The sequence below is a fragment of the Mus musculus genome, chromosome 5, assembly GCF_000001635.26.
Source record: "Mus musculus strain C57BL/6J chromosome 5, GRCm38.p6 C57BL/6J".
NCBI classification, from domain to species: domain Eukaryota; kingdom Metazoa; phylum Chordata; class Mammalia; order Rodentia; family Muridae; genus Mus; species Mus musculus.
The window spans coordinates 71,429,134-71,573,312 of record NC_000071.6 but is presented as its reverse complement, the minus strand read 5'-3'; the positions used below and the strand labels follow the sequence as shown (position 1 = coordinate 71,573,312).

Below are 144,179 nucleotides of genomic sequence, written 5' to 3'. Positions count from 1 at the left end.
CATGTACTTTCAATTATTTAACTTTTCCTTTACTGATTTTGCATGTATATATAGGTTTTTGTGTGTGCTCACATGTGTAGAGATCAGAGATCTTCTTTCCTGAGTTGGTTCTTTTCTTCCACCACATGGGTCCTGGGAATGGAACCCAGATCACTGGGCTTGTCAGCAAATGCCTTTACTTGTTGAGCTCTCTCTCTGCTCCTTCTTAGTATTTTGTCCTTAGTATTTTACCTTCAATATATTTACTTGCCTTATATTCTTTTTATGTCATGATATGTGTGTATACATAATTTATTTGTAGCAATAGTATACACACTTCAAACATATTTTTGTTCTTTTTGATGTGTATAATATTATAGAATAAGTTAAAATTGGTTATTCTTTTCTATAAGAATGTTATTTTAAAATGGTAGAGGGAAAGTTCAGGGTTCATAATGGTGTCTTCAGCTTTTAGGTTGATTTTGATTTCACTTGTCTCCACTGCAATTAGCTGCCATATGTTAAGTTACACATTCTCATTAGTTCAGCTGCAATCTGCTTGGGAGAGTACTACAGAATGACATGAAGAATGTGTTCTAAGCCTCTCCGAGTCTGTTTTTGTTCTGGTTTGTGAAACTGCTTTCTTCTGTTTTTAAACTCAACTCATTGACCTTGAAGTCATAATTCACAAGTACACAAGTTATGGAGTAAACGTTTAAAAAATGTTCAAGTATAGTATTGAGAAATACAGTTATAAAAAATGCCTGTTCCTCAGATAGATAGATAGATAGATAGATAGATAGATAGATAGATAGATAGATAGATAGGTAGATAGATAGATAGATAGATAGATAGATAGATAGATAGATAGTGTCTGTAGCCTGCTTTTTCCGGTCGCCCATTTCTAATCTCAATTCTCTGGACTTCCCCATCTCTTTAGTTACTACTTAATATGACTAGAAATAAACAATGGTATCTAGTTAAATGGCTACAGAGAATTTTAAAAATGGTTATTTTATAGACCCGAGTAATCACATATTTTATTGTTGAATTATGTACAGATCTACATCCAATTATATAATCAATGTGAGTTTTAATATATCTTTTCAGAATACACATGCCAATTTGAACATGAGGAAAAGAACAAATGCCTTGGTCCATTCAGAATCGGATGTCAAAAGCAGAACTGAGGTGGGAAATCACTCCAGCAAGACCAGCGCTGTCCAGGAGTCTTCTGAAGCCACGCCTAAGGCTCACTTAGCTTCCAGTCCAAATCCATTCAGCAGGGCAAATGCAGCTGAGACTATGTCTGCTGCAGCCAGAGGTCTTTCATCTGCAGCATCCCCCTCTCCTCATGGCACATTGCGGCCAGCTTCTTTGGGGTCAGCTTCCACTCGCCCTGCATTTGGATCTAGACTTGGGCGAATTAAGACAACAGTTAATACAACAGGGGCTGCTGGGAATGTGTCAGCCACACCTCCTCCCCCTGCTCCACCGCCTTCTGGATCTGGCACAAGTAAAATAGACAAATATGCTCGTATTCTCTTTCCAGTCACATTTGGAGCATTTAACATGGTCTACTGGGTTGTTTATTTATCTAAGGACACCATGGAGAAATCAGAAAGTCTAATGTAATTTTGTTGCTATAGTAATTTCATAACAACGATGGAAATACAGACTGTCTTTTAAAATGTTTTTAAAGGTAAGTATTCTTTACTAAAATAAAAATTCTATGTAATTTTTTCACTTAAAAAAATACAAGTCAGATATGGAGAGAGTTAATTAACTCTTCAGTGGCTAGAAAGTGAACCATCTTTCTTTATAGAAAGATAGCTTTAAAAGAATCTATTCAGTGTTCAAATTGGATAGAACACAGAGCATTATGGAAAGTTGGAGCAAGAGAAATAGAGCTAGGAGAGATATGTGGTACACCCTTTTGCATTGAAATTTGAAAAAAAAAAGAAAGACTGTGAATTTTTTAAATATACCCCCATGAAATCAAACTGTCACCCAAAACTTCCCATTGGCACTGCCCTTAACCAGAACTGTGTGCTGGAAGTCATATGCAATGACCTTTGCAGTTTTTCATAGTACCTGCAAAATAAGACGTTCTCTATTAAAGAAAACACTAGGAAGAGGAAAAAGGAACAAAACAAAGACTGATCAATACAGTGAAGCCTCTGCTATATCAATACAGATGCCGACCAGGGCAAATGTGTTTTCTGACACATAATTGGTCAAACAATACTTAACAGTTGACTTGAAATGTTGTGCTCTGAGCCAAAGTTAAATTCATTGTATAAATTCTTTTTTCCTAGTAAGTCATTCAGTTATGTACTGTATACATTTACCACATAGTTCCTCACAGCCTGGAACCTACTGTGTTCTAGGTGATCTTTAGAGAATCTACCAAGGAAGCTCTCTCGCCTTTACAAAGATATTTCAATAGTAGGACAGCCAATGCATGTTAAAGAACCATAATTTAGTCAAGGACATCATGTTCTTTAATGAAGGCAATTTAGTTAGAGTCAGACAACATAGCCAACATATTTGTTTCTTCTGAGCTGACAGAGGGAAATAAATAAAGTTCCTATAGCAGCTTGGAGATAAATACACGTTAGTACAATCTAGATGATTGGTTCTCAAACTATAAGGAAATACTGATACAGGTTGTTCTGTAGGTGAAAAAGCATTATAGACCTGAAACATCACAATCTGGGCCCTGGAGAGCCTAACAGATGACCTGCGTCAAATTTGATACAGGTCACATAACACAGTTTGCCCACTCTACCAGAATCATCCAAATAAAAGTCTGCACAGGCCTTTTGTCTGCTTATCCCAGTAGAGAGCAATATTAGCTGCTGAAATGCTAATGTCCTCGCAAGATTCTGTGCTCATAACATCTGTATGTCTGGCACGTTTTGTATTTGTTTTTCTGAGAGTTTGATAAGATTTTATAACCAAGCTACTTTAAAAATTAAAGGAGCAACTAGAGAAAGAAGAGAATAAATGTATTGTAGCCTTGGATGGAATGTCAGTGAGTGTTATGCAATGTATCTGGGTTCTCAGGTATTGACTTTTCCTTTTCATCATGGAGGCTTAACCCTAATTGAATCTTTGCAGCTTTTAAAATAGCTCAATCTTGGTTGATATTTTTGATGTTTCACTTCCAGATTTTTTTTCTGTAACTCTACTTGTTCTTAGTCTGTGTAAAGGAATGTGTTCTGGGTTTGTCGAGGGGAAACATTTGATAGAAATGTCCATCTTATAGACAGAATCTCTTATTTTCTGAAGACACTTATATTGATTAATATGAACTTTTGAGTTACTACATTGACTTGTGATGGTTGCCCATGAGATTTATAAAATTTGAAAATGTCAAATTTTAATTGACCTCCACCTGAGAATTCCTTCTTTTTTTATTTCTAAATATTTCATAGAATTAAATCCACTTTAAAGTTGAAAGATGTTGAAGATATCTTTACTTATAAATTGATTCTAGAAAACTGGGGACCGGGAAAATCTGTAAATATGTTTATACATTTAATAAAGAGTACTTGTCCATAAAAGCATATAATAAAATTATTTCATGAGTGTGAAAATCATTTTGGCCTTTGGGCTAATGCTTAGGGCTCTGATGAGAAGCCACCATCACTTTTTGTATCAATTCAATGATTTTATTGATTTAGAGAGAAACACTCTCTTCTCTTTTTCGTCCTATTGTCTTTCTTTTAAAAATCACATTCTTTCTCTATAAATTTAAATACTTTATTGGCCTCTTTTCAAAGATAATGCCTTTTAATTTTTTTTGGATTTTAAATGGATTGAAAAATAACTGGCTTTCCCTAGCTTCATAGTTCAAAACTGTGATCCCATTTTTGGAGAGGATGAAGCGGAGACTTGCCATGAGTTTGAGGGACAGAGTGCGTTCTAGGACATTCTGGGACAGAGTACATACCAGTCTTCAAATGAAAGAACAGTCAAAACCCCGTTAACAAAGAATAAAGGTTAAACAAATAATAAATCAAAGTGAACTCCACTCCTCTGGGGCTGCGGAGATAAGGAAGAGTGAATACTACCACAGGTAGCATTTGGGCTGATCTCAAACCTGAGTTTCTCCTTCCTGTTTCCCAAGTGTGTGGATTGTACAAATATAAAACTAAGACTAGAAAGGACTTACTTACTAACCAAGGAGTTTCATTGTTCATTTGAAGACTACATTTACCAAAACATTTCTCCACTAGTATACAGAATTGATCTCATTTGCACATGATATTTTTAATAATAACACATGGCTTGTTGCATTCAGATTCTTCTTTGTATTTTGTTCATCATTTTTGTCTTCCTCCTAACCTGGAGGCCTGTTGGGTATTCTTGTGTGAATGTTTAGCCACTTTTCATCATCATTCATAACAATGACCATGGGTTGTCAAAGTACTGACCACTGCAGGGTTAGAGAATAATTCTGTCTGAAAACAGTGCCCTTGGTATAAAGGTCTTTAAAGCTTAAATTTAGAATGATTTATATTTTCCTGTAGAATATATTAATTTTAGTTTCCATTTCCGTGTTGATGGGTTATAGTTGTATAATCACTTCTAATTTCCTCCAGGTATGGCTAGTTATAAAATACATTTCAACAACCAATCCATAGTGGAAAAATAACTTGTCTCCTCATAGACCTAATGGTTTTTGTAATATAGACTTTAAATTGAGCTTCACAAATCCAAAATGAGAGCACAGCATCACCTTCTTTGGTAGAAGAGATGAGTCACAGATCAGTTACTAATGAAGATAAATGCAGTAGGCTGGAATGAACTTCTGAAAGGTCATTTTTCAATCATCTACCTTAACAGCGATGCTATTTCAATTAATACATAAAATATGTGTGTAGTTTTTTTTCTATAAGCCAGACAATTATTTCTGGTCCAAGCAAGAAGAGAGAAAAGGTCTCCATTCTCCAGTTCCCTGATTCAACTGGTCTTCTTGTCTAGAATTGAGAATAATTTGCAGTGGGAAATAAAGAGAAGAGGACTCACTTGGTGCCATGTTCTGACGACATTGTTTAGAATCATCCCTGTAACCACCCTAGGGCTAAAAACAGGGGTATGAAGAATCTTCAATTTTGGTTAAGTTTCAATGTTATATGAATATAATAGTAAATGTAAGCATATTCCTACAATAGATACACCCTATACCTTGAACCACAAATACATTATAACTGGGAAATTATATTACTTCAAGCTGTGTTTTATTTCCAAGTAACATGTCTTGATCATTAAAACAAAAACACCTTTCCCTGTATATTAGCTATTTGCTCTCCCATGAAAGATTTTACCATTTAAAGATGAAAGAATGTTGAGTTTTTTCTTTTCTATGTCTTTCTTATCACGCAATGAGCTCCTACTCAGTGTTAATTTAATTTAAGACTAAGCTAAATATAATTGGCCATTCCGTGAAGATGCTCACAGTCTACCATTGAATACATAGGTAGATTAAGAACTGTATGATAAATGTGGTGAGTGCAGAGGTGGGCCAAGATCAGGACTCTTGAAGCTACCATCATCATGGTATTAGAAACCAGTATCTTACAACTAAAAATTAATGCAAAACTAAATACACAAGCTATACATAAGTAGACTCATCTCAATAATGTTTTCTTTTGTCTCAAGTTCCATGTTTTCTAGCCTGTGTGTAATATTGATGGGGAAATGATGCTTATAACTGTGACTTTGGCAAGGAAGGTTTTTGACACATCAAGCTTCACAGAGGTGGTCATGAAGTGAAGTTCACGATCTGCAGTTCTTCTATCCCAACTCAAACAACGCCCACAATTGAAAGTACATTTTCTTTTTATCATTACCTGGAACATGAAGGATTTGAAATGGCAAGCTAAGGTCTTTCTGTATAGATAAAAAGTTGAATACAGGATAATATAAGTTGTTGGTAGTAGCAAGAAGAGGTAGAGTAGAGATAGAGAAAGGAGAATATTTTGGAAGTTACTGAAAAGATTAAACTTTACTCAGATTAGTGGTGATGGGTTAAAATATTATAGTTTAAAAATATTAAGGAAAGACTAACACACTTCTGATTCTGTTAGAAGAAAACCTACTAACTACTGTTGGAACTTTCAGTTGAGATGAAGAACAAATGAGATTTAATCTGTACTTTTCCAATTAATCATTGACTTCCATTTCTTTTTTAACCCTGATAGTGTCACTATTATTTTTATATGTGAAATTTGTCTATTATAAATAGAGTCAATTGAATAATGAAGGCAATTCCTGATATCATATACATACAAGTATTCATATGCATACTGAGCAGTTTGCACTTGTGCATTTAGAAATCTGTCCACCATCTATCTAGATAGATATAGAGATAGAGGTGTGTGTATCACACACATATACATGAAAATGATTAAAGAAAAAGAAGTCATGAACTTGAGAGAGGGCAAGAGACTGGTTGAAGGGAGGAAAAAGAAGGGAATAAATGGAAGAAATATATCATAACTTCAAAAAATAAAATATTACAGAAGAAACAAAGCTAATAAAAATTCAAGTAAATAGTCTGGATGATCTCCACAAGTCACAAGTTGAAGGCTAGCTCTGTCTACAACTCAGAGAGCTCAAGGCCAGCCAAGTCTGTGTATAGAAAACCTGTCTTCAAAGTCTTGCCTCTTCTTCCCAAACAACACACACACACACACACACACACGAGAGTTGAAAATGCAGAAAATCAGAACCATGAAATCATAGTATGTTGAGATTTCATTTCATAAACGTGATGCCTGATACCTTTGTAACAAGACTTGTAGAGAGGAATAAGATGGTGAAAATGTGCCATTTTATAAATGGGGAATCAAGTGTGCAATTATCAAATGTTAAAAAGTGAAACTGACTTTCTTTTTCCTTCAGCACTGGAAAAGGAACCCAGAGTTTCACCCTATGATAGGCCAGCATGCTATCTTGGCATTATTCACACTAGCCTTTAACTCTATCTGCAGATCTTGAACTTCAGGTCTCTTTCCTCAGGTTCCCAAGTAGCTAGGGATGATTAATTTTTTCTTTTTTATAAATGGAAGATTTTTTGATTTTGAGATATATTTGTATATAGAATAGCTTTGAATTAATAACTTTCCTGACTTAGCCTCCTGAGGACTGGAATTATTATACTTAACTTGTGGAATTAATGTTTTCCCAGGATAAGAACAGGTAGAACAAGTGTTGGTATTTAAATAGTTTTCTTCAAAGCAAGAGTATTAACAACGCTGTTCCTTTTTATCCAAGATTTCTATTTCAGAAAAGTTTTCTCTTTTTACATGTTTAAATAATCTTTTCTACAAAAGATTAATACTAACATGAAATTTCTTCCTGTAACAGTTTCTAAATTTATTTTGTATCTTTTCACTTTTGAGACCTTTTCAACTATTCTCAATGGGTTTTCAGTTGTATTCATTCACTTTTATAACTTGTAATTTCCAACTTAATAATGGTTTTACTGCCTTCCTTGTGTTTTCTCAACAGTTTTCTTTTTAATCTTTATGCTTTTTTGCTTTATTGAAACATAATATGTCATCTTTGAGCTTTTCAATCTATTATATTAATGAGATATTTATGGCTTTTTATTATTGTGACTGGAGAGAGCTATTCATATTAGATTTCTGTTTCTTGAAAAAATACTTTTTCATCTGATTTTTGATTGTACTTTTACTGCTTCTGCCTCTTTTCTGGGTTACTTTTATTCGATTAATCATAGAATTAAGCTTGCTATTTACTGAACTATAGTGTGGGAAGTGGTGGGTGTGTGAGTCAGAGCAGCCCACAGAAACTATTTAAATCAAATGCTAGCCCACCTCCCAAAATCTGTTTTAATTTTCTGCCCAGAGACCATATTTTTCACACAACTTGGATGTCTGGGTGGTCTGCATTATTTACTGTTCAAGCTTCTCAATTTACTTGCTCTGGTATTACTAGTGAATGTTGTTCTTGCTCTCTCCCTGTCTCTCTTTCCTTCCTTCCAGTATTTTGAGTATTACCCAGCAGAATTATTTAACGAAAAATCTTAGTGTTTCCCCCCTGTGTTAGAACTTCCACAATTCTGGATTACATAAATGGAAATTGTATGAAAAGAAGTTTTGTTTTAATGTTGTTTGTATATGTTCCATCCCAGGGCAGCTTTAAACAAAGCAACTTTGGGGGCATCTCAGTTCTATGATAGTCCATGGAATCTGTACCATTCCCAAGATAGATGCCAGCCAGTTTCTTTTGTCTTGTGAGAAAAACAAATATTCCCCTGTTCGAAAGACACCTGTCACAGTGAATCATCAATTACTTACAAATTTGATTAAAGATACGGTTTCAAGATTTGCTTCAAGTTTTCGATATCCGTGTTATTTTAGAGTTTGTTGTGAAAAAGTTGGATTTAAACATGTTTGTTCCATCATCTTTATTGAAATTACCTCCCACGGTGTAGCTTTGCACAAGACCTGCAACAGAACTGAGTATACCTCGTTGATAAGGTGACCAGAGCTAAATGGTTCCTGCCTTCCAAGTAGAAGGTATCACTAAAACTAGGTGTTATGCTTGAAGTACACCTGTATTATACCAACCATGTAGCTCCCAAGAATACTGAAAAGGACTAGGAACTAACAGAAAGGATGGTTGGGGGTGATCGAAACCAGAGCATCATCAAGCATTGTTAGCTTCCTTTAGGAATCCCAGATGAGTTCTTGTGAGATCTCTTCTTCTCTTATTTCTTTTCAAGCCTTCCACTCCCAGGAGCTCCACTTTTCAGTGTTTTGTGTGTATTTTGGACTAATTTTAATTCATTGATTACATTTGCTTTCATCCAATTCATCAAATGATTAGTGGGTTGACAATTCTTTTATCCAAGAGGATAAATAAATAAATAAATAAATAAAGACTTTAATGGAGACTTGGAAATGTCTGTACTTTTTTAATAGTATATTTTTTCTATGAGCAATTTATTTCCTTAAATTATGAAGGGTGGACTGAGGAAATAGCATCAGATAAGAGCATCTGCTATGTTAGTATGAAAACCTCAGTTCAGATCCCAACATTTGCATAAAAAGCCTGACTCTGATACGTGTGTGTTCACAACCCAAGCACTGTTAGGACTGGAGCCAAGAGGATCACTGGCCCCAGATTCATTTCAGGTCCAATGGTAGACCCTGTCTCAAGAGAAGAAGGCAGACAGCCACAGAACAGAACACCAGGCATCCATCCTGCAAGAGAAAAAAAGTAAAAGCCAGCAAAATTCTATAACCTAAAGAAGTTACAAGTTTTAATTTTAATTTTTGGAAAATATGAAAAGATAGAAGAAGAATTATAGGATTGATTATAGCTACTATGACATAAAAATCAACAAATAGCCAGATATGGCTGTCTCTTGTGAGACTATGCCGGGGCCTGGCAAACACAGAAGTAGATGCTCACAGTCAGCTATTGGGTGGATCACAGGGTTCCCAATGGAGGAGCTAGAGAAAGTACCCAAGGAGCTGAAGGGATCTGCAGTCCTATAGGTGGAACAGCAATATGAACTAACCAATAACCCCCCAGAGCTCATGTCTCTAGCTGCATATGAATCAGAAGGTGACCTAGTCGGCCATCAGTGGAAAGAGAGGCCCATTGGTCGTGCAAACTTTATATGCCTCAGTACAGGGGAACGCCAGGGCCAAGAAGTGGGAGTGGGTGGGGGAGCGTGTGGGGGACTTTTGGGATAGCAGTGGAAATGTAAATGAAATAAATACCCAATTTAAAAAAATAGAAAGGGAAAAAATCAACAAATAATTTTGTAATGTTCTCTCTCTTTATCTGTGTGTGTGTGTGTGTGTGTGTGTGTGAGAGAGAGAGAGAGAGAGAGAGAGAGAGAGAGAGAGAGAGAGAGAGAAAGCTTGCTTATGCATGAGTGTACATACGTGCTGATGTCAAATATACATTCACCCTGTGAATTCTTAAATGCCATCCCTTTTTTTTTTTTTTTTTTTTTTTTTTTTTTTTTTTCGTATGAAAGAGCAGATTTATTATTTTATTTTTTTTATTTTTTTTTTCCATTTTTTATTAGGTATTTAGCTCATTTACATTTCCAATGCTTTACCAAAAGTCCCCCTTACCCACCCACCCCCACTCCCCTACCCACCCACTCCCCCCCTTTGGCCCTGGCGTTCCCCTGTACTGGGGCACACAAAGTCTGCGTGTCCAATGGGCCTCTCTTTCCAGTGATGGCCGACTAGGCCATCTTTTGATACATATGCAGCTAGAGTCAAGAGCTCAGGGGTACTGGTTAGTTCATAATGTTGTTCCACCTATAGGGTTGAAGATCCCTTTAGCTCCTTGGGTACTTTCTCTAGCTCCTCCATTGGGAGCCCTGTGATCCATCCATTAGCTGACTGTGAGCATCCACTTCTGTGTTTGCTAGGCCCCGGCATAGTCTCACAAGAGACAGCTACATCTGGGACCTTTCAGTAAAATCTTGCTAGTGTATGCAATGGTGTCAGCATTTGGAAGCTGATTATGGGGTGGATCCCTGGATATGGCAGTCTCTACATGGTCCATCCTTTCATCTCAGCTCCATACTTTGTTTCTGTAACTCCTTCCATGGGTGTTTTGTTCCCACTTCTAAGGAGGGGCATAGTGTCCACACTTCAGTCTTCATTTTTCTTGAGTTTCATGTGTTTAGGAAATTGTATCTTATATCGTGGGTATCCTAGGTTTTGGGCTAGTATCCACTTATCAGTGAGTACATATTGTGTGAGTTCCTTTGTGATTGTGTTACCTCACTCAGGATGATGCTCTCCAGGTCCATCCATTTGGCTAGGAATTTCATAAATTCATTCTTTTTAATAGCTGAGTAGTACTCCATTGTGTAGATGTACCACATTTTCTGTATCCATTCCTCTGTTGAGGGGCATCTGGGTTCTTTCCAGTTTCTGGCTATTATAAATAAGGCTGCTATGAACATAGTGGAGCATGTGTCCTTCTTACCAGTTGGGGCTTCTTCTGGATATATGCCCAGGAGAGGTATTGCTGGATCCTCCGGTAGTACTATGTCCAATTTTCTGAGGAACCGCCAGACTGATTTCCAGAGTGGTTGTACAAGCCTGCAATCCCACCAACAATGGAGGAGTGTTCCTCTTTCTCCACATCCTCGCCAGCATCTGCTGTCACCTGAATTTTTGATCTTAGCCATTCTCACTGGTGTGAGGTGGAATCTCAGGGTTGTTTTGATTTGCATTTCCCTGATGATTAAGGATGTTGAACATTTTTTCAGGTGCTTCTCTGCCATTCGGTATTCCTCAGGTGAGAATTCTTTGTTCAGTTCTGAGCCCCATTTTTTAAGGGGGTTATTTGATTTTCTGAGGTCCACCTTCTTGAGTTCTTTATATATGTTGGATATTAGTCCCCTATCTGATTTAGGATAGGTAAAGATCCTTTCCCAGTCTGTTGGTGGTCTTTTTGTCTTATAGACAGTGTCTTTTGCCTTGCAGAAACTTTGGAGTTTCATTAGGTCCCATTTGTCAATTCTCGATCTTACAGTACAAGCCATTGCTGTTCTGTTCAGGAATTTTTCCCCTGTGCCCATATCTTCAAGGCTTTTCCCCACTTTCTCCTCTATAAGTTTCAGTGTCTCTGGTTTTATGTGAAGTTCCTTGATCCACTTAGATTTGACCTTAGTACAAGGAGATAAGTATGGATCGATTCGCATTCTTCTACATGATAACAACCAGTTGTGCCAGCACCAATTGTTGAAAATGCTGTCTTTCTTCCACTGGATGGTTTTGGCTCCCTTGTCGAAGATCAAGTGACCATAGGTGTGTGGGTTCATTTCTGGGTCTTCAATTCTATTCCATTGGTCCACTTGTCTGTCTCTATACCAGTACCATGCAGTTTTTATCACAATTGCTCTGTAGTAAAGCTTTAGGTCAGGCATGGTGATTCCACCAGAGGTTCTTTTATCCTTGAGAAGAGTTTTTGCTATCCTCGGTTTTTTGTTATTCCAGATGAATTTGCAAATTGCTCCTTCTAATTCGTTGAAGAATTGAGTTGGAATTTTAATGGGGATTGCATTGAATCTGTAGATTGCTTTTGGCAAGATAGCCATTTTTACAATGTTGGTCCTGCCAATCCATGAGCATGGGAGATCTTTCCATCTTCTGAGATCTTCTTTAATTTCTTTCTTCAGGGACTTGAAGTTTTTATCATACAGATCTTTCACTTCCTTCGTTAGAGTCACGCCGAGATATTTTATATTATTTGTGGCTATTGAGAAGGGTGTTGTTTCCCTAATTTCTTTCTCAGCCTGTTTATTCTTTGTGTAGAGAAAGGCCATTGACTTGTTTGAGTTAATTTTATATCCAGCTACTTCACCGAAGCTGTTTATCAGGTTTAGGAGTTCTCTGGTGGAATTTTTAGGGTCACTTATATATACTATCATATCATCTGCAAAAAGTGATATTTTGACTTCCTCTTTTCCAATTTGTATCCCCTTGATCTCCTTTTGTTGTCGAATTGCTCTGGCTAATACTTCAAGTACTATGTTGAAAAGGTAGGGAGACAGTGGGCAGCCTTGTCTAGTCCCTGATTTTAGTGGGATTGCTTCCAGCTTCTCTCCATTTACTTTGATGTTGGCTACTGGTTTGCTGTAGATTGCTTTTATCATGTTTAGGTATTGGCCTTGAATTCCTGATCTTTCCAGAACTTTTATCATGAATGGGTGTTGGATCTTGTCAAATGCTTTTTCTGCATCTAACGAGATGATCATGTGGTTTTTGTCTTTGAGTTTGTTTATATAATGGATTACATTGATGGATTTTCGTATATTAAACCATCCCTGCATCCCTGGAATAAAACCTACTTGGTCAGGATGGATGATTGCTTTAATGTGTTCTTGGATTCGGTTAGCGAGAATTTTATTAAGAATTTTTGCATCGATGTTCATAAGAGAAATTGGTCTGAAGTTCTCTATCTTTGTTGGATCTTTCTGTGGTTTAGGTATCAGAGTAATAGTGGCTTCATAAAATGAGTTGGGTAGAATACCTTCTACTTCTATCTTGTGAAAAAGTTTGTGCAGAACTGGAGTTAGATCTTCTTTGAAGGTCTGATAGAACTCTGCACTAAACCCGTCTGGTCCTGGGCTTTTTTTGGCTGGGAGACTATTAATAACTGCTTCTATTTCTTTAGGGGATATGGGACTGTTTAGAAGGTCAACTTGATCCTGATTCAACTTTGGTACCTGGTATCTGTCCAGAAATTTGTCCATTTCGTCCAGGTTTTCCAGTTTTGTTGAGTATAGCCTTTTGTAGAAGGATCTGATGGTGTTTTGGATTTCTTCAGGATCTGTTGTTATGTCTCCCTTTTCATTTCTGATTTTGTTAATTAGGATTTTGTCCCTGTGCCCTTTAGTGAGTCTAGCTAAGGGTTTATCTATCTTGTTGATTTTCTCAAAGAACCAACTCCTCGTTTGGTTAATTCTTTGAATAGTTCTTCTTGTTTCCACTTGGTTGATTTCACCCCTGAGTTTGATTATTTCCTGCCGTCTACTCCTCTTGGGTGAATTTGCTTCCTTTTTTTCTAGAGCTTTTAGATGTGTTGTCAAGCTGCTAGTATGTGCTCTCTCCCGTTTTTTCTTGAAGGCACTCATAGCTATGAGTTTCCCTCTTAGAAATGCTTTCATTGTGTCCCAAAGGTTTGGGTACGTTGTGGCTTCATTGTCATTAAACTCTAAAAAGTCTTTAATTTCTTTCTTTATTCCTTCCTTGACCAAGGTATCATTGAGAAGAGTGTTGTTCAGTTTCCATGTGAATGTTGGCTTTCTGTTATTTATTTTGTTATTGAAGATCAGCCTTAGTGCATGGTGATCTGATAGGATACATGGGACAATTTCAATATTTTTGAATCTGTTGAGGCCTGATTTGTGACCTATTATGTGGTCAATTTTGGAGAAGGTACCATGAGGTGCTGAGAAGAAGGTATATCCTTTTGTTTTAGGATAAAATGTTCTGTAGATATCTGTCAGATCCATTTGTTTCATCACTTCTGTTAGTTTCAGTGTGTCCCTGTTTAGTTTCTGTTTCCATGATCTGTCCATTGGTGAAAGTGGTGTGTTGAAGTCTCCCACTATTATTGTGTGAGGTGCAATGTGTGCTTTGAGCTTTACTAAAGTTTCTTTAGTGAATGTGGCTGCTCTTGTATTTGGAGCATAGATATTCAGAATTGAGAGTTCCTCTTGGAGGATTTTACCTTTGATGAGAATGAAGTGTCCCTCCTTGTCTTTTTTGATGACTTTGGGTTGGAAGTCAATCTTATCAGATATTAGGATGGCTACTCCTGCTTGTTTCTTCATACCATTTGCTTGGAAAATTGTTTTCCAGCCTTTCATTCTGAGGTAGTGTCTATCTTTTTCTCTGAGATGAGTTTCCTGTAAGCAGCAAAATGTTGGGTCTTGTTTGTGTAGCCAGTTTGTTAGTCTATGTCTTTTTATTGGCGAGTTGAGACCATTGATGTTAAGAGATATTAAGGAAAAGTAATTGTTGCTTCCTGTTATTTTAGTTGTTAAAGGTGGCATTCTGTTCTTGTGGCTGTCTTCTTTTAGGTTTGTTGAGGGATTACCTTCTTGTTTTTTCTAGGGCGTTGTTCCCGTTCTTGTATTGGTTTTTTTCTGTTATTATCCTTTGAAGGGCTGGATTCGTGGAGAGATAATGCGTGAATTTGGTTTTGTCGTGGAATACTTTGGTTTCTCCCTCTATGATAATTGAGAGTTTGGCTGGGTATAGTAGCCTGGGCTGCAGTTTGTGTTCTCTTAGTGTCTGTATAACATCTGTCCAGGCTCTTCTGGCTTTCATAGTCTCTGGTGAAAAATCTGGTGTAATTCTGATAGGCTTGCCTTTATATGTTACTTGACCTTTTTCCCTTACTGCTTTTAGTATTCTATCTTTATTTAGTGCATTTGATGTTCTGATTATTATGTGTCGGGAGGAATTTCTTTTCTGGTCCAGTCTATTTGGAGTTCTGTAGGCTTCTTGTATGTTCATATGCATCTCATTCTTTAGATTTGGGAAGTTTTCTTCAATAATTTTGTTGAAGATGTTTGCTGGACCTTTGAGTTGAAAATCTTCATTCTCATCCACTCCTATTATCCGTACGTTTGGTCTTCTTATTGTGTCCTGGATTTCCTGGATATTTTGAGTTAGGATCTTTTTGCATTTTCCATTTTCTTTGATTGTTGTGCCAATGTTCTCTATGGAATCTTCTGCACCTGAGATTCTCTCTTCCATCTCTTGTATTCTGTTGCTGATGCTCAAATCTATGGTTCCAGATTTCTTTCCTAGGGTTTCTATCTCTAGTGTTGCCTCGCTTTGAGTTTTCTTTATTGTGTCTACTTCCCTTTTTAGGTCTAGTATGGTTTTGTTCATTTCCATCACCTGTTTGTATGTTTTTTCCTCTTTTTCTGTAAGGACTTCTACCTGTTTGATTGTGTTTTCCTGTTTTTCTTTAAGGACTTGTAACTCTTTAGCAGTGTTCTCCTGTATTTCTTTAAGTGATTTATTAAAGTCCTTCTTGATGTCCTCTACCATCATCATGAGATATGCTTTTAAATCTAGGTCTAGGTTCTCAGGTGTGTTGGGGTTCCCTGGACTGGGCGAAGTGGGTGTGCTGGGTTCTGGTGATGGTGAGTGGTCTTGGTTCCTGTTAGTAAGATTCCTCCGTTTACCTTTCGCCATCTGGTAATCTCTGGAGTTAGTAGTTATAGTTGACTCTGTTTAGAGATTGTTCTTCTGGTGATTCTGTTACCGTCTATCAGCAGACCTGGGAGACAGATTCTCTCCTCTGAGTTTCAGTGCTCAGAGCACTCTCTGCTGGCAAGCTCTCTTACAGGGAAGGTGCGCAGATATCTTGTATTTGGACCTCCTCCTGGCCGAAGAAGAAGGCCCAAAACAGGACCTTTCTCAGACACTGTGTTGCTTTGGCAGTTCCCAGGTGGTACAGACTCTCACCTAAGCAGACTAAATTCCTAAGTTCCTTGGAGTCCCGGGACCAAGATGGCGACCGCTGCTGCTGTGGCTTAGGCCGCCTCCCCAGCCGGGCGGGCACCTGTCCTCCGGTCCGGACGGTGGCCTGCTGTCCCCGGCCCACAAAGGGTGCTGCCTCAGCGCCTCTGTGCCTCCGCCTGTTCCAGAAGCTGTCAGGTTCTCTGGCGCACCCTCTCACCTGTTCAGACCAATTTCCCACGTTCGGCGGGTCCCGGACCAAGATGGCGACCGCTGCTGCTGTGGCTTAGGTCGCCTCCCCAGCTGGGCGGGCACCTGTCCTCCGGTCCGGAAGGTGGCTGGCTGTCCCCGGCCCACACAGGGTGCTGCCTCAGCCCCTCTGTGCTTCTGCCTGTTCCAGAGGCTGTCAGGTTCTCTGGCGCACCCTCTCACCTGTTCAGACTAATTTCCTAAGTTCGGCGGGTCCCGGACCAAGATGGCGACCGCTGCTGCTGTGGCTTAGGCCGCCTCCCCAGCCGGGCGGGCACCTGTCCTCCGGTCCAGACGGTGGCTGGCTGTCTCCGGCCCACAAAGGGTGCTGCCTCAGTGCCTCTGTGCTTCCGCCTGTTCCAGAAGCTGTCAGGTTCTCTGGCGCACCCTCTCACCTGTTCAGACTAATTTCCTAAGTTCGGCGGGTCCCGGACCAAGATGGCGACCGCTGCTGCTGTGGCTTAGGCCGCCTCCCCAGCTGGGTGGGCACCTGTCCTCTGGTCCGGAAGGTGGCCGGCTGTCCCCGGCCCACACAGGGTGCTGCCTCAGCGCCTCTGTGCTTCTGCCTGTTCCAGAAGCTGTCAGGTTCTCTGGCGCACCCTCTCACCTGTTCAGACTAATTTCCTAAGTTCGGCGGGTCTCGGACCAAGATGGCGACCGCTGCTGCTGTGGCCTAGGCCGCCTCCCCAGCCGGGCGGGCACCTGTCCTCCGGTCCGGATGGTGGCCGGCTGTCCCCGGCCCACAAAGGGTGCTGCCTCAGCGCCTCTGTGCTTCCGCCTGTTCCAGAGGCTGTCAGGTTCTCTGGCGCACCCTCTCACCTGTTCAGACTAATTTCCTAAGTTCGGCGGGTCCCGGACCAAGATGGCGACTGCTGCTGCTGTGGCTTAGGCCGCCTCCCCAGCCGGGTGGGCACCTGTCCTCTGGTCCGGAAGGTGGCCGGCTGTCCCCGGCCCACACAGGGTGCTGCCTCAGCGCCTCTGTGCTTCTGCCTGTTCCAGAAGCTGTCAGGTTCTCTGGCGCACCCTCTCACCTGTTCAGACTAATTTCCTAAGTTCGGCGGGTCCTGGACCAAGATGGCGACCGCTGCTGCTGTGGCTTAGGCCACCTCCCCAGCCCAAATGCCATCCCTTTCATTTTATTCTAGTAAATATAAAATAATATCATATATCTATATAATATAATTTTAATTATTTTCATTTTGGCACTCTAGGAAAAGCAATCTTGAATCTGTGTCATTAGTGTTAAGATAAAAGCCAATCCACTATACCCTTATATAAGCAAGCCTTGCACGAGTTTTTTACCTAATAATATTATTGTCAGAATGGCTCACAAGCATGTTTCAGTTGAAAATCAAACAGACTGATACATCTTAAAAGAATGCGTGCAGAGGCATTCTCCATCAACATTTTGAAAGCCTTTCTTCTTTAATTTCTCATGTTTTGCCTACTGCTCCTTAGTGTAAACAAAGACTGTGCAATGCTAAAACTGTTCTTCATCATCTATGGTCTCACTGTCACAGAAAAAAAAATAACAAACAAAATTTCCTGTTCCTCTTGCTTTCAAAATGACAAAGGTGAATGGATTCTATTTTTGTTTATTTTCAAGTGTGTACTTTTAAAATCACTCACTACATTGTATAATAGATAATGCTTCTCTGTAAATGAGAACAATGTATTCTGCTCTCATAAATAAAAATAGGACTAATGTTTCTTCCAGCCCAAAAAATAAATACATAAAATAAAAGAATATAAAAGTAAATGTGAGGGAGAAAAGTTATTGCTCTTTTATTTTGGAAAAGATTGAATTGTGAATAGGATTATGCCTCTTGGCTACTCTAAGAATAAACTATACATAGAATTGAAAATACCCTTTAGGGACTGTGGTAACTGAATTATTCAAATACCTCCCTCAAAGAACAGACCTAAAATGCTAGTGTTCATCATAAAAGTTGACTGTGATATGTAATCTATTCTCCATTATGCAGTTACTTCTTGCATTTCTGCTCAAGAGTTGACCTTCTTTCAGGTTTCTTGATCTCATCTTTTGAGAGCCTTCTATTCTACAGAATGATGTCAGATTACATCTTAAGAACATTTCTGTTCATTTCACACTTGCCATAGCATTTCTGGCAGTTCCCCATCAAATGAGATAAAAAAAAAAAAATGAATCACTCACTGACATTCAGGGACAACACAATCCAACCCAAGGTCATCTTTAACCCATCAGTTCATCTATTCAATGATTTACCCTTTCAGAGCACATGAAAATTTCCTTCATAAAACCTGTGTGACCTTACTTTAGGAACTCCTGAAGCAATCCTTTACCTGGATTGCCTGTCTCCTCCTATGTGTTGCTGGAAGCTTCCTGTATGCCCATAGTCATTCCATTTGCTGAGAACATCCATGACTACATCTAGGGGAATCAATTTTGACATTTCCTTCCTGCCATATATTCTTTTGTGTGACTTTTCATGATTTTTTGTTACTATACCTTCTTTTTATTTTCATAGTTATATATTTCAACAAACAATGAGTAGCTCTTTTCTTCATCTACAAATTCACATCTTTCTCTTAGAAGTTTAGTGTCAATATCAATGTCAAGAGATTAAAATTAGTGTCAATATATTAATTTGTCTGATGACAAACAGGATTCTAGCATAGTGTCAATTTGAAATGGCTAATTTGAATTCAGGATGAGTTGATGCTAAAGAAAACAAATGACTTCAACAAAATCAAATCACAAACTTTTTATTTACTTCCCAGGGTCTGTTAATGTTTTAATGAATGATGCTCAGTTTTACCAGTAAAATTTTGATGAGATTTTTTGATAAGTCTAAAACTGATATGTGATCATTATCATTCATTTCATAGTGCACTTTAATAATTTCGCTGAATCATATAAAAGAAACAAAAATCTAATTACTTATATATTTCCAATTTGAAACTGTATACTATGTCTAATCAATAATTTTGATGGTTTATTCAAAAATTATGATCATAGTTATAACATTTGTTAGAAAAGTTGGCAGCTGTTGAAATGTACATGATAAAATGGATGTAAGCATTTATAGTTTTGAGAAAGTAATTAATACAAATTTGCCCTTTTGACTGTTTTGTTTACCTGTAACTTGATGAGAGGATATAGAAAAAAAAGTCTCATTTCATACCAGCACATTGGGGAAGATACCTGTTCTTGGTACCATGAAGAACTTACATTTCTCAGTTAAGTGTGCCAATATTTAGTGAACCCTTAACAATAACCTTGTATTGATTTAATAGCATCCTGCACATGGGTAAGAAAAATAATTTTGTAACAAATTTTGATTAGTAGTTACATGCACAAGAAGTATAGACTTTTATTGTGGTGCTCCTGAGGACATGATTAAATTATTGCTGATTGAGATACTTTATTTGGCAGTGTTAGATTGATAGGCATAAATGTAAAATTCAATCAGCCACTTAACCTACTTGTTATCTGATTATTAAGAAATGACTTCCTGAGAATACAAATAGAGCTTTTTACTATTGTATAAGAAGAACTTAAAGACCAAATTTGAATGTGGGGAAATAAAAAAATAGAGGGCCAAAGCACTCTGAGGTTAAAAGGCATCTAAAAGCAAAATTAACATTTCCATTTTAAATAATGATTTGTCATATTCCTTGTATTATCATGCCCTCCTTGGGATGTGTTTATAATATCTCTTGATTATGAACATATTCAAGAGATGATTAAATGTAAAATTTGTATTTTATTTTACTTCCAGTCTCACAAAAAAATTGTGGTTTCAGACACCATTATCTGTTTTACTATTGTATGGAGATGAGATAATATACACAAGACCCATTTCAGTTAGAAGATTTTGAGTTTATTCTTTGAGAGAAGTGACATGTCTGAACTGTGTAAACAATTGTTCATATGTATGTGATATCTCTATTATCTACTAACTGGTTGCACCTAATTTTATTTGAACATTTCTGGTATACAGTTATATATTTTCATATCAGCTGATTTTTATATGAATAAGACAAGTTTTACTTTCCTATTTTTACAGTGTATTTATGGTATGTACACATATATATGATATTTTATCTGTTGTAGTACAGATGAATATTTGATATGTTAACTTAGTATAAACCATTAGACAAACATAGTTAGAAACAAATAGTACTGTTCATGTTATCACTTGACATTGTAATACCTCAATCTAGTGCTTTAGTTACTATATAGGGGTAGTGTTTTAGTCCTCATCCAGGGGCTTGACATTCATAACGCTTATTACTATATGTGAGTATATTTTTGGCACATCCTTCAATAATGAAAATAATGACCATCACTCATCTCAGATTATTTTTAGACCACTCTCTAGGAGTTTGCATTAAAAAGATGTGCACATAGTTGTACTCATCAAGTGTTGACTATTCTTCTTGGTATCTTTTGCAGTTTAATACATGTTATTGAAATTTAACTTTTTAAAACAGAATGGTGGCTTCATCATTGTCCTGTGGACTCCTTTGCAAGGTTTTTACTTGCAGTCTGTTTTTCTCATGGCATGGCAGTCTCAGAAATCAGGGTTCTTTCTTGGTAAACTTTTTTTGTTCTTTCAGGAAAGTAGTAAAATAATGAATATTTAGTAACTAGGATATAGATGGACACAAATTTCTGCTATTTTTCTGCTGGTCAAAGTTCTTCAAAGAAATGAGATACAGATCTTACTTCAGTGGGTTGAAAGCGAACCATTATGGATACCTTTGATTATCATATACTGACATAATTCAGTATTCTATTTAGTGAATGCCACATTTCACATCTTTTTGTCAGTTGACATATTTTTATTGAATTTAGATTCCATTACCATATATTTAACTTAGAGGTGTTAAAATGATCTTTGACTAATTAATTTTATAATTAGTACAAAATTTTATCCCTCTTAGATAAAACATTGCCCTAGATTATGTCCTGTTATTTGGTGTATACATTGTGAGTTGGGACGACTTAGTATTCAAATTATCTCCACAAACAGATACACAAGAACCACATATCTTTTAACAAAACTTATAGGAGATACATGTCTCCAGATCTGCAACATAGGAAGTGAAACTGCAAGAGATTTATTCTATAATTATTTTTCTAAGTAGGGTGTTAAAACTCAAATTTATTCTGGTTGCAAAAATCTGAGCATAGGGCTACATATACTATGAGCCTTAGTTATTCATCAACTCACTGAAAATCAATGGGACCTTCCCTGCTGTGGCATTGGGATACAACACCTTCCTTGCTGGTAGACAGGTTTCCACATCTGCCCTTTGCTTAGCCAATTAACTCTAGACTTGGGGTTGGATAGGCAAGTGAGCAAGTTTTGAGTGAGACTCAAACCATGGCAATCTGAAAAGAATTACTTAGACAGAATCTCAAGAATTCAAAGTTTAGAGCATAAGATGTTCCAATAAATGGGATTCATCGCTGTCAAATAACTTGTGAACTGTTGGTTTTAAAAGTGAAAACTTAACAAGAAGCAAAAGATAGTGCTTTACAAAGTACATGAATGGTCATGCTGAGTGTAGGGTGATACAGTAAACATGATCATGCTGTGGGAGAGAGTATAGCATCCTATGATAAATTTATTTTACAAATATTAAAATATCTGCACATTTTGTTTATATTTGAACTCATCCTTGGCCAAAATATTAGTTTATCAAAATGCCCTTCAGGTCACATTTATTGTTCATTTTCTTTTGCCCAGCTATACTTATAGAGCTGCAGTGTGATCAGAATATCGCAGCATATATTCTTCTGTACTTCTAGGGTAGCACTTAATCCTGGTTTGGTCAAAGGGCAGGCTGTTGAGATACAGCCCCTTGAGGTCCAAGGTGAGGCCAAAGTGTATTTGAATGAATGTCCTCGATACAGGAATTCTGTCATTCACTAGCTTCATAACTGCTAATAGTTTATTATTTTGTACAACTCCTTTCAATACTCTGGTAACTCTTTCCAGTAGCAATGAGCTCTCAAAAGTTCAACAAGTGATATTACTACTAAGGCTTGTTTCAAGAATTTTGATAGTGTGCAGAACATAGAGTGCACATCACCATCTGCATCTGTTGTGATGTCATTATGAAATCACTGTGAAACCTTGGGACAATGTGCAAGAGAATCAGCAAAAAAGCTGAATTTTTCATGTGACTGATTGATCAATTGAATGATTGATGGAATATGGCACTAGGAAATAAGAAACTAGCAACATGGAAGACCCATTTTAATTCAAGGCTTTTTTCCCAAACTAGAGTTCATATATATTTCCTTTTTCCATTTTTCTGCCTTATTTTTGGGAGAGAATATCATGATTCAACTCTGTCTATCCTATAGATCAGGGGGCACTAAAAGGCACTTCACTTTTTTCCATGTATCTTCTGAGTACTCTGATTATGGGTATGTGCCACCATCCCTAGCATACCATACAGATTTTTTTCAATGTAATTTTTCTCCCAGGTTTCAATTAAGTTCATTATTGTTTTATCTACTCCTCCTTCCCACTAAGAGACAGAGTCTCACTCTGCACCCCAGATCATCTGAATCTCACTATATAGCCCAGGCTTGGGAGGAACATGGGACTATTCCTTCTGCCTTAACCTCCTGAGTGCTGGAATTACAGTTATTAGCCAACACATCCTCACAACTGTGAGCCATTATGTTGTACTGTGAATCAACCCTAGTGACTTACAACAGTAGGCTAGCAGTCTGCGTTTGAACCATGTCCCTGATCCTTATCATCTGGATAGATCTCATGAGACTGTAACCTTGCTTTTTGTGTTGCTATCAGCTGTAGGAGCCCTCCTTCTCCTTATTTTCTTACTTAACTGATAGATAAAAAAAATATAAAACAGTGCATATAAATGGATTACCATGTGATTTTGTTCAATGCACAGAAACAAAGCTGGAGAATGTCTTCAAGCACATTGTAAATAATGAAAAGTTTGTTTATGTCTCAAGACAAGTACTCTGAACAGGGACAAATGTTGTAGGTATACTTAGGCTGAAGATTGCATATTTTAAAATGTAAAGTGCCCTTTACAATGAAAATTAAATTGATGATGTAAATAGGTTCATATGTGTCAACTATAAAATCTACAGCTTGTCATGGTTAACATTACATTTAAAGTTTAGACTTCCTATGCTTGCGAGAACAAAAAGAAACTAAAAGCCCATAGAATATAAACCCCTATCTAGTACAGACTATATCCTCTTATCCAATTTTCTTCAGTTTCATGAGTTAAAAACTATTCTCAACCTGACTACTCTTGAAATTTTTGCTGTTCTAGCAAGATAATAGGTCATAAGACTATCTGATATTTCTGCATTTGCAATCAAAGTCGTCTTACTCTTCTCAAAGATATGACTAGGACAGCTGTAAGACAGATATGGTAAAATTACACCCTGCCTACAAATAGGCAAAATAAACATAATCTTGTGTGTTTTGCCTTTAAAATCCTTGAACTAACAATAGCCGAGAACTTGCCTCGAAAACTCTCTGGTCCTGGCCGTGTTTGTTTGTTTGTTTAAATAACAAGCCCATATCTTACTAAAATGAAACCTTGTGCCAAACTGGTGAATCTCTAGTAACACCAGACTCATAACAATTTAGGAATACTGAAGGTTTCTCAGTTACTCTTCTATTTCTGTGATAAAACACCATGGCCATTGCAATTTATAAAAGAAAACCTTTATTTTGCTGCTTAGTTTCAGAGGGTCAGAATTCATGACTAGCATGGCAGGGATCACAGTAATTGGTAGAAATGGTGTTGGAGAAATAGCTGAGACCTACAAGCAGGAGGCAGAGAATACTAATGGAGAAAATGACTTGGGATTTTGACAGCTCAAAGGTCACCTAGACAAACCTAATCCAAAAAGCCACACCTCCTCCAACAAGACCACACCTTCTTCAATGAGACCACTCCTCCTTAGGCTTCAAAAACAGTTCCAGCTACTGAGGGCCAAGTATTCAGATCTAAAAGCCTCGGGGCCATTCTAAATCATAAGAGATTGTTTGAAAAATTAAAAACCATGATACCATATCAAAATATGTTCTCCAGAAAGTATTAATGACAGTATTAAAGACTTTAAAGCTGATATATTTGTTAAAATACTTCTACACATGCCAATAATTTTTAATATTGTTTTAAATTCATATTATGAACATAGAACTGTTGAGATTTTTTGCCTTTAATATAAATAATATAACATCCCATCATATTATTTTAGTATTTAGAAATAATATTGTTTGCGAAATCAAGTTTGAGTTAGTTATACCCTTTATTGGTTCATCACCATCACATCGTCTAATTTTAAACTCCTAAAATTCTAAGTAATTATATTGCTATTTCTTTTTCAAAGGTCCCATCTTGGTCGTAAGACTACTTCGTCACCATTATAAGCATCTTGAAATAGGAGAGGCCAGATAGTTTAAAGGAGTTTTGACCTCTCTCTGTGGTTTTAAAAATAATCTCAAAGTTCCCTCATAACTTACGTGTAATTAAAAAAAACGTAAGAGAAAGCCCGTGGGCTTGTCAGAGAGTGCTGTGGTTTGGAAGAGAAGAAGCACCAACAGAAGAAATGATGCACTGGAGGGTGAGGATGCCTAGCTTCAAACTTTTCGTTTATACAGGGACATTTGACACAATGAAACACTCCTAAGGCCAGTCTCCTTGGTACTTCCTGTGGCGGTAAATGAGGTCATTTGATTGGTCAGATTGGAACATTGGAAGGTGTCATCTTCAAGTCCGTCACGCCCCTTCCTTTCCTCTAGGGCGGGAGCTACACAGGAAGTGCCTCTTTCACTGCGGGGTTATTGACAGGTACTGGATTCGCCTCGGCGCCATCTCTTTTTAGCTTTTGCCTGTGTCGTTGCTGGTAAGTACAGAGTTTCAGGGTTCAGTTTTTTATCAGTAGTTTGTAGAGATCATCTTTCATTGTTAATTACTGGCTGTACAACTAGTTCTGAGGGCTTTCTTAGTTAACTGCTTGTCGCCCCCACGCCACCCCCAGGGAAAAGGGACCATTTCGGTTGGATTTCCCCTCACAGCCTGATATCTTAGGATGTAGAGTGAATGTGGAAGGAAAATTCTGTTTCAAAATGAATCCTGGCATGATATCCACTTTCTTTTTGTTTGTGGAGACGGCCTGCTTGTTCGGTTCATTGGTAGCCCAGGTTAGCTTCGACCTCAAAGCATAGCTTCTGAGCCCTGTGGTCCTGGCCAGCTCAGCCGCAGTCACAAGCAGGAGGAAGTGAGTAAGGTTCCCGACTAGGGATTGTTTTCCTCACTGAGTGATTCGTCCACTGAAACATGGCAGTTTTTACAGAAGCTTACATTGGCTTCTATAGAGTCAGGTTTGGGCACCTTAGTCTATAAAAAAAGACTCGTGATCTTTGTAGCAAGGCAGCAAATGCAGTCTACTCAGGAGTGGGAGACTCCTAAACTTTTTTCCACTGATGGGCCTGGCCTGGAAATCTGTAGACATTATTTTTTTTTTAAGTAACTTTGTATGAGACAAAGATGGGATGAAGATGATAGATTATTTTCTTCTATGGAAGCAATTTATAATTCAAATTATTTTCTTTTGCTTTTTCTACATCAGGAGAAGTATCTTCCTGAACTGTTTAGTGTCAGTCCTAAGTAGGTGACATAAAAAGTAGACTCTGCTTTACTTTTTCATCATTTTATTATTCAATCAAGAGAGAGAATTACACAAAGACAAGTCTTGGACATATAGGACTTGTATATAGGTTTTAAAGTTGCTCCAAGCTCTTAATCTTCAGTTGGCTTTGCATTTGATAATTCTGCTCACTCTTGACAGTAATTCTGACTATTGAAATCCAAACTTACTTGACCACAGGAGCTACATAAAGATACCAAATTAGGAAGCTGGAATTATGAAGTCAGTTTTATAAGGAATGAGGACCATTCATGCTACTACTCAAATTTTCATAAGATTTTGGTATACTAAAAATAGCTTAAACTTTGTGCTTCAGTATTAGTTTACAGCAATGGAAGAACATAAACAGTATGGATGTGAGCCGGTGGAAAACTTCTTCAGGAAGATAATAAAGTTTTACTAGAGATGACCTAGAAATGAGATTTAATGTAGATGCCTTTAAGAGGGAAACAGATTCAAGAGAGACCCAGAGGAATGCAGCAGAGTGTTAGGGAGAGGTGCTGCTCAGTCGAGTCTTGGTTGAAACAGAAGACTGATCCAAAATCAGCATGTGTTGGGGGTATTTATGTTAAATAAATTTCAGAGAACCATCTAAGGGAATGAAAAAAAAATGATTTCATATATTTCATGACCATTTTACTACAGAAGTAAATATGGTAAAGGCTGGGAAACTTGAAAGAGGTCCATGAGATTATGATTTTATATATATATATATATAGGTGCAGGGGAGTAATAAAATATTAGAAATGAAAGCAAAATTGGGATATTGAAGGTAAATAAAGGATACAGAGGTGGGAAGGAGCAGGAGGAGGACAGAGTCGGACACATGAACCAAAACTAAGTTTGTATTAAAATGCCATAAGGAATTCTGATGCTTTGTAAGCTAATAGAACACTAAAAGTATAAAAGGAAAATCTTAGCAGATCTGTGAGTATATTAATTATTCATGATTTTTCAAGGTATATAGCTACTATGGAGTTTGCATGTAAATGTATTTTGTGTTTTAAATAAATGTTTTCATAATAGTTAACATATGATAAGCTATATATATATTTTTCACTTAAAAACATTTTAAATTATGCTCCCATACTTCATATCTCAACCTCATTTTCCTCTCCCTCCACTCTTCCCAGCCATCCCACCATCCTTCACTTCTCCCCAAGATTCAATACTTTATGCAGGTCAGAAAAATAAAGAAAGAAAAGAAAAAGAGAAAGAGCAGGTCTCTGAGGGATATCAACCTAACATGGCTTAGTGCGTTACAATAAGACTAGGCGCAAACCTAACATGGCTTAGCGCATTACAATAAGACTAGGCACAAACCCTTATATCAAGGTAACCAAGTAGGAGGAAAGGGTCCCAAGAGCAGGCTAAAGAGTCAGAGATACCCGTTATTCCTAGTGTTAGGAGAACCAAAAGAACACCAAGCTACACAAACATAATGTATATGCAGAGGACTTGGTACAGATCTATGTAGGCTGCATGGTTATCACTTCAGTTTCTGTGAGCCCCTATGAACTCTGCTTAGTTAGCTCTGTGGGGTTGTGTTTTCCTGGTGTCTGTAAACCCTCTGGCTCCTACAATCATTCCTTCCCCTCTTCTATGGGGTTCCTTTGGCTCCACCTAGTGTTTGGTTGTGCATCTACTCACATCAGTTGTTGGATGAAGCCTCTAATGACAATTGGGCTAGGCACTGATCTATGAGTATAGTAAAATACCATTAGGAAATTAGGAATTCTTTCTTTTTCTTTCTTTCTTTCTTTCTTTCTTTCTTTCTTTCTTTCTTTCTTTCTTTCTTTCTTTCTTTTTTTTTTTGGCAGTAATGTTGACTCTATCCTGGGTCTCTGGATGTTCAGCCTCTGGTTCCTGGCTTTCCAGGCAGTTTCAGGCCTGGGCTCCCTCTTATGGTGTGGGTCTCTAGCTGGACCAGTAATTGATTGGCCAGTTCCACAAGTTCTCAGCCATCATTAATTATCCTAACACATCTTGCAAATAGGACAGATTGTAACAGCTCAAAGGTTTTGCGATAAACTGTATTATAAGAGGCCAGGATGTAGTATAAGTTAAATGTTGAATGGGGTAGTCATCTAGCACGAAGAAAAGTTCTTTCTTGAAATTATTAATTCCACAGAGGTGTATGTGCATGGGAGGCTAGGGGTGTGGTATTTGAACAGTAAGTACTTGTGGTAAACCCTAAATGAAGCCATCTTTATTAGTAGTGGTTAGAGCAAACTAGACATTAACAATATAGATGGGAGTACCTTACCGAAAAGATGTAGTTAAGAAAGTAAAAAGCACAGAAGACAGATATTTATTTGCAACAATGTGGCATTAATTTGTTGTGTAATAGAGAAGAAGAAAATAAGTTAAGCAGTTGAAAAGTGCAGAAATGCAGAGGGAACCCTGGGCCTCGGGTTTGTTAGACCAGGGCCCTGCTTTGAGTACTACATTCATAGTCCTCAACTCTTTAAAAATCCTTAATTAAAAAAGGTAAGAAGTGTAGATGAAAGCTAGAATGAAATGAAAATTAGAGACATAGTCCTGGCTTGTACAGGAAAAAAAAATGTAGTGGTAAAGAATGGTGTTCGGGGTGTGAACAATTGATGGTGCCCGAAGGAACACATGAAGAGAAATGAATTCTCATTGGACACCTAGGGGAACCTGCTTCAGAAACATCAGTTGCAGCTCCAGTCCAGGAATCTATTCAGAGTGGTTTTGTAGCAGAAACTAAGGCCTTCCCTAAGAGCAAGAATTCACCAGTGTAGGGACTCTCTAGTTAGAAGAAAGATATTTGGTTGAACGTGCCTGTCTACTAGAGAGAGACTGTTTTATAAAAGAAACATCCTTCCATTGGCACCCAAAGAATGCCAGAAACTAGGAAGAAATGAAGAAAATTTAAAAATGAATTTCAAGAACAAAAATGTACTTTAACCCAAATCTGGTGATTTGATGATCTTTTAAACTTTATTGAAAGACAGGCATATAAATCAGATTTCATCCATACTGCCCACAGCACCTTGAACCACTTTCCTCTTAAATATCATGAACATATAGCAGAAAAATTAACGCATTGATAGGAGTACCCTAGATGGTATGATGCACATATAAACTGACCTGCATCCAGTTGAAGCTCAGAACAAAAGTACTTTTATGTCCTTTTTCTGTAGTCACCATTTATCTTTGGTTTCAATTTTTTTGGCATGCTCTTTTATGTTTGATGGTCTTATATTTATGATCATAGGTGGATAGTTCTATATTTACATATTATTTTGTTGGTCTTTATCTGTGAATCTAAGTGCTTAAAACCCTAAAGTGGTTTAAAAATGTATACCTTTGTAAATCTTCTCTTCAGGTCTCTACCCATCCACATCCTTTGCAGCCTTTGTTTAGTAACCTCTGCCTCCCCCCATTTTTTTTTAAAGAAAACTTATAACAATTAAATGCCTAACACTGTCCTATATACACTGTTTGGTCAGTGTTAACTCATTACGATATATTGTGTCAACCATCTGCAGTAAGATTTCTTAGTTAGGGTTTCAATTGCTGTAAAAAGACACCATGACCAAGACCACTCTTATAAGGGCAACATTTAATTGAGGATGGCTTACAGGTTCAGAGATTCAGTCCATTATCATCAAGGCAGAAGCATGGTAGTATGCAGGCAGGCATGGTGCTGGAGAGGGAGATATGAAGAGGGTCTCAGATCCCACCCCACAGTGATACAATTCCTCCTAATAGTGCCACTCCCTGCACCATGCATATCAAATCTCCACAACTTCTTTTAGTTATTTTAAATATAGGCCTAGCATTTAATTTGCAATTGACAGAAACAGACCAAAGCAGTATGGGTTCCTGAGTCAAAACTAGGTCAAGTACCCAGGAGGTTCTGTTTTCTGAGTCATGTTTTTAAACGCAAAATATACAAATATGAATATATATTCATAACTTTCTTCCTTTTTACATGAGTAATTAATCTCTCACACTGCTGTGTGCCTTTTTTGGAAAGGTTAAATACATATGAATGTATTGTGATAATACACTCATTTTTGTGTAGAAATTGTCCCAAGCTTTTTTTACAGTTATATAGTAATACTTTATCATGTGAATATATTTTGGTGCATTTGAATAATTTCCTTTTGATAAATACCTGACTTGATGGTCCCATTTCTTGAATATACTTTGGTTAATTCTTTACCATTTACAAATAAAAAAATTCATTGATGTACATGAAGTAACATGAAAAGCATCAGAGGTTGAGTCTAATCACTATACAAAGGTTCAATGATTAAATCTATAATCAGGGAACAGAATATATGCTGGAGAAATGAATGATTCAGGTTACACAAAAACTAAACTTGTTGCTGTTGGCAGTGTGGGTTTAGTACAGTTTTTAAATAGGAAAAAATAACAAAAAATACTTTAAGAAAATAAGTCAGTAAATTGAACATGGAGAAATTGAAGTCTGGAAGACTAATTAGGGAAATACTGGAATTATACAAAAAAGAAATGATGAGAACATCTAATGTAATTTTGGCTTTTAGAAGAGAAAATTCAAAGGAATATAATGTTTATAGACTTAAATTTATGAGTAGAGGGAATGAGGCAATTTAGAAATGACTTCTTGATTAGAGGAATGAATACAAATTTGGAAGGGAAATAGGAAATTAATCTTAATGTTTGTCTATAGGCTAATGAGTATATTTGGGACAAAGAGTTTTGTAGATAGTGAACCTAAGGTACTAAGTTGTTGGCCACAAGGTACAGTTGTAGAGTTCACCAAAACAGTAGTCAGGAGAGTGAGGATGCCTTTTAGGTAATAAGGCCAAAGCTGATAGAGTTTGGAGAAAAAACATGCAGGGTTAAGAAAAATAGAAGATTGAAAGAGCATGGAGGTACAGTTAACGAACCTGATGTATAGTGTTGTGAAATTAATATGTTTACTAGTAGTAATTTTTATGTGAGTTAAGAGAAAATGAAGTCTAGAAATCTATTAAATTGGTTTGTAGTGTTCCCAGAGTGACTGGAGCCTATTGTTAATGCAAATATACACTTTTAAGATGGTCATTAAAATACATTATTTTGGCAGGTACTATGGGACTGAACCTTCTTAATTTGAGAAGTGGAGGTGACAATGAGAGAGCTAATGCTGAGTTGATATCCATGGGAATTATTTGAGGGATACCTGAGAGTATATGGAATAAGTGTGTCCTTATATCTCCTCATTCAACGACTGAGTTATCTGTTGAAAGGGGATAAATTAAGGTCACTCAAAAAACTAATACTCAGAAACTCATATGATGAGTATTCTGTTACAGAGAAAGAGTACAACTGAGCCAGTGGTATAAAAGTATAGTATTGGGCATTTTTATGTTGATAAATGTGAGGAAAAAAAACTTGTGATGGTTCGTTCTCTCTCTCTCTCCCCCTCCCTCCCTCCCTCCCTCCCTCCCTCCCTCCCTCCCTCCCTCCCTCCCTCCCTCCCTCCCTCCCTCCCTCCCTCCCCCTCTCCCTCCCTCCCTCCCTTCTCTCTCCATCTCTCTTTCCTTGCTCCCTCTCTCACTTTCTCCCTCTTCCTCTCTCCTCCTCTTCTCCCTTTTTCCCCCTTTGTGTGTGTGTGCTTGTGTGCGCACACGTGTGTACATGTGAATATGCACATCTGTTTGTTTGTGTGTGTAAAGGTCTGAAACAAGGGTGGTAGCCAGAGAGAAGAGTTTCAGAACCTTTTAAAACACAGCTAACAATTCATGACAAGGCCTATAGCCTGAGTGACCTGTATTCTCAGACAGTTGCCCCTGTTTTGACCCTGTTTGTTTCTGGTTCAGTTTTTTGTGCCCCTGAGGTGAAGTAAAAATAGAGGACAATTGGGAAGCCAGCCATGGACTATAAAATAAGCCTTCAATTGTCATTTTAATGGGTCCACCATTTACCATAATTTAATTTCCTTACCCCCCAAGAATATATCTTGTACTGTAAGTTCACAAGGTGACACATCATCCAGAAAAACTATTTATTTTCCCTATCTTCTTCACACAAAGACTAAGATTATTCTTGCAACAGTAATCAAGATCTTCTGTCTTGGGTTTGCGAAGAAAATGCATTCATCTGTAGTTGAAAGAGAAAATTGAAATTCTGCTACAGATGATAAAGCACAATCGCCTCCTTTTTCAATTTTGTGTGTTCATATCAGCTGAACTGCATTAATAATAGCAGAAAATGCCTGTTGCTAGTCATGGCGAAATTGACAACATTTGGTGGCCTAAAACTATGAGGTTTGGGGAGGTTTTCTCCTTTTGTGGAACCCTGTGTTTTTAGGTTTCTTTCTAACCCCCTTTCCTTTAATTTATGTTTTTGAGTGCTTAGATGATATGAAACGAACCAGTGAAATACCCTCTAGACGATTTTACTACTAGATTTTATAGCTGAGCAGCTCTGAATCTTCCAAAAAATGATCTCAAATATGATTGGCCTTCCTATCTGCTTGCTGTAGCCATTCTACACTGCTGCTGATTGTCCTAGGAAACAGTCCAATAGACTTATTAGGATGAGTCACTCTAGCTTTAATGATTTATCACATCTATCTACGATGTCAGCCATGAAGTGACCCCTATGTACATTAACTCATTGTATAGCCAGCACAATAATAAAAAGCATCCAAAAAGAAAGTAGGTTGGTGCTTTGGACATAAAATTCTATAAACGAAACAATAATATATACTATACTTTTCTTTTTCTTATAAGAGTTTTCATAGCCATGCCAATTGGGAAATCATAGTCAAATTTAAAGAGAGGAAAAGCTAAAGACAAGGAAAATTTTGTAGTCATAGGTACTTAATACTAAGTCTTTTTTAGTCAGACCTATAACAGGAAGCCAATGGCACGTGTTTTCAGCAAAATAAGTTTAAATCTTTTTTTTTTTTTTTTTTTTTGCATTACTTGCTGCCTTAGTTAGCGGCCTTACTGTATTTTCTATTTCCTCTAAATTTATTCTTACATTTTTTATTGTGAGCCTAGCTTTTAATGGCTGAGACATCTCTCCAGCCCCTAAATTTATTCTTATAAGGAGATGAAATTGTCACTGGGTTTTAATTGGTACTGATGGTGTTGTTGGGAAAAAAGCTTTTGAAAACAGTCAGCTCTATTTCAAGCTGAAATGTAATTATTTTCTAGTTGAGAGTATTTTAATTAATAGTGTTTCCTTTACTGAGATCAGCATTTCATATAGCCTGAAACTTATATAATTTGAGGAACCTTAAAATATTTAAAATAGATATAAATATATATTTGCATAGATTTATAGTAAATACAGATTTGTGTCAAAATGTCAAATACAATAAAATGCAAAACCATAACTTATTAATATCTATAATCCTTCATTTGTATGTTTGCTTAAATTTCGTACAGTATATTTTGATCGTATTCATTCTTTTTTCCCAAACTCCTACCATATATTGCTTCCCTTCATTGCCTACCTAACTTCATGTTTTCACTCTGCAATCAAACAGAAACAGGGAGTCCAGTTTGTATTGTTTGTCTACTCCTGGGTGTGGGACCTGTTCTGTAATGTAATCAATTTACCAAGTGTCTTTCTACTGGGATGTCATGTTCCCTCAGCCAGCAGCAATCTCATGTCATTAGATCCTTGTCTAATGATGGAACTTTGTGTCCACCCTCTTTTCTCTATCCTAGGATTTTGACTAGCTTGAGATTTTCAGGTCATGTGCTTGTTATCATTGTTTATGTGCATTCATATTAACATCTTTTTTTAATAGGGAAATACTGATTCCTTGAACTCATTCACTAACTCTTACTCTTAAAATCTTCCAAGCCCTCTTCTGCATAGATCTCTGAGCCTTAAGGGGAGTGATGTGATATAGAGATTCCCATTTAGACCTGAAAGTCTCCAATTCTCTGTATGTTGATAGGCTGTGGGTTTCTGTATTCATTGCCACTTACAAATAGGAGCTTTTCTGATGAGAGTTGAGCCATTCTCTGTTGTTCAGGTATAGCATAAATTATTAGGTGTCATTCTCTTACTATGTTCTTTTAGCAGAATAGTCCTATTAGGATTTCCTGTATGGCCCATGACCTAGCCTCAAGTTTTTGGCTTCATTGACAGTGATAAGCATGGGTTCCATCTCGTGGAGCAGACCTTACATTTTAAAAGTTAGTTATTTCAATAGCATCCATACCCCTACTATGCCATTGAACCAGTAGGCACATCTGCCTTTTTTGGCAGTTGATATAGACTGCAGCATTCTTAGCTGGGGCCCACTGAGGATTATTTCTCTCCTGAGATTTCATGAAGAGCAACTCCCAGCCCTGTGAATCCTAGCCTGTAGAGATGAAGCTTCCAGTTGAGCATCAGCTAGATTTCTCCATGCTCTATGGCATAGAAATGCAGAGTCTTCAGTAATAGGCTCTTATTGTCAGTTTTGGAGGATAACCAATAGCTTTGGCATAGACTGTAGTTTGGGGGTAGTTGCTTCAGTCCTGTCTTGACATATTACTCATATCCCACAGTGTTAGCTAAATTCTACTTGATTCCTTCATCTGTAGGGAAAGGTGAACTATAACTTTTATTTTTAATTTGTTCTATAATTTATCTGTGCCTCTGAGTTTTAATCCTATACCACAAGCTAGATCTAACATTGCTGGGATTATAGACATATGATATTGTGCTTAGCTTTAATTTTACTTTAAAAGGCATAGCTAGCAGTTTTTCTTAAGTTGTACACCTTTCTCTTGTATCACCACTCCTGTTTTTGAAATTCCACACCTTTGACGTTATTCAAAGGTTCGTGCTCAGATTCCTTTTTGTCCTATTGAAAGCTCTAGCAGCCTTCAGCATTTTGAGCGTTCACTTCATTCCACCATCCATGCTGAAACTTCCACAGGAGCCAATCTTGCTTGGCTGGGCTCTTACTGTTCTGAAAATGATGAACCGTATTACAAAACATCTGTTAATTTAATCACCGATTCAGTGCACAGGCTTCAATGCATTTCTCCAGTGGTTGGTTGTTGTTGTTTTTCTTTATCTTTCCTGGTCCTGTACCTGGATTTAGATGAAGAATAAAGAAATTTGAAGGACGAACTTCTGTTCTTAGAGTTCCCAGACTAGTATAAGTAAATATTTTATAACAGGGAAAGTTCTACAAAGTATAAACAAAGGGATGTATAAAAGGAGAGTGAATTTAGCTGGCTAGAATAGTGGAGATTGCCTGTCTCATGTTTCTCAAAACATTTTTTTTCTAGGAAACTTTCTATAAAAGAAATTTTATAGCCAGTAAATATGAAAAATCATAGTCTATATTCCTCTTAAGGGATCCTCACTATGTTCTTACCAAGTTAAGTATCTAATACCACCTTCATCCAAGAAAACTGTTTAACTATGTAGGTGTCACCTCACTTTATTTGACCACAAAAATGTCTTGTTTTGTTTTGTTTTGTTTTGTTTTGTTTTGTTTTGTTTTGTTTTGTTTTGTTTTACAGCAGCAAAGCAGTCCAGTAATGGTTCTGTCATAACTGCACATTACAAACTTGGTTTACAAATATGTAGAGTTACTTTGAATTTTCTCTTTGTATAAGGAATCTTTTTCTTCATTTTCTGTTTAATTGGATCCTTATGCGAGGTCAAGAACTAATTTGGAGTTAGGGAGTCAAATATATAGAAGATCACATTTCCAAATATCCAAAAGCTGGTGGCCGCTCCCCAAAGGAAGCAATAATCCATGTTTGCATGGGCTATAGTTTCTGTATTGTGGCCAAACGGCAATAAACACCTCTTGGCTAAATGTGTTACAGAATGTACACTTAATATCCAGAAGATATAGGAAGAGTCAGGAATGTACAGGCTGTTGTACTTGACTTCTCTGGGGACAGATGATCTCTCCCTTTGGTATTGGTGTTGTTAAGCTGCTGTTCATTAGAGCAATTTGGATTTTAATCAGTCTTGGTTCTTTGGATTCAGTTTTCCCCACAAAGACATTTAATAATAGCTAAAAATATATTTAACTGAAAAAGGTAAGAGAGTAAGGAAATGAACACATATAAGATCTTTTATACAGAGTGGTAACAAAAGAAATATGCTTACATAAGAGACCCATTTTTTTTCTTCACTGCATCACAATAGCGTGCTTGCATTTTGAGTTGGTTATACATTGGTTGTAATGATGCTCAGCTTGCAAGAGTTGCTTCCCTGAAAAGTTTGTAGTCTTTTCAGCCTGTGCTGCATATCAGTCCTTTAGCAATGACACGGGCTGAAAGAAAAGGTAAAAGAAGTAAGACTGGGTTAAAGGTTGAACAGACTAACAAGTGATATAGCATTGTACTCTATTCTATGACAGCTCAGTATCTCGAGATATTGGATGGAATCTATGATTGTAGTTTTGGCCAGAATTCTAAAGTCAGCCAGGACATTAGGACTTTAGTCATGTATGATATAAAAGTGTATTTTACTCACCTGATTATTTAATATTAAAAACACAGTATATTTAGATGACTTAGTATCTTCCCTTAGGTTCCTGGTTGTGTTTGTGCACCTCCCTTTTAGTCCTCTCTGCTGTGTCATCTTCTAAACTAAAATATGCTGAGATCTTAGAACCATCTTTTGACTGCTTTTATTCTTTCTGTAAGCTCACCTTAATGGTCATTTTGTTACCATCTGTATGTTGACATCTTCCCAGGGCCTCTACCTGACCTGAATCTTTCTTTACCTTGATCTTCTGACTGATTTGCAGTTATCTATCTACAATGTAAACTCAAGTTCTTGGTTATTGCTACTGAACATTTCCCTACAGTGTTCTATTGTTTCAACTGCTAACATTTAACTACCCAAATTGAAATCAGTCAACAAACGAAGTGACATGACACACATTGTCATTCTTGGTCTCATGCCCACATGAGAAAAATGTTCGCCCACAACTTGTAGACTGTTTTCAAAAGGACTCTATTAGTTTGTTCAAGCATCAGCTTGTCCTGCTTCACAGAGTATCCTGATGAAAGGAGCAGTCATCTTGTCTTTCTTTTTCTTTTTATCTCTTCGGTCTATCTAATATCTAGGACCCTTGAGAAGAGACACTGTCAATTTGTCTTTGTTTTCTTCTTTGGTCTAATCAAAATCTAAAATGGCCAAGCATAGGAACCATACACATGGGCACGTGGCAGCAGTAAAGAAGTGAATGAACGAAGCATTATTTATAATTTTTAGGACCATGCTTAATACAGCGTCTTTTGTGTTGGACTGGGCATTAGGAATATGACCATAGTCACGTCTATTATAATTGTCAGCTATGTGGCCAGATCTAGCATTTAGTAGTTAATCTCTTCTTGAACAGAAGCCAAATATTTGGAATTATGAAAATATGGCAAATACTGGGGAAGGCTTGGACTTAGTTTTATGCTCTAAAGTACCACAGTGACATAAATCTTCAGTACCTTTTACAGATTCTGCTTTCTGAGGGATTATGTCTGATTCTGTTACTCCCGTATCTGGGCTCCCTGGCCATGAGGTGTGGATACGTAGGGAACCTCTCTACTGTCTGTTGTACTGATATTTCATCCTTTGCAAACATCATTTTTTAAATAAAGGTAATACAGTCTAAATTAGCACTGTGTAATATAGAAAGAGAAAATAATTATTTCAAAGAAATGACCATTGTTAACATTTTATATATGTCCTACTTATTTAACTTTTAAGATGTACATATGCATGCCAAAGTGGTTAAAATAATATAATAGCTGTGGACTGCAAACACCAGGGTTGGCAGAGTAATGATTCACCTGTGGCAAGAAGGACATGTGGTTCAACACATCTCAGTATCTGGTGTTGGTTCAAACTTGTAGAATCTGACACCAGTTTATTTTAGGTGTATTTAAATACAGTACAATTTTGAGAAAAGTTTTTCTTGTAACAATTATCTCAATCCATGAACACAATAGAACTTAAATGTGTAACTACATCAAAACTCTTTTGCATAGTGTCTGTGACCTCTTCCATAAAGATGAGTCCTATAGCTTAAGGGTTTAGGGAAGGATCTGGTGTGATACAGATAGCTTAGAGTTCACTAAGCTATAAAGTTCTTGTAACATCTCCCCTAAGGATAGTTTCTAAAGATTGTGAAGGAACACACAACATCATGGTCTACAGAGTCTGCTTTATGCATAATAGGAGAGTCACCTGTGGCCTACCCTATAGCTAGCACAGGTCACCAGGTTATTAACTACATCCCCTCCCAGCCTTTTGGGCAGACAACAGGTATGCATCTCTTTCATTGAAAAGATAACTGTTTATATTCCTGGTTTTCCTAATGTTTATCTGCGAGGCCAAGGACCTCATGCCCTCTACAAACAGTTATGAACACTGTTTGTCTTTAGAGCTCTTTGCCTTTGACTTAAATAAGCTTAATAAAATAGCTGGTGGCATTTAACTTTCTCATCACATGAGCCATAAGGCATTGATTTTTATGGGAAATTGCAAACTGCCTTCTATTCACATTACCATTACATGGTGCTTGATGTATATGACACTTATGTTCTTTCCATACTTTCTAGCCATATAATGTTTGTGAAATAATGGCTCAAGAGTCTTGTATACCTTGTTGTCCAGTTCACAATATATTAATAAGATGAAGCAGTTGAATCATTAGAAAATGGAATTTAATGAATTAAGAGTTGGAACTAGTGAGTATCCTAGACTTCAAGAATGGTAGAATGAGTAGTGCTGTGGTGCCATATTTAGCAGTCAGGGCGAGTTGCATTCTAGCACTGCTTGTGACAAAACTTATGCCTTAAGGGAACTGACAAATACACAGTAGAGCATATGTGAGTTCTAAAGAAGATGCTAAAAGTCTTAGTTAAAGGGGGTGTAGCTTATATGCCTAGTGAAGAAAGAAGGGTGGTGCTGTTTATAAGGATAGTCTATCTAGCTGTACCAAGCAGATTTTCAGTGGTTTATTTAATGTAACAGGATTATTACAAGAATGATAGACAGTACAGAAAAGTAGCTGCTATGATTATCCTTATGTGTTTTGCTTTAGTTTGTTTTTGTTTTTTATTGTTGTTCTTTCTTCAAGACAAGGTTTCACTGTTGTAGCTCTGGCTGTCCTCCAGTGAAACCAAGCTGGCCTTAAGCTCACAGAAGCTTCTGCTTCCCATGTGGTGACATTAAAGTTGTGTACCGTGATGTCCGGCTGCCACTATGCTTCTCCTAAAGTATCTTTGGTACTTGTTTTATGTTGAAGGATGTGAGGATAGGGGATGCGGGAGAGGACAGTTGGTATTGGATGAAATAGAAATGTGAGCCTAGTAGAAAAGCAATAGCAATGTAATATAAAATGCTTAAGAAACAATTATACCACTTTCCCCATCTTTTGCTGTTACCTAAAGTGTTGTGTATACTTCTAGGAGGAGAAGACAAATATTTGTAATGAATGTCCAGATTTTAAGCTGATATGAACACCATAGAAATTCCAAAGGCCAAGCTTCAAATGTGACTTACTTTCCTTAGGAATTCACTTAAGTCTTTTTAGTAGAATGTTGGTGCACTGTCAAGATACAAATGTCTTAGTCTCAGGGGAATTGCGTGAGTTCTTTTTTTTTTTTTTTTTTTTTTTTAATGCTTAAAATTTATTTACAGTTAATAAGTTAAAAAGCAACACACAACCAAATTGTAAATCTCACTCATATGCACATTAAAGTATGTTTACTCCAGTTCCATTACAAAAAATTGCATTTTAATGTACTTAAGACATAACAGTTTATCAAAAAATAGCTGAACACACCAATAAAGGAAATGTTACATATGTATGCTCATTAAAAATCACCGATTTGAAGAATACCATAGCAACCCTTAAAACAACAAAAACCTTTAAGTTCAAAATTGTGAATTTTTTTGTATTCAGATATCTTAAAAGGTTTTTTTAAATAAAGTTTTTGAAAACTAGTAGTATTATGTACACATGGCAAATCAATAGGTATGAGGTACCAGCTTAAGTTACACTTCCATAGAATACTGGAACAGACAAAATAAATAGGCACCACAACAGCAACACTATACTATCAACACGGAAGCTTGCCCTCAGCTATTGCCAGGTCATTGGCTGAGCAATGGAGGATGGAAATGAGATCAAGAGTCTAACAATGTTACCTTGAGATGTCAGTCACCACAAAAAAGAACTCAAAAGTCAAGAACTAAACAAAAGCTTAGCAAGGTGGTCCATTCCCTCCCAGATGATCTCTCTACTTGTGCCATGAGAGATGACAAAGGGCAAAATAACAAATGGGACATATTTTAAAACTACCCACAAATGAAGCTAGAGTATCCTTCTAGTACAAAATCCAGATGCTACATCTTAAAGGTCCCAGTGTCAAGTTTCTTTCCACATCCTGTCCAAAGATACCCAGGAATAATTCTACTTTCTTATAATAGACGCATCAGCTACATTAGAAGTGTCTTCATCTGTTCAAATCTGCAACACGGGTTTTGCTGCAGAAAACCTTGGCAATATAAAGGCTACATGTTTGAGCCATATCAAACTCAACATGGGAAACCAAATCCAAACTTTAGTCAGTTGGATCGATAAGCCCAAGAAGCATTTACGCATACCATCAACTGCACTAAAGTACCAAGGCATGAGAGAAACAAATGTCAAAAATCTCAGTAAAAATAAATGCATGGTGTAATTGGTTACCTGTCCATTGTGGGCTGAGGTAAATTTTACCCTCAGTCATGTCTAATTTCAAAATTTTCTTGGAGTTATCTAGATAAATCCCATGTTGAAATCCCATCAGTTCAAGTGTTGAGTACTAACTGGTCACTCTAGTTTCTGGTACTGTAAAAGTAAAGGTCCTGTCTGTCTGCACACTGTATCATAGATTCTCCCTGCTTTTCTACTATGGTTGGACTTGAGGAGTACCTTCAACCAGCTTTCCACATTTTTCTCCTCAATTTTTTTTTTTTTTTCCATTTTTTATTAGGTATTTCGCTCATTTACATCTGCAATGCTATACCAAAAGTCCCCCATAGCCACCCACCCCCTCTCCCCTACCCACCCACTCCCCTTTTATGGCCCTGGCGTTCCCCTGTACTGGGGCATATAAAGTTTGCGTGTCCAATGGGCCTCTCTTTCCAGTGATGGCCGACTAGGCCATCTTTTGATGCATATGCAGCTAGAGTCAAGAGCTCCGGGATACTGGTTAGTTCATAATGTTGTTCCACCTATAGGGTTGCAGATCCCTTTAGCTTCTTTGGTACTTTCTCTAGCTCCTTCATTGGGGGCCATGTGATCCATCCAATAGCCGACTGTGAGCATCCACTTCTATGTTTGCTAGGCCCAGGCATACTCTGACAAGAGACAGCTATATCAGGGTCCTTTCAGCATAATCTTGCTAGTGTATGCAATGGTGTCAGCATTTGGAAGCTGATTATGGGATGGATCCCCGGATATGGTAGTGTCTACATGGTCCATCCTTTTATCTCAACTCCAAACTTTGTCTCTGTAACTCCTTCCAAGGGTGTTTTGCTCCCACTTCTAAGGAGGGGCATAGTGTTCACACTTCAGTCTTCATTTTTCTTGAGTTTCATGTGTTTAGGAAATTGTATCTTATATCTTGGGTATCTTAGGTTTTGGGCTAATATCCACTTATCAGTGAGTACATATTGTGTGAGTTCCTTTGTGAATGTGTTACCTCACTCAGGATGATGCCCTCCAGGTCCATCCATTTGGCCAGGAATTTCATAAATTCATTCTTTTTAATAGCTGAGTAGTACTCCATTGTGTAGATGTACCACATCTTCTGTATCCATTCCTCTGTTGAGGGGCATCTGGGTTCCTTCCAGCTTCTGGCTATTATAAATAAGGCTGCTATGAACATAGTGGAGCATGTGTCCTTCTTACCAGTTGGGGCATCTTCTGGATATATGCCCAGGAGAGGTATTGCTGGATCCTCCGGTAGTACTATATCCAGTTTTCTGAGGAACCGCCAGACTGATCTCCAGAGTGGTTGTACAAGCCTGCAATCCCACCAACAATGGAGGAGTGTTCCTCTTTCTCCACATCCACGCCAGCATCTGCTGTCACCTGAATTTTTGATCTTAGCCATTCTGACTGGTGTGAGGTGGAATCTCAGGGTTGTTTTGATTTGCATTTCCCTGATGATTAAGGATGTTGAGCATTTTTTCAGGTGCTTCTCTGCCATTCGGTATTCCTCAGGTGAGAATTCTTTGTTCAGTTCTGAGCCCCATTTTTTAATGGGGTTATTTGATTTTCTGAAGTCCACCTTCTTGAGTTCTTTATATATGTTGGATATTAGTCCCCTATCTGATTTAGGATAGGTAAAGATCCTTTCCCAATCTGTTGGTGGTCTTTTTGTCCTATTGACGGTGTCTTTTGCCTTGCAGAAACTTTGGAGTTTCATTAGGTCCCATTTGTCAATTCTCGATCTTACAGAGCAAGCCATTGCTGTTCTGTTCAGGAATCTTTCCCCTGTACCCATATCTTCAAGGCTTTTCCCCACTTTCTCCTCTATAAGTTTCAGTGTCTCTGGTTTTATGTGAAGTTCCTTGATCCACTTAGATTTGACCTTAGTGCAAGGAGATAAGTATGGATCGGTTCGCATTCTTCTACATGATAACAACCAGTTGTGCCAGCACCAATTGTTGAAAATGCTGTCTTTCTTCCACTGGATGGTTTTAGCTCCCTTGTCGAAGATCAAGTGACCATAGGTGTGTGGGTTCATTTCTGGGTCTTCAATTCTATTCCATTGGTCTACTTGTCTGTCTCTATACCAGTACCATGCAGTTTTTATCACAATTGCCCTGTAGTAAAGCTTTAGGTCAGGCATGGTGATTCCACCAGAGGTTCTTTTATCCTTGAGAAGAGTTTTTGCTATCCTAGGTTTTTTGTTATTCCAGATGAATTTGCAAATTGCTCCTTCTAATTCGTTGAAGAATTGAGTTGGAATTTTGATGGGGATTGCATTGAATCTGTAAATTGCTTTTGGCAAGATAGCCATTTTTACAATGTTGATCCTGCCAATCCATGAGCATGGGAGATCTTTCCATCTTCTGAGATCTTCTTTAATTTCTTTCTTCAGAGACTTGAAGTTTTTATCATACAGATCTTTTACTTCCTTAGTTAGAGTCACGCCGAGATATTTTATATTATTTGTGACTATTGAGAACGGTGTTGTTTCCCTAATTTCTTTCTCAGCCTGTTTATTCTTTGTGTAGAGAAAGGCCATTGACTTGTTTGAGTTAATTTTATATCCAGCTACTTCACCAAAGCTGTTTATCAGGTTTAGGAGTTCTCTGGTGGAATTTTTAGGGTCACTTATATATACTATCATATCATCTGCAAAAAGTGATATTTTGACTTCCTCTTTTCCAATTTGTATCCCCTTGATCTCCTTTTGTTGTCGAATTGCTCTGGCTAATACTTCAAGTACTATGTTGAAAAGGTAGGGAGAAAGTGGGCAGCCTTGTCTAGTCCCTGATTTTAGTGGGATTGCTTCCAGCTTCTCTCCATTTACTTTGATGTTGGCTACTGGTTTGCTGTAGATTGCTTTTATTATGTTTAGGTATGGGCCTTGAATTCCTGATCTTTCCAAAACTTTTATCATGAATGGGTGTTGGATCTTGTCAAATGCTTTTTCTGCATCTAACGAGATGATCATGTGGTTTTTGTCTTTGAGTTTGTTTATATAATGGATTACATTGATGGATTTTCGTATATTAAACCATCCCTGCATCCCTGGAATAAAACCTACTTGGTCAGGATGGATGATTTCTTTAATGTGTTCTTGGATTCGGTTAGCGAGAATTTTATTAAGGATTTTTGCATCGATATTCATAAGAGAAATTGGTCTGAAGTTCTCTATCTTTGTTGGATCTTTCTGTGGTTTAGGTATCAGAGTAATAGTGGCTTCATAAAATGAGTTGGGTAGAGTACCTTCTACTTCTATCTTGTGAAATAGTTTGTGCAGAACTGGAATTAGATCTTCTTTGAAGGTCTGATAGAACTCTGCACTAAACCCATCTGGTCCTGGGCTTTTTTTGGTTGGGAGACTATTAATAACTGCTTCTATTTCTTTAGGGGATATGGGACTGTTTAGAAGGTCAACTTGATCCTGATTCAACTTTGGTACCTGGTATCTGTCCAGAAATTTGTCCATTTCGTCCAGGTTTTCCAGTTTTGTTGAGTATAGCCTTTTGTAGAAGGATCTGATGGTGTTTTGGATTTCTCCAGGATCCGTTGTTATGTCTCCCTTTTCATTTCTGATTTTGTTGATTAGGATTTTGTCCCTTTGCCCTCTAGTGAGTCTAGCTAAGGGTTTATCTATCTTGTTGATTTTCTCAAAGAACCAACTCCTCGTTTGGTTAATTCTTTGAATAGTTCTTCTTGTTTCCACTTGGTTAATTTCACCCCTGAGTTTGATTATTTCCTGCCGTCTACTCCTCTTGGGTGAATTTGCTTCCTTTTTTTCTAGAGCTTTTAGATGTGTTGTCAAGCTGCTAGTATGTGCTCTCTCCCGTTTCTTCTTGGAGGTACTCAGAGCTATGAGTTTCCCTCTTAGAAATGCTTTCATTGTGTCCCAAAGGTTTGGGTACGTTGTGGCTTCATTTTCATTAAACTCTAAAAAGTCTTTAATTTCTTTCTTTATTCCTTCCTTGACCAAGGTATCATTGAGAAGAGTGTTGTTCAGTTTCCACGTGAATGTTGGCTTTCCATTCTTAATGTTGTTATTGAAGATCAGTCTTAGGCCATGGTGGTCTGATAGGATACATGGGACAATTTCAATATTTTTGTATCTGTTGAGGCTTATTTTGTGACCAATTATATGGTCAATTTTGGAGCAGGTCCCGTGAGGTGCTGAGAAGAAGGTATATCCTTTTGTTTTAGGATTAAATATTCTGTAGATATCTGTCAGGTCCATTTGTTTCATAACTTCTGTTAGTTTCACTGTGTCCCTGTTTAGTTTCTGTTTCCACGATCTGTCCATTGATGAAAGTGGTGTGTTGAGGTCTCCCACTATTATTGTGTGAGGTGCAATGTGTGCTTTGAGCTTTACTAAAGTGTCTTTAATGAATGTGGCTGCCCTTGCATTTGGAGCGTAGATATTCAGAATTGAGAGTTCCTCTTGGAGGATTTTACCTTTGATGAGTATGAAGTGTCCCTCCTTGTCTTTTTTGATAACTTTGGGTTGGAAGTCGATTTTATCCGATATTAGAATGGCTACTCCAGCCTGTTTCTTCAGACCATTTGCTTGGAAAATTGTTTTCCAGCCTTTCACTCTGAGGTAGTGTCTGTCTTTTTCCCTGAGATGGGTTTCCTGTAAGCAGCAGAATGTTGGGTCCTGTTTGTGTAGCCAGTCTGTTAGTCTATGTCTTTTTATTGGGGAATTGAGTCCATTGATATTAAGAGATATTAAGGAAAGGTAATTGTTGCTTCCTGTTATTTTTGTTGTTAAAGTTGGCATTCTGTTCTTGTGGTTGTCTTCTTTTAGGTTTGTTGATGGATTATCTTCTTGTTTTTTCTAGGGCGTGGTTCCCGTCCTTGTATTGTTTTTTTTCTGTTATTATCCTTTGAAGGGCTGGATTCGTGGAGAGATAATGGGTGAATTTAGTTTTGTCGTGGAATACTTTGGTTTCTCCATCTATGGTAATTGAGAGTTTGGCTGGGTATAGTAGCCTGGGCTGGCATTTATGTTCTCTTAGTGTCTGTATAACATCTGACCAGGCTCTTCTGGCTTTCATAGTCTCTGGTGAAAAATCTGGTGTAATTCTGATAGGCTTGCCTTTATATGTTACTTGACCTTTTTCCCTTACTGCTTTTAGTATTCTATCTTTATTTAGTGCATTTGGTGTTCTGATTATTATGTGTCGGGAGGAATTTCTTTTCTGGTCCAGTCTATTTGGAGTTCTGTAGGCTTCTTGTATGTTCATGGGCATCTCTTTCTTTAGATTTGGGAAGTTTTCTTCAATAATTTTGTTGAAGATGTTTGCTGGTCCTTTGAGTTGAAAATCTTCATTCTCATCCACTCCTATTATCCGTAGGTTTGGTCTTCTCATTGTGTCCTGGATTTCCTGGATGTTTTGAGTTAGGATCTTTTTGCATTTTCCATTTTCTTTGATTGTTGTGCCGATGTTCTCTATGGAGTCTTCTGCACCTGAGATTCTCTCTTCCATCTCTTGTATTCTGTTGCTGATGCTGGCATCTATGGTTCCAGATTTCTTTCCTAGGGTTTCTATCTCCAGCGTCGCCTCACTTTGGGTTTTCTTTATTGTGTCTACTTCCCTTTTTAGGTCTAGTATGGTTTTGTTCATTTCCATCACCTGTTTGGATGTGTTTTCCTGTTTTTCTATAAGGACTTCTACCTGTTTGGTTGTGTTTTCCTGTTTTTCTTTAAGGACTTGTAACTCTTTAGCAGTGTTTTCCTGTTTTTCTTTAAGGACTTGTAACTCTTTAGCAGTGTTCTCCTGTATTTCTTTAAGTGAGTTGTTGAATTCCTTCTTTATGTCCTCTACCATCATCATGAGATATGCTTTTAAATCCAGGTCTACCTTTTCAGGTGTGTTAGGGTGTCCTGGATTGGGCGAAGTGGGCGTTCTGGGTTCTGATGATGGTGAGTGGTCCTGGCTTCTGTTAGTAGGATTCTTACGTTTACCTTTCGCCATCTGGCAATCTCTGGAGTTAGTTGTTATAGTTGTCTTTGTTAAAAGATTGTTCCTCTGTTGATTTTGTTACCCTCTATCAGCAGGCGTGGGAGACAAGCTCTCTTCTCTGAGTTTCAGTGGTCAGAGCAGTCTCTGTAGGCAAGCTCTCCTCTCTCAGGGAAGGTGTACAGTTATCTGGTGTTTGGACCTCCTCCTGGCTGAAGGTGAAGGCCCAAAACAGGATCTTTCCCAGAAGCTGTGTTGCTTTGGCCAGGAAGGTGGCCAGTTGTCTGGAGTCGAAGATGTCGCAGCCTCAGAAGCTCTGTGGCTCTTGCCGGGAAGGTGGCTGGTTGTCTGGAGCTGAGGATGGTGCCGCCCCAGAATCTCTGCGACTCTCTCGCCCGTCCCAGAAACGGCTGGCACTCTGTATTCCACACGGTCACCCGTGCAGCCTGCCCTCCGCAGAGTCCCGGAGCCAAGAAGGCTCCCGCCGGCGCCTGTGCCACAAACCTCTCAGGCCAGGCAGACCCCGTGCTCTCACCAGGAAGGTGGCCGGCTGTCTGGAGCTAAAGATGGCGCCGCCCAGAAGCTCTGCGACTCTCTCGCCCGTCCCAGAAACAGCTGGCACTCTGTATTCCACACGGTCACCCGTGCAGCCTGCCCTCCGCGGAGTCCCGGAGCCAAGAAGGCTCCCGCCGGCGCCTGTGCCACAAACCTCTCAGGCCAGGCAGACCCCCGTGCTCTCACCAGGAAGGTGGCCGGCTGTCTGGAGCTGAAGATGGCGCCGCCCAGAAGCTCTGCGACTCTCTCGCCCGTCCCAGAAACAGCTGGCACTCTGTATTCCACACGGTCACCCGTGCAGCCTGCCCTCCGCGGAGTCCCGGAGCCAAGAAGGCTCCCGCCGGCGCCTGTGCCACAAACCTCTCAGGCCAGGCAGACCCCCGTGCTCTCACCAGGAAGGTGGCCGGCTGTCTCTTGCGTGAGTTCTTATGGCAAGTACTAAGAGGCACCACGTTGCTATTCCTATTGTGCTTCTAATGCTCAGTACCCAGCGAGGGAATTATTGCTTATCAGGAAAGTTGCGGTTGTCAGTGTGATATGTTGTTTTCCAGATGTTTGAATCATTAAAAGCAGTGTCAGCACAGCAAGCTTGCATGCCATTTGGGGCATCTCCATCTTCAGCAGGGACTGGCAGCCTACCGTGTCTTTCTGATTAATGGTTCCAAAAAGGAATGAAGCATTTCCAGGGGTTGACAGAGGAATTGTTGGCCAGGCCACCTTTCTCCTTTGTTTTCATTTGTCTGCCTGTCTGTATGAAGCATACATAGGCAAACTAATTACATAAGGGAACTAGGGAAGAGTCTGGTATGAACATTTTGCCTCGTGTTTTGGATTAAATCAGTATGACTTGACAGTCACACATCAACATGAGACATTTTCTTTTAAGTTTGATTCTTTGTCTATGATATTAGCAGAATCTTATAAAACTTGAATATTGGTTGGTAGGCAGGGTTCATATGAAGGCTATGAGGCAACTTTTTCCCCCAATTTCTTGTAGATCCAAACCTCCTGGGACTAGAAGAAAGTTCTGTTTCTTAAGTCTGCAGGCTTTCTTTTCTTCCTGTGTATACCCGTAGGCTAGGAGGAGTCAGTGAAGAATGCACATAAAAATTGCATTGAATGCCTAAAAACCTTCTTAGAAAGGGAGGCAAGCAGGTGGACTTGTAAGAAGCCATGGGATCAGTCCCTTCCTCCCTCACTTCCAATATAGTTTCCCTCGTGTTTCCAGGGTTTTTTGTTGTAGTTGTAGTAGTTGTTGTTTTGTTTTGTTTTGTTTTGTTTTGTTTTGTTTTTAATTAAGCCCTTCTCAGTGTGAAGCACACATAGTGGTGCTTGCTTTTATTAGAATTGTGGTGCTAATTGGACAAAAGAAGATGTTGGGGCTTCATGTTGTTTGGAAGACTTCTTCCAGGTATATAAACTACCTATCTGTGAACTTTCCCCACAATTAATAGTTCTTTCCAGTAGGCAGACTCCTTCTTACATACAGGATTGTTTAACCAACTGTTGTTGGTCTGCATGGAGCTTACCCTCAGTGAAGTTTTGGTTTCTCATTTTACTCTCTGCAAGACTTAAAGTAGATTCTAGGTTCTTATCTACTCATGTTTAAGAAATAATTGCATGTATAATTGCTTTTGCTTTCTGTAAGTTTTTCTTTGAACATATATTGTGATGTTTAATATATATATATTTTACTTATATTTAGATGGATGTGAGCCACCATGTGATTGCTGGCAATTCAACTCAGGACCTCAGAGCCATCTTTCCAGTCCCCGTATTATGACAGTTTAATTTATTTGATGTGTTATTCAACAACTAGTTAGTTTACATGGCTCTTTAATTACCATAGAACTCTTAAAAGTAATCTGTATTTTTTTAACTTAAATAACCATAGATATGTACATATTGTATATCTAAGAAAAAAATAATGCTGGTTTCTTTTTTATTGTGTTCATAGCTGCATTTGTTCATATTTTTAAAAGTGTTTTTCTCATGCCTCTTTCTCAGCAAGGAATCTGGCATATGAGTCATTTTCAAGCTGATTCTATAACTCTCCTTAGGATAACATAAAGTTTAGTGTGTTATATAGCTTTTTACCTCTTTCTATGTCCACTGGAACAGGTGTCTCAATGTGAGAATATGATGATGGCTTTATAGTAGCCAGTGACTCCCCCAGCATTCCTGCTTTGCTCCCCCTTTCTTGGAAAATCCTAAGTATGGTTTGTCGATCTCAGAGACTGCATAGCAAGGTGCTCAACAGCTTAATCAATACATTTGTTATAACATGAAGTCTTTTGACCTGGAGACCTCTATAGAAAAGCCCCAGTAAGGGAAACTTTGCATACTGTTCGTTTGGAACTTAGCCAGTGGTGATGACATGGCATCCCAACCCATGTTTTCCTCCCATTCCGTTGTCTCTCCCTACATTACGGACTTTACTCTCTGTTGGAGAGAATTTTAATGAAATAAATGAAAGAACAATTGGCAAATTATCCTTCATAAGTAAACTTTTGCTGCTTTTTACTGCAGAGCATGAAGTTGCAGAAAGGAAGGTATCTGATAATAAAATGTGGAGTGCACTGTTCTGCCTATGGTTACCGGTTTGCTGGTGTATCTTAAATAGGCTAATAATTTATTTTATTCATTTAGTAAATATTAAGCACAAAGCACTGCATACATATAAATCTACAACACAACTGTGAAACAGCAGTATATTAAACCATAGCTACTTAGCTATTTATATTTTATTTGTAACTTGTCAGCTTTTCTTGTACTATTAACACTTTTATATGTAAATAGTTCCTATTGAAAGGAAAAACACTAAAGATTGTAAATTAGAGAAGATGCTACTTAGGTGAATTAGGACATAATAAACATATAAAGTAAAATATTAAGTCTAAAATGTAGTTTGGGGAAAATAGATAAATAAATCATAATAATTGACAAGGTCATTGAAAGCAATTGATCTCATGGTTAAACATGTCTTTGTAGAATTAAAAAAATAGAAGAGCAATTTATTTCTACTAAGTTATTACTGCCCTTGGATATGAAATTGACTTTTATGTTTTTTTTGTTTTGTTTTTTCTTCACATTTTAATATTGATGTGTATCTTACCTTTATGGCAACATTAAGATGTAATTGGACTTACTTTGTTTTACTTAAAACTACTGCCATAAATCAGGCTGTAATTGTGAAGCATGTATTTTAAATGTGTAAGAAATGTACTCATTTTTCTCATTTTAATGTTCTTCACAGGTAATGAGAAAATAATACATAATACTGATGGACATAGGTAGAAAAGGGGCTAATCATGACGTCATGTACGTCATGACAAGGAAAATGACAAGGCTCTACTGCGTGGTTCCTCTGTATTATGCAGGACACTATTTTACATGGTTTAAATAGTAGTGCGTTTTTTGTAGCTATATGTAAAATCATTTGGGCTTTTGGAAAGCTATATGCTATACTGAGAAGAAAATATTAGAACTAAGTCTTGGTTAAGCCATAGTATAAAAGAGAGAAAACTGGAACTGTAGGCTTCTCTTATCAGAACATTTCTTGATATATTAATGTAAAGTTTGGTGAAACCACAAATTCATTTATATTTCAGGTTCAATGAAAGCCATAAACTTTGTGTTTCAGGGTTAGTTTATTGGATTTATGTATGTTTTGGCACAGTTTGTACTGTCACTTAGACACGTTGCAGGTAGGGTTGAGAAAGTAAGTCAATCTTTGTTATCTTTAGACTCTCTTGCCTTTGAGATGGGGCAGGAATACATGGTAAATAAAACTCCAAGCAAGCTAAGAATCCCCTTTTACAGAGAATTGGAGCCAAAATTCCAATTATCATGTGAGTTATATATCTAATAGAGAGTTTACTAGTATAATTTTAGCTTGCAAAATTATATTCCTTTTATCTCAAATAGCTATCTAATGTTCTTATATTTTTAAGGAAATAAATTCTGCTTACGGCTTAATATGTTGCACCAGTCTCCTTTTCCTAACATTTGGTCAATTTGCCTGGTATTAGATCAGGAGAGAAATACATAAGAGAAATAAAATCTGTGTTAAAAGATGTGCTTAACTGCTAGTCCCAAATTTTTATTTCTTGTTAGATGAACATGTGCATTTTACACATTTGCCTAATTTTAAATCTGCTGTGATAGTTCTCTTTATTAATAGTAAGTAGAAGTAGAGCTTACTTTATTTTATTTGAAATGATACTTTCAAGCTATGTTACATAAGTGAAATATATTCATTGTGTATGAGAAATTGAGTGTGTAGTGAAATGTATCTGAGAAAATAAGCATTTTCAGACTATTGCAGTATTTTCCAGTGAGTCTTCTGATGAAGAAACACAAAATGAGTCTATCATGTATAAATATTAGTCAGGCTTCACCAAACAATACTTCTTACCGATTTGAAATTATTATTAAGAAATGAAGTTGGCAGACTGGCATTGTAAAGATCATAAGTGTTTTCAGTAGTGATTTTGATATTAGCAACTCTGGAGTATAAATAATGAGCTGTATATCCAGCATAGGCAGTTTTAATTTTTAAAATGTTTTAAAATTATATTTATTTATAATATAAATAAATATAAATATAAATAAATAATGCACAGGCATGTCACAGTGGAGGTAAGAGCCTTTCACTGTGTGTTCTTTGGTGGGCAAACTCAAATGGTCCTGGCTTGGTGACAGGTAGGTGTCTTTACCAGCTGAGGCATCTTGCCAGTCCTCCCTTTTTGGTACTTTAATGAGACTTTCAGGTCTTGTGGTTGGAGCACACCTGCTACCTTAGTATGTTAGAAAAAGAACACTTTCCGTTTTGTTGGGAGGGCAGTGAGATGAAGTGAGGAAGATGTGACTTCTGTTTCTGATATGCTCTTTTCAGTTTGCTTCCTCTAATTTTTTTATAAGTTATTTCCTCTATGTAACCATTTCTATAGCTCTACTTCACTCAACTCATGGGCAAACCCTAACCTTCCATTCTCTGGCCAGCTCCTTGTCTTACAAAGCCTTCCTTCTTTACCTGGAGGAGAGAGACTATCATCAGGCATCAGCTGCAACTCAGTACTTGAATATTTCAGTTATTTCATGACTTACCTTTCACTAGATTACTACATGTGAAGGTGTTCCTGTGCTGTTCTCTCTCTCTCTTTCTCTCTCTCTCTCTCTCTCTCTCTCTCTCTTTTTCTCTCCCCCTCCCTCCTCTGTCTCTCTGTGTGTGTGTGCACGCGCGTGCGTGTTTACAATTAAAAACAAACACTCTGAAAGTCTTGAAGAAAGCTTTCTAGGTTATTTTGAATGAAAACGAGATATTATAATCCAACATTTTAAAGATACTTTCAAAAAATTAAATGTAGCTTTTGTGAGTTATTTGCTCCATAAGAAAACATACTTTTAATGACGATAGTAGATTTGTAGTTTAAAGAAGGAAGTACTTATGTTAGTTTCTATCTCAACAACTAATTTTTGTAGCTACATAATCAATTGATTTTATTTTTAAGTGTGTGTGTGTGTTTGCGCTATAACACATTGGTAGAAGTCAGAGGATAACTTGTAGGAGTCAATTATCTTTGTTCACTGTGTGGGCCTGTGGGTTGAACTGAGGTCATCACACTTGGCAGCAAATGATTTTACCTGCTGATCTCAGACTAACTTTTATAACAGTGATCAGGGGTTGCTTTTTGATACTCCAGAAGAATATACTGTTGTTTAGGATGTCGAGGGAGGACATTTCCCAGCACTATAGCAGACATCACTAAGGTCTGTTGAAAAAGACTTGTTGTTTTTTCTCATCTGACTTAGGAGCAGAGGCTTTGGCAACTTTGCCCATATGCATGTATAATCTGCATATGATTGTCATCAATTAAACTTTGTGTCCCTTAGGCAAGCCATAAAGACAATCAAGGATTCAGCCAGTCATAAACTGACTTTGGGAATTAAAATGAATGGATAGTGGCAATTTATTAAGTGATTAGGTTTTAATAGTTGTTGTGTAGTGAGTGTTAAATTGAGTATTATGAATGTGTCTATGTCACCTAACTTGCTTCCCAGGGTAGAAATGTCCACAGTTTTCAAGGTATCCTCTGAAAACCACATGCTCATCCCTTCTCACTAATTGTTTTCACATTTCTGAAAATCATTCTGACCTTGCCGGTCTAGCTTCGAGTCCCATTCTCTTCATCTCCTTTGGGGTGTGTGTGTGTATTAACTACTGCTGGAATTGAACAAATCTAGGGTAGGAATGAACTCTCAGCATAGACATCTAGCTCCTGTGACAATTGGTTTTCCATAAAATCATGATTTATATATAGTAATCCATGTTTTTATGAGGAAACTACTATTTCATCTTAAACATTCAAAATTTTATTGCCAGCAAATATTTTGCTATAGCTTTTAATGAACTGGAGATTTACTGTTACAACTGTCATCCTATAAAAACACATATGCTACAGAGATATGTCTTTTTGGTTTATATGATGTTCCAACAGAAATGTTACATAAATAGCAACCTGCTTCTCTATGTTTGTAAGGTTAGATATAGGAACCCTGTGCCTGCACTCCTTGTGGAAGCACTGTGCACATAGGGACTGGACAGCACTTCCAGGGATTGGTCACTTGGGCTTCCATCCTTCCTTGCCTCATTTATTCTTACTTTCTGTATGTCTATCTAGGAAGCCTTTGGTATTTACAGTTCCTAAAGCTAACAATTCATTTCCTATTTGAACAGTGTCTTCATATTTTATTTAACTGTGTCTATTTCTTATTCTATGTTCTATAAAAATATAATATTTTCATACATATCCAAATAGGTTTTAGATATTTTGTGTAACCTATCCCATGGCATGGGACTCTCCAAGGAAAGTTTTAAAGTCAATACAATAAAGATACTATAAAGTGAATGTAGAAATCCTTTTTACTGTGGCAGAGACATGCGCAGAAGGTGAAGGAAGTCTCCTCTTACTGCTTCCATTTTTCCTACCCCACCAGTTGCTTTTTCAAGCTATTCTTCCAGTCACTGAAACCTCAGTGCTGCACATATCCTGGAAACTCTTTGTTTTGACCAGTTTTACTTCTGTAGCTTTCCCCCTGGGTAACTGCACTCACTCTTCATTTAATTCAGCTGTTCCATAAATATGTTGAAATGTTCCACTATTTCAGTTCCTACTGTGAAAACATTTTGTGAGAAGCAGTATTAAAACACTTTTTGTTCCTCCTAGTTCTCTAGATTATAGGACTTTGAAAGAAGCAAGGCATACGAAGTTTATTAACTACACAACCTCCTCATGATACCACTAAGGTCTAGAAATGAAAATTCAGGCCTTCAACTAGAACCCAGACTACATGATTCTTATTCAAACACATTTTAAGTAGAGATTCATCATTTCAATAGTCTGGGTTAAGCAAGTAAAATGGGTTACACTGAAATAGTTATGTTTTCCACTTAACAATCCAAATTAACTTGTATGTGCTATTAACTTTTTGTATAGGTTAATTTTATTTTCACAGAAGCCCTCTGGTTATTTTCATTTATAATAGTGATACTTTAGTAATGCACACACACACACACACACACACACACACACACACACACACACACGGAATTCTGGAGTTATGGATGTTGTTGGTGAGATGTTGAGTCCTGTCATCAGGCTCCAGTTTTGTGCCCCTAGTCACTAGACTCTTGACTTGTCATCATCTGACACCTTCTCTCTTATCTAATGTATGTGTCATATCTGTTCATAAGAACTTGCATAATGTTGATAGTATTTTTGGTTTTCTTAACTTGGGATTCATGAAGGTTTAACTTTTGCCCTTAAATGACCCTTCCTTTCTTATACGTTTCTATTACACTGTATTTCTATTGTTCCAACTATTTCAGTTTCTTTTGATGATTTTACCTAACTGAAATTCTGAACTTAACTATAGTTGTGATTTTCTTCTAATGAAAATGTATCTCACCAATGTATGTTTCTCAAAACAAACAGAAAACGTTTGAAAAATTTGGACAAATAGGATTGTTTCTTAGTAGCTTTCAGACATATTAAGTCCAAAATATTTTTCTTCTGTGACTACTTTTTAGCTTAAAATGACTCATTTAATCCTTTCAATGAAAAGGGTGATAAGGTAATAAGTGTAGTTTGTATTGTGGTATTTTCTATCCAGATATGTAATACAGTTTTATTTGCAAAGACTGTCCTTAGAGTGAGGGGTAGTGGAAAGAGTCAGAGGAGAACAACTTGATTTTATAGTTGGAAAGATAGCTTAGAAATGATATAACAAATACGTCAGTGTAGTGTAATCCTGAGCAGTAAAGATTAATGTCTCAGTCTTTCAGAACTGAGCTGAGGCGTGTGAAGTGAAGTATGGCAGATCCAGGGGATGGTAGACAAGGGATTTGCAGGAAATCCCACTTCATCACATCATCCCACTCTATTCCTGGGTTTTAATGCACACTGATTTGTAGGAACTTGGAAAAAAAGGCAGATAATCCACATCATAAATAATCTATACTTACCTTAACTGTTTTCATGTAACTGTATATTTTACAGGATCTAAAAAACCGCCAGCCATTCTTAACTGACTACTTTTGAATTGTGAAAGATACATGAATTATTTTTCCTCAATACAAAGGAAAGCTAATCATCCATTAGATAGCTAGACAGCTAAATCACCACTTTCTCTAGTTTTATGTATTTAACTACCCAAATACCCATCTGAATGAAAAAGACAAAAGTGAACCAATTTAAGAACGGTTTTCATTTCATGCCATTACATTTTTCATAAATAGGACTTTAAAAGTAATGTACAATATTCTGAAGTATATATTATTTTAATAACTGCACTTCTTTTGACATACAGTTTCTTCAAAACCTCATAACAGGCCATTTCTGGATAATCATTGATGGTTTCTTTTTATTTTTCTTCTGCAATGTTCTTTGAGCCTTGGATGCAGGAAGGTTTTGTAGATGTATCCATTTGGACTTGGTTCTACAAGTCTGCAGTTTGATAGGGTGTGATTTTCTTTCTGTTTTGAACCGAGAGTTCTTGGGGAGAGGTGAGGACTACAATTATTTGTGGGCATAAGGGAAATATTTGGATTCTTGTTAGAGATTATGCTGGTTTAGTAAAGTGGTAGTTCTAAGTTCTCTTCCATTATCTGGGCTCTACCAGTGAGAAGTTGGCTAAATTTTCCAGTGCCCAGGCTTTCCTCTTGTTGAGTAAGTCTTCAAAATCATTTGAGACCTTTCTTACCACCGAGGTATGCATGCCACCATTAGGCCTTTAGGGTTATTGTGCCATGTTGACTGGTGTTGTCCTTTATAGGTTCATAGCTTGATAGGACTGCTCATTGCGTCCCTCTTTTGGAAGCTTGCATGACATTTCCTAGTACTATAAAAGCTAGACCTTAGAGAGGAGACATGCAGGTCAGTTCCAGCTCAGTGGCCTATGGGCCCTTTGTCTGAAGTTCATGGTGTCTTTAGCAACAGGGACTTACCCTCAACCACTGGTAGGAACCAAGGGCAAGAGCAATAGGCTATATTATTTGGGAATGTCTTGGAAAGCCCTGATCAACAACTCAAAAGAGGGCTTTTCGTGTCTGATATTGGGATTCTGTTAGGTGGTCTTTTCTCTTGGAGGGTACACTGTCAGCACTACTGAGAAAAGTTCACTTGAACTATATTTGTTTACTTATATACAAAATGTATGTATACACAAATGCATTTTTCCCAGGTCTTACAGAAATCTTATAATAGACATCTGTTGATCCGTGTTGCTCTGCCAATCAATAAAGGGGTTCATCACTAGGAAAGACTATAATATAATCTCCTTCATGTGGTCAGCAGTTTCCTATAGCTCTTTGCCTACAAATGAGAGACTGTGAAATCTCCTCCTTACACATTAATATGTTCATTTCATAGTACTTCTGCTCATTATTGTTTATGCAGCCATTTCTAGGAGACACTGTTTCATAGCAAACATCTTGGTAGTCTGCTGTGATCTTTCCACCCTGTATTGCATGATGTTCCTTGAGACAAAGGTGCAAAGTGTATGTTATTCCAATTTTATACTCATTGTACTATGTAGTCTAAATTATCCAAAGTTAATAGGAATACCAAAAAAGCTCTTTTCTTGATCATTGCTGATTCAATTATTACTTTATATATATCATTATTATAAGACATTTGATTTTTTGGTTTTAAATGTTATCTTGCTATGTATTTGAAGCATACGGGTATATAGCTTTATGTGACACACCTAGATTCTAGGAAAAGAAGAAATATTGTTTATTTATAGGTTATATAGAATCTAGTAAATTAAAATGTATCATTTAGTCATATTTTAGTAGACTACCACTGTATAAATCTAACTCTTTAAATTATAGAATATTTTGTGGGTCACAAAGATAAAATGAACACTGATTTCAGAGAGAGTGACAGTAAAAGACAAATGTACACGTACCCAATAAAGCACTTATTATATAACAAAATAATAACTTAGAATGAAGAAATAAAATTACTGTGGGAAATAGTATAAAAGTAACTTTCATTTGCCTGGTGTAATTGTTATCTGGAGGTTTACTGCCTCAGTCTGTTAACTTAGGTCTAGTCCTGGAAGCTTCTAGCCTCCATTCAATCTTATCTAGGCCTAGAATGTTTTTAGCCTCTGAGACATATTGCTTAACAAGCATGCCTTTTCTAGTTCCTTCTGACCTCTGGCTAGTTGGTCATCTCAGCTGTTATGGCTCAAAATTTCTCTCCATGCTAACTGATTCAGTCTGGCCTTTTCTCTCTCAGCCTCTTCTGGATTGTTCTGCTTGACCTCAAGCTAACTATAGTAATCTGTTCTAATTTTCTGCCCCTTCTAATTCTCTGTCTTGTTCTGTCTTTCCTTGTGTCTAGCCTGTTCTGTCTTCAACCTGTCTCTGTTAAACTCTCCTGGTAAACTGCCTCCTCCTTCTTATTTATTTATTTATTTATTTATTTATTTATTTATTTATTTATGTCTGCACTGATCATTCTTAAGTAGCCACATTTTCTTCTCTCTTCTTGTGAGAGTTGGGCATATCCTATTCTGTCAAATCTTTTTCTGATCACTTATTTTGACACTCAGATATCACTTTTAAAAATAGGTGTTTTCTTCTATAAACTAACTTTACCTTCACTAAAAGTGTGTACTAAGGGCATGTCTGTATGCCAGCTAGAGGGATTAAAGGTGTGTGCTAAAACTGAGCCACACCACAACTAGACTTTTTTTTTCAGTAACTAACACAATCTTGGGGTTCACAGTGTAGTCAAATATCTTGCAACAAAGTAGTGTCTTCAATGAGCCCTGTATTGCTTAAGACAATAAGTTGCATTTTTGGTCCAATTCTTTGTGTGTGTGTGTGTGTGTTTGTGTTTGTAAAAATTGCACTTTAGTTATTTTCATCTCCTATCTTCCTGTACTTTGCACCCCTGCTTGAAACCCATCTTCTTTCTTGTCTGTTTTTGTGAGTGTCCCATTACATTTAATTAGAAATGCTTGTTTGAGCAGAGGTGGAAGGTTGTTTACCAAAGTAGAGGTAAGCTGTTATTGGCTATATCAAGGAAGAAAATGAAATCCTGATAAACCTCTTAAGGAAGAATGGGGCTTCATGGATCCTTTCTCTACTCCTGTTGAAACATTGAAGGTCATAATCTGTACAAGTCTGGAACAGGTAACTACAGCTGCTGGGAGAGGTAACAGCTCTGTCATGTTTTGCTCACATAGTCCCTTCCACTGACTTTACATTTTTTCTAAACTTCTGCTAAACCAAGCATATCAGCATCACTTGTTCTCAGCCTTTGGCACATAGTAGGTTTTTTTATTAACCACTGCCTGCTAAAGTAAGCTTTTATGATGAAGATTGAGCTATAGCACTGTTTTGTAAATATAAACATAATCATCGATATTTAAAAGGCAGTTTGAGATTATGATCATATTGCAAAAACAAATCTGAGTAGGCTTCTAATCAAATCAGAAAGTGGTTAGTGATGAACATAACAGTCACTTCTCTAATGTACTAGAAGACACATCTGACCTAGAAGGTTCTTAGCACACAAGATGCACAGATCAATAAGATGGTCCATTCTCCTAGCAACCTAAGCAGGACCTCCTAGCACTGTGAAAGTGAAACAAAAGGGAGAAACTTTCTGCTTGATTCCAACTTGAATTCCCTACATCCTATTGCTCGTATGCAGTGTCTTCAGCAACAGGATCTTCATTAAATTCTGTTGTACAGAAATGAACACGTGCAGCAGCCTGTGTTGTTTTGGGGGAAGTGTGTCTTTTGGAGCCTTTCTGACCAGCCACTCTTAAGGGAGGTAGTCTTATACCTAGCACTGAGAATTTTGTTTAAAATTTCATAGCTTTAGAGAGAGCACTATCCATCCACATCAAAAATATCCTTCCATTAGCACTGTCCTATTACTTGTTGCCAAATTTTAGAGTATTTATGTCTTTTTCTTTCTCTGTAACATCATCAAGTCCGGTTTGTGTTGCCTTGCAAGTCCTGGGAGCAGGGGCTACCCTGATGTTTGGTTAGCCTTACAGAGGTTGCTTGCATCCTTAAAGAAAACTAACTCTGCTTCTGTCAGAAGCTATCAAATTCCAGCAGCTCCTCAGTTAATGGTGTGATTACTTGTCCATCTTCCCTCTATGCTAGGATTTTGTCTGGTTCAGTTTGTGTAGCTCTGTCACATGCACATGGAAGGGCATATGTACACTTACCTTATTGTGTCTGAAAAACACTTTTCTGATGTTATCAACAACCTCTGGCTCCTGTAACCCTTCTGTCTCTTCTGCAAAAATTGCTGAACCTTGGAAGGAACATGTTCTGAATGACATACTTAGTGCTTACTACTCCATAGTTTCTTTTTATTTTCTGCTTGTGCATTAAAGCCTTTGTTAATTGCCATCTACTGAGAAGAGAGAGCTTTGCTGTTGAGTGCTGAAAGAATCTCTAACCAATGGGTATATCCTTAACTCATTTAATATAATCATTTAAGTTATTTTTCCATTTAGGAAAATAATAGTATTGGATTCTTTTCTTGTGTAGGAGGTACAGAAGTCCTTGTGTTAAAAGATAAGCACTGGGGAACCTAAATGTTAAACACAGTTGTCTGTTCAAAAGGAGGGATGTATAACCTGTTACCTGTGCAGAACAGTAGGAATAGACATGGTAATCTGAGATATCTATGTGGCCAAGACAACAATAGATCCTCCTAGACCCTTATTCTGAGTTTGATTTTTCTCAGTCAATATATAGAGCTCATCTTTATGGAAGTTGTTCCACACATTTTACAAAGACTTTTGATGTTGTTGCATCTTACTTATTAAGCTTCTTTGGTGCTTTGTTTTGGACATAGAATTGAGTTAATTATCACCTGGAAGGTTTTCACCAAATTGTGCTGTTGTTTGTTTGTTTGTTTTGTTGTTTTTTTTCTGGCTGTTTTTTAAAAAAATTTTATTAGATATTTTTTATATACATTTCAAATGCTATCCCGAAAATTCCCTATACCCTACCCCCACCTTGCTCCCCTACAAACCCACTCCCGCTTCTTGGCCCTGGCATTCCCTTGTACTGGAGCATATAAAGTTTGCAATACCAAGGGGCCTCTCTTCCCAGTGATGGCCAACTAGGCCATCTTCTGCTACATATGCAGCTAGAGATACGAGCTCTGGGGGTACTGGTTAGTTTATATTGTTGTTCCACCTATAGGGTTGCAGACCCCTTCAGCTCCTTGGGTGCTTTCTCTAGCTTCTCCATTGGTGACCCTGTGTTCCTTCTTATAGATAACTGAGCATCCACTTCTATATTTGCCAGGCACTGGCATAGCCTCATATGAGACAGCTATAACAGGGTCCCTTCAGCAAAATCTTTCTGGCATATGCAATAGTATCTGGGTTTGGTGGTTGATTTTGGGATGGATCCCCGGGTGGTGTAGTCTCTGGATCATCCATCCTTTCGTCTTAGCTCCAAACTTTGTTTCTGTAACTCCTTTCTGGGTATTTTGTTCCCTATTCTATGGAGGAATGAAGTATACACCCATTGGTCTTCCCTCTTCTTGATTTTCTTTTGTTTTGCAAATTGTATCTTGGGTGTTCTATGTTTCTGGGCTAATATCCACTTATCGGTGAAGATGCAGCAATATCTCTCCTGGGCATATACCCAGAAGAAGTTCCAACTGGTAATAAGAACACATGCTCCACTATGTTCATAGCAGCCTTATTTATAATAGCCAGAAGCTGGAAAGAACCCAGATGTCCCTCAACAGAAGAATGGATACAGAAAATGTGGTACATTACACAGTGGAGTACTACTCAGCTATTAAAAACAATGGATTTATGAAATTCTTGGACAAATGGGTATATCTGAAGGATATCATCCTTAGTGCGGTAACCCAATCACAAAAGAAGTCATTAGATATTCAAAGCTTCTGTAAGGCAAAAGACATCGTCAATAAGACTAAAAGGCAACCAACAGATTGGGAAAGGATTTTTACCAGTCCTAAATCTGATAGGGAACTAATATCCAATATATACAAAGAGCTCAAGAAGCTGGACTCCAGAAATTCAAATAATCCCATTAAAAATGGGGTTCAGAGCTAAACAAAGAATTCTCAACAGAGGAATACCGAATGGCTGAGAAGCACCTGAAAAAAAAAAGTGTTCAACATCCTTAATCATCAGGGAAATGCATATCAAAACAACCTTGAGATTCCACCTCACACCAGTCAGGATGGCTAAGATCAAAAATTCAGGTGACAGCCACACCAGTCAGGATGGCTAAGATCAAAAATTCAGGTGACAGCAGATGCTGGCAAGGATGTTGAGAAAGAGGAACACTCCTCCATTGCTGGTGGGATTACAAGCTTGTACAGCTACTCTGGAAGTCAGTCTGGAGGTTCCTCAGAAAATTGGACACAATTGTGCTGTTCTTAAATGTACCTAAAATAAGTAACTCAGTAAGATTTCCTAAGTTTGAACCAACATTGGCTACTTAGCTGTTTTGAACTAACTTCCTTTTTATCTTCTGTGGATCATTACTATGCTGGCTGAGGTTGTTGCAGAGATGCCCCCTGCCATGCACTCTAGGGCCTATGACCCATCTCGTCATAGATTTTGGTTCCTTTGTGTCTGACCCATCTTATGCGATGCAGCTTAGATCTAATCAGAAAATGGTTTGTTACTCCCGTGACATCCATAAAACTGTACCAGTGGGACTATCTCCCGAGGCCACTTGGTGGTGGAACTTGCAGGTTCCAGAGCTGAGTGATATTGAGGCTTGTTTTGCTCCTCTAGAAGTGTGTATAGTACCTTGCAGCACCGTGTGTTCTAGTGAATAGTAATGAACTGTAGCCACCTGTGGCCACACGTATTGGGTTCCTGAGGTGAAGGCAGGAACAGTAAGGGAGGAAATGGCAAGAGAAGAAAGGAGACTAAGACAGATTTCTGATCAAGGCCCAATGTTTACTAAGAGTCTGTACTTATAAAGTGGGAATGCCAGGCTTCTTGATGCTTTGCTGCCAAGTTGTTAGCACTTAGTCTGCTAGAGCTGTTAGCATCTCAGGAATATCTCAGGAAGACAAGTTCTGCCTCTCAGTGGGTAGCATCTTGGAGAAGAGCAGAGCAGGTGACAGAACAATAGACAGAAGACTCCACCCTAGGTGGTCTCATTCACAGTGGCAGAATAGGTCTGTGTGAGCCTGCTCAAGGCTGGGGGAGGCTACAATGAAACCCCCCACCCTGCCACCAAACCAAAAATCAGTAGTCTTGACATAAAGAAATAATAAACATATTAAAAGAATTGAAGGTAACAGAATATGGAAGATCTTCCATGCTCAACAAATGATAAAAATAGCTACTGTGAAAAATAGCCATTTTACCAAATACGATCTGCATACTCAGTAGGATTCCTATCCTAGTTATACTCATTTCCTCAAAGATATTGAAAAATATCTTGTATTTTACTTAACACACACACTCACAAACGATAGGCAAAACAGTAATAATAAATAAAAATTAATGGAGGTGTCTGCATTCCCGATTTTCAGGTATACTACAGTGCCATGTTTATAAAGACATCATGCTATTGGTATGAATACAGACCCACTCTGCCTTCAGCATCCCCATCCTTCAGTTGACATGGATTCTGTATCTGGCTTCTCTCAGTAAAGCATAAGTTTGAGATCTGGGCATAAGTAATGACTTTATGAGGACGATTCCAGGTACTCAGGAAATATGGCTTGCAATTTACAGGACTATACCAAACTTCAAAAGCTTTGTAGTTCAAAGGTAACAACAAAATGGAAGAACAGCTTTCCTAGCTATTTTTCTGACAGAAATATTACCTGTAGCAAACTATGTATTAAAGATCATTAAGAATGGTCTGTGGAGATTAACTAAATAGATTTTTCAAAGGAAGAAACAATCACTAATAAACAGTGTTCATCATCTTGAGGCATCAGGAAAATGTTTGTGCCAACTATCACTAGCCTTGCTTTATGTGTGTGTTTCTTTTTAAATACACACAAACACATGCTTTTTTTTTTTAAACAAAACAAAACAACAACAACAAAAAACATCGAAGTCACAGACAATAATACGGAACATTCCTGAATACATCTTACAGCTTTTTTCCTTGAAGCAATCATCAGCGCTCTGTATTTAGGAACATTAAATGAATTTCAATAAATATTTAAAGGCAATGTAGACCGTAATATCATTAACTAAAAGCACAAAAATACATACAAGTTCGCCAATGTATAGACCACCCAAAGTGTGAGAATGCATAAGGAAGACAGAGAGATTACTTTGCACTGGGTTTGATGACTGAGGGTTTTCACTGCTCTGGTCTTGGATCATGGCATTGCTCTATGCTCTGGTCTTGGATCATGGCATTGCTCTATGCTCTGCTCTTGGATCATGGCATTGCTCTATGCTCTGCTCTTGGATCATGGCATTGCTCTACAGTATATTGAATAACTGAAAAATGCCTAAAGAATTGATTTAGGGGTTACAAATAAATTTTACTGAGTAAATTCATAAGTTCAATAACAAATTATGAAAATGAAGTATATATGCGTATGTGCATATGTGTACATGTATATTGTAGCTGTGGTCTTGACTATCTCAGGGATAATGATTATTAATCAGTCAGAATAAAAAATAATCTTCAGACAAATGGCCAGTTCCCAAGTTAGTATAACAAAAGTATGGATGTTTTCTTCAGTATCTTGTAGTGTAAGAAGTAAGAAAATACAGGATTGAAAAGACAATTGTCATAATAGCATAGGAGACAACCGGAAAATCATTTAATGACCAAAGTTGGAACTAATCCAGGAATAAAACAAACAATAAATTTGATGCTAGCACAGAGATTAAAATAAAGTAACTGTGAGTCATCCCTGCTATTAATAATTTATTTAAAAAGAGAGAAAAGGTAGTTCATTTAATAAATTAGAAAAATATAGGGAATTGTGATAATACCACTTTAACATGTGGCAGGCAATCTCCCCTGTGTTTTATGACTAGTGGGAAACAATAAGAACAGAACATGGATGAACTAAGTCATCTTCGCAGTATACCTATTAATTACATCAATTTTGGAAAATTCTGATACCAGCTTACTCAAACAATAAAGACATATATCATTGGAAGCCATGCATATTACTATATCATTAACCTCTTGGTGTAATTTTCTGAGAAGTTTACAACAGTTTCTTTTGTGATAGTCTCACTAAAAGGTATTACTTTATTGTAATTTAAAATAGCTCTAGTTAAAATTACTGCATATGTTCTACAGAATAACTAGTCAGTACTTGTACAAAATATGACCTCTGGCAAGGCATGGTAGACATGCCTATAACTCCAGAATTCAGGAAGCCAAGAAGGGAGGGTGATGAACTGGAGACCAGCCTGGGCTGCATGAGGAGACCCTGTCTCAAGAAACAAACCAAAAATGAAAGCAAAGTGAAGACCCAGAGACTTGGAGATCAGAGGATCCTAAGGAGAAGTAGTGAAAAATTAAAAAAAAAAAATACTGACTGCCCTGAGAACATGGGCCCCGGCCCCGGGCCCCGGCCCCCGGCCAGATGGCCTAATTCCCCTGAACTTTTGGGAAAAACAACCACAAAATGTTTCAATGTCCCAGGTGCCTTGAAGTAAATATCCGCCCCTAGACTTCCCCTATTTCCTCTCCAATCCTCCCCCTAGGTTGTGGTTTTTGCCTTTATAAGCCTGCTGGAAAATAGGGTAGTAGTCGGACTCCTCTACCCCTACGTGGTGTATGGGTCTCGACCTCAGCATGCTGGTTTGTGTGCCATTAAAACCTTGTGTGTTTGCAGCAAGCTTGACTGTTGTGGCTTTCTGGGCTCGCGATCCCTGAGACTTGATTGAGGGTCTCCCTTCGGGGGTCTTTCAGTAGCAGATAAATAAAACATGGGTCCTGGAAAGGATCTTAGGATGGGAGACCATTTATAGAGAAATGGGTAAATATCAAATCAAAACTATTTCATTTAATAATATTAGATTACTATTAAGATCTTGCACTTTATATAACATGTTAATGTTAGAAGAAATTAATGAATGAATATTCTTTGCAGCTTTTCCTCCCATGTCAGGATGTGTTTCAAATTTAAGAGCTAAAAATGCCATTAAAATTAATTGAGGTAATGAACGGGCAACAAAGCAAATCGGGAGGAACTGATTGACTCCTTAGGCCTCAAGCACTAGAGACCTACGGTAGAACTCCTGTTGCAAAGGACAGATTTGTATTACTGCTACATGAAAATGCTTTTTAAAATTATGTTTATCAAATATGAATACTCATAATTATACACATAATGAAGAAGTAGGAGAAAGGTTTATACTTGAGATGTACTTTTAAAACAGTGACTTAAATACCTCTCTGTTTTTTATCTAACTTGTGCCTTTATGTAACTGAGAAGGCCTTGCTCACTAAATCTTCATTAAATGAGTGGAAGAAAAAATTGTTTTTAAAGCACTCTAGGAAAATAGGATCCAAGCATAGATAAATCTAGATAAAGGCTGAATACTAATCACTTTAGGGCATAGCAGTCTTTGTTTGTGTCATGGTACTTTATAAATAGTGTAAGTTTGTACACAGATTTTCAATGTTACAAAAAGCAGCAGGGAGCTGCTTTCACTGAACAAGACCTAGCCAGCTCAGGACTTTGAATATAATACTTCCTTATTAGAGGAACTTGTATTGATCTCTTTTTTTGTTTTATGAAAAAAATAAATTAAAAGGCAACCTAAGCATGTTGTACAATAAAAAGTTTAAAAATAGGTTATGGTAGCTACTTAGTAATTAAAATGAGCCAACAGTGATTCTGTGTTTTTAGCCAGTTTTGAAATACCAACTTTCAAAGACTTATAAACATGAAGTATCACAACTTTGGCACTAATTGGGTCTTCTAAGGCTTTGAGTAAGACTGAATGTCATTTACTTTAGCAGTTAACAACTGACTAGATTACAAAGCCCCATTACTTCCCACAACTTTGGCAAGATACATCATCGTTGGTAAGATTCAGCCGAGAAGCTTTCAGTTGAAGAACTAGGATTATTAGTGCGGGAGAACCTACAACGGAAAGAAAGCAAATACTTCCTGGCGTGTACTAGTCCCTGTGGAACATCAACTCCTTTTACCATTTGTCTTAGGAAGTGGGAAGAAGAACCTTAAAGACAGAAGGACGTGGTCAGACCTTCTTTCTTACAGCACCCCTGATTGCTCAGTACCTGGAAGCTTCCAGTCCCAGCCTGCCATTTTCCTTTGCCTCTTGGAGAAAGCTAGCAATCTCTTTCTTGAAAAAAATAAATAAATAAAAATAAAAACCCTTGATTTCTTTCTGACTTCATTGCCTTTTCTTGTTTCGCATTTTCTTTGCTTTACATATCTCCCTGGCCTCTAAATTTTGCAGCCGCCTAGGGTTTAATGTTACTTTCTACTGGTACATAACAAATTACCATAAACTTGGCATTTTAAAATAACACCCATTTTATAATCTCAGTTTTTATGGAGCAGAAGTCTAGTCGTAACTCAGCTGAATCCTCGCTTATGACCACACTCAGGCTGTCATCTGCAACTGGGATGTTACCTGGAGAGCTGAGATTTATTTCCACACTTGCTTGGATTGTTGGAAGAATTTATTTCCTTAGGGCCATGGGAGGAGCTTGTTCTTTGGAATCTGGTGACTTTGCAAATGGGCAGCTAGAAGCTGTCCTTAGTTCTTATTTATTCTGGTTCCCTGATGTGTATTTACTTTGGAGAAATTGTTTAAGGCTATAGTAATAAGGAAATAGTGTAATTATAATGGTAATTTGGTGAATTATGTCACTACTCTCATTTTATGGGTTATAAACAAGTTAGAAGGTTTGCCTTCACTCCAGGAGATGGGAGTCATAGTGGGGTGTGAACACCAGAGGTTGAAGAGAGTGGGCCACTCTGAAGCCTACACAGTCTGTGGATAGGTCTCTGCTTTATCCTTCTCTCTTGCCTCTCACTCATGGATCTCACGTGTTTAAAATTATGCCTGCTAAACAACTTATATTTCACAAACTCACTGCAGCAAATCAGTTTCTCTAATCACCTGATTTTTTTTGTACCACTAATTCCAGCTGCCCTTGTTCAGATTAAAGACATGTGTATCATCCCATACTCTGTGTTCTTTTACAAGTCATATCTACAAATGAGAAAATTTTGTCCCTTATTTTTCTGAACTATTTCCTCTTCATCAAAGTTCTTCCTATTTTATTGTCTGCAAAAATTACGTGCTTAGTTCTTTTTTTTTCTTAATTTCTTTTTATTGAGTTCCAATTGTTGTCCTTTGAGTGAGTGAGGAGGCACCCTTCCAAGTGTAGGGCCTTCTACTGGCCATTTCTTGCTACTGGAGACCTCTTTTCTTCATATGCCTGTTCCCGAGTCCACTCTCTCTCTGTGGGGAGGGACATATAAACGGGTTCTTACTGCCCTGTTCTTGCTGTTGTTGTTTGTTCCCAATTGCCCTAACAATGCTCACCTCTTTATCATCATGACGCTTAGCTGTCTTAGTACAACACTGTATCGTATGAGTTCTTGTTTAGGATCCCCATTCCTTGCAAGAATGTGGATTGCATGAATGCAAGCACTTTTGTTTTTTTCCTAGTCCTCAAACTGTGTCTGGAACACAGGCGTTTCTTGAAAACTACTGGGTATCTGAGCAGGTGAGTGAGTAGGGAAATGCAGTTGCTCTTTCCTATCTCTGAGTCCTTAGCCCTTTGCTTTCATCCAAGAATCCTAAGTGCTGGCGGAAGTGTAATGGCATCAAGTTTTCAGTTTTGTTAATATCTTGGCTGTGTCTCTGTCATCAACTGAAATGTGACCTTCAGTTGCTAGTATGCCTTTTACTCTCCATTCCAGTCCTAACGGGGACTAACCTCTTCCTTTACATCAACTATCTCCAGATGTGTTTCTAGGATGGACCACCGAGAACACTAGTGCCACTGCTTTGATTTAGCTTTTTGCAGGAACTCACAGCTTTTCCTGTCAGATTATATTCTGTTCTGTGTTGCTTTGGCTGTATGGCACTTTGCTGAAAGTCTCAGGACAAACCCCAAGAAGGATATAAAGTAGGTAATGGCAGTTTTCAGATTCCTCATTCAACATATCTTTCCTATCGAGTCTTCTACTCTGAGGCCAGTGCCTTTCCTGTTTGTTCCGTGTCCTCTTATTTTTTTGCCTGTTCACATTTCCCCACACCATGTTAACATCTGCTTTGTGGAAGAGAGCTTGCTGTCACTCAGGTGGACTTCAGTTGAAACTATTAAGTAGATGTATGCATTTCCTTCATGTTATTTCACTTCAAATCTTTGCTACTTCTATAAAATGAAAATATTTGATTTCCATAGCATAGAGGTATTAGTTTACTCATAAATTGATTTTAGGGCACAAATGTAAAAGAGACACCTCCAAGTTTCCTAAATTTCATCACTATATGAGGTGGATCTTGGCAGTAAATCTTTTTGTTTGTTTGTTTTCGAGACAGGGTTTCTCTGTGTAGCCCTGGCTGTCCTGGAACTCACTCTGTAGACCAGGCTGGCCTTGAACTCAGAAATCCCTCTGCCTCTCTGCCTCTCTGCCTCTCTGCCTCTCTGCCTCTCTGCCTCTCCTCTGCCTCTCTGCCTCTCCTCTGCCTCTCTGCCTCTCCTCTGCCTCTCTGCCTCTGCCGCCCAAGTGCTGGGATTAAAGGTATGTGCCACCACCGCCCAGTGGCAGTAATGTTTAATGCCTGCCTGACTACAGGTGGTATCACTCAGGAGGTTCCTTACAGATAAAACAGTGATCTCAGCTGGGGCTGAGAAACACTTTACAAGCCCCTGTCCCTAGAACCATAGGCAGACAGGCATGACATGACGTCTTGCCCCGTACTTTGCTTACATTTCATGTTTGAGTCATTTCATAAAATTTATGTTTCTTGGGTGCCCTTTGTGTGCAAACATTGCTTTTAATGGAGTACTATTGTGACCCTTTGTGGGTAGCATAGCCTATTTCCCTGTTGTCATTTTCTGTTTCTCTGAAAACTCACATTGATTTTTCTTCTGTGCTTTTAGGCAGCTGAGTCAGAACTTCTGAGGAGAGCGTCTGTTCTTGTCTGTTCTCGACTGACTTTGCAGGTAATGAGAACATTAGAGAAGTGGGTTAGAGCGCTCTAGATTAGGATTCCATTGCAATGTCCTGTTTTGAATAACATTTAGAATAGTGTATCTGCCACATGGCAGTGGTTGTAGCTACCACTTGGTAAGACTGAGGTAGGACAATCATAAATTCAAGGTCCGTCTAGGCTACTGTGTAAATTCCAGGTGTGAATTCAAGTCTGCTAGACCTGCTTACAGAACTTTTTTTTTTTTAACACGTTTCTTAAATTTTATTTCTAGTACTCATGTTTCCTTCCAGTACTTGAGAGTTAGGAAGGTCAGGACTTCAATGCCATCGTTGGCCACAAAGCAAAATTGAGGCAAGCCTTTACATTATGAGACTGTATCTACCAAACCAAAACAACAACCAAAAAATTGTAACACTCTAACAAAAAGTAAGACTATTACAAAGAATACAAGTAAACCAGAAAGTGTTAAGCGCAAATGTGTTGTCGGATATTTGTTCGGATATTTGATCACATTGTGAACCCCAAGATGTGTACTGGACAAACCTTGTTTTGGTGTGGCTCAGTCCTAGCACACAACTTTCATCCAAGAGCTTTCTGTTATTGCTTACAGAACCTTTGAGGGTGAAGCACAGTTAGTTGTACAGTGCTTTCTTCATATTAACACAAACCCACACAAAACACATGCACACACACCCTCTGTCTCTGTCACACACTCACACACATCAAATCATACTTCCTTTTTAAGGGGGGGGGCTGGAAGGAATTAAAAGGTCCCTCTGATAGGGAGTTTTTTTTTTTTTTTAATTTACATTAGTAATATATTTTAAACGTCTGTGCTCATCAAAACATGTTATGTCTTTATGTTAATGGTAATCAGTCTAACTACAGGGAGAATAAGAGGTTGATGTGAGTTAAGTTGACACAATGTTTCCAAAATAAACATTTCCTAGTGGAGAAAAAACTTTCCTTGATAGACTAGCTTCCTAGTGCTAACAGTAGGCTGCAGAAGAAAATCTGTGTGCTGTCAGTGAGCACGTACAAGAGAGGAGCACTTAAAAATAGTTATACAAAGGTTAAAAAATAACAACCAAAAAGCCAAATGACAAAAACAAACAAACAAAAAAACCCTTTCTTTTCAGCCAGCCGAGACCACTAAGTAGAATAAAATGTCATCCATCATTTCAGTGTTAAGAGCGCCCCCTGGTGTGGTCATATAATCATGGTTCTGTGGAATTTACGTGGCTTTTAGAATCTCCTTGTGCTATAAGATAGTGATGATCTTTCTTTTCCTGCTAGCTTGGCCAGCAGGTATATGGTGTATAATTTTCCACAGATGTGCAGTCACACATTTTTCTGGTGTCGATCCCTGCTCAGATATAGGATCAGTTTGAAAGCAGAATATGAGAATATGTGATTTCTAAAGTTCTTTATCTCATGTTAACATGCCATCCATTGTGCAATTATGCATACTGATATTAATTATTAAGGCACAACTTTGGGTGGGGAATAAACCTTGTTATGGGAAATTTCTGTTAACAATTCTGTCTTGGTAAATTGATGGGCATTTTACTAGTTAAACAAGAGAACTCAATTATGTTTATCTTTTAAGAAATTTACCTTGTGAAAAAGACACACATACTGAGACTTTCTTAGGAGCCTGCTGTTTCTCTGCAGCTGCTGAACGTGAAGTGTAAATGCCCTCCATTCTGTACTATGTCCAGGGATCTTAGCCAGGGATCCCCTGCTACCCATTAAGAATGTCATAGCAAATATCTCAGCCCAGACCAGCAGACTACTTACTTCTAACTGCTAGTTTCCTTGTATTTGTTTTCATACTCTTAAAAGGAATTGCATTGTCTTTGTGAGGTTAAATTGCATATATTATACTAAAATACACACGTATAAATTTTTACAGAGGTATTTGCTTTCTCCTATTTTCTCCTTCTATGCTAGAAGTTATTGACAGTTTAAATCATTTCTTATAGGCTTTGTGTCTTCAGTGTGATAATTGCAGGGCTACCGTATAAAGATATCTTTGTTTTTGTCTTTTGTAGATTCCCTTCTCATGTAATTTTGAAGCTATTAGCAAGATAGGTACTTACATTAGCCCCTGATTTGTTGAATAACCCTTTGAGTCCTGGTTTTTATATTTTTTTATATTTTTTGGGCAGGCCACTGACTCACAGGCTTAATCTCATCTTTTAGGAAAGAATCCAGGATGCACCGTTCTGGACATTGATAAAATACAGTGATGGTTTAGGTTCACACTGTGTCAGATTTAGTCAGACTGAGCATTTCTTAATACAGCATGTCTCTGAAGTAGATACTATTATCGAACTCCTGAGTGGAGAAGTCAAGATATCCTGATCAACTACAACTATTCCTAACATGTAACGGGTATTCAACCACAATACTGTATCATTATTAATTTGATTGCAAATAACATTCATGACTCTATCTGTTGATGTTATTTTCCTTAAGGACTAGTAATTCCGTAGTACATAAACATAGATGGAACCAGGATTTTGGAAAGACTAAAGATGCATGCATTTATAGGGAATACAGAGTTAGTTTGGGAACTTAATCTTCAACAAAGCTTTCTCAAACCAGGGGTGGCATGAAGGGATGCACTGTTAGAGATAATAGAAATACGGGATATAGGACATGCATATTTTAAACTGCTGTTGCTTCTTTCTTCCCCAGCGTATCTTTTTTGCTTTCTCTGGCCTTGGGATGTAAATGCAGTTGTTTGCATGCTGCCATTTTCCTTATGTAATCCTGTATTTGCATTGTCTGTGTGAGGCTCCCATCATGTTTCTTATGGGTTTTAGAAAAATATTTTTTACTAATCAGATTTTGCTCTTTCATTGGTGTTGTATTCAAAATGATAAGTCTGTTGTTTCATTGATAGTAGTTTTGAAGGTTACTAAGTAGCTCTCCATGGAAACACAATGTGAAGAAGCCTGCTCTTAGCTTAACAGACGCTAGTGCTGCTTGTTTTCCCCTTTGTCCTCTCGAGTTGCTCTAGGAAGTGGCTTCTTGATGAAAGTACAAAAGCACGTTGTTGGTTGTTTTGGTGCTCTGGACAGTCTTGTAATTTGATATAATTTCTATTTGATATTTGTCACTTGCTTTTTGTTTCTTGTGTTTGTGTGTTCATATTAAAAAACAAAACCGAACAGTAACAATAGTAAGCATTGCCCATGCCATGATCCAGTTACTGTATTTAGGGGCATATATCCAAAGGACTAAAATATACACAACAAAAAGATCCCTGCATCTCCAAGTTTATTGTGACATTCTTCGCAATAGGCAAGTTGTGGAGGACACACAAGTGCACATTTAGATAATCAGCAATGCAAAGGCAGTGTGTGTGGATCATGGGCCTCTCTGTGTCAGGCTGCCGATTCTTTTTGTACTTGAGCTGTTTCAGGGCCTGACATGATGTACCCATAGCTATGCCTGTATCCTTAGAGTAAGGTATGTCTTTACCTGAAATGCACCAAGCTTATGAAAACCAGTTTAACTCTCATTAACTCATGTGGAGTCAGTGAGTGAATGAAAAAGACAGGAGCTACTTGAAACTTCTATCCTCATTTCTGCCGTGCAGCTGTGTGGACTCCCTTTGTTCCCTGCTCGAGAGCACCTGGTTAATAAGCTTTTTAATTTTGAACTTGTTTAATATCTATGAAATTGGTCTTTGCATTTCCAAATCCTCTGGTACTGTTTGAGCTTACACCCCTGTGTTAGGCAATTGGAACAGAGTACCTTCATTGTATTCCCCATCTCTAGCTTGACCCCTTAGCAATAAATTGTACCCACTGGTGCTAGGCTGATTTTCCCTAATGTATGTAATTAATAACCATCCTAAATGAGTCAGTGTGTTTTGTCTTTGTTCTTGCTTATTTTGCTTCCTGCTTATCTCACTACCATTCTCTTTCCTCTTGAACTTTGTATTGCCTTTCACTGAAACCTCCCCAAAGCTCAGAATGTTTACCTGCTCATCCTCCCTGTTCCTTCCTGGAGCAGATGGCCTTCTCTACAACTTTGATTTGCATCTGGTTTATATTTGGTGAGGCCTTTTCATCTTCTTCACCTTTTCCTTCTAGGACACTTTCCCAGACTGAAGTTCCAGCAGCAACACATTCCCAGGCTTAGGACCTCTTCAGTGGCTAGCTCTAAGACTTTTTATTTTCGTCTGTGATTTCAGTTTACAGAGTGAGCTGTCTAGTTTTATCTCAATTTGACAGAAGCCAGAGTCACTGGGCACAAGGAAACCTCAGCTGAAAAGGTGTTTCCATAACACTGGGCTGTAGGCAAACTTGAGGACATTTTCTTAAGTATTTATTGATATGGGAGGGGTCTGGCCCATTATGGATAGGGCCATCACTGGTTAGGCGGTCCTTAGTTCTATAGGATACCAGACTGAACAAGCCATAAGGTGCAAGCCAGTAAGTAGCAACCTTCCATGATTTCTGCATCAGTTCCTGTCTCCAGGTTCCTGTCCTGTTTGAATTCCTGTCTTGACATCCTTTAATGCCTTTAATGATGAACATGGATATGGAAGTCACATAAACCCCTTCCTCTCTAATTTACTCTTTGGTCACGGTGTTTTATCACAGCAATAGTAAAGGTAACTAGGATAGAAATTGGAAGCACAATAGTTGTATTTCTGTGAGAGACCTGATGATTTCTTTTGGGTAGTGTTGTGGAATGACTTTGGTAGTTTTGGTGAAGTTCTTTTGTGGGAGCTTGGAACCTAAGAATGTGGAGAGCAATGCAGAAAATGAAGGCATCAGAGGGATTTTTGAGAGCACTTTGATGACTCTCAGAGCCATTTACTATTTTGAATCAATAATCTGCAGTTCTGTTTAGATGGGACTGAAGAGTCAGCAGTGGTCAGCACACAAGAACCACTAAATTGAAGCCTGTATCTGAGAAATAATCAATGACTAAGAAGAAACCAGCACTTATTGAGGTGAAGTCTTCTGGGAGGTGGTTCCTCAGACTCAGTAATGCAAGCTGTGCTTCAGAAGCCGCAAAGGTTGTACCTCGTGATGGCAGATGGCAGGAGAACTTGCTAGTGTAAGAGTCACCCAGGTGGTGCTGGTTCTGAGGCATCCAAGGGTCTTGGAGAAAAGCTGAGCCTTGGCTCTGCTAGGTAACTTGGGGTCCTTGAGGAGAGAGAGACTGTTGGTGAAGTACAGTCTAGCTGCAGCAAAAGATTCCAGCATTTTGGAAATGTCAGTACCAAGAGATGCTTGCCAAGACAGCAGCAGGTGTGAGATGGAGCTGGCCTGAGCCTAGGAGACAAGCCTTGCGTTCTGCAGAGGGCAGTGCCATGGAAGTGACCCAAGCATTTTGGAAGAACTCTGAAGATCATGAATGAATCCCAGATGTTTGAGTCATTTACACTGTTGGAGTTTAGTTATTTTAAAGAGATTTAACTATGAGACTTTTAAAGTTATTTATGTTTTTAGTGGGAGATCTTAAGGATTAAAAAATAGAAAGGGAAGTTGTGACTTAGTAGTTATGTGTTTGTGTCTCAATTTGATAAGGGGTCAGTTGTGCTGGTTAATACTTTAAAATTGTTTTATTTATTTACATTGCAAATGTTGCCACCCTTCTCAGTCTCCCCTCTAAGAGTTCTCCACCCCCTCTTGGCCTCTGAGAAGATGCCCCTCACTCATTTGCCCTCCTCATTCCCCTCCCCTGGGGGCGGCAACTCTACAGGATTAGGCGCATCCCACTGTGGAGGGATGCAGTCACCAGCCTTCTTTCAAAGTTTTTGACCCAGAATTATTCCTGTCTAAAAGAAATGCTGGCTAGTTTAATGTCAACTTAACACAATGCACTGAAGATGCAGGGGCCTTCGTTGAGAAAATATCTCCATAAGACTGGGCGGTAGGCAAGCTTGTATGGAATTTTCTTTATTAGTGTGAAAGGGCCTGTCCCATTGTGGGTGGGGCCACCCTAGGCAGATGGGTTCTATAAGACAGCAGGCTGAGCAAACCAAGTAACTGGCCAGTCTTCCATGGCTTCTGCAACAGCTCCTGTCTGGAGGTTCCTGCACTGTTCCTGTCCTGGCCTCTGTTAATGATGAGCAGTGATGTAGAAGCATAAACCAAATCAACCCTTTCCTCCCCATCTTGCTTTTGGTCTTGGCGTTGAGTCACAGCAATAGTAACCCTAACTAGGACAGACTATAATTTGAAAGGCAAGTGTTGTTATGTCCAATCTCAGTGCCAGGGATAAAATAGAAAATGTTCAGGAAAAACAGTATGTTTGAAGTCCACAATAAAATTAATCAAAATTAGACAAGTGTTCTACTAGGTTTCCTGTTAAACCCACAAATTCAGTCAGATTGAAGCTGGTAGAAAGACCTGCTCATACTAACTATTGCAATGGGAGGCCGAAACAGCCATCAGTTGGCCTTGTGCACTCTGCTTCATTTAGATCAACTCTTGCAGTTACGTTTAGCCTTTAGTGCTGTGTGGAACAAATGAGCAACATACACACAAACTCACCTTTTCATCTTCTTTATTACTGTAAGAGAGAATCTAAGCACGATGTCCTGTGAGACATCGTCTGAAAGGAGATGAAGCTTCTGAGAGAACCCTGGTTTGTTTGTATAACCTTATACCTTATCTCTATTCTGCCCTCTTACCACTTCTTCATTCCTGGAAAGTACATGGGCTTCTGAACTAGAACATCTATCATGGAGCTGTGTTGGGGAGCAGTGCCACATTTGCTCAAAGGGACATTCTTGAACTCTAGTCTACAGACAGTAAATGCCTTTCTTTGTAAAATTACTGTGTTGGGTTAAAACCACTGTTTTTAGTGGTTTTTTTTTGTTGTTGTTGTTTTACAGTCTCCTAATTGATAAGTTAATAGTATTATGTTTCACATTGCTCTACTTATGTTTATGTTTTTTTAATTTTTTTAAATTCATAAATCAGGTGTTGGGTCCTGTTGCTACAGAATACTTGTTTAGACACTAAGTTTTAAACATTTCTGCTGTACATATATCTTTTGATCTTACACAGTCACAGAAAGATAAAATGAATTACAATATGTAATGCCATATGAGATAGCCAATCATTGTGCACATTACAGAAACCTAAAGATAAAAAGACAATCAGAAATCCATTTGACCTGGGAATCTCTAAAAAACAGCACAGGTTGTAAACCCTGGAAATGAGTCTATCCTGTGAGATATCAGCCTTCGGGGGTAGAACTTCGTTGTTGTTTCGTTACCTGGCACAGAGTAGCTAGTCAGTTATCTGTAAGTGTCCGTTGTTGCCTCTTTTTTTTTTCCCATTTTTTATTAGGTATTTAGCTCATTTACATTTCCAATGCTATACCAAAAGTCCCCCAAGTGTCCGTTGTTGCCTCTTAATAATCATGAAAATGAACAGTCTAGGAAACTAAAGATAAAATCCCTGCTTGAAGCTACTGACAGGCTCTTTGGAAAGCCAAATTGGCGAGCAATCTGCAGAAGGGGCAGAAGCTGACACAGGAAGTTGCCAGGGCTTCTCTTGACACCCAGACTGAAGCAGTAAGCCAGAAACCAAAGGGAGGGAGGCAGTAAGCAAGGCACTGCAGCTCAGCTGTTGAAAGGCAAGAGTTAGTTAATGGACAGAGGCATCAAAACATCAGGCAGCCAACAGCCCGGAACAAACCACGGACAGGGAGAACTAGGGAACAAGACTCCTCAAGAGAGCATAAAAATAGGCCGATCTACTCCAGGGCTCTTGGAAAAGTCTCCCTGAGGGAAGCCAGATGCAGACCATAATAAGGACCCTATTTATAAAACCGAAGAGGTTCAAAGGAGCTCAGATGAAACAAGGATCTCAAGACATAAAAATTATAATGCGTCACTGTGCTGAAATGGAATTGAGTGCTCTAAGACCCTAATTCAAAGGAAGGTCCAGGGGCATTGGCATTGATTGCAGCTCTTGATCTTGAGATGATTACTTGTTTGTTGTTTGCTTTAGTGCATACTTTGTGATGAAAGAGTCCCAGCAAAAACAAAAGCACTATAAAGAGGAAAATCTGGAGTAGAGTTACATGCCATTTAGATATTTGGGTCTTGGAATACACTATAGAAAGAAATTTAAGCACATTATTATTTCTCTTGACATTCAGGGAATAATCAGAAGATGAATAAGAGGGAAGTGGCCGGGGATTTTGGTTTGAACAATAAGTCTCCAGTATGCATCAAACCTTGCATTAGACGTAGCTGTGAATACCAATAAAGCATCGAGAAGTGTTAGCCACAACATCTATACTTTGATGCCACCTAAGTTTAATGGACTAAATTATGCTTTGATGCATGAGTACAAGAGTCTGCTAGAGAAGTAATCTCTGATAGTCATTTGTGGTACAAAAACAATCTTCTTAATAATTCAGAGTGACTCAATGCAGCAGAGAGAGAATAGTAGGTTCTCTGCTATATGAAAAAAATATAATTTTGCCTTTATGAGTATAGTTTGCATGATTATTTTATATAATAAGGGATGGTAGTTTCTTTATCAGATGGAATTATCTTACTTTTTCTGAAGTAGCATGTACAGTATATTTGTGTTGCATATATTAATAGAATTGCATTAGATCACAGCATATATTAAATGATCTAATAAAGGCATACCAGGCATCACTTATGATAGTATTGTTTGTCTAGTCTGTCTCTCTGTGTGTATGTGTGTGTGTAAGAGAGAGATAGAGAGACAGACAGAGGGAGAGAGAGAGACAGACACACACACACACACACACACACACACACACACACACAGAGAGAGAGAGAGAGAGAGAGAGAGAGAGAGAGAGAGAGAGAGAGAGAGAGAGACTTTGAAAGTAATAAAGGAGACAACCCTTGACCTGTAGCAGCACAGTTATCTTGAATGATGTCAAAAGTCATAAAACAGAGATGTGACCTAAAGATACTTTTACATTGTCTTTCTTAATTTAATCTTGTTGTAGAATATACCAGTTTTTGTAATACTTTCTTGAGAATGTTTGAACTGAGTAGGTTGGTTGATTTCATTAGACATAATGATGTATTCCTTGCATTCATTTTCTAGTACTACCCAGGTGTCAGAAGCAATGGTATTTGGCCAAATTTCTTTATCTCAAGACCCAAGAATCTTAAACAACACTTATCTAAAACTCAGAGTTTTCTCTTATGTTGCTTTCATACTTGCTGTGACTATTGTATGCTTCAAAGTCTGAACTAAAATAAACAACAAAAAATTGTCTCAAGATCAAAGGGACCCAGAACTGAACGTTATAAAATATTCATCTGACTATTTTTCAGTGTACAATTAAGCAGCACTAATAATATCCAAAGATAATAATATTCTTCATATTGAAACTTTAGATGTCTAAGTTTCAGTAAAAATCCATTTTAAGTTTTTCCCTATATTTTCTATATTGGTAATAATCTCATTTACTTTAAACTTGGCCTTTAAATCAAGTTCTGATCATATACAAATCAGTTTTTAACCTTTTTATTATTCTGTGCTCATTTTTCATGCCTTACCATCTTTGGTAATTTTGAAGTGTAACATAAAACAGCAAGAGGAAGCACAGGGATGCATAAACAGAAGGCTGCCTTATCTCTTCTGTTGCTGTAGAATACAGCTTCTATGCTTTGAGAGTCATAAGAGTATAAACTGAACTCTGGTGTTTTAGAGGTGGGGGCCTTGTGGAGTGGTGTGATTATAATGTCAGGATGGAGCCTGCCAATACAGGTGGCTTTATATGAAGAGAGTCCAAATAGAAGCATATTGTTTCTGTATTGCATTCAGACATTATCACTAAGATGACTGTCACCAGATGTAATCCTTTAACCTGAGATGAGAGCATGAGACAAAATTACCCCTATATTTAAACATTTAACCAGTCTATAGCATTGCATTATTAACAATAGAAACCAGAATAAGATAGTACACCATATCTATTTAAATTATTTTAAGCATATAATTCAGTGATATTCATAATATTCACAATGTTGGATAAAATCATCACTATTATTTGTATAAAAATGTTTTCATTATGCTAAAGAAAAATGCTTTGTTTCTTACATGCTAACATTATTCCAAAGAGAAATGCTAACAATCTGATTTCCCATCTCTCTATAACATGGGAATCGCTAATGTACTTTTAGTCTCTGTGTTTTTTCTCAATAATTCATAGGAATGTTATCATATTGAGCATTATTGCATCCATCTCATTTTACATTCTGTTTTCAAGGTCATTCTTCTTCATTACTGTATGTGGCTGAATTTTCTTTACTAATGTATTGATGGATACCTAAGTTACATTTGTCTTGTTTGTAGTGTGTGTGTATTTGAGAGAGGCACAGAGAGAAAGAGAGAGAGAGAGAGAGAGAGAGAGAGAGAGAGAGAGAGAGAGAGAGAGAGAAATTGAGACAGAGTGTGTTCAGTGCCCTAGAGGCCAGAAGAGAGCATCAGCTCCCCCACAGTTGGAGTTGCAGGCAATTACGCTCCTGTCCTCTGTGAGAGCAGTATACTTTCAGTGCTGAGCCATCTCTCAGCTTCTAGTCCTACTTTTTCACTGAAGTAAATCTCACAGCTATTGTACTTTTTTGTTAGTTTTAGAAGCAAATCATTATCATCATAGGATCTTTACAAACTAAAAAAAAAAAAAATACCAGGTTTACTGATTTGTAAAGAAAATGATAAATCTAATCTCCTGCATATTATTTTGTATCAGCACAAGTACAGCTGGGGGCAAAAGATATATATATATCTGTAATATTGATGGAGTTTCCAAAATGTCCTTTATGTTCATTCTAGTTTTCTATTTTTACCATTAGTGGAGAATAATGTTCATCTTTAATATCATCTCATCACTATAGTGCATTATCAAACATGTTAGGAAAGTATAGGACATTCTGATGTACACATGGTTTACTTCACTATTATTGAGACTTTTTATATGAGAATAATTCATATTCCATGCTTTCTAAACTAGGTTTTCACACACATTGCCCAATTTTTTATAATGAAAAGAAATGCCAAACCAATTAACACAGGCAATCCCAGCTGCTGTATAAGTTCATGAGTGTCAGAGCCCTGCCATGTCCAGAAGACAGCAAGTCACAGCATTTGCTACCACCTGCCAGCTCTCTTGCATTCTTTCTGTACTCTCTTCTATGCTCTTTGCTTTCTGACCTTGGTGGAGCCAGGTTTGATGTAGATGTCCTGCTTAGGCTTGAAGACTCACTTTCTCATTTTTCAGTGCTTTAACCAGTCCGTTCATTGACTGCTACCTACTCCAAAACAACATACTCTGACCAAGGTTAAAAGTAGCCCCAAGTGTGGGTATAAACGTAAATATTCAGAAGACAATTTGATAGCGTGGCCATTTAGCAAGTTAATAGCAGGTTCTACTCTAGGGCCCATGTCATAATTTTCTAAGCAATCTCCCCTTTTCACCCATTTCTTCAACCCCTTCCCCATACAGCTGATTAATATTCTAAACTTAATTGCCAAATACAATTACTTTTACTCAGATGTTGTATAATGAAGTTCAACACCTTAGTCTATCATCTGACCTCCAGATTCATTTTCTGTGTTATTTCTAAGATTCATCAATGTATTATTACACAAACTAAAACACCTAGCACTGTTCATTTTTTTCTCTTCTTTTCCTATGTTTATATGGGATATTTGTCCCTACATATCTGAATGCCAGAATTCTCTAAATGCAGTGCATGAATTATGTCCTTCTTTACCTCTGTCTTTTTCTTTTTTGTTCTTTTTAATTTTTTTAAAATTTCATTTGAGTTTACGAGACAGAACCTTACTTTGTATCTCTGGCTAGCCTAGATATTTTGCTACATTAACCAGACTTACCACAAACTTATGACAGTATTCCTGCCTTTACCTTTCAAATGTTAGAATTATAGCCCTTGTGCTGCCTAGTTTAATATCAGCTTAACCTGAACTAGAGTCATTACAAGAGGGAACCTCAATTGAGAGTACTCCTTCACCAGGTTGGCTTGTAATCAAGCAACAGGCTTTTTGTTAATTAGTGAGTGATGTAGGAACACCCGGATCACTGTGAGCAGTGCCACCTCTGGTTACATGGCTCCATATACTATAGAAAACAGCACTGCTCCATGGTTTCTGCTTCAGTACATGTCTTGAGTTTCTGCCCTAACTTCCCTGAATGATGGATTGTATGCTAGAAGATGAAATAAACAGATATAGAAACTCGAAAAAAGACATGTGCCATCATGTCTGATTTTCTCTTCTTTAGTGATAATTTCTTCATTCTCTGATGAAAGGTCGTTGTTTAAATATATTGCTTTTCTAGGGCTTTTTCAATGGGAAGAGAGGCCCTTGGTCCTGTGAAGGCTCAATGCCCCAGTGTAGGGGAATGCCAGTGTAGGGAATCGGGAGTGGGTATGTGGGTGAGGAAGCACCTTCATAGAAACTGGGAGAGGGAGGATAGGATAGGGGGTTTCCAGAGGGGAAACTGGGAAAAGAGATAACATTTGAAATGTAAATAAAGAAAATATCCAATAAAAGAAAAGGAAAAAAAGAATTAATTCTTTTAATTTTTTAATATTGCAATACAGTACAATTATTTTCTACCTTTTTCCCTTCTCTCTCTCTCCCTCCCTCCTCTCTCTCTCACTCACACACACACACACACACACACACACACACACACACACACTCACAAACACACCTAAATATATTAGTATAATCTGCTCAGTCTCTATAATGTCACTCATATGATTTTTCCAGGCTGATCATTTGATATTAGCTAACCAGTTGATGTGCTCTTTCTTTAGGAAGACTAATTCTCTCACTCTCAACATTCCTGACCCTTAGGAGTTATTTTACATGTATTTATTGGGATTCACAACTTTGCATTTTGATTGATTGTAGCTTTTTTGCTTTGTAATGGTCTATTTCTCTTTTGCAAAAAAGAAGTTTCTTTGATGATGAGTGAGAGCCACACATATCTGTGGGTATAAGGACCAATACTTAGAATGTAGTTAGGGGTTATGTTGGTTTAGTAAATTAGCAATTGTAGGTTCTTCTCTAAGACTCATGACTTCACTAGCCCTGGTTAGTTTTCTAGGTGTCCAGTAGCAGGCATAGTCTTCCTCTTCTTAAGTGGGTATATACCTCTCGTGACACCTTCTGGTACCATGACATCTAGTCCTCAGGAGGAGGTTTTAGGTGAGTTTCATTTGAGGGTCTCTAGACTCTGTGTTTAAAGCTCATTATGCCTTCAGCAATCACTACTTACCTTCAGGGTAACTAAGGGCAATATCAATAACCCGTTATGTTTTGGGAATCTCTGGGACAACTCTGAGCAACAATTCAAAATGAGGGTTCTCATACACAGTATTTTGGATTCATTGTTTTTTTGTTTGATTGTCTTTGGCTCTTTGATGGATCATTGTTGGCGCAGATGGGAAATTTTCATTTAACTATGTATGCTTATTCATATACTGATTGTCTTAGTTAGGGTTTCTATTGTTAAGAGACCTTGACTGTGTAACTGTCACAGTGGAAAACATTTCATTGGGGCTGGCTTACAGGTTCAGAGGTTCAGTCTGTTGTTGAGATGAGGAGAAGCATAGATGTACAGGCCGATACTGTGCTGGAGAAGGAGCTCGGGTTGTACATTTGGATCAGCAGGCAGCAGAAGCAGCAATGAGCCTCTGGACCTGGCTTGACTTTCTGAAACCTCAAAGCCCACCCCTTAGTGGCATACTTCCTCCAATATGGCCATTCATACTCCAGTAAGGCCACATGTCCTAATAGTGTCACATCCTGTGGGCCATTTTCAGTCAAACCATCACAATTCTGATCTTTGTGTATTAAATGTATTTTTAATAAATAGTGCATAGTTTAATTCCTTATGGCTTTTTTTTAGATATTTTTACTCTTATTTTACCCTCTTCCTTCTTTATCTCTCTCCCCCTCCTGATTAAAATTGCTACCCCAATATTTCCCATTTCCCATGTCAGATCATTTGTATCCTGCTCTTCTCTCTCTGTTGTACCCTCTACCCCAGGAATGATCGCATATTTTGCTTTCCTTGTTTGTGCAGTTACTCCAGAATAGACATTGTGTACTCACATGTAAAGGACTGGAGCTATCTATAGCTTGTAATGAGAGGGAACCTGCAGTGTTTGCTCTTCCCGATTACCCCACTCAGTAGGCTCTTGTCTAGTTCACTGTAGAGCTCCTGGCGCATTATCTTCTGTGCCAGACAAAGAGCTTTGTGATGATACCCTTTAAAAACAACTATTACTAACAAGATTTTCTTGAAAAAATTGAACATGGGAAGAAATTTATCAGGTTTTCTGGTAAAAGTGGGTACAATCTGAAGTAGAAATTAGATCTCCCACAGTTTTGTAAGTGGATTGGATTGTTCTGAGCCAGCATATGATGTAATTATATCATGGCCAATATCTCTTGATGGTTATGAAATAAGAAAGATTATTTCTTTATTATATTCAACTGAACCAAACCATGATTCTTGACACACTTTTCTATTAAAACAAGATGGATCCTGACAGTATGACACTTACCATGAAAAATAAATTCTCTTTGGAGGAGAAAAAGTAATGATGCAACGAGACTTTGAAGTTTCACAAGGAATGCTGAATCCGATTTGATATGCAAGAGATGGCAATCTGAAGCGTATGCTTTCAATGCTGCTGTTCCAATTGTGGTTCCAGCGTATGCTAGCTCCTCATGGACAGGATACTGACAAGCGTATCAACATGCTAGGCATGGCTATGCATACTTTTTAATCTTATGTGATGAGCTAACTATATTTCTCTTCTTAACACCACTTCCTCTTAACCTTCCTGTATTTTTAAACTAATTCCTCATTTTTGCTAACATTCCTTTCCACCAGTATTCAAGAGATGAGACTTTCAGTTAAGTCTTTCTTTGAAAATGACATAGTCTTACTTTAGTATTAGTTTTGCTTTACATGGACTTAATTTTATTTTTTTGACTCTTGAATAGAACTCTACATTGTGTACCTATCACATCATCTGATCTCTGTGATTAACACCTAATATTATCAGGTATTTTGTGGGCCATCTTCACAGCTTTCTTAAGTATGCTTATTGTTTTACAGGACTATTGAATCCAAGTTTTTTAGAAGTCTCACAGATTAATTTTGCCATCATATTTCCTATTCTAAGTTATACCTAAATTTCTGATTTTCAGTTTAAAAATATAGTAATTTCAAATTCTTATTTCATTAATAGTGTGAGTGAGCCTTGTTTTTATGTAAACAGCATTTTGTTCATACTTTCTGTTGGATTTGCTGTTTTTCTATGTTTTAAGGATTTTTTTTTATGTAGTCTATATTAGTACCTGGCTTTAGACATTGCAGATGTATCCTCTTGTTTTTACTCTCTCTCTCTCTCTGAACTTAGAGTATTCTTCCTTGAACAGAAAATTTTCTTTATATTTTGTTAAATTTGTAGGTTTTTGCTTCTTTTCTGAGGTAAGTTTAATAAGATCTAATTTTCTTTGTATATAAGAGTGTTGAGTATATTTTGATTTGTTTTGACAGGTAATATATTTCTGTGTACTTACACATGCAATCAAAACAGATTTTTTTATCTCCCAATTTTTTTCTTTCTGACCTTTTACAGTTGATTTTTTTCCCCTTTGCTTATTACCTCTAGGCAACCAATGTTTGGTTTGTGTCACTAGTGATTATTTCTGCTTCTTCTAGAATATCAGATGTATGGAGTCATCACCGTATGTACTTCATGCTTGGCTTCATTAACCTAGTAAATGAAATAAAAGAGTAAATATTCATACATGCAAGTCCATGCTCAGATAACCATTAAATCTGCTGTGCACCATTTTCTGGTACCCTTTGTTCCTTCCTGTGGTAACCAGGTTACTATTTGCTGTCATTTCTCATTTACACCCAGTCCTGTTTTTAGCATTCTTTTTAGTGGAGATGAAGTACAAGCAACTTATTTTGTTAATCATACCAGTGTGTGTGTGTGTGTGTGTGTGTGTGTGTGTGTGTGTGTGTGTGTTGTGCATGTATGTGGTGGATGCACGTACCTCTCTGTACCTGGGTAGAAGCAGGAGGTCACTGCAGACTGTTTTCATTATAGCTCTGTCTTACATTTGTAAAACAGGGTCTTTTGCTGAACCTTGAGTTCTAACTATATAGTTGGTGACTGAGCCCTGCCCCTGGGAATCCCTGTCTCTGCATCCTTAGCACTGGGATTATAGAGTGACACATGCTTTTGTTACACTTACCTTTTCCTCCCTCCCTCCCTCCCTCCCTCCCTCCCTCCCTCCCTCCCTCCCTCCCTCCCTCCCTCCGTCTTTCTTTTCTTTTCTTTTCTTTTCTTTTCTTTTCTTTTCTTTTCTTTTCTTTTCTTTTCTTTTCTTTTCTTTTCTTTTCTTCCTTCCTTCCTTCCTTCCTTCCTTCCTTCCTTCCTTCCTTCCTTTCTTTCTTTCTTTCTTTCTTTCTTTCTTTCTTTCTTTCTTTCTTTCTGTATCATCGATTTCAGCAACATGAACTTAGGCCCTCAATATCCTACATTAAGTAAGTCACCCACTGAACCATCTCTCCAGTGCCAACCACTTTACTTCTGAAGGACTTATTTCACTACATGTAACATTCTTTCTTGCTTGAGAATTATTTTCTCTTTTACTTTGGACCTGCCAATTCGACATCTTTTATCCTCTGATTACTCTTTTTTATTTATACATAGGATTTCCATGTTTGTGCTGAAATATCCATCTGATCTTACGTTTTTATTACCTTTAATATGCCACAGCTATTTTACCTGTTTTTTGTTTTTTGTTTGTTTTTTTTTTTTTTTTTAAGTCACAAATATTTTATTCAGAAGTCTACCAAATTGGGTCTCTAAACATGAACAACACTTATGTTCTTCATATAATGGACTGTTTTGGCAAATCTTGGACATGATGTGACTGTTGTCCTAGATAAGCAGCCTCCATCTTATGTAGTTCTGAAGTACTCCCCTGAAAAACGTTATCACACATGAGCTCGTTATCCATTTAAACCCCACACTTAGGGATGGAGGAAAACCAAAAATTCTCAGCCATCATGTGTCAGCCCAGAGAGAAAGGTCTGCTGAGACAGTTTGTCTCCTAAGATAGCCTGTGGCCTTTGGGCAAATAATTTCAGGAAGGAAAGACTGCATATTAACACAAAGGATAGCTAGCAGCTTCAGCTTCCTCACCCCCATCTTTTACCTTTTTTATTTGATAATTGTACATCTATATCATATCTAATTCTGGTTCTGATTTAGTTGTTTTTCTGTGTCTTGTACATGTTATGCATTTGTTATTGTTAAAGAGCTGAAAAATTTGATTCTGAAATGATTGATGATCAACACACTTTTGCTAGATTTGCTATAGAACTTGTATTAATATCGAGATCAGTGCATAACCTGGGTAACTGTCTTTGTTAGCCTTGTGATTGTAGTCAGGGGAACTGGTGATTTTTCTGATGTTTTGGCTAAGCCTGGTTTAGACTAACAACGTGAACTTAACTCTTCCATGCTGTTAGCCTTTGTAAGTTTTCTTGTTCCTTCGGAGATTTTTCTAGGCAATATCACATGATCTTACCCCACTTGATTCTAGTAATCGGAGTCGTTCACAGGAGTTGAAGAACAAGAAACACTCAAGAATGTAATGAAACCTTAAAGAAGCAAGGAGATCAGTCTCAAGGGTTGAGCCCCAAGCAATCTTTCTGAAGCGTGCCTATTGACTGTTATAGGAAAAGCTACTTTTAGAGTAAGCCAGGTTCCTCAGCCTCGAACCTTGGATCAAATCTAAGTGCTTCTTGAAGACACATGTCACCTCTGCCATCTCAGCCTTCACTGTGCACTGTTTGCAGTCCTCTCTAATGCAAGACTTACCCGTTTGCCAAGAAATTCTTCTGATTGAAGTCATGCAAAAGCTGTAAAGCTCCTTCAGAAAAAACTCTATAATATAATCACACAAAACAATCACTATTTTTCATAATGATTTCTTCAAAGCCTGAGTACATCTCTAAGCATCCCATCATTTTCATGATTATACCATATATAATGACCCTAGTAAATTTCCCACGACATCCTGAGAGATGGAGGTTTGTTTTGTGTTATTTGTTTGTGTGTTCGCTGTTCCTTCATGCTAACTACCTTGTCTCTTTTCCATTCCCTGCGTATTTGTTGGTAACTGCTTTGGCTTTTTAGTGTAGACCTGCATAGCACGTGATACATGTTTCAGAGGACCATTGCATTTGGGTAAAATGCATCTACACTGACTGTGGTGTTTTTTTCCAATTCATATAGTCTATAGTTGTTTGTTGTGTTTCTGCATAACATTCCTTCTGTAAGTCAAGAGTCCTGTTCTGTAGGGAGAAGGGGAATGATGGTGAAAAGACCTGTAACCTGCTGTTGATTATCTAGCAGGCAACATGGATGGAGGAATTCTTTACAGAATTTTTCTGTCCTTATCAGAGACTTGGTAGCCTATGAGAGTATAGAGAATCAGAGACTTGGCATTGTAGCCAAAGCATATGAGAGTATAGAATCCACCCGTGTCTATTTGTAGGCCATCGGGGATATCACATTTCCACACTCACAAATAGTCTTTAGGAATTTATTCAGTATTTCTGATAGTGTACTGTTATAGCTTCTTTGGCATATGGTGTTTTATTTATATTAAAGACATATGGTCCTGATTCTCTTTTCAGTCACCATTTTACCTCCAGATTCAGACTTCTGTCTGTATTCAGAACTTTGTTCTGAATTAAATAAATTGTAAGTTTCATTTTTATCTGTATGTGGTTTTGTTTTTATGTATGTAAGGTAGATATTAAACTTACTTGCTTACAACTCAGTTTTGCCTTAAACATTGTTTTGTAATCCTAGAAATATATATAAATATATATATGTATATGTATGTATATATGTGTATGTATATATGTATGTATATGTCTCTCTCTCTCTCTCTATATATATATATATATATATATATGTATATATATATATATATATATATATACATATACACAAATCAAGTATTTATTTATAGTAAATGTTGCTTTCTTATTGTTATGACAAAATATCTGATTAAAAGCAAACAAAAATGAAACCAAAACCAACATAAACCACAAAAGACAAAAAGGATTTATTTGTCCATATTGGCTGGGATCTCATGGTGGCGGCAGGAGCATCAGGCAATAGGTCAGACTGCCTCATTTGGGATCAGAGAAAGATGAATGCTAGTGTCCACTGTCTTTCTCCTTCTTATTGAGTCTGGAATCTCAGTTTGTAGAATGATGTTACCCATATTCGCAGTGGGACTTGCTCTCTCTGTTAAACCTCTTCCCGAAATATCCTTACTGATGTGCATATATTTCAAACATGCATGTGATTTCAAACCTAGTCAAGTTCCCAGTGAAGGGTCATGAGGAAATTTATTTCCAAAACAATTTATTTCTCATACAGATTATTCTATATTTTCTAATAATGAAAGCAAACTTGTAATAAGGTAATTTACTCTTTTAATTTTCAGAGAAAGAAACGAGTCTTGTGTTGGGGCAGTTGCTTAGTAGGTAAAGCTGGCTGTATAATCATGAGTACCTGAGTTCAGATCTTTAGCACCCGTGTACAGAACAAGTATGGTGGTGCATACTGTACCTCTCTCTATTGGGGAGGAGACAGGTGGATTCCAAGGACTTATTTACAGTAATCAGCTCTGAAAAAACTGAAGATGCTCTGTATCCTGTGATATTAAATATTCAACAATTTATCCTTCTATAATGCAGTGGTTGTATGTGAGGGCGTTTACCTGTGTATGGACACATACAGAGGCTAGTGGTCACACTGAGTGTCTTTCTTATGACTCTCAAACTTCTTTGTTCAGTCAGTTACTGAGGCCAGAGCTGCTGTTTCAGTGAAACTGATGGTAAATAAGTCCTTGTCAGTGCTTGGGAATGTCATATCTCATTACTATAAACTGTAAAATGGGAAGACAATTTAGAAATGGTTGAAAATTCTTAATTGCAAAGTGACATTTTTATGAAACTCAAGCCTTCAACCACAACAACAATTTTTAAAGTCAGACATCCCATCTAATCCACAGATAGTTTTGAGTTTTCCAGATGTGTCCATGCTTCTTTATGTACACATAGCTCCGCAGCACATCCAGAAATACTTCAGACTCATCATGTCTTTGATTTGAATTAACTTTTGCTTACTGTATGTTTGGAAATAGTCTTAGCAGGTTGTCAAAGACCTTCACATTAATTTAGATGGAGAATAGAAATAAGGGTTCTTTTTAGTTCTTTCCATCTCTGAATTAATTATATATATTTGTAGGTCTGCATCCTAACCATTTTTCTTATTCTGATTTAAAATTGAGGTTATGGGACTCTAAATAATTATTAAGGTTATTTATAAATGTTTATCTTGGCAAATTTTTCTGATTTGTGAAACATGTCCATCTTGTAAACACTTTGATATAAGAGAATGCTATTTTTAAAGTAAAATTTTAACTAAGGAGTCATGAGGTTTGTTTTTTTTTTTTTTTGTTTTTTGTTTTTTTTTGTTTTTTTTTTAAGCCAGTCAGTACTTCTGTTCCTCTTGTCACTGGCATGCTACCGTTATTTTTCTATCAATGATGGACAGATATTTATGCAGGTTGTAGGAAGGAGAAAAATACAAATAGAAATTTCTCGTCTGCCTTATGTTCCATTGTTTTGCCCAATTTAACTCTCTGTATAGTCTTTTCATATAGTCTTTTCATCCCTGAGATTTTCTTGTGGTTTTATGCTGAATTCTAGTTTCTAGTTTCTTCCACTGTGTTCTCTCAGTTTCAACTATCTAAAGTACAAATAAATTCTTGAAAACAGTTTTGGAAATGTAAGAGACATTTGACATAGCATTGCTTCCTAGAATTTTGTTCACAATATAGTCAAAGTTCATTATAACAGTCATGGACCTTGACAATGGGTTTGTGACAATGATTATTATTTGGCTTGTGGATTTGAGGAACACTTCAGGATTGTATTGTTGACACTCTTTTCTCTTTGCATTTCTTTCCTATAACAACACTACTAAATATTAGGAAAATTGATGCCCAAAGAGATAAAATTATTTTAATTTAACACAAAGAGGGAATGGTAGCAGTCTACCATATTCTAAACTTTGTTCTTACTTCATTAAAACCATTGCTGTGTAAATGCTTTATTATTTATTGACTTATGTATTAACAGTGTTACTTTAAGACTAGATTGTTAACAGACTCAAAATATTTAATGTTTGTTTTTTCTTTTATTTCTTTTTTCCTTTTCTTTTTGGCTTTTTGGATTCATGGAAAGCTACCTTTCTAAATTTAATTTCATGAACTTTTATGGAATGCAGTCTGAAGGAATTTCTTATGCTATCTAACAGTATTTTTCTTTTATGAGAAAGATTGAATTGTCTTAGGTGTATCTTTCAAAGTGTACTTCAGTTTGCCGTGTGATTTCATCTTGAATGTATGACTCCTTATTGAAACAAAGAGACATCTAAGGAGTCTCTAAAACCACATATGCTGTCTCCAACACTGCCATGCCTGCACTGGTTAGTTGTATGTTGGGAAGGAAAGACTGCTGTGCTGTCTGATACATTTCATATGGATGGTTAATTACATGTATGCCATGCCAGAGGACACTGATCAGGAATGAGCACATTTATGTGCACATAATTGTTATTCTATTATATTTAAAGATACTTGTGGTCTAGGAGAAAACAGCTCCCTTGCTCCTGTGTTCTTCACAGAGGTCACTGCAAAACTCTCAGTAGTGGCCTCCTATGAAAGACCTTGGTAGACTGACCATCCCACCTTCTCCTAAACATGTAAAAGATAAGCAATTGACAGCAGATTAGATAAAGGTCATTGAATTCATATAGTAGCATTGAATAATAAAAATTGATATGTAGTGACTTTCTTTGCTCATTTGACTTGTCCAGCTGTTCAGTCCCTGTATGGTGGCACAGGTGCAGTGACTTGACCTAGGTCATCTGCTTCCTGAGACTCACTAGAGGCCTCAGCATAGTATTTTGAACATAATTCTCTTTTGCAAGGTTGCATATTTCTGAAATTTAAATTGCAAATCCAATCACTTTCTCTTCTGAATTATTCACAGAAGAACCAAGGTCCAAAAGTCTATTCAAGTATCATATATGTAAAGCAAGTCTGAAGCTGGGAGACACTTATGCTTACAGGGGTCTCTGTAGCATAAACCACTAACTCTTCACAGTGGCAGACTGTGGTCTCTGGAGACAATTCAAGAATCTGTCCTTCCAGCACCCCCAGTTTGACTCGTAAGCCCTAACTCCAAGCATTTCTCAGATTTCTTTGAGCTTCTCTCCACAGACAGATTTAGCTTCTGTAAACTGTACTTGTTATTTTATATTTCTTCAAGAGAGTAAAGTTTTCTTTTATAGAAAGCAAATGTTTTTTCTTACATAATACATCCTGACAACAGTTTCCCTTCCTGCCACTCTCCCAGCTCCTTCTACCTCCCCACCAACCTGAATCCACCACATTTCTTTCTCTCATTAGAAAACAAAAAAATCAGGCTTCTATGGGATAATAATAAAATAAAACAACAACAACAAAAATAAAACAAAAACTTAACACATTGTAATTGGACAAAACAGACAGAAAGAAAAGAGTCCAGTTGAAGGCCCTTGTTGGCACACTCAGGAGTACTACAAAAACACTAAACTGGATGTCATACTATATGCAAATGACATTTTTCCTCCTCTCCTTCTGCAGAGTCCAAGAGGGTAAATTTTTTGACAGTCTTTTCACTGTGTGTTTTTGGAGCCTGTATTTGGATAATAAATTAGAGTTTTCTGAATAAGGAAAGCGACCAAGTAGAAAAGGGGCATTGTGAAAAACAGTAATATTGACTACATACTTAACCTTGCTTGCAAGGTGCAATTGGGAAGGCTATGACTTGGAGACCTGGTAGGCTGACATGTGTCCCGACATGGCCATTGTAACTGCACACATATGCCTAAATCTCAACCACTTTGTTAACAGTGATCCTAACAAATGTTCTAATCTATTTTCAAAATGGAATAATATGCAAATCCCGTACTAAAAATGAGTACAGACTTTTGTTGAGTATTTAGAGAGTGGCACTTTCCTTGTAATTCGGGTAACATGTCATTGATAAGGCATTGAATTAGCACAATTGTAGTGTGAATTTTACTTGCTTCTCTCATATTGTATCTCATATTGAACATTGTTTTCTTTTTCTGTCTCTTCCTTATAAGTTTCCCACTCTGTAGTCTGAGCCTCCTCATTAAAGTATTGAGCTAGGCATGAATAATAATTTCTCTCCATGTGTTAAATCTAAGGTGCATAATGGGGGAACTCTTAATATATCCTTGCTTCAAAGAAAGATCTTAGATGTACACTCACAAATAATTTTCTATGCTGAAAAGTAGAATTTCAGTTAATCATCAAGGCACTGCAGTCCCTACCTAGAAACTCACCGTGTCTAATTTTACAGGACTAATTCTAGTCCAGATACAGCCCAGGTTACAATGGAAACAAGTCAGTAACATATGTAATGCTATCATGGAACATATACTGAGAAGAGATTCATATGCATGTTCACCCCAGTAAGTAACATTCCACTAAACTCCAATGTAGTACCCAGGGTTTAAGAATTGCATACTTGAGCATGGTTGAGAGGTTGAGCAAGGGCTGGGTAGCACCGGCAAAAGCTGCTGCCTTGGAGCGTTGTGTGATTTGCAGAAGGAAAGTGTCTTCTTGTCCACAGCAGTTATTTACTTCTTCTATAACTGGGGTGGTGAAGGTGAATAGCAAGAGAGTCTTAGGAGTTTCAGCTTTTAGGACTTGTGAGCTTGATTCTGAAGATCTTGAGTCTTAGGAACCCCTTTCTTCCCTAAGGAGAAAATGTTTTAACTTGTAAGAACTTGCTGCAGAACAAGTATTCTGCATCAGATAAATCCTGCAAGATTTTACAGTCCTATAGTGTACACAGCAGATGGCCTTTTTTGCCTGTGGAAAAGCATCCAAAGGCAGAAGAGCAGTGTTCTGAAATTAAATAATATTTCAAGTTAAATATTTTCAGAATTTAAAATTGAGTGTATAGTATTAACACGATATTTTGCAAGAAAACCAGAAAAGTTTTTGGCACGACCTGGAGAGATGACGCAGTGGTTAAGAGCATGGACAGCTCTCGCAGAGGATGAGTTTGGTTTTAGTACTCATTTCAGCGTCACAACTGGCTATAACTCCCAATTTCAGGATATCCAACCCCTCTGACCTCCCCACATACTTACAATCATGTAGGCATGCCTGTACTCAAGACACACATACATCATTAAGAATAATTAAAAGACATCTTTAAGTTTTCAGGAAAAATGATTTCAGAAGGAGTATAGATGAGAGTAACAGAACACTATTAAGATTATAATGTACAATATAGTTTTGAATGAATTACTCTGAAAATATTTTGGGAGTTCAGGGAACTCTTCAATTTAAGTAAGTGTAAGTTTTGAAATATGGTGGCATGTTTTGATAATTATTCTAGGACAAAAGATGCAGGACGAGATGTAAGAAAAGCTATTTTAGGTAGACAGATCAGCCTAAGCAGTTAACTAGAGGGACTACTTGATGCATAAACTGAATGGTAAACTTCAGTATACATGAAGTTTAAAGAAGACTAAGTTGATGTTCCACTATATCATTATAGGCATTGGGCGCCATGGTATATTTTGTTTTATTCATACATATTTAGGAGAATAACAAAACTTCCGGCTATCGTGATTATATTATGTAATTAAATATTATACTTTGTACATAAATTCCTAGGTTTATTTCGTTTTTGATGAGTTGGATGAAGCTGACTGGGAGGAAGACACAGGCAGAGACGCTCCACCCATTGTCATTATGTAGCTTTCATTTTCAACAGCAACTTACTATCTGTCTGTGAATAATAAAGGAATTTTTAAAATATCCTCTTGTGGTTAGATAATTTTTTAATTTTATTTTCTTACAGTCCAGCTGTTGCCCAAATCTCAGACCCCGTCTCACAATTCCTTATCCTATTTCTTCTCCCCCATGTCTCCAAGAAGCCCACAAATTCCTCTCCCCACTGCCAGGCCTCCCCACTCCCTGGGGCCTCAAGTCTCAAGGGTTAGGCACCATCTTCTCCCACTGAGCCAGACCAGGTAGTCCTCTGCTGTACATTTGTCGGGGGTCTCGGAACAGCTCCTGTATAGATAAATCTTTTTATAAGTATTTATATTCTACTTTTCCAAAATAGAAGTATAAGTATAATAAACAATTTACTGGGTAAACAATGTGTTACATGCTGAAACAACTTGTCTATTACAGACTCTTTAGATGTTAAAGAAACTGATGTTCACAGAGCATTGCAGCAGTCTCTGAAGCATTGATAAGAACTCTCTGATCAAACAATATTGACAAAGATATGTTTGTTTTTTTATTATTTTATTTATTTATATTCCACATGATGTCCCCTTCCCTGTCCCCCCTCCCAGAGTTCTTTACCCCATCTCCTTACCCCTTTGCCTCTGACAGGGTTGTCCCACCCACCCACTTCTCCAGTCCCCACCTCGTGCCCCCCAGTATCTCCCTGGGCATCAAATCTCTACAAGATTAGGCACATCCTGTCTCACTGAAGCCAACTACTTTTAATAAGAGAAAATAAGAAGGAATACGCATTTCCCCAATCCTTCACAAGAAAGTAAGATGGATAGTGATTTTATAAATTATTGATGTGTTGCTTACGTGAAATTCAATCTGCATTTCTGCATTGTATGGCAAGACGAGAATATTCTCCTTTACAATTTGTTCAGAGTTCTTTTATTAGCAGTTTACTTAAGCTGAAAATTTATTGGCCAGAACAGTGGGAAAGTATGGCGAAGTCAAACACAAAGTGCACAAAATATAAACTACTGAGACAAGGCAACAGTGCTGCTGGAGCAGTATAGTTCATAGCACAGGCTGCTCTTACAGAGGACCTGTGATTGATTACCATGCCCACATTGGTGACTCCCAATCACTTATATCTGCAGTTCCAGAGGATCCATCACGATCTTCTGCCCTTTGTGGGCACCAAAGAATGCATGTGGTTCCCAGACTGTTATGTAGCCAAAGCATTCATACACATAAATAAAATACAATAAAAATTTTAAAAGTAGAAAAGGCAATAATGTAAGGCTCCATTTTTGTAGAAGATATTGGTCTCAAAGTCCTCTTGTTCAGTGAATTGAAATAAATTTGGTGTATATTGGATTCATAAGATTATATATCTTTGTGTATACTTACTATATAGTTTTAAATCAACCTTAGATGATTTGAATATTATACAATTAAATAGAATTTTATTCTCTAGATTTAGGTCCATATTTATTTTTTAAGTGAGATGTTAGCAGAATGGCAGTCTAGAATCTTCTACCTTCTTACCCATACAACAACAAACCATAGTCAACAGCTTTTCAAACAAAATGACTACAGAATCAACAGAAACGCTAGACAGCTTGACCCATGAGTAAGGAGCAGGATTTATAAACCAAGATGCTTAGAGCCCAGATGCGGCCTTCATAAGGGCTTTCAAGATGTTTTACAGAAGATAGTCTTAGCCTTCTCTTCTCTTCAAATATTTAGACTTTACAAGAAAATACATAACTATATTTCTTTTATTTTGTTGAGTTTTTTCAAGCAGCAGCTGATAGAAATAGAAAGCTGTATTAGTAGATCAGGGATCATAGACCTTACAGACTTGGCAAAAAATCAGTGAAGTGTTGTGGCAAAGGGGGCATTATGTGAAGCTGAACGCAGATCCAAACAATATAAAGAAATGAAAGAGGGAAATTATACCAAAATATCAGCTAAGCACTATTTTTAAGTGTGTATGGTTCATGTATTTATACATTTTATGTCTTTGTTTTTCACCAGTGTTGCCATTAGTAGTCCCTTCTGCAAAATTAAGTAGTCCCTTCTGCAAAATTAAGAATTGGAAATGTCGATACCTACTATATTGCAATGCAGATGAATCATAGATGAGAAAAATGTCTGAAGATTTTATCATAGAGTCTTAGATATATGACATTCTTAGGTATTCTTATGTATTTTCACATGCATTCACTTAATATGTAGAGCCTAGTTTTTATTAAGGCAGAGTGCTGATGTTTTATTAGCCCAAAGTACCTAAATAGCACAATTAGAAGATTGAGCACTGATAACTAAACCCATTCTGATTTTAAAATATGAGATCCAGGAGTAAGGCTTAGTTTTAATCCTTAACATTCTCTGAACAATATTATCTCTTGGAAGATGAACAAGGAAAGGGAAGAGAAGAAAATAAATCAGGATTAATTGTGGCCAGGAAACACAAATGATTGTAGGAAAGTACACAGAAAGTGATCAAAAGACATCCATGATCCAAACTTTGATAAATGTGAAAACACTTTTAGAGAAAACTGGAGACAGGATAAGGGTGAGATTGCATTGTCTGAGCTGCTTAGGGGAACTTGGAGTCAAGACCGCTGAGAATCTTTGTGTGTAAAAGAATTGACCGCTGTGCTATTTGATGAGAAAATCTGTAGCGTGGCAACTGTAGCATAGTAACTGGGCTAGCAAAAAGAAGCTAGACTTTTAATATTAATGAATACAATTGTTACCATAAGTTTAACCGTTTTCACTCATAACCTTGCTCTAGAATGTAACATGATTTCATTTTCCTTATTTTCTGAGGTGTAATTGTCTTCTCCTCTCTTGGAAAGAGATAGAAAATGAAGAAATTGCCAGCAAAGTTTAGAAATTATCGAGACCTTAATTTAGGAGCTTTCACAAGATTGTGAGAATTATTGAAATCTATCAAATCACAAACTTTCACTTAAGGGCAAAATTAGGATTTAGCTTCTCTAAAGCAAGACAAACTTGTTTGCCATAGATCCAGGTTGCTAAGGAACTTTGTAGAATATTTTATAGACTATCAGCGTTTATTTCATCTTATGCCTGCAGGAGAAGATGGGGATTAGTCAGGTACCTTTTAACTTGGATAGCCTGCCCTAAAGGCTTGTAAGGACTCCTTGCCAGGGCATGTTCCTCATAGCATTATAACCCTAAGGCCTTCGTCTCATGCATTGCACTATGTGGAGTTGTGGGTATAATTTAAGTTGGTCTCACTTCCCTCCAATGTGACTCCTCTTGGTCTTCTCTTACTAAATGACCCATGCATGAGACACTTGAACAGGATGTGTGAGCAGGGCTTTATACCATTGCTGTAGTCAGAAACTTCAGAAAGCTGACTCAGAACAGGAATTACTTCCATAGACTTCAGTGCTGTGCCTGTCACTTTTTCTTTGCCAAGTGAATAGCATGCAGGGTTGCTGTTGGATGCTTATCTGACTTCAGATTAGAAATGTGTGCCAGAAGAGAAGCAGTGTGAGAATGCCATGACTTTCTTTGTTGAACACAGTTTATCCAACCTTTAGTTGACATTCTGTGAAAGAAGTCATAAAACCTGCCTATGCAAACATTTCTGCCATGCTGAAAGTGACTTCCAAAAGTGCTGAAAGGGATGTTTCCAGAACTTACCTGATATTTTCTTGCTTTATCTTAGAAGACCCATCCTAAACCACAGCATAGATCAGAGGAGATTCTTTCAGTCTTGAATTTCTACCCACTGCTTAAACACTTGATTGGAATGGAAACCTATGTGAATGCGTCTTAGAGGCATTGTTTAGGATGCATGTCACCTGTCAATTAAGGGGTGGTCTTTGCCCTATTAACATTGTGCCTGGAACTTCGGGTGTGTGTTGACATAAAAAGTGAGATGGAGTCTAACATAGCTAAAGCTGGCCTTGAACTCCTAATCATCTCGCTTTGACCTCAAAAATGTTGAGAGTTACACATTTGTCACCACCTTAGTCCACATTTAGAACATGTTAAAGCAAAGTTGGTCATTGTCAAAATCTTCAGTACTGTTTTAAGAAGATTCATGGGAAATAAGAGGCAATAGTTAAAGGTCTCTCAGGTAGTTTGTTTTAGTCAATCTTTTATGGAACCAGAGTGGCAACCAGGAGATATTTGGGAGTGTATTTAGGTGAGGCCATGGTCATTTGTGCCATGTAAATTACTTTTGCCCTCAAGGCTTACTATTAGCATGAACACACACATAAGACTTTGGTGATGGAGTGTTCTATGAATGCCAGTCTCATAGCTTGATGGGTCAACAGTCACCCAGTTGATAACAGACAGTGAGGTTGTGTAGGAACTCAGTAACTTGTGCATTGTAAACCATTCAGTGTTAACTAAATTCTAACAGGTAATGTTAGAATTCCTTAAAGGAACATTTTGGATTCACTCCAGAGTATCAAGTCCTGTATTGTGATCCATTTACATGCTGTTTCCAAAGACTCCAAACAACATTCTTATTTACCAGAGATTTTAATACACAGGTGGTTGTGCTTAGATATAGTTGAGACTTCATGGAATCATTTGTAGCAGCTCAGGGCTGTTCTGTAGCTCTTTCTTATTCAGATCATCCTTTGGCAAATCAATAAATAAATGTGCCAGGTTAGCACATCTATTTTGATGAAAATACTGTCTTGATATCTAATATCTTAAAGGAACCCTTTTGAACTTTTGTTCTTTAATGTTTATAGAAGCAGCCACATTTAATAATATAATTTTAACCTTTGAAGTAAGTAACTACACAGAGGTAGGAGGCCTCTGAATTTCAGTAGGATATAATTGTCAGTATCTGATATGCAGACACTAAGAACATGGAGTATCTGATAATGTTAACTATGTAGTGGATTCAGAATCCTCTTTGGGATATGAGAAGGGGAGGAGGGATAAGGAAGGAGCAGAAGGAGAGCAGGCATTAGGTGGTTGCTCTTCCAGAAAACTAGGGTTTGAATTTTAGCATGCATATAACAGCTTGAAACCATCTCTAACTCTTAACTTTGGGGTTTTCTTTCCCCCCCCTCTTATGACCTTTGTAAGCACTAGGAATGTATGTGCACACACATATATGTAGGCGAATCCCTCATGAACATAAAATCAAACACCCTCTTTGGCTCTATACTTATCTGAGCTACATCCTAATTCAGCGTCGAATGTCAAAACCAGAATAAAAAGTAGTGAAAGAAGGCAGGTGAGTTGGGTAAGCAGGTAAACGTGGCCTATCTCCCACGCCTGGTGTTCTGAGTTCCATTACCAGACCCCACATGATAGAAGCAGAGAACCTGCTCCTTCAAATTGTTCTTTGACTCCCTCACTCCTGTGATGGCATCAGGGCATGCATGTGTACACACATAAATATAATAAAAAGAAAAAAATACCATCTTTCCTTGAAGCATGTGGTACAGATTTGAGAAAATACTGAATCCAGACCAGAAAAATTAGGCCTCCTAGTCTTATCAGTTTGCATGTGAAAGAATGCTTAGTGAAAGGATCAGATAGCTGCTTGCTGTGAGGGTTTGTGTTTCGAGAGAAAGCCCTTAGCATAACTGCTCTCAATAAAACAGCATTTAAGAGTAGCATTGTACAGGAAGAAGACAATATGGGTATAGATGCTAGCTATATTGAACTGAGGGCCAGATAACACAGCTGCTCTCTACTTTTGATCACAAAATTCTCTAGTCCCTTTGGACAAATGAGATTGGGGGTCTCAGTTTAGTAAAAGCAAATCAGATCCCAGGACATTCTGAAATTACTTATCAGAAAGTTGGGTGTAATGTAATGTTAATAAGATAAGTAGAAATGTAGAGACCAATCAAGGCTTACCTAAAAAACACATGCAAAATTAATCTTATTTTTTCAAAATAACATTATTTATATTAAAATTATAGGATATCATGTGCCTGTCTTGATTCTACTTCTACTTAAAGTTATGGGTAATGATACAAAGAATTAGTATTGCAGGCATAAGTTAGGTTAAAATGAAGCACTTTTATGAGATGAATTGAAGATCACAATGGAATTTCTTATTTACTAAGGAAAGAGGAAGTGGAAATGTGACAAGAAGCCTAGGATTTAATTCTTTAGTAATATTTCTCAAAATATGATTTACATTAGGTGATAATTATATTTTACAATTCTGATGTGTGTCACCTACATTGAAATTCTGAAATCTAGCTGAATAACCTTTAATTATATCTCTAAAAATAACCCTACACCCAGAATATAACCTTGATTACTTTATAGCAAGAGGTTTAGCAGTACTAAAGATAAAAGATAAAATATTTTTAAAACCTGAACACATACAAACAAATAATAGTAACAACAAGAAACATCCCAAGTCCTAAGCATTCGCCTTTGCTCAGGTAGCTTGAAATGGGAAGTTAAAAGACTTAATGAATCTTCAGTGGTTCATTTGGATAAAAATCCCTTTCTCTTTCCATTGGATCAGCTGAAATACGTAATCTTGTTTCCTCTTTTGTAAAGTTTTCTTCTCAGTGATGCAGGACATTGTTAATATCAGAAATAATAATGACCTATCAGGAATTTTATGGTTCTGTGGTAGTAGCTGTCATAGAAAATTCAGAAACAGTCCTTTCACTGAACAAATATTTTCAATGTTAGTAGGTGGTTTCTTAACCTGTGGCTCCTTTCTCCCTTTCTCCTTCCCTCTGTCCTTCCCTCCCTCCCTCCCTTCTTCCCTCCATCCCTCCTTTCCTCCCTCCCTCCCTCCCTCCCTCCTTCCCTTCCTTCCTTGCTTCTGTGATAACTCTTTTAGTTCTTTAGAGCATAGGAGGAGGGACGCCCAGTGTTTATTGGTTCTGTTGTATGTTTTCACAGCTTATTTGTCTGTCTTGAGTGTTCTTGTATTTTGGTCTCCTCTTTTGGGATCATAGGCTGTTGAGTAGTCAAAGAAACCAATGAAGGAAGAGAAAAGAGAATAGCGCTGATAATCCATACATGAGCTGATAAACTTCCCAATTTTTAAGTGCAGGCTGGATTCACTGACCGTGAAATGAAGTCCTGTAAAGTTTTTCTACTTTGTGTTCAACAATCTTTTGTTATAGTGTTAAAGAATTGGCCTATGTTTGTGAAGACTCAAAAAAACAAATACTAAATTAGGACATATGATTGTTATTTAGGAGTTTATTCAGAAAAGAACAAGCAGGCATTTAAGGAAACTTGAGCTGTGTCAGCATGGGACTTGTTTGGAATGGTAATCTGCGCATTTAAGTTTCACTGTAGTCCTCAGTGTAAATAATTTTGTTCAGTGGATCATTCATGATCTGGTTGCATTAAAAGAAAAATAAGATTATGTTATTCATAAGTTAATATTACTTTTCCTTTTACCATTTTATAAAAATGTTAGTTTATCATTAAGTTAGTTTTATATCTTTAAATTTTGGTGACATATTAGAAGAAAACTATATAAAGAAACATATAAAGAAAACATCTCTCTCTATATAATATATAAATAAATATAATATGACTACAGTCTGCTCAATCAATTATTGTATTACATGTATATATCAATCATTGTATTACTTGTATATATATAGGATTTCAGGGCTGATTGCTTATTTTGGGGTAACCAGAGAGCTGATCCCTTGGGAGGATTTTTTTCTCACTCTCAGCATTCCTGTAGTTTCTTGTGTGTGTGTGTGTGTGTGTGTGTGTGTGTGTTTAACAATAATTATACAAAAAGGGGCCATTATTTCCAGAGGAATCAGGGATCAGAGACAATCATCTGACTGAAACTGAACCAGGGAGAAAATAGAGTTTGATGATGGAATGACATGGATAGTCAGGAACTGTAGAAGTATGAGGAACTTCTATGTAGATGAAGGGAATAGCCCAAAACAAGGAAAGTATAACTTGCATGGGTGGAATGTATCTACATTCTGTCTAGAAAGTTTCATATATCACTCTGAGCAGGACCTTAGATCCTTGGGTATTAAGGTTCTATCAGGCTCTACCTTTTAGAGTTCCCATCTCAGATATTTGCTCCCTAGGAAAGTCTCTCTTGCATTGGATGGCCTACCATGTGCCTCAGCACTTTCTCAGTATGTATGTTGCAATTTTACTTTCAAATCCAATTCAACCAATAGTCGTGCCACAGTTCTTTCTGTGGAGGCTAGAAATATACTTAAAGATAAGACAAATAATAGATACCCTTATGGAACTTTGGTTATAACTAAAGTCTTCTAGGTATACAAATGAAGTATGAAAATACTATTGTCATAATCTCTAAATGAGTCCAGTTAGCACTATAGACATTCTACAATGATGCCAACAAATGGATCCTAACCTGCCATTGTTCTTTAGAGGACAGAATGAGACTCTGGGGTGCTCTAAACCTGGAAGACTAACCCTCCCCAGTCATGCTACGATAACTGAACTACCACTACTCATTGCTCCTGTGCATATGAGTACTTTTGCTTTGTTAATTAAATTGCATATCTCACTGCCCTTGGAATGGCTATCATCAAAAGGAAGAGTTGTTGGTGGGAGTAAGAAGAGAGAAAGGAGAACTATGGTATCCTGATGGGGAGCTGTAGATTGATAGAACAGTTGTGGAAAACAGCATGGGGGCACCTAGAGTATTTAAAATTAGAATTTCTGTATGATCCAGCAATTCTTTTCTGGACATCTATCTACTCAAGGGAAACAAAATCACCACCTTTCTAAAAATATCCGCTTCTTCCCTTTTCATCACAGCATTGTTTGCAGCACCCAAGAGAAGGAAACAGTCTAAGTGTCTAGATAAAGGGATAAAGAAATTGTGATGTCAAAAATTCTGACAGTTTTCTTGTTATATCTGAATAGTGCTTACAGCATGAAGTCTGTCTTCTGACAGGAGCCTTCCACTGAATTTCTAAGGTGAAGGTTTTCCCTTATTGGTTATTCTATTAACTGTAATAACAGATGCTAAAAATACCAGCAGATACTTTAATGCTGATAGTGCTAATTGATATATCAAATTATTCAGTGGATCATCAGCTTATGTGATTAAATATTCAAGGCATAAGCTATATTTAAAAATGTCTCCTGCTTCTATATGTTTCATCACACGCATTAGCATTAAATGTTTATTTTTTAATTTGAGAGTAACATGGATAAATTATCTAAGTAGGTCACTTATAATTGAATTTTATATACAGTGTTTATTTTTTTGATCTATGAACATCTTGGTTGGATGGTTGTAAAAATAATGAAACAAAAATCTGCATAAATTAATGTCTAAATGCAGCATTGCTGGGAGAAACTATCAATAATGTAAAAATTGAGAAGAAAACCCAGTTTTTACAATTTATTTATTACTATATTTTGATAAGGGGAAATTAATGACTGTAATATTTATCCTTTTAGGATAAATGTGAACAAAAATGATGATGTGAAATGTTGTTGCTCTGATCATAGAGCCTTTAAAAGTAACTCTGTTGGTTTGAAGTAACTACCATAAAATTTAATTTTAAAATTGTACTTACTTTCTACACTCCTCCACTAATCCTGTTTACAGAAAAATCCCATGTATTAAGGTTGCATTAAAATTAACTGTTGGTGGTGGTAAAAGATTGTAATTACTGAATTACTTGTTTTAAATTTTATTACTTTTACTATATGTGAATTCGTGTTTTGCCTGCCCTTGTCTGCTAGTGCTTCTAGCCAAATGTGTGAGCTTGGTTTCTACAGACACCAGAAGGCATTGGATTCCCCTGGAATTAGAGTAACAGGTGCTTTTGAGTCACAATATAGGTGCTGAGAATTAAATCTGGGTCCTCTGGAAGAGCATTTGTGCTCTTAACTGCTGAGCCATCTCTCTAGCTGTACATCTACTGAATTCATACCATATGTCTGGCATAAGTACTGGAAAAAGAGTAGAAATACTTTTGTAGAACTCATACTTTGGGACAATAGTAGATACATCATTTAATATTTTCCTTTCAACCTTACCAAGTAAATTCAAGTACCATGTCTATCTTTTTTTGTGTGTCATGTGTGTGTGTGAGTGTGTGTGTGTGTGTGTGTGTGTGTGTGTGTGTGTGTGTGTGTGTTTCAAGACAGGGTTTCTCTGTGTAGCCCTTGCTATCCTGGAACTCACTTTGTAGACCAGGCCGGCCTAGAACTCAGAAATCTGCCTGTCTCTGCCTTCAAGTGCTAGGATTCAAGGTGTGTGCCAGCACCACCTGGCTCCATGTTTGTTACTGAAGAAATGTTGGCATTGAGAAGTTTCATGTTTGACTGAAGTCACATGGCTATTTATGGCTTCTAATAGATAGCTCTACCATAGCACTGTATTTTTTTTTTTTTTTTGAGTGTAAGTCCTATGCATTTCTTAGGGAAAACAGTGTCTTGTCCCTGTTCCTCTAGGCGCCTAGTACCTCCATTTGTTGCCAGCATTCCTTCCTTTTTGTGAAGGCAGTGGCCTTAGATGGATAATTTTCTGATTTTTACACTGGATAGCTGCAAAATCAGAGAGCAGGTGCATGGTATTACTTGTCCTTGTTGACTGTTCCTATTTATTCTCATTCATTGTTCTCTTTCTTCCTCCTTATATCTTCTTGTGATGGTATGTATATCCTTGGACCAGGGAGTGGCACCATCTGGAGGTATGGCCTTGTTGGAATAGGTGTGACCTGGTTGGAATGGGTGTGTCACTGTGGGTGTGGGCTTAAGATCCTCACCCTAGTTGCCCTTCAGTCAGTCTTCCTCTAGCAGCCTTTGGATGAAGACATAGAACTCTCAGCTCTGCCTGCACCATGCCTGCCTGGATACTGCCATGCTCTCACCTTGATGATAATGGACAGAACTTCTGACTGAACCTGTAAGCCAGCCCCAATTAAATGTTGTTTTTTATAAGACTTGCCTTGGTCATGGTGTCTGTTCACAGCAGTAAAACTCTAACCAATGCACTTCCCTTCCCTCTCCCCTTCCCCCTTCCTACAATTTCTTTTTTTAAACTATTTTAACTTTATACTTATTTTATTCCAGTGACTATCCAGGTATCAAGGCTTGTGCATTATTATTACTAAGTCCAGAGTTCATTTTCCATCCAGCTTAACTAGTTTTTGACGTTTGACACTGTATCTTGAATGTCTTCCTTGTCTGCTAATTGAGCTTCCTTGGTCTTATCTAGTTCCCATGAACCTCTTTGCAGATCCTTCAGTCAAGATGTCATTTACTATGTCCAATTTTCTGAGGAACCGCCAGACTGATTTCCAGAGTGGTTGTACAAGCTTGCAACCCCACCAACAATGGAGGAGTGTTCCTTTTTCTCCATATCCTGGCCTGCATCTGTTGTCACCTGAATTTTTGATCTTAGCCATTCTGACTGGTATGAGGTGGAATCTCCGGGTTGTTTTGATTTGCATTTCCCTGATGATTAAGGATGCTGAACATTTTTTAAGGTGCTTCTCAGCCATTTGGTTTTCCTCAGTTGAGAATTCTTTGTTTAGTTCTGAGCCCCATTTTTTAATGGGGTTATTTGATTTTCTGGAGTCCACCTTCTTGAGTTCTTTATATATATTGGATATTAGTCCCCTATCTGATTTAGGATAGGTAAAGATCCTTTCCCAATCTGTTGGTGGCCTTTTTGTCTTATTTACAATGTCCTTTGCCTTACAGAAGCTTTGCAATTTCATGAGGTCCCATTTGTCCATTGTCGATCTTACAGCACAAGCCATTGCTATTCTATTCAGGAATTTTTCCCTTGTGTCCATATCTTTGAGGCTTTTCTCCACTTTCTCCTCTATAAGTTTCACTGCCTAGGCATATATCCAGAAGATGTTCCAACCGGTAAGAAGGACACATGTTCCACTATGTTCATAGCAGCCTTATTTATAATAGCCAGAAGCTGGAAAGAAACCAAATGCCCCTCAACAGAGGAAAGGATACAGAAAATGTGGTACATTTATACAATGGAGTACTACTCAGCTATTCAAAACAATGGATTTATGAAATTCTAGGCAAATGGAAGGACCTGGAGGGCATCATCCTGAGTGAGGTAACCCAATCACAAAGGAACTCACACAATATGTACTCACTGATAAGTGGATATTAGCCCAGAAACTTAGGATACCCAAGATATAAGATACAATTTGCTAAACACATGAAACTCAAGAAGAACGAAGACCAAATTGTGGACACTTTGCCCCTCCTTAGAATTGGGAACAAAACACCCATGGAAGGAGTTACAGAGACAAAGTTTGGAGCTGAGAACTAAGGATGGACCATCTAGAGACTACCATACTCGGGGATCCATCCCATAATCAGATTCCAAATGCTGACACCATTGCATACACTAGCAAGATTTTGCTGAAAGGACCCAGATTTAGCTGTCTCTTGTGAGACTATGCCGGGGCCTAGCAAACACAGAAGTGGATGCTCACAGTCAGCTATTGGATGGATCACAGGGCCCCCAGTGGAGGAGCTAGAGAAAGCACCCAAGGAGCTAAAGGGAACTGCAACCCTATAGGTGGAACAACAATATGAACTAACCAGTACCCCGGAGCTCCTGTCTCTAGCTGCACATGTATCAGAAGATGGCCTAGTCGCCCATCAGTGGAAAGAGAGGCCCATTGGTCTTGCAAACTTTATCTGCCTCAGTATAGGGGAACACCAGGGCCAAGAAATGGAAGTAGGTGGGTAGGGGATTGGGGGAGAGGGTATGAGGGACTTTTGGGATAGCATTGTAAATGTAAATGAAGAAAATACCTAATAAAAAGTATAATAATAAAAAAATATGTCATTTACTCATCATCCTAGCAATTAGATGGTGTGATATTGTTTTCTTTCTGTGGTGACTGTTTGGTAAACTTGTCTGGTCCTTGGAATTAAATACGACTAAGTAAGTTGTATTTATTTTTCTTATTACTTCCTGTATCCCTGAAACAGTATTGTGGATTCTCTTTCTTGTAGTATGCCTAGCATTCCCTGTTAGAGGATTATACTTTGTTGTTCCATTCTTTGATTTGAGCATATAATTTAGTAGATTCGACCAATAAAATGTCAAGTGCAAGTGCCTTTATTCCAGTTTCTTCTGCTTTCATGTTTATCCTTTTTTTGCACTGAGTAGGTTTGAAATGTAGATTTTTAATTATCTGCTATTTCTCTCCTCATTATGTTCCAGTGATTTGTAACTGAGTGTCATAGTCTGTTTTGGCTGTTCTAACAAAATATGTCTTTGTTTAAAGATATCTCTCTATATGAGGGAGAGCAAAGGTCCTTTTTTTCCTTTTATTTTAATTAGATTTTTTCTTTATTTACATTGCAAATGTTATCCCCTTTCCTCATCCCCCCCTCAAAGTACCCCCCATCCCATCTCCCCTCCCCTGCTCAGCTCACTAACCCACCCACTCCTGCTTCCCTGTCCTGGCATTCCCCTACACTGGGGCATCGAGCCTTCACAAGACCAAGGGCCTCTCCTCAGTGGGTCCTTTAGGATTCCTTTTGTAAAATCTCATGTGTGTGGTGCCTCCTGATCTCTTTTCTACCCAGAAGCATATGGGCGCTACAGTTTCATATGGCTTTTGAGGAAAGGGGAATACACATTTCATCTGCAGCACTTTAAAGCAAATCCTTCTATTGCTATGAAACATCTACTAACATCTTGTCTCTGTTGTCTCTGAATTCTGCCTACATGCTGTGTTCACTGGTCTTCCAACCAAAACTAGGCTCTGTTGTTTATGGGATATATAGAGCCTGCTCTGCCCTAAACATTTTGTACTTGTTTTTTTGTCTCTGCTTGAGCCTTTTTCTCCAAACAACCAGGAGTTTACTCTGTGGTACCCTATACATTTCTGCTCATGTTTTATGTGAGACTTTTTTAAAAAATATTTTTATTAGGTTTTTCCTCATTTACATTTCCAATGCTATCCCAAAAGTCCCCCATACCCTCCCCCCTCCCAAACCATATAGGCACCTCCATATCACCATGTCCATTCTCCTTTGTTTTTGTTCATAGTGTTAATCACATTTGTCATAAGTTATTTTGTTAACTGAAACAATGTAAAAAATGAGCTAAGAAATCTAAACAATTCTCAATAAAAGAATTAAAAATTGCAAAGAAACACCTCAAAAAAATTAATAATCCTTAGCAGTTTGGGAATTGTGCATTAAAACAACTTTGAGATTTCATTTCACTGCTCAGAACGGCTAAGAATAACCAAACAACCAACAGCAACTGCTGGTAAGGTTGTGTTGAGAGAAGGGCCCTTCTTCACTGTTATGGGAATATAAGCTGGTGCATCTATTCTGGACTTCAGTACTGGAGAACTCTCAAAGTCTAAAAACAAATCTAACATATGACCTAATATACCACTCTTCGGCATATGCCCAAAGGAGTTGCCATCCTAATCCACAAATACTTTTTCGGTAATCTTCACAGGTACCATATTTACAATAGCCAGAAAATGGAAACAGCCTAAATGTCTTTCAGCAAGTGAATGGGTAATGAAAATGTGATACCCAGACATAGTGGAATACTATTCAGCTATAAATAAAGAATAATGAAATCATAAAGTTTTCAGACACATGAATTGATCTAGAAAAGATTATATTGAATGAGATAACACAGACTTAGGGTTTTCTTTCCAAATGTAATTAATTTATCGCTCTGTCTGTGTGTGTGTGTGTGTGTGTATGTGTATGTTTGTACACATGTATGTGTGTACACCTAATGGGGTGTATATATGTTCATATGTATGTATGTGTGTGTATGTATATGTGTATGTATGTGTATATATATATATATATATATATATATATATATATATATATACATCTGTTTATGTATGTATGTATGCTTACCAAGACTTCGCTTTTATATTTAAAAGTTTCTTGACTAATCTCTCATAAATATAAAAAGCTAGTGCAATTCTCTACCATGAAATGCACAGTGAGAAGGTCTGTATTTCATACCATGAGCACGTTGTTTGAAACATCACATGAAAATTCCATTGGTGGTAGATGTTGGGGGAGAGGAGAGTTCCTGCCTTCTGGCTCCATAAGAATTGCCTTTTACTAGTTCCATCCATTTGCCTAAGACTTTCAGAAATTCATTGTTTTATCAGATCTGTTGAACTTAGGCTTTGACAAACCTCATTTAGTATCCTTTGAGAAACCATAAGTAATGAAAGAGCTGACCAACTCCTGCTGCTTGCTGTTTCACTTAAGAACTGGAGAAAAACAGGTTATGCAGAAGTTCCACATTGTATATCTATGCATCATGCTGGGCTTGTTCATTGCAATATGACCCACTTAGATACAAGCACCTAAGCAGCATATTTATCACCAAATTTTAATGGATTATGCTAATTAAAGTAATGCATAGAATACCTCGGGGAGATGTAAAGTAATAAAAAACCCAGGCATGCTCTTTTCCACTGAGAAAAGATTTAGGCTACCCCGAGGCATACTGATGCTGGATATTTTCATTGGGAGTTTTGACTACACAAAGATGTTTCTGTTTGCTGTATGTGACTACCTTCTTCAAATATACAATTTTTATAATGTACTAGAGGGGATATTTGTACTTTTCTATCTGACATAATATTAAATATTGTATCTAGAAAAGCACTTACACTCTCTATTCATGTTAAAGCATAATCCTGTAGGAACTATAGTCTGCAACTGAGATAGGTAGGTATGTAGGTAATTTTAGTTGTTTCCTGACATTTAATACTGTATTTTATGATATAAACTCAGAAGACAACAACAACAACAAATCCCATTTAAACTCATAGTGTTCTGACTATAATTTGATGTGCAGGTGTCTTCTTACAACACAGACATCTTTTACTACTAAGCTAGGAGGCACTAGCAGTGGCTATTTTGTTGCTTCTCACTGTGTTCTGAGAGGACGGTTTGATCACCTTGAGTGAAAACAACCCTGAAGAAGCCTAGAGCAGCTCATGGTCTGCTCAATGCCAAGTTCAGGCTTTTATCATTCTCACCTTTATTGAAATGTAAGTAACAAATACAAACTATCTATTCTTAAAAGTTTGTGTCTTTGTTTGGGTTTTGTTGCAAAGAGACATCATAATCACCATGGCAACTCTTATAAAGGAGAACATTGAATTGGGGCTGGCTTATAGTTTCAGAGGTTTAGTCCATTATCAGCATGGCGGGAAACAGCAGACTACAGGCAGACATGGAGCTGAGAGTTCTTGATCAGAAGGCAGTATGTGCCTTCAGAAGGAGATATGTGCCACAGTGTGCATAGCTAAAGAGCAGGAGTCCTCCACAGTGATATAGTTTTCCAGCAAGGCCCATCAACTCCATCAAGGCCATATGTATGATTAATGCCACTTTCTATGTGCCAGCCATTCAAGCACATGAGTCTATTGGGGTGGGGTTATCCTTATTCAGACCACCACAGTCTGTATTATGTTCTGATGTATGTGTGTGTGTGTGTGTGTAAAGAGAGTTATTATAAAATAATTAATACTCTTAAGATGATTTGCAAATTCATGACAGCTTCTCATTCTCATTTATATGTGATGGAAAATTTTAAGGGTTATAATCAGCAAGTATATAATCCAGTCTAATTACTTATAGTTCTTACATTGTATGTTTCACTCTGAAAGTTAGTCTTCATGATTAAAATTATGAATCCTTATACCACCATTTTTTGTTTTCATTTCCTTACATCAAGATCCTGGGAAACTACTGTTACATTCTCTGCTTTTATAGCTTTCGTAATTTTAGATATATAAGTAAGGTATAGAATTCAGTAATATTTGTCCTGTGCTTAGCTTGTTGAACTTAGCAGAGTATCCTTTATTTTTGCATTACAAAGGTATTATATTTTATGTCTGAAGCATACTTCATTTTGCTGTTGGTAATACTCGTAGTGGTGGTAGTAGTAGTGTATGTATATACTGTTTTCCTTATTCCTGATTTGAAAAGAGATGATTACACTCCATAGACATCGTAAAAAGATGCTGCAGTTGGATTAGAGATGCTCAGATATGTCTTCATTATTTATTTCACTGTCTTTGTATCCATGTTGGGGAGTGCAGTTGCTCTTTTTCATGATGCTTCTGTTTTTAAAGATTTCAGAACTTATCATAATGTTTTCTACACCAGTTTACATTTCTACCAAGAATATGCAAATGTGTCCTTTCCTCTTGTCCTTTTGATAATAGCCATCGTGGTGGGAATGTGGTTATATCTCACTATGATTTTAATTTGCATTTCCCCTGATGATTATTGCTTTTGAACATTTTCAAAATATGCTTCTTAGACATATTTTTGTGTAAATTTCAAGAACATACAAAGGACGTGCTTTGTGCTCTTGGTTGTCAGCCTGTAGTACCATTGGGAGGTGTTAGAGCATTTCTAAGAAATGTTCTGACAAAGAGGGTAGGGCATGGCTGAAAGGGAAGATTAGGGATCCAACCCCATCCTCTTACTTTTTGCATTCCTTCCTGAACCATAAGCGAGCTGCTTTGCTGTACCGCAAACTCCCCTTTATTAATTTCCATCTCACTGTAGGTCCCAAAAGAATGGAGCCAGTTGCCCATGGCCTAAAACAGCTGAAACAGTTTAGTTAACACCTCTAAGTCTTCCTTTTTATAGTTGATTTTCTCAAGGGTTTTGTCACAGTGATGAAATACTGATTAACATAGACATTTATTTGGCTTCTTTAGGAAAATATCATGTTTATTTAGTCTCTCGCTCACTTTGTTTTTTGTTGTTGCTGTTTTTGTTTGTTTGTTTGTTTTGTTTTGTTTTGTTTTGCAAGATGGGTTTTCTTTGTGTAATAACCTCTTGCTGAACTTTATATGCCCCAGTATTGGGTAATGCCAGGGCCAGGAAGTGGGAGTGAGTGGGTAGGGGAGCAGGGTGGGGGGAGGGTATAGGGGACTTTTGGGATAGCATTTGAAATGTAAATGAAGAACATATCTAATTAAAAATTTAAAAATAAAAATAAAAAATAACCCCTGGCTGTTCTGGAACTTTCTTTGTAGACCAGGCTGGCCTCAAACTCAGAGGTCCTCCTCCCAATGCTAGGATTAAAGGCATGTGTGACCACACCTGCTCTTTTCTCATTTTTAGTTGGCCAATTTTTATTATTGACTATTACATCATGACAGATACTTATATACATATACAAATATACATACATATATATACATAAGCACACATACATATACACATGCAAATATGTGTAATTGGGAGAAATTTTCTGCAATCATTAGCTTGTGCCTTCTTATATTTAATTTGTTGTTTTGTTATATGGGTGGTTTCTTATTTTCATGCAGTCTCTTTTATTGATAGTTGGTATAATTCTGTTTTTCTTTTAGTCTTTGTTTGTACATTTGAGATCATATCCAAAATATCACTGTCTACTCTAATGTTAAAATTTTTTATCTTACTAGAATTTTTTAACTTACTAGAATTATCTTTCTATAGTTTCGAGTTTCACATTTAAGTTTTTTTTTTAAGTAGGTATTTTCCTCGTTTACATTTTCAATGCTATCCCAAAGGTCCCCCATACCCACCCCCCCAATCCCCTACCCACCCACTGCCCCTTTTTGGCCCTGGTGTTCCCCTGTACTGGGGCATATAAAGTTTGCAAGTCCAATGGGCCTCTCTTTGCAGTGATGACCGACTAGGCCATCTTTTGATACATATGCAGCTAAAGACAGGAGCTCCCGGGTACTGGTTAGTTCATATTGTTGTTCCACCTATAGGGTTGCAGTTCCCTTTAGCTCCTTGGGTAATTTCTCTAGCTCCTCCATAAGGGGCCGTGTGACCCATCCAATAGCTGACTGTGATCATCCACTTCTGTGTTTGCTAGGCTCACAAGAGACAGCTATAAGTTTTTAATGCATTTTAAGTTGTTTGTATATCAATTAAGGAAAAGCTCAAATATTATTATTATGTGTAAGATAATCAATTTTCCTAGCATAATTTGTTCTACATAGTATCCTTCCCACATTTGTGCTTTTAGTTTTATATAAAATTCAGTACTAATTTCTGTTGCTATAAAACATGCGCTTTGAGTCTTGGCATTGGCCATATTTGTTACTTCAAAGTAGACAGCATTTATCTTAACTGATTCTCCATAAGCTCAGATGCTACTATATATGTATGTTCTTATAACTAATATTCATTGATGCTTTGTAGACTATATTACACAGGTCTTTCATTTATTTGTTTGAGCGTATTTCTAAGTGTTTTTTAAATTTTTTGTTACTATTATAAAACTTGGTATATTTGAATAGTTTTTCTTGGAAGTTCATTCTTATTGTAAAAACAACTGATTGTACTTTATAAATTGATTTTATATCTTGCAACTGCACTACATTTAGTATTTCCACAAATTTTGAGGTAGAGTCTTCAGGGCATTCTGTGTACAATAAAATCACGTCTTCCTGAACCCAAAGATATATTTTTTTTCCCTTTCAGATCAGTATGTGTTTAATTTATTTATGATGCCTAATTTTTCTGGCTATAGCTTTCAGTTACTAAGTTCAGCATATGATTGGAATTTTTAGAATCTTTTTCTTCATCATGGTCTTAGGAAAGGCTTCTACCTTCTCTTCACTGAGTAGCTCTCCATGAATTTAACTCTTATGTGACCTTTATTTTGTTGATCAACAAAAGTGGTCCTGTGCCTAATGTTATCCAAGAGTTTTATTGCAACAGGATGTCAAATTTTGTCAAATAGTTTTTCTGTATTTATAAGATTACCATAGGAATATAATCCTTCACTTTTGGTATATGTGTATGAGTGATGTAATAATATATACATGAATGATATGTTGCATATATAAAAATTTGCGTATGTTAAGTATATTTGCCTATAACTGTTAAACTCCCTTGAGCATGGTATATAAATCTTTTAACATGCTGGTGAACTTAGTTGCTAATGTTTTGATATTTTCATTTATGTTCATCAGGGATATTAGCTTATATTATGGTTTATGAATTTTTTTTTTACAAACTCATACCTGTAAATAATGCATTCTTCTTATTGTTATCTAATTTCTGTTATTTCCTTCAAAACCTTTTTGGCTCCCCTTCTTCCCTAAAGCTTTCTTTCCTATATTTATGATTTTTTGTTTTATATTAACCAGAGTTTAATTAAAGCTTTCTATGTGACTTTGGATTTAGAACTTTCCTTTAGAGCCTTCATTCATTTCATCCTATTCAGTTCAGACTCGTTGGCATAGTGTTTGTATAAGCCGGTATATTTTCACTAAGTTACAGTCGAGCTGACCTTGACTATGTTGACTTAACTGTATCATTTATTCTTTCATCAAACATGCATTGAAAACTTAAGAATTCCAGTATGAGACAAAGTCTTTCTTTTCATTAAATTGATTATTAAAAATAAAAAAATAGGATAAGCTTTATCAATCCAAGTGTGGTTTATGATTGCTAGGAACCCCTTTGTTCTCTCTCAGAGTAGTATATATTACTGTTACCTATATCTTTTCTCACTAAGTCTTTCATGAGTCATTTGTTTTATACGAAAATAGATAACATTGTTGTTTTATGCATATGAAGAAAATAAGGCAAGGAAAATTTCTACCCTGCTCAAGATCATGTAGTTACTTAAGCTACAGAACTTTGACTAGAATTTTCTAGGTCTTGGGCTCAGGATCATACCATCCACATGGTTATATGCTGTGTGACCACATTATTAAAATTAAAAAGCCAGTTGGTTACACTGAGGGACATTATGGTAGAAATTAGTGAGGCAACTAATTGGGTAGAGGAACTTTGATGTCTTTTATAATTCACTAAACTCAACAAGGTTTGACCTGTTGTTGGAATTTTTGATTTCTCCTGGGCTCTCTTGATTTTAATCTGCAGTACTTTGAAAGGTCCTAGAAGGGCATCACAAAAAGCAATTCATCATGCTGGCCAACAGAGATCTGTAGTTCCCTGGAGCAAAGCAGTGAACCTTTGAGTTTCAGACAGCTTGGGGTGTTGAGTTCAAACATTCACACTTCAGGCAAAAAATAGTAAAAGATGCAATAACCTGGAAAATGTGTTTTCAGCCTTAAGTCTATGTTGGACTTCCTCATCAAGAGAGACTACCACAGCAAATATTGCAGCAGTCTGTCCCTTCCAGTTGCCCTGGGACCAGCAGAACACAGTAGGAATGATTGATCAATTAAAGCAATATAATCTGTACGAGGAAGGAAGAAGACTGTGTATTTAGGAAGGCCATTTCTAATGTGCTGTGGGAAGCTCTGCCAGCTCTCTAATGGATACCTTGGCTGCAAGAACACAGCAGGAGACTATATTGCACTTGAGATGCTACATTTATGTGGACCCCTGCTATTGGTTTTGCTGACAAGGAGGTTGTACAGAGAGAACAGGGATTATTTTTCAAGGAGGCCTGGCTTTTACAGGCATAGAAACACTTTAAAAGGTTTTTCTACTTACTTAAAAACGCTCTGATTAAGGAAGAGCCAAGGCACCGCTAGGAGAGCATTTAGCTCACTGTGTAAACAACTCCTCTGCTCTCCAAGTTCCCTTGCTTTCATTTGCAGAGAACACAGGTGACTGGACAGTTAAAAGACTCCTCTCTAGCTCATGGCAGCCGTGCCACACTGGGCTGTTGTTAGGTTTCTACCTTAGAACTATTATATGTTGAGCTTTCTGTTTAGAACTTGTATAATTGTATTGTACTTACAGCTATAGCCATTCCTAGTCCTGGTAAATAGATTTTTACCTCCTTTCTTTCTTCCCTCCCTCCCTCCCTCCCTCCCTCCCTCCCTCCCTCCCTCCCTCCCTCCCTCCCTCCCTCTCTCCCTCCCTTCCTTCCCTCCTTCTCCATCCTTTTATTTTCCTTGCAAGATGTGCTGGGGCAATAATGGAGATCCCCATGGAAGAGGTGGAGGAAAGACTGTAGGAGTCTGAGGGAATGGAGGACACCAGGAGAATATGATCTATTGAATCAACTAAGCAGGGTTCACATAGACTCACAGTGATGGAAGTTGCAAGCTTGAAGCCTGCCTGGGTCTGTATGATGCCCTCTGCATATATGTTATGTATGGCTGTTAGCTTGGTGTTTTTGTGGAACTGCTAACAGTGGGAAAGGCTGTATCTCAGACTTTTTTGGGTATATGCCCATGAGTGGTATAGCTAAACCTTGAGGTAGAATGATCCCCATCTTCCCGAGGAACTGCCACACTGAATTCTATTGTGGCTGTACAAGTTTGTGCACTCTCCAGCAATGTGTTAGTGTGCTCCTGAATCCATATCCTATAAGCTGTTGTCAGCCATCTTGAAAAGTGTAAGATGAAATCTCAAACTAGTTTTGATTTGCATTTCCATAATGACTAAAGATGTTGAATATTTTGTAAAGTGTTTCTCAGTCACTTGATTATTTTCTTGAGTCCTTAATATATTTTGGATATTAGTCTGCTATTGGATGTGAATTCAGTTGGTAGAAATAATTTCCAATTCTATAGACTGTGACTTTGTCCTGATGATGCTGTTCTTTGCTGTGCATAAACTCTCAGTTTCATGAGGTCCTATTTATTAATTGTTGATCTTAGTGCCTGCACTAACCGTGTTCTGTTGAGAAAGTTGTTCGGGCTTTTGTTTTGTTTTTTGTGCCAATGAGTTCCAGACTGTTTTCTACTTTTTTATTTTTTTATCTAATTTTATTTTGAGAGGTTTGTTCCATTTGCAGTTCAGTTTTGGTCTCTGATATATATATGGATCTATTTTCATTCTTCTGCATGAAGCTTTCTGTTTTGACCAGTACCATTTTTGAAAATAGCTGGCTTTTTTCCCAGTTTTTATTTTTTGGCCCTTTTAAATAAAATATTTGTTCATAGGTGTATGCATTTATGCCCTATTCTTTAATTGGATTGCATTGATCAATGTGTCATTTTTTTAAAAAAGAAAACTTAACATCATTCTTCTTTTATTTTTTCTCTATATATCTTCTGTAGTACAATTTCAGTTTGGCTATAGTGGTACCTCTAATCAGGCTCTCTCTCTCTCTCTCTTTTTCTCTCTCTGTGTGTGTGTTTCCATATAAAGCTAGAAATTGTCTTTTTAAGATCTGTGAAGAATTGTGCTGGGATTTTAATGGGGATTATACTTATACTGAATCTGTAGATTGCTTTTTATATTGGCCACTTTTGCTATATTAATTCTACTGACCTGTGAATATGTGTGATCTTTCCATATTCTTACATCTTCTTCAATTTTTATTAAGTGTCTTAAGGTTTTTATCAGACAGACATTTCAGTTGCATGGTTAGAATTACCATAAGATAATTTATAATTTTTGATGGTATTATGAAGAGTGTTTTTTCCTGATTTGTTTCTCAGTGCATGTGTCATTTGTATGTAGAAAGTTTTTTTATTTAATTTTATTTTAATCTACTTTGTTGAAAGTCTTATTAGCTGTAAGAGTTCCAGTTGGAATTTTTAAGGTCACTTATGTATGCTACCATAATTTGCAAATAATGATACTTTGACTTCTTCTTTTATAGTTTGTGACCCCTTGATCTCCTTTATTTGTCTTACTGCTCTAGCTAAAACTTCAAGTATTATATTGGATAGATGTGGCAAGACTAGAAACCTTGTTTTGTTCCTGATTTTGGTGGAATTTCTTTGAATCCACTCCATTTCAAGTTGATGTTGGCTATGGGATGTTGGGAAATATCCTTTGTATCCTGAATCTCTCCAAGATTCTTATCATGATAAGGTGTTGGATTTTGTCAAAGCCTTTTTGACATTTAAAGAAATGATCATCTGGATCTTGTCTCAGTTTGTTTATATGGTGAAACTGATAATATACACTGATTTTCATATATTGAACTATTATTGCATCTTTGGGAGGAAGACATAAAGGCTGCCTAGTTGTATTTGATAATCTGATTGATGGTTTATGACTATTTTATTGGAGTATTTTTGCATCTATCTTCATAAAGCAAATTGGTCTTTAATTCTCTTTCCTTTTGAGTCTTTAGTGATTTAGCTATCAGAGTAACTTTGGCCTCATAAAAATAATTGGGCAATATTCCTTTTTCTGTTTTGTAGAGTGATTTTCTGAATATTGACCCTAACTTCTTTGAAAATTTGGTAGCTTTTGCTCTAAAACTATCTGGCTCTAGGCTGGTTTTGGTTGTTAGATTTTAATCACTGTTTCTGTTTATCAGAAGGTTAATAGTCTATTTAAATTGCTTATCTGATTTAACCTTGGTATGTATTGAGAAACCTATCAATTTCTTTTAGATTTTCCAATATGGAGAATATGTTTTTAGTCTATATCCTTATAATTCTCTGAATTTCCTTTTTGTCCATTTGTATGCCCTTCCTTTGGTACCTATTTTGTTAATTTGGTCCTTCTATCTCCACCTTTTAGTTAATTTGGCTAAGGGTTGGCCAATCTTACTGATTTCCTCAAACACAAAACCAAACCAAACCAAGTCTTTGTTTTGTTGATCGCTTTCATGTTTATTTTTATTTATTGATTTTTGCTCTTACTGGTTATATTTTATTGATGTCAACCCTTAGTTTATTTCTTTTCATCTACTCCGTTGGCTGAGATTCTGTTGTTATTGTTGTGGTTATAGAACTGTCAGATGCCCTGTCCTCATTGTTTCACATAAATTTGAATATATTTATTGTGTATTCATTTTCATTGGATTCTAGAAAGTCTTTGATTTCTTTCATAATTTCTATAGTTGATATACCCAGTGACATTCCATTGGAGAAAACTGATGTATCCTTCCAACAGGTATCAAATTTTAGGTTCTAGGAAACATCTGAATTTGTGTCCATTTCTTCCTTCAGTGCTGGAATTTTATCTGGTGTGAACTCATGGGGTGTCTTGTGCATGTTATCACATTCTCTAGGAGTTCATGTCTATCTTTATCAGTCTTCTGCCTGGAAGAAGTTGTTTCCTTGGAATTCACCACTCCTGCCTTTTATCATTATTATTATTATTATTATTATTATTATTATTATTATTATTATTATTATTTTAATGTAGATGCCCAAGCCTTAAGGGGGAGAGATTTAATAATGAGATTTCATTTAGGGCTGAGTGCATCAAAGTCAGTCTGTGCACGTTGTCCACTGATTCTTGTTACCTAACCAGTAAAATTCTTTATTTTATATTTACTCTTTATTTTATTTTATTTTTTACAATTTTTATTAGATATTTTCTTAATTTGCAATTCAAATACTACCCCAAAAATCCCTTATACCCTCCCCACACCCTGCGCTCCAACCCATCCACTCCTTCCTGGCCCTGGTATTCACCTGTATTGGGGCATATAATCTTTGCAAGACAAAGGGCCTCTCCTCCCAATGATGGCCAGTTAAGCCATCTTCTGCTACATATGCAGCTAAAGATATGAGCTCAGGGGGTACTGGTTAGTTCATATTGCTGTTCCTCTTATAGGGTTACAGACCCCTTCAGCTCCTTGGTACTTTCTCTAGCTCCTCCATTGGGGGCTCTGTGTTCCATCCAATAGATGACTCTGAGCCTCCACTTTTGTATTTGCCAGGCACTGGCATAGCCTCACAAGAGACAGCTGTATCTGGGTCCTATCAGCAAAATCTTGCTGGCATGTGCAATAGTGTCTGCGTTTGGTAGCTGGTTATAGGATAGATCACAGGGTGGGGTAGCCTGTGGGTGGTCCATCCTTTCGTCTTAGCTCCAAACTTTGTCTCTGTAACTCCTTCTATGGGCATTTTGTTCCCTATTCTAAGAAGGAATGAAATATCCACACTTTGGGTATTCCTTCTTCTTGAGTTTCATGTGTTTTGCAAATTGTATCTTGGGTATTCTAAGTTTCTGGGCTAATATCCACTTATCAGTGAGTGCATATCAAGTGACTTCTTTTGTGATTGGGTTACCTCACTCAGGGTGATACCCTCTAGATCCATCCAGTTGCCCAAGAATTTCATAAATTCATTGTTTTTAATTGCTGAGTAGTATTCCATTGTATAAATGTACCACATTTTTTGTATCCATTCCTCTGTTGAGGGACATCTGGGTTCTTTCCAGCTTCTGGCTATTATAAATAAGGCTGCTATGAACATAATGGATCATGTGTTCTTATTACCAATTGAAACACTCTTATACTACCTATAGATATATTATGTACATTATTATGTACCTAATTATTTATTTGGGGTATGTCACTCAATATCCATTCTAACTGCTTCAGAGATTATCATCCTTAATGCTTAAATATTCTTCCATCTTACATTCCATACTGTGTTATTGTTTTAGAGCTGCATGCTTGTTCTCCATTTATATTCTTGTTCTTCTTGTTGTCATATGTATATTAATTTCTCTGGTAATCTCTCATTGAAAATGTCAAACCAGAGTCAAGCATGATGGCAGAAATGGGAAGATCATGACTTTGAAGCTAGATTAGGCTGTATGGTGAAATCATAACTAAAAACAAACATACAAAAAAAGAGTAAAAGCAGGAAAGGAATAGGTCTATATAGTATCCAACCTCATTTTTTACTTTGTTCTCAATGACTATTTTATTCAGCTGTTATTACTCAGTGACCCACTCTCCTCACAGAGTACAACAAATGGCAAATTAGTCTCCAGATATTTCTGATCTGACCATCTGAATGACCTGAACGTACCAAAATAGCTTCAGCTACTCTGCCAGGACCAAGTGGTTTAAGCTACAGAACCTTTTGTTTATGCAAAACATATGACCTATTTACATAGTACTCTTTCCTTTTTATATAAAATCATGATGTTAACCTAACACTCTTTGACCTCTGTTGAATTAATGAAAGGGAAACTGAAACCTGGTACTCTTTCTCCAACCAGGATTTCCAGAGGAACTTGTATTCCTTTAAGATAAAACTCTGTGTTCTGTATTTTTGTTGTATATTTTTCAGGTGGGTAGATTCGTTAAGGCTTCTTTCATTAGCATCCTTCCCTTGAGACCTTAAAATACAAACTTGAACAAAATAGAGGCACATGAGTTCATTCTGCAGTGCTGTTTCTCCTGAAGGTTCCACAGGGAGAAATCAGTTAATGGAGGCTGCCTTGAGCCTCTCTCCAGTCCTTCCAGTTTACAAATAGTGAATGCAGATTGGAAGAAGAAAGAGGTTCAATGTTGAAATTTGATAAAAGAATTTCAGGCAGTTCCCAAAATGTTCATGAAAGTAAGAAGAGAGCGAGAAAATTTAGTGAACAGCACTGACCTTGTGAACACACACTCCGTAAAGCACCCATTGCTGCTACTTCAGGCTTCAAGAGGGAAAGTTTTGTCACATGGAATTTCTCCCCAAGTGCTCCCTCAATTCAGGGGATGTCAATAATAAAAGTCTTCCACAAAGAGGCTTAATTTACAAGTAAGTTTTGAGTACAATTCAAAGAACAGAGTTATTGTAAGTTGATAAAATTTAGAAATTTTAGAAAAGGGTAAATAAATATCACAGTCTGACCAGCATTTCATTCAAATTGATTTATTGATTGTACCTTACTGCCCTGAATCTTAGGTAACAATGAAAAATATTTACAATTCAAGATGTAAATTAGTAGATGCTTTAAAAAATTTAAAATGTCTTTGTTATCTCAAAGTTATGTGTATTAATGCTCACGTTTATTTATGCATATCACTGAGAGTAGGCAGAAATGACCTTTATCCTCTTGTTTCAACTAGGTTATTAATACAGCTTCACTGTTCTCTGAAGAGTCATGATTTTGGTCTCTCCATAAGATATCTAATGGATAAAAGTGGGTTTGGATGGAGGCAAGAAGAACACTTATATAAGTGTTGAAGTCACGATTCTCAATCACATAATAACCACACATACTGTCTTATGGAGATATAAAGACTTTCTTGGATTATCACACTGCCTCTGCCCCTTGAGTGCCTTCTGGAATCATTAACCCATCAGAGAATATACTGTGATGTAATATGATTGGAACGTAGAGCCATCTTTTGGTGTTCCCCTAAGCTATTCTAGAAAATCTTAATATAGATATGCTCCAGACAGAAAAATCATGGCATCCTTAGCTACGTTTAGACAGTGACACGTGCTACCCTTGTTAGGAGTCATTACAGTACATTAAGTACCACAGAAGGTTTTTTTTCTTCCAATTTTGTATTAGATATTTTGTTCATTTGTATTTCAAATGCTATCCTGAAAGTCCCCTATAACCTCCTCCCACCCTGCTCCCCTACCCAAACACTCCCACTTCTTGGCCCTGGCGTTCCCCTGTACTGGGGCATATAAAGTTTGCAAGACCAAAGGCCATCTTCCCATTGATGGCCGACTAGGCCATCTTCTGCTACATATGCAGCTAGAGACACAAGCTCTGGGGGTACTGGGTAGTTCAAATTGTGGTTCCTCCTATAGAGCTGCAGACCCCTTTAGCTCCTTGGGTACTTTCTCTAGCTCCTCCATTGGGGGCCCTGTGTTATATTCAATAGATGATTCTGAGCCTCCACTTCTGTACTTGCCAGGCACTGGCATAGCCTCACAAGAGAGAGCTATATCAGGGTCCTGTCAGCAAAATCTTTCTGGCATATGCAATAATGTCTGGGTGTGGTAGTTGTATATGGGATGGATCCCTGGGTGGGGCAGTCTCTGGATGGTCTTTCCTTTCGTCTTAGCTCAAACCATCTGTTGCCTTTCTATTTCACCAAATGTGTAGATGACCCTGCAGTGCATTTTTCAAGTAGCTCTTAACCATATCCAAGGAAAGTAGCAAAATAGGTAGATGGCATAGAGTATAGTGAAATGGGGGTCCTCTCTGATTGCATGCAATGTCAATTAATGAGTCTGGACTTAGACTAACCATTCCAGTAGCTAGAATGTAGTTAAAACTAAGTGTGATTACTGCAGCCTTCCATCTAGTTGCTGAACTTTTGAGAGTTTCCTTAGTGTAAAACAGTTCTTGTGATGACTGTCATTTCCAGGTATGTGTGCAAAAGAATTCTGACCTTGCTGTACAAAACTGAAGACTAGATGAAGAAACAGTGGCCGCACCACAGGGCTAGCACATTTCAGACCTGCGTTTGACACATTGTCTATCCATGTCCTTGCTATTTCTTACTAGAAATTTTAGGTTCCACGAATGGCTTTTATCACTTACAACAGGATCATCCACTTAGAATCTTTTAAAGATTTTATCAGAAAAACAAACAAGAGTATGCCCTTTGAAGCAGTACTGGACCTGGTTGACATTCATTATCAAAAAGGGGGATGGGCAGAAAACATTCAAGAGTATGCATATCTTAAACTCCTTACCATCAGGCCATGTCTACAAGTCAAAAGTTCTTTGTGCACTCTGTGCTCCCCTCCTGGCATCATAATTAAGTGTGCTAATAATGTGCCTTTCCCTTTATTTAGGTAGCATTCATTTATGTAACATTTTAGATTTAAGAAATTGACATAAACTTTGGCCTTAAGCAAATACATGCCATTGCTTGTAAAATACAGCCATGTTCAGCGTTTGCGCCAGTAACTTTCCTTCTTTCATGGTTCCTATATTTCTTTTTATGAAAAGCCTGAAAGCTTAAGTAGTAATGATGGGAGACACTTGGCAGAATGTACACTTAATCCCTCCTGGAGTCCTCTGACACACAGAGAAATGAACTAAAGACACGGCAGGTTATGTGCATTTTCATTTCAAGAAGATTGCTTTTTTATTGTTTCTTATTTTGCATTGATATTTTGAAATTGTAAAAAAATATATACTAGAAATAAAAAGCAGTTAGAATCAAACGTGCTACAATTGAATAAAGTGGTCCAAGAGCTTAGCTTTGAAATATGACATTTATTATCTAGCAGAACACCAGCAACCAGCATTGGTAGTTATCATAATGTCTTTAAATGCTGCCAACTTTTTTTTTTTAACTGAGTTAATCTAGGGGTGTCTGCATAACTCTTGCAGATCCCTCAGGTACTGTTTTCCAACTCACCATGGTTGTGGAATCAGTTACCACGGTCTTCTTCTTTAATGATTCTTTCCTTGGGAAGTTCAAGAGCATCTAGAACTGGATGGCACTCTATAGGTGAGCTTACTCAGTGCTACAGAAACAGGGTACAACTCGTGAGACAGAGAAACCCTGCCTCGAAAAACAAAAACAAAACTAAACTAAACAAAAATAAAAACAAACAGAAATGCAGATTCCTAGGCAATTCCCCAGATGCTCTCTTGTATTTGACATGGGACACAGAAATCTCCGTTTTTATAACAATAATTCTAGGGACTCTATGAATTTAGCAGGCTTGGGAGAAAGTTAAATAAATTCAATATTATTTTATTTGTGTTTTGTTGAGAGGAAGTAGAATTAGGCTAGATTTAAGATGAGTGGCTGAAGCTGTACTGCATAGTAATGAGATCCACTCCTAGTGAGTTTGCATCCCATGGTAGGACATGGAAGAATGTATTTTCTTATTGATTCATGGTGGTATAAGTGTGAAGGAGGACTGTAAATGTAGGTCTAGCATAGTGAATGTGATCCGGTGCTTGCTTAGTATGCACAGATATTAGCTTAGCTTACAGTCAACTCTGCTAGGCTCTTCCCAGGGACCTAGCAATTGCCTATGACATCATCCGCCACCATTACCTGCTCAAGGCATGGACAGCATTCAAAAAGATTGCTTGTAACCCCAGCAGAACCCCCTCCCTCTGTCCCTCGCCCCCGCTCCCTCTTCCCCTCCCCCTTCTCCCTTTCCCCCTTGCTCCCTCCAATCCTATGTTCCCTGCTGGTCTCTCTGTCCTCCTTTCTGTCCTTCTCTGTCACCCTTCTCTGCCTTCATGGCTCTGCTCCAGTCTCTCTGCATCTACCGTTCCAACCCTCACTTCCCTCCATTCTCCCAAATACAACCCCTTTATACCACATCTCTGGGAAGGCCTGATTTCTTCGAAGACATCTTGGCATGGGCCCTCCAGATACCCACTCACTGCATTATATTTCATAACATCTGCAGTTATTCTAGTAAGTTTCAGTATAACTCAGTTTTCCTGATGTTTTATTTTGCTTTTATATGAGCACATTCTTAAAATATAAAATAGCACACATTCTTTATAAAATATTTATTTTTTATTTTATGTATATGGGTGATCAGCCTGAATACATGTGTAACTGTATATTACATGAGTGCAGTGCCTGCTGAGGCTAAAGTTGGCAACAGATGCTCTGAAACTGGAGTTAACAGACTGTTGTCTGTCACTATGTGGTGCTAGGAACCAAATGAGTTCTGCTAAAAAAAAAAAAAAAAAAAAAAAAAAAAGCAGCAAGTGCTTTTACCCTCTGTACCGTCTCTTCAGCCCCTGAATACAGTTTTCATCAACCCAGACAAATAATTTTAGATATTAATGCAACTAAAATATAAACAAAGAGAAGCAACATTATCCAGACCTTATATCATTTCCTATATTTTGTACTTTCACAAAAGTTAGGATGCAGAATAAAGATCCTTAGTAGCAAGGACTAGGAATCTAAAATTCTTTCTGAGCATTAGAAACTACTAAGTATCAAGTCTAAATTCCATGAGGGACATAAGAAGTCTTCCCAGTGTTGTCCCGTCTTTCATCTACTGGGATAAACTGATTATGTGATGGCTACTGAAGTCACCTGATGGATTTGTCTTCCTGTTTTTCTAGCCCTCTGAACATGTGCTTTTGTTGCTTCAGCTATATTATGCCTCTCCCTGGGTTTTGTTTGGCTTTTTTCTATTTCTTATTAGTGCTTGACGACTGGATCTCAGTGTCATCTCAAGTAGAATGATTCCTAGAGCCCAGATTGCTTTCTTGTTCCAGCAACTGTGCTGCTTCTTCCTCTCTCTCTCTCTCTCTCTCTCTCTCTCTCTCTCTCTCTCTCTCTCTCTCTCTCTCTCTCTCTCTTTCTTTTTTTATTAGATATTTTCTTTATATACATTTCAAATGCTATCCCGAAAGTTCCCTATACCCTCCCCTCCCGACTCCCCTACCACTCACTCCTGCTTCTTGGCCCTTGCATTCCCCTGTACTGGGGCATATAAAGTTTGCAAGACCAAAGGGCCTCTCTTCCCAGTGATGGCCGACTAGGCCAGCTAGTTCTTAACCACTTACTTCCTTAAACATGGCTCTGCCTCTTTCTGTGGCCATGAGCTTTTTGAGCAGCTGCAGTGCTGCTTGTTCTGAGGACAGGGATGGACATACAGGTTACCAGGTGAAAACATACTAAAGGACAGGGAAACATCTTCAGTAAAGGCTTTTATTTGCTAACTGTGTTGGTTTGTTCATTTGGTTGGTTGATTAGTCGGTTGGCAGGTTTCATTTGCTTGGTTAGTTTTATACTATTCTATGTTAACTATACCTTAAGATCTAGTATAACCCCAAACAAAGCTCCTTGAATTTAAAAACAGTACTTATGCTTATAGCTTATATCCTGTCCCATCATTATTTTTATTTAAAAACAGAGTGCCCTTCCTCTTTGTCTGGCTAAATAAATGTTAATTTTCTTTCTTTATTATTTTTGATATACCTTTATGACCTTTAGTAATTTTAAATTACTGTTTGTACCAGTGAAATTTCAAATCAATATCGCTTCCTCCTAGAATTAGGTTGTATTACAGTAGTGGTTATTCTTTTTCCAGAACTTAGCCTAAACTTTACTATATAAATTAGATATCCAATCTTTTTTTTGTATCTTAAATAGAACACTACATTTTGTCTAGGTATATTTATTCAGAACATATTTATTTTATTTTATTGCTGCAAGGGTGGGAGAATCTTTACTTTGTTCTTATTACCTAGAGAAATTCATCTTTCTGTGCCTTTACTTTTGAATATTACCAAACTTTCCATGAAAACCCACGTATTTTAGTTGTTTAGATAATGAGCTAAGGATACATGCTCACACAAAAATCATTGTGGAATTCTTAAGTAAATTTTAGCAATGTGGCAAACGCTTTTAATCAATGAATTTTATTTATTTTATTTTATTTTTGAGACAGGGTTTCTCTGTGTAGCCCTGGCTGTCTTGGAACTCACTTTGTAGACCAGGCTGACCTCGAACTCAGAAATCTGCCTGCCTCTGCCTCCTGAGTGCTGGGATTAAAGACGTGCACCACCATGCCCAGCTTAAACAATGAATTTTAGTTTTAGTATATACTTCATAAATCAAAATACTTACAAGGTAGATATTACTGATACCATCAGGAAGGAGAAGATGGCGGTTGTAGTACTTATATGTCTTATCATTATAACAGAAAACTTAACAGAAACTGAGAAGATTGTATCCCGGACTACAGTTCAGAGGAGGTGCTTCAGTATCCTGAAGAAGGCATAGTGGCTGCAGTGTGTGCTAGCTATAGATGTGGAGAACAGGCTCACACCTGGGTAGATAAAGACACAGATGAAACAGGAAGATTAGACAAGAATATGAGATATATTAGAATCTTTCTATAAATCTCAATTTTACTTCTTTCAGCTAGACTCTATCTCTTAAAGGTTCCACAGGTTTCCAAAATATTCCCATAACCTAGGGAACATGGGATTAAATATATGAGGCAGTGAGGGATGTCTTATTTTCAGATATTGCAGCATTATTTTATTATAGAATGTAATGCCAAGTAAATACTAGACAGGAATTTCTAAAGGGAAAGTCTTACCCTCAGAAGCCAGCCAATTTTATTACAAGAAAATTTGAGGAAGATGGAAGAGCTTCACAGATAGGAATAATTAAAGGGCAAACTGTGTTATAATGGTGTGCAGTCAGTGTCCGTGGAGGCAAAGCTTGTGGGTTGTAACGTCTCAGTGTGGGGAATAATGAAGTGAGTGTGTTATAAAGCAGCAAGCATGAGACAAAAATCATAAATTATTCTCTGATCCTATTCTTTCCTAATGACCAAACAGGAAGAAATAAAAGACCTGGAGAAAGAGATATAAGTGCCATGATTGTCTTTTAATTCTGTTGGAAAGATAGAATGTTTAGTAGGTTTTAGATAGGATATTCAACTAGTGTGTTGTGTGGGAAATGATTCTGTGTGTTTACCTTGGGCATATCAATATGTGTAGATTCTGCCAGTGGAGAAACCTTTGCATGCTTTGATGAGTAAGAAAATATAAAACTGTCTATATTTTGTTGTTCTTTTGTGTTATCACATGCACTCCTGTTTTAAAAATTTTTTTATTTTATTTTTTATTAGGTATTTTCCTCGTTTACATTTCCAATGCTATCCCAAAAATCCCCCATACCCACCCCCCCAATCTCCTATCCACCCACTCCCCCTTTTTGGCCCTGGAGTTCCCCTGTACTGGGGCATATAAAGTTTGCAAGTCCAAAGGGCCTCTCTTTCCAGTGATGGCTGACTAGGCCATCTTTTGATATATATGCAGCTAGAGACAAGAGCTCCTGGGTACTGGTTAGTTCATATTGTTGTTCCACATATAGGATTGCAGTTCCCTTTAGCTCCTTGGGTACTTTCTCTAGCTCCTCCATTGGGGGCCATGACCCATCCAATAGCTGACTGTGAGCATCCACTGTGTTTGCTAGGCCCCGGCATAGTCTCACAAGAGACAGCTATATCTGGGTCCTTACAGCAAAATCTTGCTAGTATCACATGCACTCTTAACAACACCATTATCAGCTTGACAGTGAAGATGAAACAAAGGGATTTCAGTAACTGTGTAAATGTTTGGTCAGCCAGTGGCTTAGCTGAAACCAGAATCCAGACATCATGATGTCAAAGTCACATTTCTGTGATTGGACAGACAGCTTATTGGGTATATTGTTTATTGCAAGAGCACGAGGACCTGTGTTCAGATCCTTAACACCTGTATAAATGCTCAGTGTGGCCTTGCACATGTCTAATTGAGTCACTGGGAGACAAAGATGGCAGATCTTGGGTTCTCAGCCTGACAGTCCACATGAGACCATAAGGTGTAGTGAGAGACTTTTTTCTCGAAAACTGAACTTAAAAAAGTTAGGAGCCCACACTGGAAATTTGGCCTCCACATGAGTGTACACACATACCAACAATGGACCAAATAAAATGAACCATCAGAGTCCCTGACTACTGCTCCAGGAGATCTAGGGTTCTAGATGAAACACTGAAGTAAAGGATGAACTGAATACAGATCAGATATCATGGCCCATGTTTTGTTATGTTGCTTTATGCCATGCGATGCCATGCTATGCCATGCCATGCTATATTATCTTATGTTATTTTTTTCTAGATCTCTGAAAACAGACCTGTTGCTTCAATCAATAGTAATCCTATTGATTAAACATCATGATGTTTCCCTTGGCCAGATATGCACTAAACTATCTCAAGACTCCAAGCATTCTGAAAATTGTGGGAAGACTGAAACACTCAAAGCCCTCATCAGAAGAAACTCATGACAAATACGGCAATATGATGCTAATTAGTGGGACTATTTTCTGTTTAGCTGGATATACAATTTATATGACACAGATGGGTGTGGAGTGGAACCTGTCTCCTATTGGCAGAGTTACCCCCCAAGAGTGGAAGAAGAAGTAAATATCTTAGATACTGTAATGCAGCATTGTCTCAAAAAAACAAAAAACAAAAAAAAAACCAAACAAACAAAACTTGTAGTGGAAATGTTCTTCTGTTCATTAAAATATAACGTAACAAAAGAAATAAAATTCATTCAAAATTACTAATAAGTTGTTGAAAACTATCATTTAGTTCCTGAAAGTAATATGCTAGCAGTAGATAGAGATACTCAGGTATGAATTCTATATATTTGAAAGTAGATATTTAAGAGTTCTTTTGATTTAATGACATATTCTGTGTATCTGCCTTCATTAGGCATTCATACATATATACCTTAGAAATGTATTTAGTTGTGTCCAGTGCATATTTTGTCAGCAGCTGACCAGTTTTAACCCGCCCTTTTTCTTTCCCAGGCTGGTGTGTACCAACCATACTTTCACTGCCATTGATAAGTAAACTTTCTCATTAGTCTACTTGCTTTGCTGCATCTCTTCCCTGGGCCTCCCTCACCATGATGCATCATGTCAGCAGTCAGGATCACCTTTTTGTTTTTTTTTTTTTTTTTTTTTTGGTTTTTTTAATTGGATATTTTCATTATTTACATTTCAAATGTTTTCCCCTTTCCAGATCTTCCCTTCAGAAACCTCCTATCCCATCCCCACTCCCCCTGCCTCTATAAAGGTGCTCCCCCACCTACGTACTCACTTCTGTCTTCCCTCCCTGACATTCCCCTACACTGTGACATGGAACACCCTCAGGCTCTAGGGCCTCTCCTTCTACTGATATCCAACAAGGCCATCCTCTGCCATATGTGCAGCTAGCACCATAAGTCCCTCCATGTGTACTCTTTGGTTGGTGGTTCAGACCCCAGGAGCTCCAGGGGGTCTGACCTTTTGACACTGTTGCTCCCTCCATGGGGCTGCAAATTCCCTCAGGTCCTTCAGTTCCTTCTCCAACTCCTCCACTGGGGACCCCACGCTCAGACCAATAGGTGGCTGCAAGCATCCACCTTTGTATTTGTCAGGTGCTGGCAGAGCCTCTCAGGAGACAGCCATTTGAGACTTCCATCAGCAAACACTTCCCAGCATCCACAAAAGCGTCCTGGTTTGGTGGCTGTATAGGAGATGGATCCGCAGGTGGGGGCAGTCTCTGGATGGCCTTTCCTTCAGTCTCTGTTCCACACTTGGTCTTCATATTTCCTCCTGTGAGTATTTTGTCCCCCCTTCTAAGAAGCACTGAAGCATCCACATTTTGGTTTTCCTTCTTCTTGGGTTTCATATGATCTGTGAATTGAATATTGGATATACCTGTCTTTTGGGCTAATATCCTTTTATCAGTGAATGCATACCATGTGTGTTCTTTTGTGACTGAGTTACCTCACTCAGGATGATATTTTCTTTATAATTTTTTCACTATCTGACTTTCTAGAAAGCTTTTATTTTTCTGTTTATTTTCACCATGTGAAATCTGTAAGAAAATAGGCTTGGAATGCTTTCTGTGAATTTACATTCAGAACAGGAGTTGGTAGTTAGGCTGTCAATGATGTTGAAATGGTGACTAAATGAGTAACTATAGGTAATCCTAGCCCATATTCCTTAAAAAAAATTAAAAATAGGAATTTGATTTCCACTGAGGATTGTAATTAGATAACTCGAGACCACTTACATACATGTCTGCTTCATATTACTAATTCCTCTGAAACTTTTTCCCATAAGACATTTACAAACTTATATTTTCTGTCAGTTAGGAATGAGACAATGGGGTAGGCAGGGGCTCCTATGCAGGAGCTCACATTTCTACAAAGTATTCAGAAAGAGTTACACTCATCTCAGGTCAGGAGAAAGTATCCAATACAGATTCACTCAGTTGGTTGTCTCAGGGTAGCATTGTTAACTTCCACTTTAATGATACCACTGCTGTCATTCCTGGTAACAGCCTCACTAGTGGAACCCTGAGGATAATAGTGAGAGGAACCATTCCTATAATCGCTTTTTGATTTCAAAGCCTGTAAATCCTGGCTCTGATTAAGTAGTTCTATGAATTTGCTGCTTATTGAAAATACACCAGATTCACAGGGAAACAATTCTTTAGCACTGTGAGATGGTATTATTCAACTTAGAATTATTATTTCAAATGGCAGTTACACAATTCTCTGTCACTAAAGATGTATATCGCTGTACCATAGTTCTTTACTAATTTGACATATATACTATGTGACGTTAAAAGATTTGATGTAAGAAATGTGATCATGAGCTAGTTATTAATAACCATTACCAAAGCATCTCACTGATGAAAGGCCTCCCTTTTGAGAAAGGTGTCTGCTAATTTTATAACACTGTTTAAGCGTTAGAATGGTTCCTCGTCATGACAGATACAGAAAAAAAAGCATATGAATGTATTCATATGACATAAAATCTTCCATGCTTTGCGCTGGCAGCAGCTGCGTTCCTCGGGGAGATGACATTAATTTGAGCAGTATCTCTTATTTTCCAATAACCTTTTACATTACCAAAAAAAAAAAAAAATCTGCAACTTCATTTTCTTCTCCTATCTGGAAACCATAGAAACCAATGTGAAATTATAGCCAAGAAGTTCGTCACTGGGCTATCTCAAGCTGATCTCCATGGAAACACTTCACATTTTCTTGAAATGAAAGATCTTCCAATCAGACACACACCCGTAACTAATGAGTGTCTGACAAACAGGATGTGAAGAGAGGTGCATGGGCTGATCGTTAAGTAATACATGTAAGAGGGTTTTAATATGACTTACACAGAAGATCATTTAAAAGATAAATACTACCACTGCAGAAATGAAAGCAAAATATATATTTTTAAAACAGCTTTCTGCTCATTTAATTCATTGTTCTTGTTAGTGTTTGGCTTTAAGGCAGTTTGCTACTGAGTTGATTTTAGATCTGTGTTCAGATCCTTAGTCCTGCAACCACCTGTCTCATCTCCCTTTGGGTTGTGATAAAGTAGACAGGAATAATAGATATTTCATGGAAATGTTTTGAAGGTAAGGGGACTTAAAGTAAACTCTTACTAAGAAATTGTAATTGTTTAATGCTTCAAATGGAGGCACGATTGACAGTATTGACAATGGCAGGTTCAGACTGCTAGTGAGTGGTTGTTAAAGGCTGGTACTGTGAGATGTAGAGTGTAAGTACCACATTATCTAGTACCGTCAGCTCTGATCCCTACTGTGTTGCTGTGTTACTGATGTGAAGTCCTTCACATTCCATCAGAAAAGTCACCTTTAAGATTGCTGTTTGGAGCTTGGGTCCCATGAAGTGGGGTGAGGAAATGCCAAATTCGATGTGTGAGTTTTAAGTAACTTACAACATTTTGAAAGTTAATTTCTACATAGGTTTACTCATTTTAATATAGCCCTCTTTTATACACATTCCAATATATTAAATTGCCAAGATATACATGACAGATACATTTGTGTAATAGATGTGTCACATAGAGTCTGTTGACGAAGCAAAACTGAGAACAGAAGGCTGTGGCCTTACGGAGCAGAGCAGGAGATGCGGTTTTTTTGATCGGTATAGTTTTTTTCCTTTTTGATTATCTTATTTTTACTTTATTATCTTCTGTCTGTCACCTATATCTGTCTGTACTTTTATGCCCACTCCTAATTAAATCTAATTAAGTATGCATATGCTGTGGCACTACTATGCTACCATAGAAGCAACATCAATATTAAGTAGCTTTTAAACATTTTTTTTCATGCTGCAATAGAGGATAGATGACAAACAACATTGATATATTCGGAAGACAAAAATAAAACATAATAATAATATATCAGGTATGCTAAAGGGATGCTTTTTGTTTATTTTTTTATTATAAAACTCAAGTTCAGATAGACTTACAGTTATGACTTAATTTCAGAAACCCTATTATATGGCATCATACATTCTTGTTTTAAATGTTCAGTTACTGGTTTGTTAAATTGTCATGCACTATATCCTTAACTTCACCTCAAATTCCAACTTCCTATGTTGCCTGTCTAGCCATCATTTCTGAACCTGGAGTTAACAAGTGTTACCATTGTGTTCAGAGTACTCATTCCATTAAATGGAGTCACCTGATGTTCTGAAAAATGCTGGTGAGATTCACAGGGCAGACTTTGCATCTATGTCCTTCTCTAATTTGTGGGACCAGTATACCTTCTGCAGTGCTCATAACTGTAAATTACTCCAGGGTACTGACTAAGCAGCTGAAGCGACTCAGTGGTGAGATTTCTTCCTAGATCATGCCCATTTCTAAAATGCTACTCACAAGCCCATCAGTTTTAAGAAACTGCTCACTGCCATATAGAAGTAAGGATTCACTTGAGTAGCAGGTTTCCAAAGTAGTAAATTTAAAATGCAAGTACATTTGATGTGTGCTTTTATTAGTTTTTATAATGTGACAATATGGGACACATTTAATAATCCTAAGAGTTGGAAGCATGCTGCGGGAGGCTGTGCTAAAGAAAGACCACTGACTCTGTCTTTGGACACACACTGTAAACAAAACAGGATGAGTGGCTGGCATCCCGGCCTCTGTTTTGTATTAGTCTCCTTTACTTGCTGTCACCTGCTTACATCAGCTTGTCTGCACTTTAATCATTCAAGAACTGTCTACCCTATTTCATTTCTCCAAGGCTAAGAAACAGGCAATTTGTCCTCAACCTCCAGTAACCTTGGATTTCAATAACAAAACCTCACAGTCAGACCTTTACCTGTCAGGTAAGAACAGATGTGATGAGCTTCACTCTGGAGCACGAGCAATCATCCCTGAGATATCCGCAGAACCAGGGAAACAGAGATGGGCTGGGCCACACCATATATATATGCCAAAATGTAGTCTACATCTTCGTTATTATTACAAGTGTTGCTGTATTAGCTTATGAAATTACACACAAAAAATGTATCAATGAAACTTAGACAAGAAAATTATTCTGTATTTGCCAAGGATAATACGTGCACAGAGCACAAAGAATCATAAACTACAAGCAATAACAACTCCAAGACAGGATCACACCATAAAACCATAATATTAGTCATCAAATAGAAGATATGAATGCAATTATTAGTTTATAAAATTAAAATGAATAATCTAATAAAACACATAAACTTAGATCCAATTTATGTGTGAGCAGTGTCTTTAATTGTTACATAAGAAGACAATGTCACATAAAGTTTAGTCTTCCCTGGGTGATTCATAACATTAAAATGTTACAAGACAGTATTACTAATTATTTTCTTGGTGTTTGGCAAGTTAATTTTAATATTTATTTGAAGAAACAAATGATCAGAGAACACAAAAGTCCAAATATGCAGTCCCTATCAGTTATTAAAATCTGTTCTAGAGTCTCAATTTGTAAATCAGTTTCCCATTGCACACACATAATGAGATCAAGAGAACAGAATTCATATGTAGGCTTTATTGCATGTCAAAATGTGGTCTCTGTGGGGGCAGTATTTAAATGGGAAAGGTGGATTTTTTTAAATAAATTCCTGTTTGGTAAGTGAATCACAAGTAAAATTGATTAAGTTCTGTTCATTTTTTTGTGATGCTTTCGATGAAGCTCTGGAAATACAGGTGTTGGCATTCGTTGCTGCTTGAAAATGCAAAACATTTAATAGAAGAGTTTGACAGTATCCTTCCTGCACCTGCCTTTGACCTAGCCATTTTATTTCTAGGCGTCTATCACGTTCACTTGGACGACATAAGCATAAAAGCACATGCCCAGTCCTACTTCTGCCAAAGGCATATGATGTAAACAGACACATTTGTCTCTGAACTCTGAAACCATTCACTTAGGAGTGTCTTGGTATGAAGACTGGTCTATCTTGCTGGCCTCTGCAGGGCCACTGTGGCTAAATTGGATCCCTTGTGGAAAATCTAGGCTGATGTCTTACAATGGTTTGTGAGTGCCAAAACAACAACACTCCTTTCCAACAAGACCTTGTTCCCTGCTGCTGTAAATATAGTCCTTGTCATGCCCTAAGTACTTTTGTCTGGAGGCTGACATGTTGGTTATACAGTTAATTTGGAAGAATAATTAATATCCAGGAAAAAGTGAATATTTAATTAATAGTGTTGGGCTAACTAGTTAAGTGCAAGAGAATAGATAAAACTGACTCCACAGCCTAGCAATAACCCTAGGTCAGTAATTTTGAGATTTTAATTTTTCCTTGAAGGAAATGAGTTAACTAGAGAAAATCGGACTATCAGTATAAACAACTACCTATGTATATATGCCAAGATAGAAAGGGTAGAAGTGGCAACTAGTAGACAGAAGCCACCTAAGGATGGAATACAGCACTGGGACACAGGTGTCAGCAAAAAGGGGCACAGCTTGACTGAGTTGGGAACCTCAGAACTTGGAATCATAAGTAGACATGGCCTCCAAACTTGAGGTGAGGGGGTCACCAACAGACTTGTTCTTGTAGGTGCCTCTGGTAGCATAAGGACTCATATGTGAGGATTAGAAAACCCAAATTTTGTATTAGAGCATTTAAAAAAACACCCCATTTAGCAATTAATTAAACTTCTGTATATAAAACCTAATTAAAAATTAAATATCTGGTGTGAGAATATTGTTTTTATATTATTAAAGCGAATAAATGAAGAAAATGAAAGAGTCAAAATATAGTGCTGCCCAATTTGAAGAGCATATCCAGGCAATGGCAGTTTCTGACTATTAATATAACAAAGTAAAACGTGTTTACTGAGAGAATCAAAACAGATCTATGGCCTGCCCACCCCAGACTCATTAAAACTGATCTAAACCTTACTAACCAACTTACTGGTCATGAGGAGGCACAGAAAGTCTTTAATATGTAAAGAAAAGTTATGACTGAAAATTTCTTGACCAATGTCAGTTTCTTGTACACATAAATGGCAGAGAAAACCAAAGTACTGTGGAGGCATCCATTAACTGAGTGTAAAGAGTTATAATAACAGTATAGTATACGAACTTCTAAAATTCAGTAGACTAGTCAGAGACCATGGCAAAATAATCCACTGTGCAGCCTGGGAGCAGAACTCAAAACAAACAAACAAAACAAACAAACAAACAAACAAACAAAAACAAAACACACATTCATTGCTCGAAACATTAAAGACGGAGTTGTAGGCACAGAAATTTGTTGACCTATTTTCTTACCACTTCTGGTTGTATATGAGTATTTTATATATGAACATTTCCATTAGTTCCTGTTTTAAATGCTCAAGCAATATAGAGTTAAGCTAAAAGTGATAGTCCCCCACACAATAGTCTTTCAACTAGAAACTTTTCCCAATTTTGGAATTGATTTTTGAATAGTTCTTCTTACTCTGCATAAAATACAGATATGTTTTTGTGTTAATACATTTTCAGCCACTATCTACGGATACTATTTATGATAATGAATTTCAAGTAATAAAATTTTCCCACTTAACACTGTTACTGAGAGGGAAATAGTAGACTTTCAAGTTGCTTTTAGTTTTTTGGTTTTTGTTTTTTTTTTTTTTTTTTTTTGTCAAAAATCCTTTCTTGTAATAAATTAATTCTGTTTCTTGATAGCTGGTATCTTGTTCAATATTGCTCATCCTGATCTTCTTGCTAGAGGTTTTTCTTCAATTTTTGGCATTTCCTGGTTGTCTTTTCACATTGAGCATTACAAGGAAGATTAGCTTTATATATGGTGTTTGCTAACTGGCAGACCTAATTTTAGAAAAATAAGGACATAGCATGAATTTTTCTCTAGTGGAACATTTTTGTTTTGGACATAAGTGTTTTAGTTTTGGTTTCTATTGCTGTGAAGAGATACCATGACCATAGCAACTCTTATAAAAGAAAGCATTCAATTGGTGTAAAAAGTGATCTGTTGTTCTTTACAGCCCCTGCTTCTGGAATGATGACTCTGAATATTTATCAGTAAACACCTAAATCATGAGCTGTGGCTCATTCCCTGACTAGCTCAGAACTTATTTAATCTGCTCAGGTTATTCTATGTCTTCCACTTGGTTATTTACCTCTTCTTCAGTCACACCTTTCTTCAGTGTCTCTTTGAGCATTCCCCAGTGAACCCCTTCCATGTCTCTTTAGTCTCTCACAATTTCCCAGAATCTTCTCTTTTTCTGCCAGTGTTCCACCTCCTGTTTCCTGCCTCAGTCCACTGGCCATAGGCTTTTTTTTTTTTTTTATTGACAGGTGGTGCTTATAAGAGGTTCTCTCTACAAATTGGCTTACAGTTCAGAGGTTGTGTCCATTGTCATCGTAGCATCACAAACAGTCATGGTACTGAAGAGATAGCTCAGAGTTCTCCATCCAGATTGGCAGACAACAGGGAGAGAGTGACACATGGGGCCTTGATCTGAGCATCTGATATGACAAAGCCCACCTGCAGTATAGCACACTGCCTCCAACAATACCATACCTACTCTAACCATGCCACACCTCCTAGTATTAGTGTCACTCCCTATGAGTCTATGGGTGCCAGTGGCACTCAAATCACAACAACATGCATTAATTATGCTGGCTTCCCCATAAAGAGCCATTACAGTTTCATTAGAACAGTGTCCCTTCATTGTGTAGGATGGCACTGCCCAGCAACAGGAGTGGATAAGCACTCTGATGTCCCCTTCACCTCTGGGAGGCCAGCTTTTTCTATTTCTGAAACAATTCTTATTCCAGTCTGCGAGGTTTGTTTTCTTTCACCCTGGTTAATAAGAGTTTTGTCTGCTGAAAGCTCCTATTCGCTCAAGATTACTTGTGTGTGTTACTATTTATTGTCTCTTTATGAGGCTATGGGGTAAGAATAAAAGAGGCATTTAGTCTCAAACTTCTAAAATTAATCGTATTGTATGGTTTTACAGCAGGCATATCATCTTCGAAGAAAACCTGCATTACTTAGAATCTTATAAATACATTTTAATCACCATAGGTGTCATTATTGATAATGAAATGTTTCTTTTTCCCATAAAGCTCTCTTTTATTTCTGCAAATATAGCTTTAGTATAATAGTATATCCTACCTTTGTCACAAATATTATGATGAATATTTTCTTTTCTTACATTCTACTTTTTATTAATTTTATGTATTTACATTTCAAATGTTGTCCCCTTACCAGTCTCCCCTATGCAAATCCCCACCACAAAAGACTCCCCCTTGCCTCTAAGAGGGTGCTTCCCTACCCAGTCACCCACTCCCAACTCACCCCTCTAATATCCCCCTTCCCTGAGACAACAAGCCTTCACAGGACCAAGCACCTCCCATCTCATTGAAGCCAGATAAGGCAGTCCTCTGCTGCATATATAGAGGGACCATGGACTGGCCTATGTATACTCATGGTTTGGTGGCTTAGTCCCTGAGAGCTCTGTGAGCTCTGGTTAGTTGATACTGCAGTTCTTCCCATGCAATCCCCTTCAGCTCCTTCAGCCTTTCCCCTAACTCTTCCACTGGGGTCCCCAGGCTCAGTCCAATGGTTGGCTGTGAGTATCTGCATCTGCCTTAGTGAGGTACTGGCAGAGCTTCTCAGAGGACATAAAAAGGCCGTATCAGGCTTTTGTCTGCAAGCACATTTGGCATCAGCAATAGTGACAGGGTTTGGTGTCTACAGATAGGACAGATCCCAAAGTGGGATGGTCTCTGGATGGCCTTTCCTTCAGTTTCTGCTCCATGCTTTGTCCCTGCATTTCCTTTAGACAGCAATAATTATGGGTTAAAATTTTTGAGATGGGTGGGTGACACCATCCTTCCATTGAGGGCCATGTCTATCTATTGGAGTAGGTGTCTTCAGATTCTATATCCCTGCTGTTGGGTATTTCAGCATTCACCATTTCCATTGGGTCCTGGGAGCCTCTTGCATCCCTGGCATCTGGAAATTTCCACTAACCTCCCCTCCCCCCTTCCCAACTCCCCACTGCTACTTATTTCTTTTTTTCTTTCTTTCTTTTTTCTTTCTTTCTCTCTCTCTCTCTCTCTCTCTCTCTCTCTCTCTCTCTCTCTCTATATATATATATATATATATATATATATATATATATATATGTATGTATCTTTTTTTCCTCTTCAGCCTTTTGTTTTTTAATATAGGATCTTGGGGAAGTCTTTTAATCTATTTGAGATGCTATTTCTTTTTTTTTTAATTTAATTTTATTTTTTAATTTATTTTTTACACTCCATATTCCATTCCCCACCCCCTCATTCACCTTACTCCTGTTCCATATCCCACATCTCCTCCCCACCATACCCCATCTCCATGTTAATCCCCCCCCACCTGACCTCTAAACTCCCTGAGGCCTCCAGTCTCTTAAGGGTTAGGTACATCATCTCTGAATGAACACAGACCTGGAAGTCCTCTACTATATGTGTGTTGGGGACCTCATATCAGCTAGTGTATGCTGTCTGTTTGGTGGTTCAGTGTTTGAGAGATCTCTGGGGTCCAGACTAATTGAGACTGCTGGTTCTCCTACAGAATTGCCCTTATCCTCAGCTTCTTTCAGCCTTTCCTAATTCAACAGCAGGGGTCAGCTGATTCTGTCCATTAGTTGAGTGCAAATATCTGCATCTGACTCTTTTAGCTGCTTGTTGAGTCTTTCAGAGGGCAGTCATGATAGATCGGTTTTTGTGAGCACTCCATAGCCTCAGTAATAGTGTCAGGCCTTAGGACCTCTCCTTGAGCTGGATCCCACTATGTGCCTGTCACATTCCACCTTACACTAATCAGAATAGCTAAGATCAAAACCTCAGGTGACAATACATGTTGGAGAGGGTGTGGAAAAATAGGAACATTCTTCCATTGTTGGTGGGATTACAAACTGGTACACCATTCTGGAAATCAATCTGGAGGTTCCTCAGAAAATTGGAAATAGATCTACCTGAAAACCACTATACCACTCTTGAGAATATACCAAAAATATGCCCCCCCATGCCACAGGGACACATGTTCCACCATGTTCATAGCAGCCTTATTTGTGATAGCCATAAACTGGAGATAACATAGATACCCCATGACAGAAGAATGGATAAAAAAAGTGTGGTTTGTTTACACAATGGAATACTACTCAGCTATTAAGAAAGAAGGCATCCTGAGTTTTGCAGGCAAATGGATGGAACTAGAAAATATCCTGAGTGAGCTAACTCAGACCCAAAAGGATATGCATGGTATTTACTCACTAATAAGTGGATATTAGAAAAAAAAGTACAGAATATCCAAGATACAGTCCACAGAACTCAAAAATCTCAACAAGCTGAAGTGCCCAAGTGAGGACACCTCAGTCCCACTTGGGAGAGAGAAGAAAGCAATCACAAGTGGGGAGGGAGGGTGGGACCTGGAAAGGAAAGTGTAAAGGTTGGTGGAGTGTCAATGTTTTCTATGGTATCTTCTGCACCTGAGATTCTCTCTTCTATCACTTGTATTCTGTTGGTGATGCTTGCATCTATGACTCCTGATATCTTTCCTAGGTTTTCCATCTCCAGGGTTGTCTCCATTTGTGATTTCTTTACTGTTTCTATTTCCATTTTTAGATCCTAGACATTTTTGTTCAATTCCTTCACATGTTTGCTTGTGTTTTCCTGTATTTCTTTAAGGAATTTATATGTTTCCTCCTTAAGGTCTTCTTCCTATTGACCTTTGATCTCCTGTATTTCTTAAAGGAAGTTATATATGTCCTACTTAAGGTCCTCAGTCATCTTCATGAGATGGAATGTTAGTCAGAATCTTGCTTTTCAGGTGTATTAAGGCATCCAGGGCTTGCTGTGGTGGGAGAACTGGGTTCTGATGGTGTCAAGGACCATTGGCTTCTGTTTCTTATGTTCTTACATTTGATTCTTGCCATCTGGTTATCTCTGGTGTTAATTGGCATTGCTGTCTCTGACTGGAGCATGCCCTTCCTGGGAGGCTGGTTGTGAAGGACCTCCTTGAGTCAGACAGTCTCAGTGTGGAAGGAGGTATGGAACTCCAGCTCTGCCACTGGTAGAGTTTAGAGATGGTAATAATATGTGTCTCCAACAAGACAAATTGGTCCTGCCTCTGCTGGGCCTTGTGAGGGTCCCAGTTAGATCAGGTATGGGATTGGGTGTGCCACACATGTGAGCCCAGTTGTGATGAACCTCCCAGGAATCAAGCTGTCTCTGGGTGATGATGAATATTTTTATTTAATAATGTATTCATGAACAAATTTTAAATAAAACACAATTCCCCACCGCATGGAAGATTGTGCTATCATTCACTATATCCTCATGATTGAAATTAAAGCTGCTCCCTCCTTCCTAATTGTTATTGTAACTAAGGCCACATGAGAATTACATATTCTTGGAATTATGTTTGAATAGTAAAATTTTTAATCAAATGCAAGGAAAATATTTGAAGAGAATATAATTTCCCTTCAAACTATATACCACAGCAGTATAGTGGAGGACCATGATCTCCAATGATGCTATATAGCATATAGTAGTAGTAAAAGTATCTTGTGGTTTGGATGTGGAATATCCTCCATATACTTTTGAGTTTCAAAATTTGGCTCTAGTTATTGGCATTGCTTGGGAACATTGTAGGACCTTCAAGATGGGAAGACTTGGTGGAGAAAGTGAGTCACTAGGTACTACCCTTGAGATTTTACAGTGTGACTTCACTTCCTGTTCACTTCCTGGTTCTTGAGTAACTCTGCAATATGACTAACAAGGCTTCTGTTCCTGTCACCAGGACTTTCTGCCTGCTACATTAGTTACTCTTCTGTTTTTTGTAATTCATTTCTATAACCAAACCAATGACAGAAGGAAGCGATTATTTAGGTTTATGGTTCCTGACAGATGGAAGTCCATCATAGTGGTGAAGCGTTGCACGGCAGCAGGAGCAGGTAGGAACCCAAGAGTCCACATCTTCAAATGCAAACCCAAAGCAGAGAAAGAGTCAACTGGTGTATAGCAAGACTGTAAACACACAAAGCTTCTCCCTGGTTACAGATGTCCTCCAGCAGGCCATACCTCTTAAACATGCCCGAACAGCACTACCAATTAGGAGCAAGTGTAATACCTGAGCCGATGAGGGACTTTCTAACTCTAACTCATATTCCTTGTAAGGAAAATAATCCTGCTTTTCTTAACCTACTTGTGTTAGGATATTTTATCACAGGAAGAGAAGCATGACTAAGGCACGGTTCTAAAATGTGTTAAATCTATGTGTCTTTCATTGCATTGCTTACATTTTCCTTCTTTATAATTAAGGTTGAAACCATGTGTGTGTGTTTGTGTGTGTGTGTGTGTGTGTGTGTGTGTGTGAGAGAGAGAGAGAGAGAGAGAGGCAGAGACAGAGACAAAGATTGCTTATAAAGCCCAGGGTTGTATGAGCTAAGCAAGTATTCTCTCACTTTGCTAAACACCAGACCCCTCTAGATTTTATTTTGAGAACTCCTCTGCCTAGATAGTACTCAAAGTTGTGATCTTTCTCTACAGAAGTTTGAGTAGCTGGTAATACGGGCATAACTATTTTACTTCTTTCATGAATTACACATTTAAATCCCTTGGTGAGTTCCTGTAATTCTAATATTTATTTTAGAATTCTGCAACACAGTTTTGCCTATTAAAATATTTATATAAACCAATAGTTTTAGAAATTTTATAGTGCATACCTACAGTATGACTGAGAGGTCCATATTTTTGAATTTTCTGGTCATCTATCGTTATATTCTCAGAATTTTCAAAGTAAAAGAAGCAGTAGGAGCATAGACAAACAAGAATTGTAATAGTTAGGTATTCAGCAAAGAAAAATAGTTACATCCCAATTTCAAATAATACATAGTAATATAGTATTGATTACAGCATCTATTGAGGACTCCATTACAATACAGTAATCGATTATCAGGTAATT

General features: G+C 37.6%; 2 protein-coding genes across 10 annotated transcripts in view; both read left to right on the top strand.

Annotated features, from left to right (window-relative positions):
* Positions 1-3,579, top strand: part of Gabra4 (gamma-aminobutyric acid (GABA) A receptor, subunit alpha 4) — an 88,575-nt gene extending 84,996 nt beyond the window's left edge. For all 9 annotated transcript variants that reach the window (NM_001359050.1, NM_001359044.1, NM_001359043.1 and 6 more), the window contains one exon: positions 1,090-3,579. In NM_001359050.1, the coding sequence (NP_001345979.1) occupies positions 1,090-1,169 (80 nt within the window). In that variant the 3' untranslated portion in view covers positions 1,170-3,579. The remainder of the gene's footprint in view (positions 1-1,089) is intronic.
* A 21,528-nt stretch (positions 3,580-25,107) lies between these two features.
* Cox7b2 (cytochrome c oxidase subunit 7B2) lies at positions 25,108-130,490 on the top strand. Its single transcript, NM_030052.3, has 3 exons — positions 25,108-25,140; positions 69,800-69,862; positions 130,044-130,490. The coding sequence occupies exon 3, from the start codon at positions 130,100-130,102 to the stop codon at positions 130,346-130,348; it is 249 nt and encodes an 82-aa protein (NP_084328.1). The 5' UTR covers positions 25,108-25,140; positions 69,800-69,862; positions 130,044-130,099; the 3' UTR covers positions 130,349-130,490.
* Positions 130,491-144,179: the final 13,689 nt, after the last annotated feature.

Excerpts from the sequence above, each read along its gene's own strand:
- Cox7b2 (NM_030052.3), top strand. The coding sequence starts at position 130,100 with ATGATGTTTCCCTTGGCCAGATATGCACTAAACTATCTCAAGACTCCA.